The sequence below is a fragment of the Ursus maritimus genome, unplaced genomic scaffold, assembly GCF_017311325.1.
Source record: "Ursus maritimus isolate PB19 unplaced genomic scaffold, ASM1731132v1 scaffold_10, whole genome shotgun sequence".
Classification (NCBI taxonomy): domain Eukaryota; kingdom Metazoa; phylum Chordata; class Mammalia; order Carnivora; family Ursidae; genus Ursus; species Ursus maritimus.
This window is the reverse complement of record NW_024423344.1, coordinates 33,728,806-33,851,710: the sequence shown is the minus strand read 5'-3', so window position 1 is coordinate 33,851,710 and position 122,905 is coordinate 33,728,806. Positions and strand designations below refer to the sequence as shown.

The following is a 122,905-nucleotide window of genomic DNA, read 5'->3' as shown; positions in this document are numbered from 1 at the left end:
CATTATTATTTTTAAACCAGAGTCATTTCAAGTTCAAATTCATAAAATGTGCATTGGAACCGCCCACCTTGCATTACAGATGGGTAAAACAGAATGTGTCAAGAGAAATAAAACTTTTAAGGAACCATTTGCACTAACCTTCCCCTCACCTCATTTAGAAAGTCAATCTGACATTTTTTGGCATTCCACATATTACTTTGAAAGAATTAAAATCAGTATTTATGGTAGGAAGATGCCTAAGAGATCAACAGAGGCAGTCATTCTACAGCATCTGGGCATATTTATGGTCACCTAGTTTCTGCTTGAACATTGCCATTCCTTGACCCACCTCCCACCATCATCACCTTTTCTAGTATCTGGCTCCCCCAAACTCCCAGTGTCATGGTAGAGACAGATTCTATATACACGTTAAGGACAGATGACTTGAGGTTGGAGTCCGAGTTGATCATGCCAATTGACCTATAAGGCACCAGTAGACTAGACCTCCAAGATGGTCCCAGAAGCAGATTCTTTTCCCTCCCTTTACAGCTGGGGGATTTTGTTTTATCTGCCTTTCTTACGAAATTGGTTTCAGACTGCTTCAGGAGGAGTAAAGCACACGGCCATTGCAAGCAACACCTTTTCTTTTCATTCCATGGAGATTCCTCCAATTAACTGTGTTGTTGGTATTGGTCAGAGTCTGATATTTGCAGCTGCAGGAAGACACTGGCCCTGCCCACCTCCCGACCAGACTGTACTTGCAAGAAGTTGAACATAAGCCCTATGCTAAGTAACTTAGAAGACTTTCCAGGATTTTTCGCAAAACTATGGAAGAAGACATGTCAATCCACTTAGTATTCAATGCCCATTATTCGAAGCCCAGTGTTGTTTACTCTTCTTTTCTTAACTCCAACCTTTCTCTCCAAGGCAGGATTTCTCAACCCGGGCATTTTGGACATTTTTGATGGGGCAAATCTTTGTTGCAGAGGTCCGTACTGTGAATTACAAGACTTTTAGTAGCTTGGTAGGTGCCAGTAGCAAACCAACTCCCTTACCTCTTAACAATCAAAACTGTCTCTAGATACTGCCAAGTAACCCTGGGAGGCAAAACTGCCCCCCCAGGTGGAAATCACTAATCTAAGTCATTATTCTCTATTTCAGTGTCTAAATAATCAATAACTATAAGCTCCTTTACTGATATACATGGGACATTATGGAAGCAATAAGACAGGATCCCTCTATCAGTCTGGGGGTTCCTGAGACAGCAGTCATAGGCAAAAATTCTTAGGAACAGAATTATTCTGCCTAGAAGAATTCACACCGCAGATAACCAGGAGATGCTTGGAGAATCTGGAAATGTTAAAAAACCACTTTTCCAGGGATGAAATCATCCATGCTCTTGAACTTTGTCTTTCTCTGCTGTCTCTCTTAGTCTCCCAAATCTTCCAACATGATTACAGATTTCAAAGGAAGAATTATTTCTGGGAAGTTGGAAATATACACAAATACTCTGCTGAGGGCTTGAAGCTGAGAATTGCAAGATTCAGCAAAGTTGGCATTGCCTCCAGATAGTTGGATCTGCCCCAAGAACAAGGTGCTATTAGGCAGCATCTTATAAAGAATGGATCACCAGGCAGCAGCAAGCTGTCCCAGTGTTATTTTCCTAAATTCGCCTTCCACTTGGCAAACCTTTCACAGAGCTCTCCCAGCTTGTGAACCTAATTCAGGTGTCCTCGAGGCTCCCCTTCCTTGGACTGGGCATTCAAGTGATATCTCCTAACCTCAACATTCACTACAGTTCCCAGCTTGACCTAACCCACCTTTCTAACCCTTTCTAACTTTCTAATCAGAAAATATTCTGACTTCATTTAAATGTTTTTCTGTCTTCCTCCAGAATGCATTTCCTGTACATCCCCACTGCCAAAATCCTGTCCCACATGCTCCATCCAAATGCTGCCTTCTCCTAGAAGCTGCAACACTTCCCTCCCCCCTCTCTCTTTTCCTCAGCTGAAAGTACTTGTTCTCTCTCTCCCTCTCTCTCTTTTTTTGTCCACTGCAACTTGCACTTCTCTCATAGTACCAACTACAATCTGTATTTGGGTAAATATCTTCATTTCCCAGTATATTTTAAATTCTACGGAGACAGAGGCTGTACTTTATTAATATCTGTATGCTCCATTGTATTCGAAAACACGATACATGCTCCACAAATTAGTGTTGAATTGAACTGGGATGTCACATTCTAAGGAGGAAAATCACCAGAGAAGCCACATTTGACCCATTCATTTATTTCCTTTCCTCCTCTGGACTATGAACAGAAAGTAAATTTTAGTAGTTATCCAAAATGAAAGAAATAATGAAATATGTATAGTAGTTGAATTTCAGAGGTGTTTGGGGAATAAATGCAGATTGAGAAATCATAAGCACATAATCTCAGAGGTAAGGGTCTTTTCTTATCTTCAATCAAAGCCAACCATTTCACATGAGATATTAAAATGAGGACTTCTTAGCATATAGGAATTAGTAATAATAGAGCGGGATGATTCACTTTCTATCTCTTTTTCAACCTTTCAATGAAATAGATAGTCAGTCTCACATGAAGATTTTTAGCTAAAATCCTGCATCCTAACCTATTTACTACTTTACATATTTCTGCTATATTTTACTATGCATTTTGTCCATTTTAACACTCCATGTAAGTTATATCTTTAAAAATATTATCAGTTTTCTCATAGATTAATAAAAGCAGCTTGGACATTTTCCACATTGATGTAATTATTAGGAAACACATCACTATCTCCATAATTGATCCATAACCATAAAGACATATATATATGAACATTTTAATGGGAAAATGGATGATAAAGACTAAATAATAGATGATTTTGAGAGAAAATTATGAAATAAGGATGAAAATAAGAGAATAGCCATATATAAGACAGCTATTTGATACTAAAATGTTTGATACTACAAATATAAACAAAAATCAAATTTTAAAAAGGAAAGGATAACAGTTTAAAAATCTTATCTCAAAGCAAATTACTATATTGAAGACAGTCTTTCAACTGCAATGTAAGCAAGAATAATTTCAAAATATGACTTAATATTGAGATATTCAGCAGATCAATAAAACGAATGAATATTACATCCCACCTATCTGAATTTAGATTTTCAAAATATAAAATAGCTTATTCATGTTAAAGGGTTATTAAAATTTATTTCTGGACCTCTTGAAAATAAAGTTGGTTTTCTGTAAATAGTAGAGAAATATTAAACATTATAGTAAGTTAAATCCAGGCAGAATCAGAATAACTTCATTTGTGATTTACCAGCCGAAAATGACTCTGATAGCAACTGCAATCTTTTTCATCTGATCATTGAAGAAGCCAATGATAGAACATTTTATCCAATGTGGATGTGAGGATGTGGCAAGTCACAGATTAAAAAAAAATGTGTTGTTCATCACTTAGCCACATTGCTACTGCTCAAATTCCCACTCACCTTTATTTTGTGATACTGACTTTTGAAAGCAGTCAACTCTCATGCCTTTACATGTGTATATTAATCCATATATATAGGTGTAGTATTTTAAATGTCTCCTTAGTATTACCAGAGTTTATTAAAAGAACCAATTATTTATCTTATTAGTTTAGTATGTGCCAAATTCATGATTAAAGGGATTCAATATCGTCTGTATCATTGTTTCTGTATTCCAAGTTCACAGAAAACTAATATCCCACAATATTCATTTAGAATATTTTGGAGAACATACCACCAATGTGGTGAAACATTTTTATAGATAGCAACAAAAACTTGAGAGTAATCTTAAGAGAGTATGATTCTTATGATGTCTTTTCATTTTCTTGGAGACTACAATCCCTATTCTCTGCTTCTCAAATCACTTAATACTGTTATGAACTATTAACATCGAGACTATCTAAATTATATGCCTGCCAACTTACAGGGGAAGGTATATTACTGGAATAGTTTAGTTTTTTTCAGATAATAAATTGAAGATACTAAAGAGGAAAGATATTAAATAGGGCAAGACTGCAGAATTCACAAAATCTGGAACAAGCAGAAACACTGAACTTTTAGTTCAAGTGTGGGTTTAAAGCTTCCTAGCTAATTGCCCTTGGGTAAGTCCTTTTACCATCTGAGTTTCAGAACCCTTAATATTTTAACGTCTTGTAAATTTGTGAAAGTGCTCTGTGAGTTGGAAAGTTCTCTACAAACAGAACTTACCAGTATTAATTTAGGTTTGTGTAATTGTTCTTTTATTTGGTTGGCCTGATCTTGTAAACCCTGAGGGAAGAAAGCACAATTTTCATATAATTAGTGCTGAATACCAATATTTTAAAAAATATAATGATAATTTGTATAAGATAAACAAAGACTTCCAAATTTGGTTTTGTTTGTTATTAGTGATCTTTGAAAATATTATGAGATAATTTGACTGAGTAATGTAACTTCAGGACAGTAGATTTTAAAATATAACTCATAATCAAAATTTAGTTTATAAAAATGCTACAGATAATGTGATATGTATAAGGACAAATAAGTGGTCCTCTCGAAGTGAAATGTTTCACTTGTAAGACAAACCAGAATACCTATCTTGACCTAATGGGTGATAAGTCAACCACTGCGATACAAAATTTGTAGAAGCTCACCGAAATCTTCCCTCTCTCAGGCAGTCCTTGCAAGATACCCATTACCGTTTAAAGTAGTTTGAAAAAATAAAGGTATTTTTTGGTAACTCTTTCTGAAATATTTGATAACTCTTTCTGAAACAGTAACAGAAGCTGCACCCTCTTTCTAGAATACTGAGAATGTAATCCCTAGTGTACAGTGGGTTGTTCACTACTATTAGTGTCTAAAATGAACAGAAAATGATATATTTCCTTGGTGAACCATGTGCAACCATCTCCAAAAGCACGCAACGAAGAGTTTGAGGATGGTCCATTAACTTGCTGATCAATTTCTGTGTGCTGTATTGATGCTACAGTGACCTTTAAGGATTCATTCTCTTCATATCCTACAAAGAATTGTTCTGTACAGTTGTCAAATAATTGTATTTTGTGGGCATATCTACTTTAAAAAGTGTAATTTGAGGGAGTTAATAGCTTATTGACGTGGTTTAAGCCTGTAATATATGTTCCATTCACGACTTCCTTCTAATTGCAGCATTACCGGATAGGGTTCCTCATTTGAATGACTCAGTGTTCCCTCAACCCTGGTCAGGTGGTTCAGGCGAGCCAATTAACAGCTTGCTCTACCCTCACCCTTGAAAGCGATGAATGGCATGGTAGGCATATGGTTTTTGCTATTCGTAAAAGAGAAATTATTTTGTTATGAAAAGGTAATAATGTCAAGGCAAAATAAAATCCATTCCTATGTTAGTGTATATCACCTGGACACAAACTACAGGTACTCCGAGGGCAACATAATTATAATCGGCTTAGTTCTTTGTAACTTAGGATCCTTGTATAGCACTTAAGTGGTGTTCAATAAAAACGAAACAGAGAATTCAACAAATGAGCAAAAGAATGAATATATAAGCCATTTAGTCTATCCCAATAAGCCTAAACTGTGAAGATCTTCTGAAATGTGGAAAAGCCATGCACACTTCTTGATATTATGCTGTCAGAAGAAAATTAAAATAAAAATCCAAACTCCAACTGGGCAGATTGTTGTTGTTTTTTTTTTTAATTAAGGAGATGTCATTCACTGAAAATGAGATAGTAGAAGTAAGGGATATATGGAGAAACTAAGGGAAGATGCAAACACCCCAATCCAATTTATATATATAAAGAGCAAGGTGTAGTGGAACTTACCTATTTGTTTCTCCCACAAGACTGTGACCTGGGGACCACTTCTTTGTTTACTGTCTACCTCCGGGGCATAGTAGTCAAGGGCAAACACACACTAGTAATTCAGTAGAATTTGAATGAGTAGAAAGAGAGGCTTATTATTTTAAGATGCCATGATAAATATATATTTACTTTAAAATGTTATGCATAAATACGTGTTTTCATCAATCATGTATGAGAAAGCTTTAAAAAAGGATTTTCTGAAGTCTTTCCGATTCTTATACCAAATTATTTTCCAACCAACTGTAGCTATTAAAAGTCTCAAGTGTCTAGGTCATGACTCCATGGTAATTATTTGACTAGCCAACTTATTGAAGCTATCTGAAAGATTGTTAACCCATTCTTGTTGAGAATGTCTAGTGACATTACTGTTAAATAAATTTTTAATCTTATTTTACTGGTAAACAACTAGCAAAACGGTCGGGATGCCACAGTTGCTTTCCAAAATAATTATGATGAGGGTCCCTGTGGTACACAGTGTATAACACACCACTTCTGTGTTAATGAATTCAAGGGAAGGCAACGCCACTATTAGTAATAGCTTTTTATTCGGAGTCCTCATTTTCCAGATAGGTCACATTAAACACAGCCATTAAACAATAGCGTTGAGATAAATCCATACAATGTATGCTGCTTTTGTTGTTGTTGTCCTTGTTCACCAATTGCTTGGTGCAGCTAAGAACCTTATGGAGTGATGGGGCTGATACATGGGAATAGCCAACCTGCAAAACACTGGGGCCAGGAAAGTCAGACTTTAATCAGGTCTCATTCAATTATGTTTCAAATCAACACATCTTGATAGCCAAAACTCTCATTTGAATTAATGCTGTGATAAATTCTGTCTGTTGTCAAAAGAATATAATTAGACAATAATGAGTGGGCATATATTATGCCAGACCTCAGTCTACTTGTTGACCTCAGCAACTTCTACTCCATTAGGCAAGAAACAGCTTTTAACCTAGTTCTAATAAAGCATACTGCTCTATTACTACATGACTTTTTTTTTTTTTATGGTGTCATTCTTTAAATTGAGCACTGCCTAGATCCTTTAAAGGGAAGTCATGTTTTACAAGATCTCAGGAAAATGAAACAAAGTCAATTTCCCAACCAGGAATTCAATTAATTCATGGAGTAGTGAGCCAATCCTTGTGTATTGCCTGCAATAAGGGTAAGTATGTAAGGTTAAGAAATAGTATGAAAGCATTCTTTAAAATCGCATGATATGTCTCTTTAATGTTTACTTTGGTATAGGTATAACTAACACTGATTCTCACTACTTTTAACTTCCATGAAAAGATCTTTCAATAACATTTAATGAAAAGATTGTTATGTTTCTGATTATTTTTAGTTCACCAGTAAACAATTTTTAGAACTTTTTGACTTTCTTACAAAAATTTCTATAAATTCTTATTCTGTGCTTGACTTCAGTTATTGAAGGACCTAAAAGACAAAGTATTATCAAATTATTCTTTTTTGAATGTGTGGGATTTTTTTAGGGGTTAGTATTTGGAGGATGTGAATTAAGACAATTTTTCCACATTCTGAATTATGCTGAAACCCCTTGAAATATCACTGTTTGATCATGCATCACCCCCCAGAGCAAGTTGCTCCTCAGAGGGGAGATTTTGGCATCTCATAGACTTCCTCGGAAGCCAAGCACCAGAGGTCTGTGATAAAGGCAGTCGCCAGCCAAATGATTAAAGGCGAGATTCCCTCAACTCAACTATAAAAGCTCAGAGTCCTGACTGCTGAATTACCACCAACTTGTAAATAAATAATTAACTACTAAATACAGATAATGTGTTAAACAGCTAACACTAGTAAATCACCGGTGACAGAGAGCCTAAAGGTAAATCCCTCGCACATTGGCACAATCAATTCTTAAAATCTTAGAGTGTTTTAATGTCTTCAGACACGTATAATAAATTGAACAACTGGTTACTCAGCGTTAAGAATGTTTTAAAAATAAAGCCTGCTCTCTTTGTTGATTTCATTTACATACTGCCTTAGATTGTACTATGTGGGTATCTGTCTAGTCAGAGAGAGGCAACACTTGGTAAGACTAAGTGGAAATTAGTTTTCCATCAAATTTCAGCTATCAAGCTAAATCAACCTGTAGTCTCCTGGCAAAAAAATAACATCATATAACAGAGACAACACATTTCAGATACATAAATTGTCCAAAATATAGAGAGTCAGTTAGGTTTCACGTGTACAAGATCCCTTCTTTTCTCATTTAAACATTTATGAGTAATAAAAACCAAGAGTAGAGCTTTGGAAAGGCTGTTACTAGGAACCAAATACAGTTCTCGAGAGAATAAGGCTGATGGGAGTTGTCCACTCTTCCCTTTCAAAGCAGTTTGCAAACGAGGTACAGTCTAAAATCTTGATGGCATTTGACAGAAATATTGTTAGCTGAATTTTTTGAGGTTTAAAATTACAAAACTTAATTCAGTTCAATGTTTGTTTTGCTTTTGCTTTTGTTTTTAATATAATGATTTTATGACATTTATGCTGTTTCTACACTGGCTTGGTGGCCAGAAAAGAAGGCACAGAATTCTCCACCAGTTTGCAAATAACGCATTTTTCCGCTCCAATGCACAAACAGCCTTTATTTAACTCGGCACCACATTTTCTAAGGTATGGGCTGGAAACTGTTTGTCATGAAGCTGTAAAATGCCAAAAATTTTAAACGCTGAAGGAAAATGTCAATCAAGGCATTTTCCCATCTGCTGCTACTTCTGCAAGTGCTAATTTTGTTTTTCCCAATTCCTGAAATTTGAGGTTTCCTAGCTTCATGTGGAAGTAAGTTTGAAACTTGCTAAATGTCACAAGAAAAGGTGTAACCAAATGAAAGAAGCGAAGATGTATTGTTCTCAAAGGACACCAATAAAAAGAGGCAGAAGAGTATTGAGAAAAAGAAAAAACATTTTGTTAAGACCCAGACCTCTTGAAACACACTACACAATGCAAGGAACCAGTGCTGGTACCACACATGCATTAAAGCATTTCTCATGGTTTTGAAATACAATGGGAACACACATCTTGAACCACCTAAGGTACTTTTGAGAAAGCAATCAATGGTATGATATCTACATAGGCAGAAGTTGGATGTTACCGAAAAAACGTAAACAAGTTTCACGTATCAGTACAAATGTAACTCTTGTGATTTAGCGTGACTTTAATAAAAGCTTCTACAAGGACTTGCACAGAACCATGACTGACGGATGTCTTTTTTGACCTTTTCAGTTAGCTCCATCAGCTCACTCAAACACATTTTGAACAGATTATGTACTGTAGTACTTGGTAGACTATACATTAAACAAGAGACTCTGCTCTGAGGCACTGCTTCCCACACTCCATGGGGAAAAGGAAGCAGGAAAAAACAAAACTCATAGAGTTCGACAGCTACCGAGGCAACACTTGCCATTTACAATATAAGCCCAAATATTTTTGCAACACAACTATATATTAATTTAATAAAATACACAATATAGCTCTTATACACTCAACAATTTGGCTCATATGCACTGAATCTGCAATAAATCAATAAAAATATGTCATTTGATGTAAACACATTGAATCTTCTTACATTTGCACATTTAAATGGTCACGTGATTGGAGTATGTCTAAGACATTTTCACTTTCCTGAGCTATTTTAGTGTCCACAAATGAATAAAACATATTAATCACGTTAATTTCCTCCGCATATTATCATTCAATGGTAACTATTTCTCAGGTCAAATTTAAAACATATCCATCATTATTTATATGTTTGCTGGACACTAAAACGCTGAAGAGGCATTTTAAACTTTCTAAAATTTCTTCTCCTTTAATGAAGTGAATTAGTCTATGTGTGTGCAGGACAAAATGGACTATATCTTTTTACACTTAACTTTTATACGACATGAAGTGTCTTACAAATGACCAAGTTTTTTTTTTTTTGCTTTTTTTTCGACTAATGATATGGAATGTTCTTTATGTTTATATGTGTGGCAGGTAACTTTATACAGAAATGTTTACCACAAATATGTGTTAATGTTTGGTGTGGCTTGGACTACTGCAAGGTCTTTTCGGGACTTTAAGTAGAAGCCTGTGATGACTGCTAGAAATCCACCACAGATCACAAATTATGACCCTGCTTTGTATGGGGTTTATAGGTAAACAGTTAAGTCAGCATAAATCACGGAGGACAGTCTTAGAGTGATCAGAAATACTTCAATTCTCACACTGCATACCTTCCTAACAGATTGTCAAAAGGTAACTCGCCTCCTCATTCTCCTTTTTCTTCTTTCTTTTCTCTTCTCTCTTTTTCTTTTCTCTTTCAGCATCGTTAATTCTGTCCTAATATAAGTTTGGTCAAAACAAAACCATTGTTATCTCTGAAAAAGAAACAGCAGTGAAAAGAACATACTTGTGGGCACTTCAGATGTTCACTAAAAGCCTTAAAGCAGCATTGGTCTTTCTTCATCCCTGCAAAATGGGTTGTCACCAGGAGGGATCAGTTTTAAATCAACAGAAGAGACAAGAAAATGCCAATGCTTTCTTTCTTTCTTTTTTCTTTTTTTCTTTTTTTTTTTTTTCACTTTCTCACAGCCACAGGGTCATTTCCCCGGCAGTCCTGCAAAAGCTTATCAATTTCTCTCACGACTTCCTCTGCATCCACCGATTCTCGGCCCAGATCCCTGGTGGGGTGGTCAAGCTGCTCAAGAACTGCACCCATCTCGCTGGAATCCCGGCGGGCTCTAGAATGCACATCTGCAAAGACCCTTGCCATCTGATCGGAAGCCATGAATGGAGGGTCTCTTGGTTGCTTACTGGGTGACAGATACTGACTGTCAGTGGGCAAGTATTGGCTGCTTGCTTCGGCCAGGGCTCCTGGTTTTGCTTCACAACCATCCAGAGAGCCTTTTGTTGAGGTGCAAGGCTCGATGCATGCCTTGGTTGGGCTGCTTGATGCTGAGGGAACCTCTTGGAGGAGAGGGCTCAGGGCACGTTTGGCTTTTAAATAAGGTTTAACATTGGCAATGAGAATAGTGTGCTCTCGCTTGTCTTTTCCAAATGTACAAAAAGTCTTTTTCCCAGTGGGATTCACAGTTTCGTAAGTCTCAGTCTCAACATTAGCTTCAACTGTGGGTACAAAGAGATTTGTGCGGTAATCTGCATTTTCAGCCTGATTGGCTGCAGGGAACTGTGGCATCCAACACCTGTCAGAATGACCAAGCACTCGGCATTCATCTGTGCAATTAACGCACTCTTCTGGTTCTGCAAAACAAAAAAGAAAACAGCAAATCCAATCATTAGGGTTGCTTTTAAATTTCTACTGAGGCTGTGATCAGCTCTCAGTGGGCTTGTTTGACCTCTGGTCTCTTAATTAAAAAGGAAAAGAAAACAATAATTAAAACATTTCAGGATGGTTGCATAAACCTGCTGGTTGAGACAATGGTTTTATTTAAGTCTATTCTCTAGATATTAATGAATTCCCATAGCCTGGGAAGAAGTAAAAAGTGGCCATTGGAGAATCATTCTCAGTAGAATAGACCATCACTGTAAACTAATCTCCTGGGGGTATCAGTTAGTCTTTGTTCTGTATAACTGATCCTGGAAACAGTGAACTTCAAAAAGGATTACCAGGATTAATTTTTCAAATCAAATAACGGGTTAAAAACTAGATCGCATACTTCCATAACAAGTCCTAAGCTGTTGCTTTTTTTTTCTTTCATGTTTTATCCCTATTTTGCTTGTAATTGTTATTTTGGTGACAGTCATGAAATAGAAGGTTTCCTTTGAAAGCCTACTTTTCCTACTGAGAGGAGCAAATGGAATTTTCTATCAGAATATGTTATGAATAAACTTGTCAAAAAGTGCACATTCTTATTTTATTAGATATGGGTATGGATCATGTAATCAGTTTTCTTCACTCCAGCTTTTTGTTTTTGGTGTAACTAGGTGAAAATGGATTTAGTCAACAGATATAGTTCAGATGAATGACAACTCATGATTTCCTATTTTAAATGATAATGTTTTCTGTGAGAATGTTTGCTTCTCTCTTTTGTCAATGGGCATACAGAGAATCTAAATAAAGCATTCTTTAATGATCCCTATTTCAAAGATGCTGAACAGAAAATATGAAAAAAAATTCCTTCATTATGACAACAGCTGCATAATTCCACCATCCCAATATTTTAAACTATAACTTTGAACTACATCTTCCCACTTGTCCCTTTCATCTACATATGATTGTTTCCCTTTATGTTTAATGGTTCTTTTTAAATCAGGGACTTTTTTTTTTTTTTTTCCAGGAGAGGATATTTACAATTTACCTCTGTGTGATGGGAACAGAATTCCCTACACATTCAGGAACGCTTGGGATAGCCATTTAATTGATGTGAGAGGATCCCTGCAAATTCATAGTGTCCTGTGCGAACCCTCCCCCCCCAAAAAAAATACACGAGAGATCTTTAAAATAGAAAGCACCAAATTTAACAGCACTGGTAAATTTATACAGTTACTTTGTAAAGTCGTATATAAAATCTGAGTTCATATTTGAAACACATAAATAATTCCTTATCCAAAAAAGGAAAAAAAATAAACCACAACTTGATTTATCTCAAAAGGTTTTAGGATAAAAGAATTTCTTATGAGATTAAATATTTTTTTAGAAAGAAATCAGAATAGTGTCTTGACAGAACAAAAATACTGTGGTATTTCATACCATGTGTCATTCATATTTGTGAAATGTTAAAAATATATTGAGGTAGCTTGCCTCTATTTTAATTTTGTCATGTTTTCAAAAAATATATTTACAGACGAATGAATGAAATACGTTGTTTATTATGTAATACAGGTAATGGTGAAAGGCTGTCTCAAACTGAACTCAAATACTCGCACCCAGAGATTCAAATACTACCTGTGCCTTGGAAGATCATTAGGCAGATGGACATAAAAAGCAGCAGAAAAATCTAGACATAGAAATTTTCTAGGAAGTATTAAAGTCAACCAGATGTTTAAAAAACAAACGGATATCAGAAAAACTTAATATCAGGTATTGTTTTCTCTACCTATTCTGAATGGGAATCATAAATATAACCTCTACATCTGTGTCAGTGTTAGAAAAGAAATATGCATCATTTCATTCAACCAATTTTATCCTCCAAAACTACAGTAAAAAAACTTTACTATTTCATTTGATAATACTTCTGTGTTTTTTAGAGTCACAACTTTTAAAATTTTTATTTATAACCCATACACTCTCTTTGAAATATGCTAACATAGTTTTATATTCCAATATTGACTGGCCTTCAATTTCAGCAATTTGGGTAGCCTGGCACTGCGTGAGTTCAACAGGAATTTAAGGAGAGTAAAAGAGATAGAATAATGCAGATGTATGAGAGTATAAATCGACCTTGAATTTGAAACCGTCAACATGAAATGATTGTTTGCATTTCATAGCTGAAAATCTACAGCTTTTTACTTGACTCCTTTATGTCACAACCTAGGGAGCAAATTCTAGGTATTGATTATGATACATTATAAGCTGTTCACCTTCTGATTAGACTGTAATTTCGACGGTAGCAGTTCCCAGACAGTGAAGACAATCCAATGGATACTCTGTACAAGTAGCAGAAACTATGAGCAAAAAGCGAACTATTACTGTCAAGGGTCAAATAAGAATTTATGAGAAAGTGAAATTATTTCTGAAGGAACATAAATAAATAGATGAATAGGTAGGTACAAAAAAGGGACATAAGTAGTATATAATGAATGACTATCCAGACATAAAAATAGACAAAATGAAAAACATAGAAGTAAAAAGAGGGAAAAAGAAAAGCGAAGTGAAGGAAGGGACGGAGAAGGGAGGGGCAGTTGTGCAGGAGGATTTCTGTCATGTGTACCTTCTATTTTATATTTTTAAGATCCCCTCAATAAACTAAGTATGTATCATAAAAATAATAGTGTGGAGTATTTTCTCAAGACCTAGAGCTACAAGCTAAATTATCAAACTTCTTCCTGTACCTTAGCGACAATTGATCTCAGAATAGATATGTTGAATTATATGCCACAGAAATGAAAAAGAAGAAAATTATATAGACAGCCACTATTAGCATAGATTAGATATTTGTATCAGAAAACAAGTTCAGAAGACCCTGGATAGAAGAAATCAAGGTAAACATAATTGATTCAAGATTCACTTTTTTCTTCAGAACCAATCTGCGATTACAAAGAAATTACTTATGCTCATTTTCATCCTTTCCTCAATATAACATGATTACCCTTTCACAGAACGGACCCTTTGTCAAAAAAGATGGTATAATCCAAATGGTATGCAGATGAGAAACTGAGGGATAAGCATGCTTATACTTCAAAGAGAAAACCATTCTGAAGGTCAACAGCTGGGACTCTGGGCAGTTCTGCCTATAGGGAAAGTTTACGGTGTCTCGTTTTTAAAATGTATGATTCCTTGAAGGATCATGTGACAATCTGATAAATTTAAATACTTGTTTAGTTTTAAGAATTTTCTATATTCCTATAGCCACATCTTACTATTACACAAGCTCTCGAAGAGAGGGATCTAAACACAGTCATCTTAATTATTTTAATTTGTCATCTTAATTTATATGATATTTTTGCAAAAGATATAAAGTCACTCAAACGACTATAATAGTTGCAATTCAGCTGTACAGTAAGCCACAAACACACAGACATACATGTATAGATCTTTGTGTGTGTGTGTGTGTGTGTGTGTGTGTGTGTGTGTGTGTGTGTGTGTATAATGGAGCTTTCGGGCGCCTGGTTGGCTCAGTAGGTTAAGCGTTTCCCTTCAGCTCAGGTCATGATCCAGGGTCCTGAGATGGAGCCCTGCATCCTGCTCCTTGCTCAGCAGGGAGCCTGCTACTCCCTCTGCCTGCAGCTCCCCCTACTTGTGCTCTCTTTCTCTCTTTGTCAAATAAATAAAATCTTAAAAAAAAAAAATTAAGCTTTCTCCAGGATATAGTCCAAACAAAATTTTAAAACTCAAATGTATAACCAATGCATTCCTGAAAATTTTCTATCAGTAATTGTCATAAGAAATGCAGATGAATCAGTAAAATGCACAGGAAAGTTCTATAGTCACAGTTAGGAGATAACATAAATACATATAAAACACACATATATATATAGATTTTATACATAAAACATTATATATATAATGTACATATATAGGTATAAATCTTTTTTTTTCAAATCTCCAATGACATTTTAATCTTTCCTTTTGCCTACTGTAGGTATGAAATTCATGACTGAATCAACAACTTGACTACTCCTGATTTTAGAATTTTATGTAATTCAAATTGATTTAGACATAAAAATGTCTGAAATCTGCATATTCATATTTGCTGACATATCTGAAAGCTCTCTCTTTTTAACCTAGACTAAGCAGTTTAATAACTTAATCTTAGCGATATTAGGAAAGCAATCGTTTGGTGCCAAAATACACCTTCAAAGGAACTGTCATTGTGGAAGTTACATCTCTGTGAGGAAAGAAAATATTTAGGTAAAAAATCAAACTACCTGCCCTTACAATATTGGGTTTTAGCAATCTTCCACAGAGGCGTCCATAACTTAATGTTTACGATGTGATTTTCACATAATATCACTGTATCATTAGGGGTGCATCCCATCTCAACAATGGGTAAAGGATGCCAAAGATTACTATGTATAAGGTTAAAATTTGAAGCCAAAGCACTATTTAAACCAGCAAGGACTAACAGAGATTAAGGGAGCCTTAGCTCAACATGATTATTTGGGGAAAAGTCAGGGGAAACAATCCTTTGTGTGTTAAGACTTAGTGGTGTTCACTGCAAAGGGAACATGTCAAGGAGCCAGTCCCCATAAAATTTCTTAGTCTGGAGGAAGTCTCTCTATTTATTCTAGTCTCTTTCACTCTTGGGCAGGAATTTATCACAAATCAGAAATTAAGCTTATTTTCCCTGTCTTCAAAGCACTCTACCAACCTACCCAAAGAGAGATACTTGGCAACTAATTTGTTACTACTTAGGGAGCTATTAGAAAACATAAAAGGATTTCCTCCCCTTAGTTTCAACTTGCTTGCTGCCTCCAGAGCCCACATATTTGTACAAAAACATGCACATAGTTTCTAGCTTTGGAGTTTCACATATGCATCTGATTTAATTTTTTATAATGAAGAAATAAATGTCTATGTCATAGAAATCCGAAAACCAAAATCTACAAGTCAGGGCATCAAGGAGGAGGTTCTAAAAGGCTGTGGCCGTGGGGGAAGGGCATTTGAGAGAGAGAGTTTGCTCTGCTTTGTGACTGTCAACAAAGTGGTTTTATTTCTGCTTTGTAAACAGCTTTAAATAGGAATAGTTTTATTCTCTTAGTGTGGTGGTTGCTACTGTTTCTAACAGCATCTTAAAATTAGAGTTGTTTCCAAGTAGAAAACTCTATAAATGGAAGTCCATTTTTTATTTGTTCTCATTTTTCTTTTTTATTTCTAATTTACCTTCTTTCACCGACGTAAGCTTTCATAACACCTAATTAGCTGTCTGGAAAAGCAAAGAGCAGGCACCCATCTCTATTTATGGCTGGCACTGGTGTTTTGAGATTAACTCTACAGAATCTAAACTAGCCACCTATCACAGACTATCTACCAGCAAACAGTGACAAGCCAAGACCTTCGACTGGCAGTTTCTGGGTACCAGTTTTCTACTGAAAGCTTTCACTGGTATAAGAACGGCTCGTTTTTGCTGTCTTTTTCTGTTCTTCAGCACACACACTCAGTTTCACACATGTACACACAACTCCCTTACGATTGCAACAAATTGCAATTTCATCCAAATATATTCTAACATATCAGATAAAAAGTATCAATGCTAAAATAGCAATCTCATCAGAATACAGACCAACAGATCTCTAATAAAATTTTCCTTGCTGCGAGTTGACATAATTCGCAAGATCCTGTGAACTGACACTTTTCTAGCATAAACAGTTCTTTCTTTTTAGGCAGTTGATTATTATTCACTTACCTTCCTTTACCATCCTATAAACTCCTTACACTTGCTATGATGATAGGATGAATCATTCCATATAAATGGCACCTTAATCTATATTCATTCAAATTATTTCCATTTATGATTTCGATGTCCTATTTACTAGCCCATTAGTTAAAAATAAACTTTCTGATTTCGCTCTATCTGACTATGAGAGGGGTAAAAATTTCACTTTCAATATTATTTCTAGAGGCAGTGTTGGAAAGTTGTATCAAAACTTTTTTCCCCTGTGTCAGAATAAGAAAAGAAAGGAATATATTACAATTTTATCACATGCTTTTTTTTTTTCCTGCTAGTGTTCACATGACTGCCAGGCTTAATTTTAGCACAATTTTTAATAAGCTTGGTACATCCCTTGTGCAGGGAAGAAAAAGGAAAGGGCTAGGGAAAATGTGGCATCAGAGAACCAACCACTTTAGCCAAGTGATCTTTCGTCTATTGCATTGTATTTCCAGTGCTTCTTGTGCACAGGAACCTGTTCTTTTACTAATCTAGTAACTGACAAATACACACAAGTAGGATGTGTTTTTGCTTCTTTTATTTTTTTAACTAAGTAAGGGGGACCATGCACCTTGTTATAATATGCTGATGTGCTCATCTTATGAGGGTGCCTGTTTACATGGTGCAGCGATACAATGATTAAACACTAGGTATACAACTCCAGAAACCTAAAATTATTTCGTAATAATTGGCCGTAAGGAATCAGAATTTGGAAACTTAGTTCCCATAATATAAAACTCTGAAGCATATATATTTTTAGGTTGACCCACTGCCAATCAGGCTTCCAGATTTTACCTCAGTTGTGAAATACCATTCTGTCTGCTTTTGATAGGTGGAAAGCACATTTTGAAGAGGACGTTATTATAATACCATCAAATAGTCCAATCGTGGCAGCTTCAAAGTAGCAATCCTCTAGCGTGCACCTGCATTGCACAATGCTTCCCAATGTACCGCCACGGCTGCATTCAGACACAGAAACCACTGGCCTATATCATATTCAACTGCATCCAAATGCAGCTGGGTATTTGGAGCACTTGGAGTGTTTGCACTTACTATTCAGTGCACCTGCACGCCTTCAGGGGATGGTTTGAAGTGTGTTTGACCCTTTGGACATAATAACATGTCTACCAGAGTGAATTTTCTGGCATATATATTGACAACACATAGATAAAGCTCCGAGATGAAGAAAACTTAAATTAAATGGAAACCTATGTCAAGGAATGAAAGCAAAAGGATATAAGGAGATTTGATATGCACGCATCAAGAATATTTTAAAAAATGAGAATCCAAACCACGCATTGGGAATCTATAGCACAAATATAATTGTGTCCCCTGGTATACTGCTCTGGAATTAACATTCAATTTTTAGCTGCCCCCTTCTCCCAATCCCATACTGTAGGTGCAGCCATCACCTGGGGCAGCAGCAGATGCTTGGAAGTGAAGGCACAGTTAAACCAGGCCATCTCTTTCTTAACTGGTATGCTGAGGAGAACTGGCTCTGAAGCGCGATACTATACTAATGAAACAAACGTGGAATTTTTTTTTTTTTTATTTAGAAAAAGACTCCGACAGAACCTCTCAAGGAAAAACAATACAACTCAAATGTGCCACCAGAGGAAACACAGCTCAAATTCAGTGACAATATTAGATGTATACAGTCCAGTAATTAGTTTAAAGAAGTTATACTCAGGCATTCACAAGGTAAGAATGAATAAAACACCAACTTTGTGCTTCAGGTATTGGAAGTTTTCAAGCAAAGGCATCTTGAGTAGAATGTTATCATTGACTTATAATAATAAGTTTGTGCCAAGGAAAGTTTTGTAGTAAATAAACCTATGTCTATCCACTTCCAGAATTCTCCAGCCTGTAAGATTTTATCTCTTCACTAAGGCATTTACACTTTGACCAGAAATTAGAAAGTAGGTTTAAAACCATCGAGGGGAAATAATTCATGATCAATTACATTTCGAACTATGTCATATGAGTGTCAAACAAAATAAATACAAAGAAAAGTGTAGTGATAATATTGTGAAAAGCTCTGTATAAGAAGTAGTGCTTGATCTGCAACTCAAAGGATGAGCAGAGTTTCAATAAATAGTGGAGAGCAGGAAAAGGGTGATCCAGGTGAAGGGATTAGAAAGTGAAATAATAACCACACAGGATTGTGCATTTCACAGGGTAGTAAAAGACCAGCTTTATAAGTCAAAGGACATATGTTGCAATGCCAAATAATAAAATAATAATGTACAGAAAATTCACTAGGATTTAAAAGACAATGGAAAAGCTCTGGGAAAAAATGTAATGAAGCAGGTCATGGAGCACTATTATAGGTATTTGAGCAGTGTATTGTTTGTTTCAGAGGATTCTTGAAATATTTAGGTGCTTGATTGAAAAGATATTAGATAACATTTATTAACATACAAAACTGAGATGAGCCACAGGGCAAGCAGCACTCAAATCAGCATTATTTCTGGAAACAGATATCCAGAGTTTTGGCCCCAGCCAGGATATCTCCAGTGGAGCACAATAGGACATGGCATGATTCACTGGCATAGTCATTCTGACCTCACTGTGACCCCCTTCTGCTCACATCTCATCCTACTCCTAAACTAAAGAAAGTCTTAATATATTCAACTGGTATTTTATATTAACTGTAAAAATCCTGTATTTTATAATTCTGCATTAGAAAAATATTTCTTCTTCCTACATCTATTTATCTGTCTTCACTCTAATTTGCTATTATTATTAACTAACCATAAAATTGCATGTGATCACATATTGGAAAGATTAAATGATTCTTTGAGAAGGCCAGAAGAGGAAAGGTATGAAAGAAAGAAGATCCTTTGGGTAACTAGGAGAGAGGTAATAAATACTCCTACAAGGCAAGGAGAAGAGCGGGAAATAAGGTAGATGTTGAATCTCAGAAACTTTTCAAGGTTGATTCCGGATTTCAGGAAGAATAAATTACTACAATTAATTCCTGAAAACGTTGTCCAAAATAAGCATTTCTATTTTGGAGGAAGATAATGCCACCATTTTCCCACTGAATTATGTATTCTAGCATTAGTTTCCTAACTCGTATTCTTTTTTAATCTGTCTGCCTCAATGAGCTCCTTATACCCTTAAGGACCAAGATACTGACCATGGTATATTCTTTTATGCTCCCTTCCTTGAGCACACGGAATACACTCATCATTCACACCTGAATGCTGTCATTGATGGAAAGGAAGACTACATTAAAAAGATATCAAATACTATTGATAATCTATAATAAACAAGACCACTCCTTACAAATTACTTATTTCAAAACCACTGAAATTAGAATTTAAAGGAAAACTTTAAACCAAACGCCAAAACCAAACCAAACAATAGAAAGCCCTTTCATTTATGAAGCTGTGATGTCAGCTTTCAGAATGATCCCAGGACCTAAACAAAGGTAGGCACAGTGGCTTTCTTTCACTGTGAGATATCACCACTCTGAGGCACATGGCTGGCTCAACTGCTAGAGCATGTGACTCTTGATCCTAGGGTCATGAGTTCAAGTCCCACATTGGGCCTCGAGCTTGCTTAAAAAAAAATAAAGTCACATCTCATCTGTCAAGTACCATGTTCACATAAAAATTCAAAGTTCTCTAGTTATTACTGAGAACTTATAAAGTTCTATATGTATTATTTATTTATTATAATTTTAATAAGATAAACATCTGCCTGGAATACATCCACTGAAGCACAGGGGTCAGAATATTTTCCCCTTGGGGACTTTTTAAAATCAGTGACACCTTTACTGAAATTAAAGTCTGTATTTAAATAATCGCCTCTTTATACTTTCAAATTACAGAAAACAGTGAATGTCCTAAAAACCTACACCTCAGCACCGATAGGGTTCTTTCTTCACTTCTGATTTTCTCCTTTTGTCCTTTTCTGATTCTACTGCGTTGTGTCAAATGTGCCAGTTTCTATCTTTTAGTTTAGGTTAGCTGCGTCTGTCTCTCATACTTTATCTGATAGCTATCATCGCATAGGAATTAATTAATAAGTCCTTGTAATTTCAGAGCCTTGAAAGGGTTAATACAGCTTCCAAAGGAACCTGATTTATCGGAAGAGCTGTTTGGTTTACAAGGACAAATTAAAAATTATAGCAACTTAAAAAAATACTCTGAATTTCAGACCCAAGACTATTTAAATACACTACTATCCTTCATCTTTAAAGAGGATGTTTTCTTATGCTTTTATTGCCTGTGTTCGCTAACCCCATCTCAGATAATGACACCATTTTTGATGACACGGATGAATACATCTAAAATTCAAGTCATCCTCCCAGCAAAGTGGTAATCCTGGAAGGAAGGTCAATGAAAACATGCCTATTAAGCCAAACTCTTTACAAGAAGCAAGCAAGATAGTCTTATTAGCGTTTTTCTCTCAGGCTTGCTATCTGATTCCTATTGGGATGTATAACTATTTACCAGTTTAAATCCCATTGTTCATCTTATTTCTAGCACTTGTTTGTTTTCAATTGCTAGAGACAAGTACACAGAATCGGGTGTCATTTTTAACATTCTCAGAAAATAGAGTTAATTCAGATGCAACTAATCCTCTCTTGCTTATTATTTAGTAATCAACACCTGCCAATAGGATTTGGGAGTCCCAAAAGATAGATTTTTCAGAAAGATTTTTATATTTTTACATTTTCAGTGACATTCTAATCTCCAAAAGCTTTTCATTAAATTCATAGAACTCCACTCTAGAGATAGATCTAAAGTTTCAATTCAGTTACCTTAAATTAGATAGACAAGGTTCCAAAAGAACAGAGGGGTACCTTGCTCAGATCAGTATTTTTAAAAACATAACGTTTTTAAAGAAAGAAGCAATACAAAATACATTTATGGAAGTGCATTATATGAGTGGGAAATATATATGAAACTATACTTCTCCATAAGTGATTCCCACAAAAATTACTTATATTACGATTTAAAAATTAACTAAAGCTCCATGTCCTTGATGTGCATACATATATACACAGAGATGACAATAAATATGTATTTTCACTAAAAATGCCTCTGTGAAATGAAGTTTGTCTGAAAGAACTATTAAAATTGATAGTGTCCCAAAGGTGACTTTAGAATGAAATACAGATAGTTTGAACCTAAACAATTTGGCCTTGATCTTACTAAGACACCTCCGACCATCAAGCTGATAATACAGCCACAATTATTGCTACTATTATTATGGATAGTTTTAAAATACATAAAGAGTAGGAAAGGAAAGATAACTGACATTTTAAATAAAGCCTGTTCTTGGAATTACTTCCCTAAAACCATTCTGTTCTTATTACCTTTAGTGTAAGTTTGTTGGAAGCTGATGTTTTTTATTCCTTATGATTAGGTCATCCTAAGAATGAAAATTTAAGCAAAATCAATACACTCATACTATGTTCTAGAGTAAATATACAGAAGTGTTTCTTGTAATGGGTTTTACCGGCAGTGACAAGCCATTTTTTATGTAACAGTCTTAATATTTTTTAATCATTAAAGCGCACTGAAGCAATGGAGAAATTGGGAAAAGAGGTCAGGAAATTCATATATAGAAAGATAGGAGATGTGTCCCTCTGTATCACCCTGCTATGTAATCAAATTGAGAGTGAAAAAGCTATTGGAGAATGCAACCCTTGAATCAGAGCAAAGATAAAAATGTGTTTCTAAAGGATATTATGCTTATCCATACATAATGCAGTATAAACATCAAAAGGTGTCTACAGCAATGTTTTAAATACTTTCTTATCTTGGAGAGTACTTTCTGTGATTTAATTGATAATCACCCATACCTGGAGCAAAGAACAGATAATAAAAGTGAAGTGTATTCCCATGAGTAATATTAGCAGGGAAATAAATATATGAAAACTTATTTCATTTTCAGACTTGTAGTCTAAATCCAGTCTAAGAGGAAATTCATATTGACATCACAAGGAGAATACGTTGAGACAGTCTTTTTTAATTTCAGGCATGCTATATTTGAATTTTTCCCCCTAAAAATATGTATGCTCAATCTTAGAAGAAGTGATCCTTTGTACTGCCAACGCTATTTTTGAGTAGCTGCCTAACAGTTTCCATGGTCATTACTGAAAAAGGTTCTACAGTTGTCCTCCCTTTTCTACAGGGAAACGTTCCAAGACTCCCAGTGGATGCCTGAAACCGCAGACAGCACCGAACCCTATATACTATACTCTGTGTTTTTTCCTATACATACATACCTACGATAAAGTTTATTTAAAAAAAAAAAAAAGCTTTTTTTTGTAAATTAGGTACACCAAGAGATTAACAACAATATCTGATAATAATATAATGCAATTATAACAATATACTGTAATAAAAATTATATGAAATGTGGTCTCTCTCTCAAAATATTTTATTGTATTGTACGCACCCTACTTGCAATAATGTGAGACAATAAAACACCTATGTGATGAGATGAAGTGGGGCGAGGGACGTAGGCACTATGATGTAATGTAGGGCTACTACTGACCACCCGATGATATGTCAGAGGAGAATCATCTGCTTCCAGACCGTGTGGTTGACTTTAGGTAACCGAAACCGTGGAAAATCAAACTGTGGGTAAGGGGCACTGCTATAATCAGAACTACTCAGTTTGGTGTTCAAAACCCTCCATAATCTTACCCAAATAAATTATTTAGGCAGTTCTGGCATATAAAAAATAATAAATTTGAACAAGTAAAATTTGTACACTTTCTTTCCAAGTAAATCTCTTTGCAGTCTTTACGAAAATGGCAGCAACCTTCTAACTGAACCCTAAAATTCCTTTAGAATGATATTAATTACTTGAGTCCATTGGAGAATATGGAACCTGCTAGTTGGGATCACAACACGTCTGCCCAAAAGAGAGAACAACTTGAATCTGAGAGAGTGTCATCCTAACCTTAAATTTTTAGGTGACTTATTTTAATTTTACTGGCTCAGATGAGTATGTTCCTTCATCTAAAATTAACTAGCATTAAAGCCCAAGGTCCAATAAAAAATGGAATAAAATTTAGCTATTTGATTTAGCAAATTTCTAATAAAAGAGGTATTTTAGTGTTTATTCACTGAATTGATAGAAATGTACATGATCATAAAAGAAAATTACCTAGTTAATTATCATTGTAAATATGGTCATTGTAATAAGTATTATAGCAAAATAGAAAAATTATTAAGTTAAAAGTACTTGGCAAATAAAAACTTCTTATCTATTGGGAATGATGCTTTTACGATTAAAAACATATATATCTGCACATAATTTTACATAAAATTCCAAACATAAATTATCCATTGTAAGATTAATCATTTATTTTAAAATTTCATAGTCTAACATATAATAACTCATTGATCTACTGATTATCCATAAACATAAAGGTGGTATCTATGTGAACCGTGTATTTGAGAGATAACTGTGATTTAAACAAAAAATATAGTTAGTATTATTATTTTAAAACACACACATAAAATGATTATATTACCTATATTCATTCTCTTATGTTAAAAAGCAAAGAAATATATATGTGCAAAAATAGGAAAAGATTATATTCAGTGAACTCCAGAAACTGAGTTTTAAACTGAAGAGTTTTATTGTAGCATATATGTGGATGGAAAATACTCACAAGCTTCACTATCTTAATAATAAAAATATGAATCTTGAAATGATGAGATAATTCGTAATAGTCAGGTAACTATCAACAAAGAACTACAACTAAAAAGGCCAGCATATATATGCACCCTCTGTACCCATGATGAAAAAACACATTCCCATACCAAATGGAAATGAATGGAAGGAGGCTTACCTAAGGACCAAAATCTTCTTGAACTATTTAGTGGATGTAAAAATAAAGGCCTAATCCACCTTACAACAGCTTTTGGGTTTCCTGACACTCAGTCCTAGCTCCCAGATGACTCTGTTTCACGTTAGTAGACAGTCATGAAGTACAGGTGTGTGCACAGGTGTGTACATGCATGTGCACATGAGCAGAGAGTCCACGTCAGATTAAGAGAGATTTTTAAGAACACATAAAATAATGTGCAGAAATTTACATTCTAAAAGCCAAAATGTTTCTTTGATATAAATGTTATCCTTAAATTTAATTTTAATTTTCACAGAATTGAAAAATAAAACTTTTTCCCAATTGTTTTTAATTTAATGAATGTGAAATCACAACTATTTAAGGATAACAGGGATGATTTTATATACATATTTTATATACGCATATGTACATGCACTCACTTTGTCAAACTTTCCCCCACCCTCCCCCAAATCAGAAATAAGTAAAACTCCCCTCACTGTGACATTATCTGTTTAAGGACTTTACTTGTATTTTCTCTCCAATTTCCATTCATTTCCATACAGAAATAATGCAACCTTTTCTCTTTTTCTGGCATGAGTAAAGCAACACAAATAAATATAACAGTAATTGTTAGATTGCTATAACATACATGTATATTTTTCAAGCACCACAAAAACCTGATATAACAATTTTCTCTACTGGCTTGTTTCCCTTGTGTAGAAATGAAACTGCTCAGAAACCAATCAAATATCTCAAAAGCATTCAAATGACTCGGGCTTGGACTATATACAACCCAGACATAGAAACATAAAACATGATGAACTAAAATTTCACCTGAGATAGATACTCCTTTCTGTCTTTCACTTAATCCATCCAGTTATTTCAAATTTCAATGTGTTTTCCCAGATTATCTGAGTCACATCCAGAGCATACTTCAAAATTAAAAGATATTGACAAAATTTATCAAGTTCAGGGGATTTTAATTTTGAGCTTCACTAGCTGTTACAATGGACAGGAACTGGGTTCTGCCCTGCCTTTAGAAATCTGTATTAGGGTGATGTGTACAGATTTTACAAAGTCATGTGTAAAGAACTCTTTGATATATTTCCATAAAACAACACTTCTAATATGGAGAGTAATTGCTGTCCAAAGTGAAAGAAGAATTTGTGGGCCCAGTTTCTCAGGTGAAACACAGTTTCCTCTTTGGGCTGCAACAGTCATATAGCTTGCTCTGTACCCACAACCAACATCCAAGGAAAATAATCAATCCCCTTTCTTATACCAGCTTTCTCTCCAGTCCACCAATTTCTTCCCTCGCATTTCCTACACTCATGCCAAAGTGAAATTTGTATAAGCGGTGATTCTTTTTTACGTTAAATAATTAAGAATTGGACCACTTAAACTCATGGAAGAACAATAAATGTGAAAAACCTCGATATAAATGAATATTTAGATTCTCTCTTCAACCCTTAATGTTACACAGCTCTTCCTGAAATACTAATAGTACTGACGTACAGGTAATAGAATAAATTCCTTATTTGCTATGCTACTTTCCTTTAAAGAAATAAAGTCTACAAGTTCTGCATTTATGTGTGTCTAGTCTTACGAGTGCCATCATCTAACAAGTAAAATTCGGATCACAGAGAAGAAAGCTAGCAGATGAAGAAATTGCTCACCTGGAGGAAGCAGATCAACAGACTGAAGTCTGGTTGTGATGGTGTGTAGGGTGAGGATAGCAAAGGAAAGCAAAGTCGGGAATGCTTGAAAAATAAAATATTTTTAGTTAACAAATAGAAAAACCAAGTGGGAAAAAAGGGCCAATTGAATCACGAATCCTTCTCTATTGATTGCAATTTTTATAATAAAATCCGTTAGATTGATCAATCCCTAAAAGAAACAGTCATTGGTATTTCCCCAGATATGTAAAACTTAGTGTTATTGGAAGAAAATCACTTTGGGGGAGTATTTCAGTTTAGACAAGAGAGAAACAATGCAAAGTAACTATATAAATGCGTACGTCAATGGGAGAGATACTCTTGTGATGATGGATTTATTTATCCCACATAAAATAAAAACTCTTCTGTAATAGTGGGTAGAAGATGTAAATAAGCAGGCCACCCAATCAGTTGCAGACTGTCTGTTCTTTAATATCTCTAGAGAACAAGGCTTTAATAAAAATGTTCACTGGTAGTGAAATTTCAACGTGTACTGTCTGGAACTTGAAACGACAGACTATTTGAAATTTAGCTCTTCAGTCAGTCACTGAGAAACCCTCAATTTTTAAAAACGTATTGACTTTAGTAATGAGAAATATATATATTTCTGTAACAATTTCAACTCTTTTTTTACCCAACGTATGTTATTTTTATAAAATTAAAAGAAATGCTGCATTTTGTTTTTGTTTTGCTTTTTAAGCACCTTTAACTTAGGCAGATATGGATGTATAATTGATCAGTTTCTTAGACAAAAAAAGAGAACACTTTGTTTGCATCTAAATGCAAAGTGAATATATGAAATCGATTGCTATCTAAAAGTCCTACCAAAAAAAAAAAAAAAGGATGTTGGTGAGCAAAGTAGCTTTATTTTTTAAATAGTCTCATTTTCTTATTTTCAACCTTTATTCAACATTGTTTGCCCCTCCCCTGGAATGTAATTATGCAGGATTCCAATGTAAAACAGGTTGAGCAGTTAATAACAGGCAGCTCAAACATTTTTCCACACTGTTGCCTTGCAGATGTTTTCTTTCATTTTTTTCTTTTCTCCCCTGGCTTTGTGTTTAATTTGTGTATGTTTCTCTCCTATTCTTAAAGTATATTCCCACAACAGATGGAAACACCTGAAAATAAGTCTGCCTCATGCACATGTTTAAATGATGCCTATTGTGATATTTAACACAGAAAAGAGAATACAGAACATATAGAATATTGGTTTACAGAAAAAAATAATTAATCTGTAAGTCACCTTGTTACTATATTCAATTTAAAATTCTTTTTTTTTTTTTAAAGATTTTATTTATTTAACAGAGAGAGAGAGACAGCCAGCAAGAGAGGGAACACAGGCAGGGGCAGTGGGAGAGGAAGAAGCAGGCTCCCAGCGGAGGAGCCTGATGTGGGGCTCGATCCCAGGACTCCGGGACCATGCCCTGAGCCGAAGGCAGATGCTTAACAACTAAGCCACCCAGGTGCCCCCAATTTAAAATTCTGAAGAAACAATCTAGTTTTTGCCAAAGACATATAAGGAAAATTTATAGTCTACAACCTTCATTTATTCTTATTTTGTTACCATTTGTCTTTTTAGCGTTTGACATGATTCTCTCAAGTTTTCAGTCCTACCAGAAATTGGACTTTTTTTCTATCCACTGACTATTTTACTATGCAAAAGGCACTTTACATTCACTTGATAATAATCCAAACTCAGTAATCAATATCTAACATATTTTAGATATGTTCAAAGCATAGTATATATTTTTAAAATAATATAACAAGAACCATATAAGGTATAGAACTCTTTTGTTCAGAAAAATACATTTCATTGAAATTAAAGGGGGGAAAAACAGATATAGGCTGTGTACTGGGTTGGATATTGTCCCCCAGTAGTCATGTCCACCCGGAACATTAGAATATGACCTTATTTGGAAAGAGGGTCCTTGCAAATGTAATTACTTAAGATGAAGTCATACAGAATTAGAGTGGGCCCTAATCCAAAGTATGATGTTCTTAAAAGAAAACTGAGACACAGAGACAGCTATATAAAGAAAATGCCTTGTGAGGATAGAAGTAGAGATTGGAGTATTATGTCTAGCATTGCTGCAACCACCAGAAGTAGCTGGAGGCAAGGAAGGATCCTCCTTGAGAGCCATTAGAGAGCCTGGACCTGATGATACCTTGATTTTGGGCTTCTGGCCTCCAGAACTGGGAGAGAATAAATTTCTGTTATTTTAAGCCACCCAGTATATTATGTTGTCATGGCAGCTCTCCAATACTGATTTTGGGATCCGGAAGTGATGCACTGTTGGAACAAATACCTAAAAATGTGGAAGTGACTTTGGAACTGGGTAATGGTAACATGCTGGAAGACTTTTGAGATGCATGAGTTTTAAAAGGCTAGACTGCCTTGAGGAGACTATTGGAAGAAATACAGACATCAAAAAGCTTAACGATTCTGCTCAGAGCTCAGTAAGAAGTGAGATGAGCTAGAGAGAAAGTATCTATCATCTCTGAGGATATACTTGTGGCTTTATCATCAAGAACAGAAAGTACATAGAAATATGAATGTTAAAGGTGTTTCTCATAAGGTCTCAGATGGAAATGTTATTGGACAGTGGAAAGAGATCCTGGTTATAAAGGGGCAGGAAACTTGGCCAAATTGTTGGGTGAAAAGGAGAAATTGTAATTTGGATATTCAGCTAAAGAGCTTTCTGAGCAAAGTGTAGTAGATGCGGCTTGATTCCTCCTTTCTGGCTATAGTAAAATGTGAGAGCAAAGAGATCAATTAAGGAATGAACTTTCAAGCAAAAAGAAACTAAACCTGATTTGGAAAATTTTCTGCCTATCCAGATAAGAAGCTCTGGAAACAAGGACAAGGGTGTGGCTAGACAGCCGTTTTCTATAGAGATGAAGGTGTGATTTATGGATCTGATCAACCACCATAAGAGAAGTCAGGATTAGAGATGAGCTTACTGAGGAAAGATCTGTGGAGAACACGCTTTTCTAATGATGTGGATCCCCTCAACCTCCACAGAAGGCAAACGGTCATTGACAGTTTTATGTAACACTGCTAATGTGGACTGAAAAGGACAGAGATGAGACAAAATGAAGGAAAAGTAAAGTACAGCCACAGCTACGGGGACCAGGAGGGGTGGGTTACTGCCCCAGAGGGTCATGAGGGCTTAGAGCACAGAGCATCAGGACACAGAGGAATTACTCTCGGGCCTTGAAACCTAATGGAATTTGTCCTGCTGTATTGCCAACTTCCTTTAGCTTAGTAACCCCTTTATTCCTTCCATTTTCTCCCATTTAGAATGAGAATGTCTACCCTTTGCTTGTTCCACCGTTGTATTTTGGAAACAGGTCATTTCTTTTCCAGTTTGATAGGTCTGTGAAAGCAGAGGAATGTTGCCCAGAGGAATGTTGCCCAGAGTCTCACCTACACCTGATTTAGGTACTGAGATGTGAGACTTTTTTAGTTGCTATTTAGATGAGCTATGGGACTTAGAGTTATGCTAGAAAGAGTTAAGACATTTGGATGATATTGGGAGGGGGTAGATGGATTCTGTAAATGGGACAGCTGTGAATTTGGGGGTCCAGAGGGTAGACTGGGTTGAATACTGCTCCTGCAAAATTCATGTACACCTAGAAAATCAGAATGTGACCTTATTTAGAAATAGGGTCTTTGCAGAGAGAATTACTTAAGATGAAGTCAGTTAAGTTACTATTAGTGTGGGCCTAAATCCTACGACTGCCCTCCTTATAAGAAGAGAAACAAGAGACAGTCATATAAGAAGAACACCATATGACCATGGAAGTAGAAATGGGAGTGATTTGTCTACAATTGCTGGCAACCACAAAAAAGCTAGGGACAGGCAAAGTATCCTTGTCTAGAGCTGTGAGAGAGTTATAGCCCTGCTAATACTTTAATCTTGGACTTCTAGCCTGCAGGACTGCAAGAGAATAAATTTCTGTATTTTTTTTTTTTAATCATCAAATTAGTAGTATTTTGTTACAGCAGCCCTAGGAAACTAATACAGATAGTCAAAAAAGAAAAAAAAAAAAGAACAAACAACCTTCAAAATATAAAATACCCAGATGGCAAAAAATCACTGTGGAGAATGACAATGGGGCAAATTAAAAAGTACATTCTCCAAAAGTAAAACAAGATTGATATGAATGAATTAAAATGTTGTCTTCTATATTATGGTTCATAAATAAACTAAATTTGACATAAGCGATGGGTCCATATACCAGTAAAATTGATGCCGCCGAGTATAGGCTTAACTGAAATCACCCAGGAAAAATATATCTGTGTGTGTGTGTGTGTGTAAGATTATCCATATCTTATGAAGTACTTCAAAATAGAGTATTTTCTTTAAAAAAAGAAAAATATTTTATTTATTTGAGAGAGAGGCATAGAGAGTGAGAGAGCAAGGGCAGCAGGGAGAGGGGGAAGCAGGCTCCCTGGGGAGCAGGGAGCCAGAGGCAGAGCAGGGAGCCGGAGGCAGGGCTTGATTCCAGGGCTCAGGGATCATGATCCGAGCCAAAGGCAGACACTCAACCGACTGAGCCACCCAGGGTCCCCGAAATAGAGTATTTTCTTAAAATGCCTGCAAATTAATAGCTCCCCGTGCTTATTTCCTAAGATTGCCAAGACTTCTCTCCTTAGTTTCTATTTCTTTTGATTTTTATGTATTACTAATCACATTTTCAGTACCATGTGTATGGCAACTTTGCTTAAAATTTCCACGCATACTAGTGGGCTCCTAGACAAAAAGTGACTGTAGGCATGTGCACATACGTGCATGAGTATTGGATTAACAAATAAGAAAAAGTCTCTTGTAAGGAGAAAACTTATTTCCGTATATGTAAATATGGCTAAAATACATGTATGTTTTTAGTCAGAAACTTAGCATTATCCGAAGGCATATATCAATAAATTTTCCCACTTTTTTGGGAAAATGAATGCATAAACATTAAAATAGTCAATTTCTACACTTGCATGGGCAGTATTTGCCTTGATTTTTCATTTAAGTGGGAAAAAATAAGGCAGAAATATATTTCCCTGAAGAAATAGGATACTAGGGGCCCTTGGGTGGCACAGTCAGTTAAGTGTCCGCCTTTGGCTCGGGTCATGATCTTGGAGTCCTGGGATAGAGCCCCACATCAGGCTCCCTGCTCGATAGGGAGTCTGCTTCTCCCTCTGCCTCTCCCTGATGCTTATACTCTCTGCCAAATAAATAAATAAAATCTTTAAAAAAAAGAAATATGATACTAAATTTCACCAAAATATACTGCACATTAGAAAAGTTATATGCATTATTAGCAAAAGCATTTCTTTTTAAGTTAATTTAGTACATACACACACAAATATTATCTTTCTTTGGGGCTTTATGTCCCAGGATATTAACATTAAATCATCTTTTTTCTGTAAATACTTACTTTAGTCCTTTTGGGCTATTCTAACAAACTACCATAGACTGGGTGATTATAAACAACAGAAATTTATTTTTCACAGTCCTGGAGGCTAAGAAAAAGTCCAAAATCCAGCCACTTGCAGACTCAGTGTTTTTGGAGAGGACCCACTTCTCAGTTCACAGAAGGCTGTCTTTTCTCACATGGTGGAGGGGGCTCTTTTATAAGGCCATGAATCCCATTCTCAACGGCTCCACCCTCATGACCTAATTTTCTCCCCAAAGCGTCATACTGAAGATTAGGTTTCAGCATATGAACTTCGGAAGGACACATTCAGTCTGTAGCAGCACTCTACTTCATGAAAGGAAACAAATGCTGTAGGAGGGGAAAACACTAAATATCAAATAGTTCTACAAAGAAATGGAGCCAAATCTCATAACTGATCTGTTTTGGAACTACCTAAAAATGAAAAAATGTTTTATATATATACTACATATACACACACACACACACATATATATATAGTATCCAGTATGTATATATATATATGGTATCCAGTATATATATATTATATCTCAGTGTATGTTAGTTACTGAGTATTCGTGTGCCCTTTGCAAGTGCAAAGACTAAGAATCGATCCAAGTTATATATCTCTCAAAGTGATTGAATCTAATGGTGTGTAAAAACTGACATTAGTATCTTACACATAAATGCAAGAAATTTATCTCTTATTGTTTTGTTATACTGCTCACAGTTGAATATTTCTGCCATGTTATTTTAGTTTCTTTAAATGAAAAATCAATGCATGCTTTATTGCAGCATTGCAAATTACCCCCTGCCACTTTTTTTCAAATAATGTCTTCTAAGTACCATGCTTACATCTTAGGTTTCAGTGGGTTCTTGGTAGGGATTTGAGTCACTGAGCTGGGCTTTACAATAGCAAAGAGCTATTAAATTAATTTTTCCTTGCTATTTGGCTCTCAATCATTATGCTGACCCAGAAAAAGAATGCAAAATTAAATTTTAAAAACTGATTTATATTATCAGAACTATAATCAAAGGGAAACAATACTTGATACACTTTGGGTTTTCTACAAAAGTTCAGCTGACTATTAGATTGCTTTAGTGAGCAGATTTTATAATCTGTAATGCTTACCAAAAAGCCACGAAGGCATAATAGGCCATGTAATCATCATTATCTTTGACGATGGCTACAGAGAAGAGGAAAATCATTTAATCCATGTTACTTTGATGTCAAAACAAAATGGTATAGTGAGAGGTACAGGCCGGGTTATGATTAAATTTCAGAGATTACAAACCTATGTAGCTGAATTCTCAGTCATTTTAGTCTTGAAATCAGAGGACAGGTATCTAAGAATATTAAAACATCCAACTAAGTCAGAAGAAAATCTTATCTGAAAATTCTCTGTGAATTTCCTTACTTTAACAATAATAACAATGACAGTAAAAAGAAAAAGGTAAGTCAACATTCTTATTACGACAGAAAGCAAACATCAGTAGAGCACTGTGCAAGCTGAATTACTGAGCTTATATGTACGCACAAGTACAAATGAGTTATATTCTGAGAGTTTATTCCTTTTTCTGACTTTGGAATTCAAAATGCATTTTATTACCTTAAAAAGCTGTAGTAAAATAGATTCTGAGTTTAGTTTACAAAAAACTGCTTAACTCATAGGGTGGCTGACTATAGCACTAAGAATACTAATTCTAGCTTTAATTTGAAGTCCTAGCAACAAGGAACAATAAAACATACCAGGAAGTGGAGGAGGAACAGAGCTGCTTCCCTCCATCCCAGATGCTGAGAGTGATTCTATGAGGATGCATGAGGAAGAGTTCGTTTTCTTCCCATCTCCTTTGTTCTCTCTTCTGTATTTTCCTTCCATTTAACACACTTTCTCCACCCTTCAATTTATTAGACTTCCCTTACTTTCCCAATCGAGAAATATCACGTGAGTTTATTTACTCCCTCAGTTTGCTATGCTCCCAAATTACCTAAAGATTTCTCCTCCCTCAAGAAAACTCTCTTTCCTGCCACATAGTTCATATCTGGTACAGGTTGTACATACAAATTTGAAAGCAACCTGATTAAATTTATCCAGATTCATGTGACTTAATACACTCCTAATTCTCCCAAAATTTACAGAAAAATAAGGCACCTTTTATGACCTTTTTAATGAATTTTTTGGCCAAAGAGTCCATGCCTTTACAAAAATAGTAACATTTACAAAACTAGTTAACGGTCTCGTCTGTGAAAATTGATCACAGTAAACTGGAGACACAGAAACACGACCACGGCGGAACACAGCAATACCCACGTGCACCTGCATTCACGCAGATGCATACACACTTTTACAGAGAGACAGAAAGGCCAGTGTCACCTGGGAGCCTGCCAGCATCCCTGGCTGTGCCTGCTTCTAATAGCTATTTCCTTTCCCCACTTTTTGAAGGCACAGTCAGCAGCAGGGGTTCAGAATGTGGCAAAGACAATGAGGAAGGGAGAGTGTTCTTCTGTGTATGTGGGTCATTTATAAATCAGGCACTGCCTGTCTTGCTACACGCAGCTGCATGTGACGCTGCTGAGTTCTTTCACTACCAGAGAGCACAATGCAGGCAATGAGACAGCCCTACCAGCTCCGACTCTAGCTATCTGCTCTGGGTGGGGAGTTGAAAATTTCAGTCTTTAAAACTGCATTCTCACAAATATAAATAATTTTTGGCAGTTAGAATAATGAGGAAGGGCAGAGATCGAATTTGGCAAACCCCATAGCTGGATGTAACGTCTTATGGTATTTGTTCTGGATCAAATCGCTGCACTTCTATGTTCTTTCCCTTCCTTGTCTGCAAAATGGGGATATCCTCATTGGGCCGTGGGGAAGGTGATAGGAGCACATGCACGCAACGCACTTAGAACAGTTCACAGAAACCACTCGGGGAATGCTGCCGTTAAGTTGTAATGCCAGGGCAGTGCCGGCAAGTCAAAGAAAGTACAATACAATTTGTACACAAACTCAGTGTGAATGTGGAGCCTGCTGGAAGTGAAAGCCACTCATCTTGGGACTCGATGTTTGAGCATTACAGAGCAAAACATACCATTACTTTTGTCGCTTTTATTTTTAATATGTTCAATATAATACTTCTCACCCCAAATTCAAGCATCTAATGAATAAGACACATAATCTTTTGGGGTGGTATTAATTTACACAGTTGTGGTGAAAAGGCCATAAATATTTGATTCTTTCCCTCTAGGGCATTTTTGGAATGAATGGAGTCAGAATTTCAGAAACACTGATGTTCTGTCTCTACGCTTCTCTAAGAGGGAAATGTATTCAAGATACACAAAAATAGATAAGATACATTTTCCTGAAGAAGAAGATGACTAGATGGAAAACAATTTAAATCATGAATTTTCTGTTAAAACAAACATTATAAAACAGAAAACAAAATTATGGGTGTTTTAAAATTAGAACTTGAGAATCCAATACGTCTGGCACTTGTGAGAGGTACGTATGCATTTCCTGTCCTCTGCTTTTTGGGATTCTTTAGTGGAAAAATCTAAGAAATACCAGAGAGGTAAAGGATTTGACCTGGGCCACACACAAACTAGAAGCAGAGTGACAGTTAGAACGATGTCCCATGTCTACCATACAGGTTTTTTTCCACTCTCTACTTCTATATTTATGTAAAAAAAATCAGGGATTCAAAGTACTACTGTCACAAGGCAATTCGATAAACTAGGAAAAGTGATGCTAGTTTTTGTTTCTCTTTGACTTTTTAATCAAGTTCCATTTTTAACAATTCTTTCCACCGTATTTTAATGCTGGGAGAAAATAATGAAGAAAGTTTATTTTTCATTTGACCTTTTTTTTAAAGAGGTTATTTAAGTAATCTCTATACCCTCTGTGGGGTTCCAACTCACGACCCCAACCGAGATCAAGAGTTGCCTATTCTAGGGGCGCCTGGGTGGCACAGCGGTTAAGCGTTTGCCTTGGCTCAGGGCGTGATCCCGGCGTTATGGGATCGAGCCCCACGTCAGGCTCCTCCGCTATGAGCCTGCTTCTTCCTCTCCCACTCCCCCTGCTTGTGTTCCCTCTCTCGCTGGCTGTCTCTATCTCTATCAGATAAATAAATAAAATCTTTAAAAAAAAAAAAAAAGAGTTGCCTATTCTACCAACTGAACCGGCCAGACGTCCCGGTTTGGGCTTCCATTCATTATTCACATATGGTTTATTAACATTCAAAGAAAGGATGACTCAAAAAAATACATCTTATTTAACTCTTTTTTTTTAAATTTTTTATTTATTTATTCGACAGAGACAGAGACAGCCAGTGAGAGAGGGAACACAAGCAGGGGGACTGGGAGAGGAAGAAGCAGGCTCACAGCGAAGGAGCCTGATGTGGGGCTCGATCCCATAATGCCAGCACCACGCCCTGAGCCAAAGGCAGGCGCCTAACCGCTGTGCCACCCAGGCGCCCCACATCTTATTTAACTCTTAGTTGAACATTGTGGAAAGAGCCTCATTTTCAGATTGTTTGCCTGAACTTTTCTTAGAGTCTACTTCAGGTCTCTGTGTATATGACCTACTGCTCACATACAGAATAATAGTTATGCTGACACACTGAGTTTATATTTTTCCAAAGATATGTGGACAATATCAATATAACTCCAAAAACAGAAAGCAAGTATTCCCTCCCACAATCGGGCCATCTCTTAAATCAAGCATCTAAATTTCTTTCCTTGCAACCATTGTTTATATACATACACAGTCTTTGTGTAGTTTGAATCTCAAGGGAAATATAATTACATGTGTTAATTTATATTTCAAGGGTGAGAGGTTTAGAGATCATGCAATAAAATGTCTTTATTTTCCAGGTAAGAAAATTGAAATTCAGAATAGTTAGTAGCAAAATAAAAATTACTTTCCTGATCCCAAGTATAGTTCTTTTCCTTCACTCTATATATCTCTATATTTTTCTTTTTGTGTTTTTTTTTGTAGTAGTCACTCATAAATAATAGGTGACCACATAACATATTGCCTAAGCAAGGATATTTTTGAAAGTGATAGAGACCACTATTAATGATTATGTCTGGACAACAGGTGTAGACAGAGATTTTTCTGGGTAAATCTTGACAAATGATAATCTATCCAGAAAGTAAAGAAAGACCAAGGTTAACATCCTGTGAAATGTTTCTGAAAAAGTCATTTAAAAAATAAAACAGATAAAAATCTTATTTGGGATCAATAATCTTAGCATTTTTTTCTAGAAACTAATATGAATTTTTATTCTTTAAAATTGTAAATCATGTATTTATTGACTGAATTAAAAGATGTTTCAACTACATACATAGAAAAATGCAATAGAAAATCTTTACTGCTTGGGGCACCTGGGTGAGTCAGTTGGTTGGGTGTCCAACTGTTGATTTGAGCTCAGGTCATGATCTCAGGGTCATGAGATGGAGCCCCGTATCAGGCTCCATGCTGGGTATGGAGCCTGCTTAAGATTCTCCCTCTCTCCCTGTCCTTCTGCCCTACCCCTCTCTCTTTCAAAAAAGAAGAAGAAGAAGAAGAAGAAGAAGAAGAAGAAGAAGAAGAAGAAGAAGAAGAAGAAGAAGAAAGGAAAAATAAAAAAAGAAAACCTTTACTGCTTTTGTGAGAAAAAGCCACAGTGCCACAAACAAAAATAAGGGAATGTTAGGAGAATCCATACAAAATACTAAGCAAACCAAAAACCTTTAAACCAAATTAAGAGTTATAAAAAAGTAGTGATAAAAACATGCCTTGTAAAAAAAAAATCTAATAAATAAAACAGCTAGTAAAAAACAACATATAAAAATAAAAGAAGGATAAAAAGGCATTAGATCCAGAATGAAAATGCAAGTATGCAAAGAGACTGTATGAATTAATCATACAAAACAGAAGGGAGAAATATAATGTGCAAACTTGATGAAGCGATTCTGGTGGTGCTCACTTGAGTAATCAAAGAATGACAGATCAATAATTAAAATTAGAAAGATAACGGAAAGAATCATTTCTTTAAAATCCAGGAAATTAATAGAAAGGAAACCTTACTTTTTTTTTTTTATTTGGGGAAGAAATAAACCAGAGATAGGAATTATTTCACACACACACACACAAACTTTAAAAACACAAATCAATGAAACATAACTAAATACAGACTCTCTAATATCTCTTTTGACACAACATCAATGCCTACAAGGGAATGCACACATTACAATAACACACGCCGAAACCATTCAAATATACCATGGCTAGTAATTATCTAGGACATGAAAAGATCCTGGCAAAAGTTAATCTAATAAATCTGCCATTATCTTTAATACTTCAGATCTGCGCCTTGAGCTAAACAGTTGTCAAAACGGAGCTCTGTTTACATAGAACTCAATCAGAGTGGGGAAATAAAGATGTCAAGGCTTTCCTTTTTTTTTCCTTTCAATTGTTGACATGAAATGATTAGCTGGTACATTTTATTCTGACTTTCCACACGGTGCCAAAGATCACTTTTTCTCCCCTCATAAATATATGCTGCCTAGCGTGAAGGTGATTGCTCAGCTCTTCAGCTCTGAAAGCTGGCTTTGGCAGTGTTCAAGGCCATTTTACAAGGCAACGTCTCTGATTATTACAGCTCTATGACCTGAATGAATCAGCTTCAGAGTGAGAGACGATATGTTAGAATAGTTTTTAAGGGGGGTCACATTATTTAATGATTTCTGTAAAACAGGTGAATTCATTTCACTAGATAGTACTTAAAATTAGTATTGTAAATTGTTCAAAACACAATATGGTGCTCTTGGGTGTTTTCAGTAACATAAGCAGAAATAATTGCCTGTTGTTTCCCTGGAAGAGTAAGAGAAAGCAGTATGATCTTTATAAAACACAAAAGACCAATGTTGGAACCCTGATTTTCCTTCACCACATGCCTCTGCGTAGGTAAATGCTCTGTAACCTCAATTTCTCTATCAGGTCAACAAGAAAAGTTGGTTCCCATGAGTATCTCCCAGTACTGGTACTTAAAATAAACATATGAAAAATCCATGTTATTAAAAAAAATAAGCAAAATAAACAAAACAAAACAAAAAACCCTCTCCTCTTATATGTATCTTTTTCTGTACTTTTCCATATTTATACATATATATAGAAATGTAACCAATTCAATCAACTCAGAACATTGTATAGGTTAATGATACCACAAAATACACCAGGTTAAAGTAAAAATCCACTTGATGAAATTTCTGTGTACACTGTTAACACCAAAATATACATTTTACTGCTTTACTGAACTGGATGTTCGCTGTCCTAGAATTTAGATGCCTCACTGTTATGACTTGATTATTCATGAAGGAAACTGAAGAATATCTGGAATCCTAACGTATATTTTAATATATTTGAAAGAATGATGGCAAGATACGCAGGATTATGATCTATTTGATTCCATATAACGAAGATAACTTAAATTCATTTAGTGTGAAGTACGGCAGACTTGTAGCCTTGGTTCCGTTTTGTTTCTGACCCCCTTTCCAACTTTCTTGGCAGCCTTAAAAAAGTTCACTTTTGTTTTGAGCTGTAGGATGAGGATGCTGAACATATAGACTGTGTTTTATTTCATTATTAGTATCCTATAATATTAAAAAAAACATTCTAGGATATATGACTTTTGATTCTGCATAGAGAACATATAAAGGTGGTTATTTTTACCCAAGCAGTGCGATTTGGTAACAAGTGGTTCATAGTTCACTTTTGGTAGAAATGTGTTTATAATAAACCTGAATAGCAGATAACATGGTAACAGAGCTATTCATGTTGAATATAAAAGATGGTTGGCTTCTTAACAACATTTTCTCTATTCTGCTTATTTGGCAAAATCTCTGCATTTTTTTCTCTGTATGAGTTGTATATAGTACATGTTACATTAACATAAATCTGTAAAGATAGCGTATAAAACTAATATCCTATCAGGAATAAAGAAAGTCATCTTAGATTTCTAGCACGAAACACTCATGCAAAAATTTGCTAAATTGCTGTTCTGCAAGATGGCTAATATGCATAAAAATAATTTTATTTTATGAATAAATAAGAACTACTCTGCATAGCCATGAAGGTCTAGAAAGACTGGAAAACCAACCTGAATTCATGGGTTTTCAACTTAATGAAAACAAGTGCATGCAGCTCAAGGGAGAGGGGCATCTGAAAATGTGAGCAGGTGCCTAAATGAATGGAAGATTGTCTCCAGAAAAAAATGGATCCTCAACCGTAAAAAAAAAGCAAATGATTGCTCTAAAAAAGTAAAGTTTTAATAATGAATAAATAAATAAAGGATGAAAGACAAAAGCCACGCAAATGATTCCGCCTGATGCAAGTATTTCCTAATGATTTAAGTCTACTTAAAAATCCAAAAAAAATTGAGAATTATTTAAAACAAATCAAGTGGGCAATTATCAGTTTGTAGAGAGTGTCAATCAACCGTGGACGTGGGAGGAATTTAAGTAGATGAAAGCACTGCCAACCTTCATATTTGACTCCTTTCTTCTACTAACATAGATAAAAACTTCAGCAGTTTCACTGCCATTTAGAAGGAAAACGTTTTTTTCTCATTGTGAATTTCAATTTATAATTCTTTTCTAATCTTTATTGTTAATACTCAAAATGCGTAAAATCTTATACCTTGCTTAAAAAAGAGAACCACTTTCTTCATCCAATGTAAATGATAACAATAAATTTAAATCTCATTATTAGTGCTTTGAAATATGTAATATATTTTGCTCGATACTGTTTAAGACTGAGTGCAAGAATTAATTCTAAGACATTTAAACACAGTCAAATTATTTCCCTTATTTTTTTGTTTGCAAAAAAGTATGTATCTGTATTTTCTTCTATTCAAATAATCTATTTGAAGTAACACTGACATTTTTCTAATGATATTCTATTTTAATATGTTTTTCTATTCAATTAATGATTTTCTTTCTTAAAATGTTAAGGCTAAATAAATTAGGTCATATGAAATTATAAACCCACTCTTGAAAATTTACAAAATAAGAAGAATTTGGCCCTCAAAAAACTGAGGATTTGAATAATTTTATACTATCTGTAGTTTACTTTTTGTGTTCTAGAGCAAAATAGTATTTTCATAAAATGTTGTCTGTTGAAAGTTAAAAGTAACTGGTTTAGAAAACCAAGGTAATAGTTATAAATAAAATATAAAGATCAACCATCTATTCTTATTTCTTGGTAAGAACAACTGTTATAATATCACATATGTATAGAGTTTACAAGCTGTGTTCACATTTATCAATATACTTGAACTTCACCTCTGAAGAAGATGGGGCATTGCTCTTCCTTCAACAGGATCGTGAAATCCGGCGTTGAAGGAAGAAGTGGCAAAAATGAACCAGAATCCAGGTTTTCTTCCTCACTGTTTGCTTCTACATGAACCAAGATACCCTGAGCAGACTTCAAGTACAAGAATAATTGCAAAGTCATCATCCCTTTTTTGGTAATGTGGGAATAGCATCTAAATTACAGAGGCTTTATCTGTGGAGACAGTGATGATATATGTAAAGAGTTTAATACAAAGTAGAAACGTGATAAATGACAAAGAGGTATCTACTGCATTGGTCCATAATTCTTAAATTTGGCCCAATTTTCCCATCCAAAATTAACTTAACTTCAGAAAAGCTTAGTTGGGGAAGGGGACTGATAATCAGCAGACTATAACTTAAAAATGGGTTGATTTTTACTGAAATGATTGGAATAAATACAATTTCCCCTAAAGACATAACTTATCTTTAGAAACCAGTCTTTTCTCTTCCTTCCTTCCTCCCTTCCCTCTTTCTTTCTCCCTTCCTCCCTCCCTCCCTTCCTTCCTTCTTTCCTTCCTTCCTTCTTTCTCATTAACAATCTTACTTTTATCTTGTATGTTTTTATATGACAGACTTGTTTCTGGCAGGATCTCAAAACCAAGAAGCTAAGCTAGTATTGATATTAAGAGGTGAAAATTTACAAACTAAATATGATCTTGCCCCTCCTTTTAAAGAATCACTTAATTTTTAAGGTGTAAATTATCAACATATTTGGAGGCATTGTTGTTGTTTTTTTTCTAAAATTTATTTATTTATTTTGAGAGAGAGAGCTCCCACAAGCATGAGAGTGAGGGAAGGAGCAGAGGGAAAGAGAGTCTTAAGCAGACTCTGGGCTGAGCGCAGAGCCTGATTTAGGGCTCAGTCTCAGGACCCTGAGTTCATGACCTGAGCTGAAACCAAAAGTCCACTGCTTAACCGGCTTTGCCACCTAGGCGCCCCTGGAGCCATTGTTTTATACCAGATACCTCACAACAAAGAAAAGGCATTTCAAATTTCCCTCCTGCATACACTCAATTTTAACTTATTTGGAAAAGAAAAACATAGTTGATTTCATTTCTCGCAGGCAGTAAGAAACTCTTCTAAAAATTATATTCAATTGGATAATAGAGGCTTTCACTTACTAGAACAAAAGTGTGTCCTACTTAGCAGGTATGCTGAGCAGCAATCAACTGGTTAATAACATACAAAATACTAAAGTCTGTATGGCACAAAAGCCAATAGCTTTCTACTCCTCATCAGGGAATTATAGAAACATCCTGACCCAGCTCTCTGGACACACAGGAGTTGCCATCCTGATTCAGACCCTTGATTAATATACTCTAGAATGATACATCTGGCAATGGCCTACATAGGATTCCTCTGAGGACTAGGGAAAAAATAGACTCGATTAAAATGGAACAATTATACTACCATATACTGTGACTGTATTTCAGTTTGCAGCAAAACAAAATGAAAAAAAAAAAGGTTAAAAAACCTTAAAATAATCACATACAGATCTTGGGAGACTTCAGGATAATATAAAACAAAATAAAATTTACCTTTATATTGTTTATTATAGAGAATAAAACTACTACTAGGTGTGTTTATTCAACAATAAATTCACACAGACTTAATTTTGAAGGTTATAAATTTGCTTCTAACTTCTGAATTAGCTGATGCTTCATGACACTTTTTTAAATAATACAGAACATTCAGTTCAACAGGGAATCCCTGCCTGGAAGAGGAAGACTGACACCAGGATAGTCCTTCATTCTCATTGAAACTTTTTCATATTCATTACTTTTTGAATTCTAACAATTGTTTTCTGTGATGGTAAGTATACAGGCATTGCTGAACATAATTTTACACATAAAAAAGTAACTATTATAATGTAGGAATTACATTGTGCTCCAAAAATAGTGCAGAAAGAACCCTTCTCCAACAGGCATTTTTAGCAATAAACATCTTTGGCTGAGAAAACATAGCATGAAGAGTCGTATACTTGGATTGGTTTACCTACTTCTAGCTTTTACATCTCAATAACTGAGTCAAGATACAACTTTCGAAGCATCAAAGTAGGATTGATTTCATTTGCATCTAACTTGGCCTAGAAAAATATAGAAAACTTGCCAATGAAATATCCAGGATGTGTTGCCATCAATTATCTGCACCTTCCTGATATGCCATTCTTTAAGGAGATAGACTAGAAAATATACTTCACTGAGTGCTGCAATATACTCTCTAAAATTAATGTATCTACAGTTTATAAACTGGAAGTATTCTTAGAAACTCTTGACTTTAATTGGTCTCTGAAGACATGGCTTAAATTATTATAGAAGAATATAGACTATTAAACTGTAAAAACATAATAGGTTTTTAGATTTTCTTCTTAAATCAGGGATTTATAAAACTGTGTCCTTCTTTTTTTTTTTGCAATATGTATATTCTCCAAAGACAATAAAAGATCATAAAATGTGAGAAAGTAGCATAAAAAGACTTACATAATTAAGAAAACGATTATCTGACTGAAGTGAAGGTCTGTGCAATAATTTAATCCTTCTTATAAAAGAAATTTCTGAGTAGTTGAAAATTTAAAAAAATAAAGCAATCATCAGTGTTAAATTATTGCATTGCCACAATAATAGTTGAAATAATAAGATACAGATGATTTTAAGCAATTTAATTCATCATTACCATATAAAGTATATAGGATCCATCTCTACTCTGATCAACCTGTAATTCCTCTAATGATATGCTCAAACTTTAAAAAGATAAAATATGAAAAAATAAAAATAAAAAGATAAAATATGAAAGAGCAATGCAAAATTTTTTAGTATACCTGAATTTGAAAATTTGAGTATTATTTTAAAAATAAATTCTGTGTCCTAACTCCTTGATATACTTCTAAAAGTAAGTGAACATATCAGTTTCCTTTAAAAAAAATTTTTTTTCCTCAAATACTATTTTAATTCATAATGAGTTTATCACACTGCAACAGAAAAAAATGTTGATCTGTATTCAAGTGCTCCCTTCCCTTATAACAGCAATAGTTTGCTTGGGATTTGAAAATTGTGGAACATATCTTAAAGTGGAAGTACTGACAATAGTTGTATCTCTTGAATGAGGAGTCAGGAACTATACCCTCCAATTCAAGCTGTGTCACGGATTTCTTTTGGCTATGGGAAAGCTGGGAAATTCCACTGTCTCTATTTCTTTAGTTGAAGAAATCCTTAAGCTCCTTAAGAGTTTATTTATTAGAGAAATGGACATGAAATGCTTTGATTATAAAACAAGTTCAAATAAATATAAAATCAGATATTGTATCATATAGGTTATCTTCTCGCTGAATATATATGTTATATGTATATATATATATAATGTTTGTTTGGCATGGTAATTGGGAAATGAGATTTGCTTTTATAAAATGAGTTGGAAAAATTTAATAAGCATTTTTTTCCTCCCCTTTGAAAGGAACAGCATGAACAAGAGATTAAAAAAAAAAGAAAAAGAAAAGAGAAAGGAGAAACAAAGCAAGAAAAGTACTAACCTAGAATAAGTGAATGTGAAAATACAAATTAATTTGTGTTCTTCCCTTCTGTTCTAGATTATATCAATTCATCGAGCATTGTCACTTTTAGAAATGCATTCCAATGACAGATACGAAATACATACAGTACTGTAGAATTCCCAAATATAACTGTTTTACATTAAATAAAATATTTAAGTTATTATGGAAGAAACTAGCTGAACTAGTTTACGCACATCTTAACTCATTTTAATAAAAAGCTTTGAAAGTTTTATTTCATTGTAAATAAGATTGCTAAATATCAGCCTAGTTAACTTCAAAACATATTAATAATATTACAAAAGTAAAAAGTAAAAGTAAACTAATACAGATAAAATTAACTATTGATAAATGAAGAGAGCACCTAGTTAAAGTAACATTCAGTCCTTGTATAGAGATGCAAGCTGGCAATATGCTTTCTGGGCTTGGCTGAGAAATGGAGAATTTCTCATTTATTTATCCATAAAATTGCAGACAATTTAATAATAAGCATAGAACTGTTATTCAAAGCATGAAAATGCTAAATATCAATGTCTGGATACCAGAAAATAGAGGATGAAAAGAAATAGTAACAGAAATTTTTATCAGTCTGCACCATGAAATATTATCAAGTTGAAATTATCTTCCTGAATTTTATAAGCCTTTTAACTTCCTGTTCTCACTGGCATTTATTAAACCATAAGTCACCTTAAATTGGTTTACTTGTATTAAAATTTAATAAGCTCCAGTATACATTCAAAATAGAAAGTCATGGTCTGATATGCATTCAAATATAGCTTTGCCTTTAATTTAAAAATAAATACCTTTGTTAGCTGGCATAATATTAACATGTTTATTAACTTAGGAAAAAGTAAAATGTATAAGGATGATACATTTCACTTTGGAGAAACTAAAATTATTCTAGATTGGCTGTCTTATCTATGAATTAAATTTCAAATCATTTTCCTTCTCATGGATTCTCTTTCAAACTAAACATTTCCACTTCAAATTCACAAGGGAGATGAGTAAAGCTATTTGTAAAGCAATTAAACTTTTAATTGATGTGTACACACTCCATCTATGAGTAACAAAAATAGCTTGTATTCTTTTTAAAAATTAAAATGCAAATGTTAAAAGCTTTAACATTAAAAAATAATCACAGAGGAGCCAACTAGAACAATATTAATTTTTATGTTTTGCCTTTTTTTGTTTCACTCTTTAGCTCTCCATTGTTCTCATATTTCAGTTTTCCTGCACAATCACTGTTTATTTTATTATATTAAAAACCCCTTTATAGTAAGCTTTGATTTGCCCTGAAAAATCAGTCTCAGAGAAAGTACTAAAGGTACCACTTTTACCCTAAAAAATGAGCCACTTTGGATAATAAATCATATGGTCATCCCACTAAATTCTGTCACTAAGTGATATTAAGATGGTTCCGAGTTAATGAGTGAATTTATTTTTTTTGAATGAAGTTAATTTAGAATGAACAAAAAATTGTTGCATTACTCTCTCTCTATTTTTTTATCTAATAGAATTTTGGCTAAAATAATTAAATGTCTATAATTTCTTCATACCCAATTTTGGGAAACACTTTTGACTAATGAATTGGTAAATGGTCACCAAAGAATTAATAACTTATACTTCCAGTGAGCAAGAGCAGTTGAAGAAAAGTATACTGCAGACATTTTTCAGAAGATATAATATTTTTAAAAGATTTTATTTATTCATTTGAGAGAGAGAGAGCCCGCGAGAGAGGGAACACAGCAGGGGGAGTGGGAGAGGAAGAAGCAGGCTCCCAGGGGAAGAGCCTGACGTGGGGCTCGATCCCAGAACTCCAGGATCACGCCCTGAGCCGAAGGCAGATGCTTAACGACTGAGCCACCCAGGCGTCCCAGAAGATATAATTTTTAACTCAAATGCTTGTAACTTAAATGCCTGCAAAATGATTCTGCCAAAATGTTGATGCTGCATTTAAAAATCACAAGGGATACCATGTTCAAAGGTTATGTAGTTATACTGTCAAATGAAGGGCATACAATATAGCTAGTTAGAGTAATGCAATTAGTGAACATGCTGTGGTTAGATTATTTTGAAAATTGTACCTGGCACAAAGTAAAGACTACACAATTTACACATCACACATCATCCAACATAAATGATACTATAAAGGATTTGTAATATGGCTCATGTATTGAATCAATTTTTTTTTACCCATGACACTTTTCAGTTTTATTCAGAAGTCATATTCTCTGATCATAGCTAGATACTAAATATATTATTTCACCTACTAAAAATTCATGATTTTGCTCATTTTTGTCTTTTCCATTCAGTTTCAGTTGCATAATTTGATAAAACAAGGTATATTCCTGTGTGAATATTATGGTAATAATTTTAGGTTTTCTAAACTGCTGTATCTAAAACCTAAAATCTCTTAACTTCATTAAATGATCTCTTGACATTCTAATTGGATAAAGAACCTTTGAGGACAATCCCCTAAACTCTTTATTACATTAAACTGACAACACAGTAATTCTTAAAACTATTTGTGAAAATATTTTTGCCCAAATAAAGCTAATAATATAATAAAAACCTAGTATGAATATGGTTAGGGTGTTGGTCTAAAAATTAAAATAATTATTTTTTCATATTGAAACCTAAGTATGAAATATTAAAAGCCAATTATATTTCCTTCCTAAGAATATCCTCTTTATGGATACTGGGCTAGTTATTCATGTAAAAATTTTGAGTAATCTATAGTCTGTTAATTTTTTTTTAAATTCCTATGGAGATTTGTATGTCTTCTTTGGAAAAATGTCTATTTGCAACGATGTGGATGAAGCTAGAGAGTATCTGCTAAGCAAAATAAGTCAGTCACAGAAAGACAAATACCATATGATTTCACTCATGTGGGGAATTTAAGAAATAACATAAATGAGGGGCGCCTGGGCGGCTCAGTCCTTAAGCGTCTGCCTTCGGCCCAGGGTGTGATCCCGGTGTTCTGGGATGGAGCCCCACATCAGGCTCCTCCTCTGGGAGCCTGCTTCTTCCTCTCCCACTGCCCCTGCTTGTGCTCCCTATCTCGCTGGCTGTCTCTCTCTCTGTCAAATAAATAAATAAAATCTTTTAAAAAAAAAAGAAATAATATAAATGAGCAAAAGGAAAAAAGAGAGAAAGATAAACCAAGAAACAGACTTTTAACTATAGAGAACAAACTGATGGTTACCCGAGGGGAGGTAGGTCAGAGGATGGGTTAAATAGGTGATGGAGATTAGAGGGCACTTGTGAGGAGCACTGAGTGTTTATGAAATGTTGAATCACTATATTGTACACCTGAAACTAATAATACACTGTATGTTAACTAACTGGAATTTAAATAAAAACATTAAAAAATTCCTATGGAGTTTTAGTTTTTATTAGGTACCTTAAAAAACATTCATGTTCTTTGAAACATTAGTAATTTGCTTCTAGGATCAATCCTTAAAGAAATAATAAGATGTATTATTGTAAATTCAACAGTACCTTATTTGTAAGAGTAAAGTAGAATAGCCCATTATTTATAAAAGTAATTATAATGTATATGTATATGTGTGTGACATATAATTTTCCCCAAATAGAGGCATGCATCAATAAAGACTTGTTCAACCACCATTTTGAATACTGAGTTTGAATACTAAGTTGAATACAACTAATGCTTTTGAAGATTTATGGATTGGGGATTTGCTTAATATGATATAATGCTAAGTGTCAAGGGAAATGCACACATTATATATTTGGGATGAATCCAATTGCAATATGTATATGTGTGTGTGTGTGTGTGTGTGTATTGTATGTGTGAGTGTGAGTGTATAGACACACACACTCACACATACAATACACACACACACACACACAAAATACATTCAAAGGCACTAAAAAAATACAAACGTGTTTACAAAGGTTGTCTCCAGGGAAGTTTGATTATAATTTAGAACTCCCACAAAGTTGGATATGTTAATGTAAGAGAACACAATTTAGGTGATTCTTTCAATAAACAGACCACAAAGCATCATCAGTAAGATAACTAACCAAAAATTGTGTCCTTTCCATTTTCTAGGGCTATATGGTGCTAAACTATCTATCTACCCCTTTTCTCTTCCCTAATGCCTCCTTCTACCTCAAACTCATCTCCTCTGCCCCAGCCATGCTGGACTTTGTAGCTTTTCATTCAATATGCCAGATAAGCAGGGAGCACTGGTCTTCACTGCTTGGAACTCTCTTCCCCTGAGAGCAATCTGGCTGTACTTCCTCACTACCTTCATGGCTCTCCCCCCTCATGACTTGCGTGTTGAGTAGTATGCATATTCTCCATGAGGACTCCTGCCTCCCCTTTTTACAATATATCGGCTTAGTGCAGATAGTCAGTGAAAAAGTACTAAGTGAATGAACGTTATTGCCCAGAAATATTTTTAATTATTAATATATCATCATCCATCCTTATTGTGAGTAACAACAGGACTGCTGAAAATTTGGGACAGCACAAATGAATTCCCTCCCAATGAATTTTTAGTTATTGATATTACATGTGTAGAATTAATCATATCTCTATACTGAGGAAATAATTGGTAGAATTTAAGTAGAGGCTGCAAAATCTCTCTTACAGTGGCAAAACTTTTCAGAATCCATGTATCTGTATACATACAGTGTTATAAAGGATAAGGCATGATAGAGATAACCTAGTTTGGTCCTTTCATTTACAGGTAAGGTACTTAAGACCTAGCAAGTTAAGGTCCTAGTGAGAAACAGAAATAAGCAACTGATATTACTGAGCCAATGCCAGAAATGAATCTACTAATTCCAGATCTGACATTCATTACAATGATGTAAAAAGTTTTAAGCCTTCTTCCATGTATTTGATGATACATGAAAGCAACTTTATACTGTATAGCATTTCTACAAATACTCACACAACCACCTCTGATACTTATATGTCAGTAGGTGTTTGTGAAACAACAAAAACAAAAACAAATCTTATATTAAAGAGAGATCAGCCTATATATAAGTCACTAGCCTTGCTTTTTTTCTGACCAAAAAGTAAAACAAAATAAAAAATGCATTAGTATGTGCTGATTAGTATAAAATAAGTGTTATTATACTTGCTATGCGCAAACACAATTTTTCCTAAACCGTGTTTAAATGCACTATCTAACGATCCAGAGAGAAAAGCCCATGACCTCTAAGAATTTCAGAGAAAATGGATTGGAGATGGGGGATGATTGTATTAAGCTTTTTTCAGCAGAGAAAACATTTCCAAAGATGTTTGTACTTCATTGCAGTACAAGTAATCTCAATGAGCAGTCAACCTCCACACAGTTTATCCTGACCAAAATACTCTCACAGGATTCCAACCATCCTGAAAATATTGTACCTGATGGGAAAAAATAAATCTATCATGTTCCAGGACTTGACGCCCCTGAGGGAGCTCCCTCCTCAGTGTCAGCCTTAGGTAACAAAGACAGCGGGGTTTGAGAGAATAGTTCATCACAGGAGAGTTTGTGGTGTCTGTCCCCTTGTGTGACAAAAACGCCATTATCATTTTCTGGTACCCAGGGCAAATTGGTGGTCAAATATATACATCTTTATCTATTTTAATCACAAAATTATAAGTCACACTTTACTGAATCCAATGAGAAGCACTGTACAAATCAACAATGAATGTGAGTTCCCTCTCCTCCACCCAGAGAAATATTTCATAGCTATTCTTTGATTATGAAATGTTAGATTTTTTTTTTTATGAAAAGGTGGTTTCTTTAATAAGAATGACCCTAAAGAGCTGGTCACATCTATAAAATGAAAAGTTAACTCCAATTGAGATAGTGTTTAATCTAATAATTATTTCTAATTTGAACACTTCAAATTACCTACAAAAACGTTCTTAGGAACCTCCATTGACATCAAGGGGACTGTTCCACACAATGGGAACAAATTCAGCTCTCCCTCTCTCATTACTGGTGTTTTGTGGGTCACTTTCAAATTTGATAATTTCAACCATTTACCTTTCTTTAAAAGTTTCAGAAGCAATTTATTTTGCACTTGTGAGATATGGAACATAAAATTACTTTTAATAATCAAAAGTAGAAATGTAAATGAGAATAAAATAAAAGTTAACTACCTAAAATTTCATTTTATCAAGTGAATTTGGAATTGTAGCCATGTGCCATTTTTAGACTTCTATTAAAACCATTAATTAATATTCTGAATACATATTAGAGATTACTGATTAAGTGATAGTCTGGCAGCTAGAAATTTTCCTATTTTACTCCCAATTCTTAGTTTATGCATTGACAGTATGACTCACTGTGCACTTATGGGAAAATATTAACATTTTAAATAAGAATACGATCATCATTACAAAGATTGTGAAACCGACCACAGTGACATTCTAGGTTCAAAAATTCCAAACATTCCTTGTTCAAGAGGCTTCAAATTGTTTAAACACAGGACATTCCTAGAGGAAATGATTATACTTTCATTTAGCCTTGGGAACTCAAATATATTTTCTTTTACCCTACTAACAGCAACTGTAGTTTCTAAGTCTAAAATTATATGTCACTTTCCTACTCTATATCCAGTTTATTATGTTATAAATCTCTTTTTCAAATCACCCAGACTGTGTTTCTGATAGACTTTATATAAAATAAATTGCCAAATACTGTTAATTACTTTATTTGTACTGTGTCCAACCTTTATCTTTCCATTCACACTGACCACCATCTGAATTCTGGTCTACCACTTTGTATGAAAGTTACTGAACCTGATCGATGCTTCCTTTCCCTTTCTACAGTTTGTTTGTGCAGTCACAGAGAAAGTTTCCAACGTAGCTGCATTACTTTTGTTATGCTCCCACCTTCATATTTTTAATGGCTTCCTACTGATCATTAAAAATGCCTAAATTCTTAGGTTAACATCTAATGTTCTGCACAATTTTGTCTCCTCAATTTTTTCTATCAAAGTTAAAAATGTTTTAAATAAACTTCTAAATTTCAAATACGGAAAGTTCCATGTACCTCACACCCAACTGGCCCTATTATTAACATCTTATATTCATATAGTACATTTGTCACAGTTAATGAACCAATATTGATGCATTATTGTTGACTAAAGTCCATATTATATTAAAATTTCCTTAGTTTTAACTTTATGTCCTTATTCTATTCAGGAATTCCATGCAGGATATTGTTCCTCAATATTTTTATCTACAGGAAAGGGATAAGAATTCCATCCTACAGCGTTCACAGCTGCAGATAAGATAAACTTTTACCACTCCCAATCGTTAAAGTCAACTCTCATGTATTTGTTGATTTCACATGATGGATCTAAGGTGTGTTTTTCAGACTTGTATGCTTCAATAACAAAAAGTCAAACTAGATGTTGTTCCAAGAGCTTTGAATGGCATAAACATTTACTGGGGAACTACAGAGATCAGGACTTAGATTTGTTTTGTGCATAATTTTATTCCTTAGTGCCTAATAAAGTGTCTGGCACAAAAAAAAAATGTTGAATCATCTCTTGCAAACTATATTTGAGAAGATAAAAAAGAATGTATGCCGTTTTGAAATATCACTAATGCTTTGTATATCAATATAATTATTACTAGGTAGATTTTTTACCTTTTCCAATATTTTTAACAGATATTGCACAAGAGCACAAATGTAATTGTAAAGGCATACTTATAGCACCAAGGGAACAAACTACTTTTAGTCTCCCTCAAATAAATTAGAAGCAAATTATAGATAACATGCTAATTACTATCTGTAATATCTATTCATCATGAAGATTTCAATAAAGATTTATATGGCAACATATTATTGGCTCAATTTGAATTTCAGTTGTCTTTGAATCAAAGCAAAATAGAAATCTGACTTCTTTTTAAAGTAATTTATGATGGAGATAGATCTCCCCGGATAGAATTAATGACTGTGCTGCATTATTAAAGTGAATTTGAGCAGTTTAACATTATTGAACTGATATCAGAGAAAGATTGGTTACATCTGAAGAAAATAATAGCATATCACTCAAACACTGATGGTATTAAGAAATGTATCTAGAGTGTTTAAGTGAATTGATGACATGTAAGTAATACATATACTGAAAGGAATGTACATATTTATATTCGTTTACACTGTAGTTCCAAAAAAATTAGACAAAATGTCTAACCTCTATTTATAAAACATCTTGCTCATAATCTAAAACAAATAAATTCCCTTATAGCTTTTACAATTCTGTTTCTTTCACTCTTTCCAACACTCAAAAAATTTGTAAATGATCTTTAATAAAATATTGTCATGTGAACATGAAAATTATTAGATTATTAATGGGTTTTGAATAGTCTTGTGCTAATAAATCTATGTGAAAATGCAATATTATATATTGTTTAAACATTTTGTAATTTCAAGGAACGGTGCCTCGTAACCTGGCAGAATTTCCAGGCACAATTACAATATATTTCAGAAATTAATGATATTCTGATGGATGTAGGCTAAGTGTAATTTAAAAAAACAATTTAAAAACTTTGCCATTCAAATTTTGAAGATAAATAATATATATATGTAAACTCATATATGTTTCCATATATATGTGTGGGTATAAAACAGAAAATAAGTCTAGCAATCAAACATACAGAAAATCAAAATATCTAATTAAAATACATCTAGGAGATGTATTTTCTAAACTCTGAAGTTCTACGTAATCTAGTTTTTAAAAATGTCAATATTTTATAGAAGGAAAGAGGAGCAGAAATAGTATTGGTACTCTCAGTAAAATGCAAGGAAGAAATCTGGAAACTCTGGCCTCTAGTGGGTTGTTTCTTTAATCCTTACTATTTTAAATATATGTTCTTATTAAAGTGTAAATTCAAGAGGATTTCTTTTTTTCTTTTTTTAAGATTTTATTTATTTATTTGACAGAGGGAGACAGCGAGAGATAGAACACAAGCAGGTGAAGCAGGAGAGGGAGAAAGAGGCTCCCTGCCGAGCAGGGAGCCAAACATGGGGCTTGATCCCAGGACCCTGGGATCATGACCCTGAGCTGAAGGCAGGCGCTTAACGACTGAGCCACCCAGGCTCCCCAACTCAAGAGGATTTCATATCATGTTCTGGAGAGGTACACTTACACTTCTCTTTGGAAACTGTTCCATACAGGAGTACTTTACTGCTCTTCCTTTTCTTAGTGTTGTCTATTATTCTTTTTGACAAATCTTTCATTTTCACCATTATTTTACCCACTCCTCTTTCACTTCAAATAGACATATCTAATTATCGCTATATTTTAAAATCAGTACGTGGATATGGCAAACTGAATCAGCGTTTCTCAAAAATAAATGAACACCATTTTCCTGGGTAATCAAATCTAATGCTTTATTGCAAATATGGCTTCTGGGTCTATTAAGAGGAAGGACCACTTCTGAGTTCTGTGGAATCTTGACCTGACTCATCTAAGATAAGTTTTCGTTTTACTAAATTGTGTCCTGTGTTTCCTAGTGACAATTCACTTTACTCTTCTGAACATGTCAGTTTAGCCTCACGCTCTAATTTTTATATGTACTTTAGAGTCCAATATTAATAACGGACACTCAAAAGATAACCCAAATTTATCCACCTTTCCCTCAATATTACAGAATAATCTGAAAGTCTGGAGTCATATATTTCAAGTGGAGCATCATATATTTCAAATAGACTGTACTTTCTTTTTGCATCAGCCCATTGTTCTTGTACTCATTCCTATTGCACTATTTGCTTTCTCTCTGCACATCGCTTTAGACAGTCAATACTATTCAACAACCCAATATCATTATGATCTGGTGGAAGTTTTTAATTTTGAAAACTTGATGGCCCTCTCTTACTCCCTACCAAGATGTTGACGGCTTTAGTCTCCAAATATTGGTACCCCCATGACTCCCTCTTATTTTCAATATCACCTAGACTAGTGAGAACTTCATTATTTCTCACATGGGCAATTGCCACTGTGGGATAATGAACAGACCCATGAAATTGTAATCAGAGAGCCTAGGTTAAGATTTTGGTTCAGCCACATAAAAGCTTGATGACCTTAGGCTTGTTATTTCCTCTATTCGAAATGGAAAAGGCAATTATAGATTATAAAATTATCTTATAACTATCTTATAAAATTATTCAAAATTGTGTATTGTGAATGAGATAATTTAAGTAAATGTGCATAATTCAGTTATTTGAAGTCATTAAATGTTTTTTGGATCTGTTTCTAATTGCAACAGAACTGGCTTCCCTAAAGATTAATTCAGTATCATGTCATTTACCAGATCAAGATCTTTATTATTTACCCTGTGACTTCAACTTCTTTAAAATCTTCTCCTTGATCTTGTTTTAATCCTCAATAAACCTTTTTTTTTCCTGGTAGATAAACATCGGGAATCTATTGAGAATACATGAAGAAAGAAGTATCTCCTTCGAAACGCAAAGCTTGCAGACTCCTGAGGGAGACAAATTAGAGTAAAAAAGGTCTCATCACCAGAAGCCGCTTTATTGAGAAATGAAAGAAGAAACTGAAAGAAGACCTCGCTTGGCTGGTGTACAGTAAGCTAGCAGGAGAGTGACACAAGGGCAAGGTTTATAGGCCAAGGTTAAAAGTGTAGTGGGGTTTTTTTGTTTTGTTTTTCCTAGTGCTCTATGGAAATTACTGCAGGGTTGTAATAGGAGGAGGAGTGCAAAGATCAAATTTACATCTCAAGATCACTGACTTGCTAATGGATGGTAGTTAACTACAGGACTACAAAAGAAGCAAGTGAGCACCTGCCTGGGAGGGTGTTTCCAGAAAGGGAGGCAGCCTGAGCAGGGGAAAATACACTGGAAGTGGGGGAATTAGGGGAACTAAAGACATTTCAAGTAGAATTGGGAGGTGAAACAACAGGACTTAGTGACACCTACTGGGACTCTGGAGAGAAAGAAAAGGAGTCCCTTTACCCGGTTCTGACTAGGGTGAGTAGGTAGATGGTGATAGCCCTTACTGGGATTAGAAGGGGGCTGGCTGGAGAGAGATTATGAAAGTAGAGAGAAAATATTGGCAGGTTTGGGATGGAGGAAAACAATGAGGTAAATGGAATTTATTCAAGCTTTTTTGCTCTGTTTTAATTGTGCAAAACCTTTGATCAAATACCTAGCGAACTGTGAAATGTCTTACTACATAGGGACTACAGTGTCTTACAAATTGTAGATCATTAATAAAGTGGAATTAAATTTGTGTACGTAACTTCGGTATCTCCGAGTCGTCTGTCAGAGTTCTAAAAGTAACACGGACGCCAGAGCTTAATACATGCTGCATAACTGCCTTGGGGATTCTTCTTTGCACATGATTATTGAAGGCTAAATAAGCAGAAGGGACCAGAGTGGAAAGAGCACAGACGTGATGTCAGACGGACAACTGCAACACTGCTAAGGGCCTCAACTGTGAGCAAGTTCGTTCAGTTCTCTGATGCATAGACCTTTCATTTATTACAGGAGATAAGAGCATCTCATCAGCTTGCCATTAGGACAAATCTCTTTAATAAAAAGTGCTGGGTGCAGGAGTACCAGGGTGGCTCAGTTGGTTAAGCATCAGACTTTTGATTTTAGCTCAGGTCATCATCTCAGGGTTGTGAGATCTAGCCCGTGTGGGGCTCCGTGCTGGGCTGTGGAGTCTGCTTAAGACCCTTTCTTTCCCTCTCCCCCTGACCCTCCTCCTCCTCTCTCTCTCTCTCTCTCTCTCTCTCTCTCTTAAAAAAAGTGCTTGGTGCAGTGCTTGCCATGTGTAGGTGTTCAATAAATGTTTTTTCTTTTTAATTCCTTATTACTAATAGCTGAGCTTTTGTTTTCTGAGTAAGTTCACAGACTAGGTCAAATATCTATACTCTTATAATGGTTTTGTTAGGATTTATATTTAAGATCGGGTTGCCAGCTCTGTTGTCAAATAAAAGGGAAAGGGAAAAAATCAACTTTGCTTATTATCAACAAATATAAATATAGATAGTACTTTGACTTGAGTAATCTTCCCTTTGAAATGTATTGATTTCAGTGATTTCAATGAAATTTTGTGGGCACAGCAAATAAATTGCATGGCATAATATATAAAAACTAGAAAGTATTAAACATGCCCCTGCCTTTTTGAAACTTGATGATTGATCAGTTTGGCCATTGGGCTCCTTTCATTTCCAACTCTTCTCTGGTCTATTGTTAACTGATCACTCTAAAACAAAAATGTGATCAGTTAACTCCACTCAAAGTTTTCAATTGCCTGTAGAACATGATTCAAACTTTTTTGAATGGCATTCAAGGTCTTTCAAAATCTGACCCTGCTGCATTCATCTGATCCAATTTCTTTCCATTGTAACTCTACACCCCATATTCCAATAAGAATATTTCAATTTTTTTTTTTGCCATGCCTGGAGTTTGCTATAACTTGCCACATCTCTAAATCTTTGATCATGTTATTATCCCAGCTTCAAATATTTAATTCACCCTGCATCCTGTAATCCTACTCCACTTTCAAGACCCTACTAAAAGCACATCTAATATGTGAAGAAGTTATTACCTACTCATTTCTCAGCAGAATTAATTTTATTTATACATATCATTGTTTTTAACTAATGGAATTATAGCTAGATGGATGGAGGGTCGACATCTTCAAAGATTAAACACCTTGAAGGCAGAGTGTCATATGCGTGAGTGCTAAAATAATATTTATTGAATTAATGTATTCATGTTTTAATTAATGGTTATGAAATCTGCTTCTGAGCAACAGGCACAATACAACTCCATGAGTTAAAAAAAAATTATCAGATAGATTTACTTAAGATTCAATCTATTGTCTACTGTTTTCCAAGTGTGGAGCAATGCTTATGTCTATCACAAGGTCATTCTGCATGTATTAAAATTTTCTAAAGTTTTCTTGCCAACACTCTACTAAATACTTAAAAAACATTACTTTGTAGGGGCAAAAGATCATATGTCTACATAAAGGAAATTACGTAATAAACACAGTAATTAATATTAGGAAGGAAATGACTCAGGACAAAAACAGAACAAAATAATTTCATCTCTCAATATGAATTTTCAAAACCACAAAGAAAATAAAATCCAAGGCAGACAAATCAATCTCCATGAAATATGTATTTTGTTTCAAAAATATACCCTGTATCAGAAGTGTGGGTACATCTGCTATCAGTCTGCAAATTCTGAAAGTACTACTCAAAAGGAGTTTATGAAGTGGTTAAACATTTTCATGTTCTCAGATTACTTTTTAGCTTCCCAAAGTAAATATTTATCATATTAAAACTATTACATGGGTGATAGACTATTTTTTTTCTACATTTGGTCTAAAGCAAGACCCCAACTGCACATTTCTATTATGATTTAATAGGAAACTGGATTAAATAATTTCTCTGGGTGGTAGATAATTTTTTCATTATGTTACTACTTGAATCATTATCAGTATAACTGGTTGTAAGGCTGTAAGGAAGCAAAAGCCTCAACATGCAAAATAAGTACAAGTCTACAATTCCTTGTCCATAATCTAGAAATCCAAAAATATTTCAGATCTAGAAATGGTGGTTACTCATATGGTGGTAAAAACTGACTTGAACTGACATGAATTATTTATAGTTTATAATTTTCATTTTGTCCATTTTGTGTAAATATTCAGACTTCTTTACTACAAAATTTAATGTGTTTGATTTTGAGTACTGCCATAGATTCCAGTGGGGACATTACATAGTATATGATTTATGTATTATATCATCTTTCCAAAATCTGAAAAATTCTTAATTCTAGAAAGCACCTTGTTCTAAGAATTTTAAGCATATACAACAAAACATCAGCTTTCAAAAATTTATTCAAGCTATGAGACAGGAAAGTACAAGAGGAGCAAATTTGAATATGTTATGTAGTTATCAAATATAAATATATACATTTATTTTGCGATGTGACATATTCTTATTTCTTGTTTTTTAAAACAATTATAAATATAAAATAACAGCTATATCTGTTTTTGACAGGTGTGCACCTTGGAGTAGAGTATTTTGGTAATTTCCTGATCTCCACTGGCTTTTCACAAAGCTGAGGTCAATTATATAATATAAATGTGAAATAATGAGATTGATGAACTTTGCCTTGCACTTCATAGAGAAGATTGGACCAACCTGTTATGAACTACCCATAATTACTTTCCCTTTACTTCTATATTGCTGTTTATCTTTTAAATTTATTTCTCCTTTGTTTCCTTTACAGAAAAAGAGTTGATCTTTACTTTAAAGCTAGCTTCTCCATTATGCTCCAATGAATATCCTCTATCTAGCCCAACCCTTCAATATTTCCTTCTAATTGGATCCTCTGCCTCAGTATATTAATAATTAGTTACCCTAAATAATTAAAGCATTTTCCATTCATAATACTGTCTTCCTTAGCTACTATTTCCCCATTCTTTCCCTTTTTCCATTATTTGCTGGTCTTGAAATAACAGAGAAATTTTTGTCTCCAATTCCCGACCTTATTTCATGGTCTATCTTTTTAAAATCCTTTTTCTTTTTTTCATTAGTCCACTATAACTCTTGCCATGGAAATCAAGAGTGATCTGTCACTTACCAGATTCCATAGCTATTCCTTGAGCCTCATTTTCTTGGATTTCTCTAAAGCATCAAAATGTTTGTTCTTGTCTATCTCTGACTACTGTGGTAATATGGCTTTCCTACTTCCTCCCTCCCTTACTGACCACTTCTTTCCTGTTTTCTTCAGCATTTCTTCCTTTTGTCCCTTCTCTGGACATATTGGACTATTCATTATCCCCCAAATATTATATACACTTTCCATATCTGATGATTGTATTTATGTATTTGTTGTGTTTCTTCTACCTCTGAAAGTAAAAACCTTCATCTCTTAAGTCTTAGCTCAAATTTCATCTGTTGTATGAAGTCTTCATTGAATAATTATCAGTGTTCTACTCCTCCTTTTGAAACTCTCAGACCCCTTTTTATGTACCTAATCAATAGCACATAATTTTCTACATTTTATTATATTTTTGGTATATGTTTTACTTCCATTACTAGACTATCAGTTCTGTGAAAATGGGTTTTGTGAGTTTCAGAAGGTTTCACTTGAGAATTTCATCATTGGAATATAAACTCAACGTGAACAGGAATATTCGTTTTGCTTACCATTCAATCCTCAACACCTAAGGGAGTGCTTGGCATATACCAAAAATCCAACGAATATTTGTTGACTATATAACATAGCACTTAAAATATATGATATATATATGCATATATGATATATAATGATATATACAAAGTATTACTGAATTACATTAAAAATTCAGAACATTTGATTCCAAGTTAATGTTCCTTCCCTCAAAGCGAGGGAGCTCTGGAAGTTATATATTTATGCCCATGATGCCACACATATATGGGACATATATAGGACTTTACTCCAAACTAGTTTGTTGAATCATAAAATAGAACTATCTCAGTATTACCCTGTTTTTAACAAAAACAGTATTATCCGACTTTACTTAATGTATTGTTTTAATTTGGCTCTCAATTATATGTGACTGGAGATGAAATCTAAAAACTCGAGGTTTTAGTCACATAACTCATCTACAAGGTCTCTGGATTTTGGATTGTCACAGAATATACTGAATATGTTTCTTGGTAAGTTGAACAATTATTGAACTTTCTCCCTTCCCAACTTCTAAATTCTGCAGGATTTCATCCTGGATCCTCTCCTTACAGTAATCCCAGATTCCAGTCTCCTGGATTCTTTTTTCCCAATGACCTTTCTCATTGATTCACATACTTTAATCATCCTGTGTCAATGGCTTCCAAATTTATACCTCCTAACTTCTACTTTGACTGCCAAACTATAATTTCTAGTTGCCTCTTCTGATATTCATTTTACTTTCCAAATATTTGCCCTGTGGTGACCTCACCCTGTCTGCCACTTTAGTAAATTGAACTCAGTCACCCAAGTCATGATGCTAAGATTCATTATGACACCATGCCCTATACTACATCACTGTTTTCTAAAGGTTCTCTCAAAGATCTGGTTAACTGAAGTTTTTTTGTTTTTGTTTTTTCCTATCATCTTTGAATGGTGAAGTTTCTTTAGCAAGTCAATTCCAGCATACAAATAAGCATTGTTTATATAGAGAAAATGCTGAAAGTTTCAAATATTTATGTGTTAATTTAATATGTGGTATAAATTACACAGAAACGTACTTAAATAATTCAAGTTATACTCCATTTATTTGGGCATCAAATGATTTTTTTTTCCTTTACAAACCTTTATCCCAAAATCAATTTCAAATGAATGCTAAGCAATTTATCATAATCATAAAAGTAGTGTCATATACTAAAAGGAGTTTTTAATCTTTCACTTAGTTCCATTCCTGCTACTTCTTTACTATTCTGGGCCTCATTTTGCCTTGCCTTGGATTGCTTCCCCAGTTTCCTAAGTGTATCCTTGTCTCCCCAGGCATTGACATAAAATAATCTCTTTAAAATGAGACTTCGAACTGTTACCTCCTGAAACTCCAGTGGCTCTGGGTCAGCTGTCCCGTCACTGGGCTTCTCAAAACCTCTCGGTCTCATATGCCCCATTCTTAGTCTCACACCTTCCTACTCATATGCATCCAACACATTGCTTCACTTCATCCATGTTTCTGAGAGTGCCCTGTCATCCTGCCTCCCCAAACGTCACTGGGCCAGATGAGATAAACATTTTCTGAAGGAACATTCAGCTCAAATGGCTCCTTCTCCAAGAATTTTCTTTGATCCCCCCAAATCTTGCCTGGGTTTTCTTTCTCATGACTCCATGAATACTCAGGAAGTATCTCTCCCTGCACCAACCTCATGGTTTGTATGTCAAGGTCTCTTACTACAGTGTGAGCTCCTTGAGACCCCAGCCTGTGTATTACCTCAACTTCATATCCTTGGCACAGTTGTTCATCAAAAGAAAACAATGAGTGATTAAATAAATGACTGAATGAAAATCTCTCCCAGAGCCATCATTCCTTAGTGTGCTCAGAAAATATTAGAGACCCACAGTTAGGAGAAGTGTAGATCTTGTGCTCAAACAAGAAAATACGCACCTTTGTGCTTGGTGACAAATAACACAGTAGTGTCAATGCCTACATTTGGTATGATTGATGTTTTTTGCCTTTTGGAGCTTCTATTCAATATATTTATTCAATATATAGAATATATAAGCATATTAAATATTTATTCAATATATATGAAAGAATTAAGAATTAAGCTCTCAAGCATAACTGCTTACATCTTTAGATTAATAAGGCAACGAAGTGTGATGACGAATCTGAAGTATCTGCTTGGAGACACAGAGGTCTCTCTATCACGTGTTATAGGAATGGCATGAAAAGATGCAAAGAGCTCCAGACCAACAAATTATAAGCCTGGAATGAGTACTACCTCTGCCTCTAACTGAAGACTTTATTGAAGTCATTGAATCTGTCTGTTTTCTTATAAAACAGGGGAATTACACTTCAGGAATCTTTCTACGCTAATGTTTTGTATATGGCTTTCAAAAGCACAGAGAACCTGCAATAGTAGAACATGCGTTTCAAGAGAAATAATGGAAAATATTTGGAAGAAGCTTAAGACCTATTAACATTATTTTCTCACAGTTCTTAATTAACAGATGAACTGATTCTAGATTGTCATAGGTTACGGGCATACTCCAATTTTCATAGAAGTGTTCATAATATTAATATAGAACTTTACTTGTAAAAATGAAAAAAATATTGTCTTTCTAAAAAATCATTAAAGGAAAATCCTCTGGTTGTACTGGAGTGTTTGAAAGACACAGTAATTCAAAGGCTGGGAAGGGTGCCCCTGTACCAAGGCAAAATGAGTTTTTAAATTTTGGGAAATACTATCCCAACATTCCCAAATTGGAGTGTTTTAGCAAAAGTCATTGCTGTGCTTACTAAAAGCAAGAGAATCTCAAAATCACGTTGAGTCTATAGTAAATCATGAAACACTTGTTAGGGAGGCTTTACGATGAGAACAAATGTGAGGGTGATAAAATCTCTCTATTTTCATGATACCAGCTGCTGGATTCTAGAAGCAGATGTTTGCACACGAGAAAAAGAGATGTCATTGAAACTTTTAAAGTTAGGTGAACTATGGGACATTTGCAAAGTTTGGTAACCAAAAATAAACTGAAGTTGCTCACAGTTTGGGGAATATTTTATCCAGTAAAATGTAAAGCCAGATGAATTTTGCAAGTCCTAAAAGACAACACAAGAGGGTGAAAAAGTTGATATTAACGTTCTCTTAAGTAAATGCAATCCAATAAAAACTTATAGGGCTTGAAAATAATAATTCTTGGCAAATAATATAATTTCTTAAATGCCAAACATTTGAATCATAAAGCAGCAGTGCCTTTAAAAATTTGTAAATGATTTCTTCCTAGCATTAAATATTCAACAGTTCCTTCTCGCTGCCCCACTCCTCCGTATATGGCAGTAATTTTCCAATTCCTTCCTAAGACAAGTTGACTATTAGTAAGTTTACAGCAGCATTTCTTTTAAAAATTATTTTCAGAGATTGCGAGATGGCTGCTGAGAGGATGGACGTCACCATCACTTCCGTGTCCTTACTTATGTAGAAGAAATTTGCTGTTGCCTGTTATGGGAAGGTCTGGGAAAAGACACTGATGGATTGGAAGGGTCAGAGCTGCAGTAACCATATTGCAGCATAGAAAACAGAATGGAAGCTTGAGACTGAATATAAAATACTATCCTGGTACTTTCCTATTTCGGGTCAGTTCTAGAGGGAATTGCAAAGTAGGTTGAGATTGTGTTCAGTGTCCTAATCCTGTCTCAATACCCCCCTCCCAAATCCTGCATGCATGGTTCCACCTGTGTTTTGGTGGACACGAGCTTCACCTTCTATTCTCCCATTTCCCTACTACTTCTTTTTAAAATCATTCCTTCACGTCAAAGTATAGGTTGTGGAAACTTTAAACTGTTTCCTTTCTAGACATTATTAGAAATATGGTGAAATTACAGTCATTATGCAGTAAATTAGGGAGGGAGATTTGAAGGAATGGGGCTCAGAGCCTCGCCAAACTCTGAAATCACATAGCAAATACTGCAGTCCTTTAAACTAGCCTAATCCTGTTTTGAATATGGGGCCCACAAGCAAATTTAAGCACTGACTTGGAAAAAAAAAAAAAAAAGGAACAACAACAACAACAAAAATCCATTAGCTTTAGTTTTTGTAGTTTTCCAGAATGTCCTCTGGGAAGAGGGAAGGTAACCCTTAAAAGTGTAATTTAGTTTTAAAACTGAATTCACTGGAGCAAACCTGGCTTATTTGGTATTGCTATTATTCTCAACTTTCTATTGATTTTATTTTTATTAGATTTTAATCAGGGATTCCATTGTGAAATGTTTTGAACCCAGAATGTAATTTAAGAAGTCAGATTTTCTGGCAGAAGAGAAAGGACTGGGGAGGCACAGAATTGAATAGAAAACAAACAAACAAAAAAAGAAATTATAGGGCAATTAAATAAAAGGAGAAATGAGAAAGAATTTGAAAGAAGCAACTCCTGAGGATCAGAAGAATCCTGAAATCCAGTTACAGAGGAAGGGGCCAACAGCTGGCCACCTAACAGGAGCATTAGATTCCCTGTCGGTGATGTTTCTACTGCCATCGCTAGCAAAGGCTGTGGACACTTACAATGGGTGATGCTATTCCACTAGCTTCTGGCTTCAATTCAAGAACTTGGGTTCAGTCAACTATAAAGACAGCAGAAAACTGATTATCCTTGAAAAATTGAGAACAGTCCTAAGCTATCAATAGGGACCTCAGAGAAATCATCAGACAGCATTTTGAACACTGCACATTTATTATTTGGGAATCAGTACAGATAATTTAATTTTAGGGAAGGCTTACTAATCTTTTTAAAGAAGAAAAAGTTATTGCTAACAAGCAAAATACTTTACCAGACTTCTGTAGTGGACAGAAATTCAGAGCTACAGGTACTTCTTTAAAGAAGTCAAAGTGAATTGCTTTACCTACCTATCTACCTACCTACCTATAATTAATATTTGACAAAGGGAGTATGGAGAAAATCTAATTGACAAATAGAGAAGCAGGGCACAAAAATGCAATCAAATAGAAAGAAACTAAGTACATTCTTTGAGAATTATTTAAATCCCACTAAGAGAAACTAAAATAACCTATCTGTTAGAGGATTTATTAATATAAAATCCTTAAAGCTATCCCCAACTGTAGTGCCATATATCACCCCTTCAATTAGCTACTGAACGCTTTCAAATATTTTTGCTAAAATAATGAGTAAAATATACTAGTGCTGTATACTTGGGATGATTAAGCTGATGGAAGAAAAAACACAGTAATCAGGAATAGAACAAATGGGAAAAATCTGCACAAAAGAGAAGAAAAAGGTAATATTTGAACCAATAATATGAAATCTCAAAGGTCTAAGTCATTTGCAAAGGAAAGCCATTATTAGCATAGGAAGTTCCATTGAAAATACGAAGATTATTTTTGGAATTGATTCTAATTTCTAAGTTTAAGAAATATTTTGTTTTAGAAATAGAATATTATTTTTCTTAATAGAAAAAAAATTTAAACAAGGAAAGAAGCCAACTCAATTAATATAAAAATGTAAAATATAATATGCTATTGATTTCTTTAATTGAAATGTGTTAAGGCACTACTACAAATTTTTAGGAGGAGAAAAAGACTCATGAGCGGGTTTCTTTTTGTTTAGTTTTTGGTTTCTTTCTCCTAAGAGGAAATTTACTTTTGTTTCTTAGGAGATTTTTAAAGGTGTTAAAAGTTGGGTTTAATATTTGAAATCTGACATGAGATAATTGCTTAAATACGGCTGTCATCATCTTTCATCTGTAAAGAAAATTATTTTTTATAGGTGTGCATTGAATTAATTTGGCATTGCTTCTCATGATGCTTTTCAAATAAATTAACAGAGGACATTGACCAAGACAATGGCTGATTGCTTCTTCAAACATTTTAAAATTATTTCTGAGTAAACTGTTCATTACGGGAATAGTTTAAAGCACTAGGTAAGAGGAGGGGCTCTGAAGGCATGCCATTTTATTTCTAATGCTGACTTCACTACTTACAGCTATAGAATATTGACAAAATTTCTCAATATCTACTAAATGTGAGAGTAACAGTACTTACCTATTTATAAATGCAATGAAAACTAAATAGGATAATTAGTTTTAAGTACTGAATATTTCATTCAATGCATATGAGTTATTTTGATATTCTCCTCTAAGGTTTGCATACATGAACTAAGGTTTTAACTCACTCTTCAATGTTTATTTCATATCTAGTCATAGAAGTGAATCAGATTGTCTATTTGAGCAAATTCTCCCTTTTGGAGACAAAGTTGTGTAGAAAAGACACAAGTTTTGGCTATATCTAGACCTAGGATAAAACTCCAACCTGCTGAGCAGGTTAATAAATTTCCCATAAGCTCAGTTCTCTCACATGTAAGATAAAAATGATAAGTATTTTAGAGTTTGCAGGTTAAATAAGCTAACACTGAAATGCAGCCAGTACTGTTTATAGTAAATAATAAAAGTTCAGTAAATGCTAGTCTCCTCTTCCAATCTAGATGGGTAGATAGATAAGTATAAACATAGATACAGGAAAGAAAGAAAGAAGAAAGAAAGAAAGAAAGAAAGAAAGAAAGAAAGAAAGAAAGAGAAAAAGAATAAGGAAATAAGGAAATAAGGAAATAAGGAAAGGAAAAGAGGGAGGGAGGGAGGGAGGGAGGAAGGAAGGAAGGAAGGAAGGAAGGAAGGAAGGAAGGAAGGAAGGAAGGAAAAAAAAGATGATATGGATGATGGAGGTAGAGATAGATAAGATGACAGATGGAGGTAAATGAGAGAGATGAGAAGTGAGAGAGGGGGAGGGGGAAGAGACAGAGAGAGAGAGAAAGAGGAGGAGGAGAGAGAGATGTCCCATCTCTACTAGTTAACATACAATTTCTTGAAGGCAGGCTCCAAATCAAATTTATTTTTGATGTTCCTAAAGAATTTAACTATCTTCACGTATTGAAAGGATTTATAGATATTTATTAAATAAATGAATTAATAAACAATGAATCAATGAAATACTCCTTTAGCTAATCTTCCAAAATCGTGTTTTAAAGTAGAGGTCAGTATCTCTCCTATAATTCATAGATTATCTAAGTGTGGCTTTCAGATTCCTAATAATTTTCCCATATTTATTAATAAGGATGTGTGGAAACTACTTGTTTTAGAGAAGACATTTGCATTAGCATTCACACTCTTAGACTAGCTATTGTTTTATGTGTAGCACTAATTAAAATATATGCCAAATATATGTTCTTCTAAGAACAATAGCCACCTTCCTAAGGTATTATTTTCCAATAATAAAATTGAAAAAACAGATTTTCAATATAAATTACACCTTCAGACATGAATAAAACCCCTTCCTTTTTCTATAAGGCTCCTTACCCTTCCCATCAAATACATTGCTCACTTGATTGATGAAAAAAATTTAGAGTTAATGTGAACAACATATAAACTTTTTTTGATTAACAAAGTTTCTCATGAAGATATAATAAATGCAAACTCTTTACTTACTCTATGCGGCTTTACAAAAAGTAGCCAATGCATTATCTGTCAATCACTTTATTATACACATAGATGAGTCTATGTTAGGTTCTGTATTCACATATCAAGATCCAACAATCCATTATTTAAAATTTGTCTAAAAAATTAACATATTAAAATGACATAATCAAAACCCATCAAGATCATTTAAGTCACTTCAAGTAAACATTCAAATTTGTAGGAATTATGAGTATTCCATAAGCGTTCAAATACCTTTTATTGAAAATAATTTAAAACTCAATATTGCATTGTTAGACAAAAAGTTGCGATGGTATATTTGGCAGTTATAACTTATCAAAAGAAGGCTCTTTGGGAGGCCAACTTTAAAATAAATGCAACATAATTATATTCAGTGCAGAAATTTAAATATATATTATACTGAACATATGTATTTATCTCTGTATTGAATTTATCTATGTGTGAATGTGTGTATTAAAATTTCAACACGATTTGAGAAATTAATAAACATGATATATGTTGAAGTATGTGTGATATGACAGACTGCCCTACAGGCAAAAATTTATTTTCTACAAATTGTCAATCAATAAATGACTTAGAAGAATAAATGGCTATGTCACATAGTTTAAATGTAGTTTCTCATTAAAAACTGAAATAATAAATATTAGCTATATTTAAATACTATTAGTATTTTGAAAGCTAATATTAACAAATATAACATGCATTTGTAATTCTGAAATCTGATTTATACAATTGTTGTTTTCATCTTTTATAATGAGACATAAAAACCTATTCACAGTGTCTAAGTCTTACACGCAAGAGTTGCTTACTTTTCTTTGGATGAATCTTTAGCAAATATTTTATTATGTTTGAAACAATAAAAACATCAAAACTAATAAAAAGGCATATCAAACAAATAAATTGAAGATAGATTTTTAGAAAAAATATATGTATTCATTAAGAAGTGTTTTGTTTTGTTTTGTTTTGTTTGTATCTCTATCAGGGTCAACAAGTACATGTTTATTTGACATCCATGCAGATTTAGATATAAATCCAAAAAAGGAGCCAAAACTCTGGCTTCACTGTAATTTGACTCTTGAAAAACTACTCTGAAGCTAAAATTCATACTAAAAATAAACAAACATGGCTAAGAGCTATAAAATTCCAATCAGGTTTTCATTTTACCTAAAAGTGGTGAATTTATTAAATTTAATCTTGTAAATTTGTATATTAAGATGTACATATCTAGCTAATATAGGCCTTATTTTCCTTGTTCATAAAACACAAAATGGGAAAGGTTAGGAAGTGTCCATAAAGATAAGAACAATCTAGTGACTTTGGTCAAGTTCTCATTTTAAGAAGATTACAGACTAATATCCATGGCCTTCCTTTTTCTGTTGTCACTGAGGTATTGAATAGCTGCTTTCTGTCTGGGACAAGCTCGGGATTTGCTGTTTCTTTTGATATATTATCAATGGTCCATTCCACCGTGATAAACAGCAACTCTAGTACTAATAGGTTTATAATGATTGCTTAAGCTTTACACTTTGTAAGCATTGGAAGGCTTCACTCACCTTGTTCAAGTGGTTGGCTTTTAGTTGAAGTAGTTTTCATCTTGAGTGCCTCCCTAACAGACATGTCACAGCAGGAGCCTTTGTTAGTGTCTTGGTCACTGTCAGCCTGATCACTGTCCCCGTGCCCACTGTCTCTCAGGCTGGCTCTTTCTGGGTCCTTAAACGTGGAGCTACTGAAATACATATAAAGAAAAAGAAGAGAAAGGGTTGTCTCTACGAGTTTGAATCCGAAGTGTAGTCTCTTGCAAAGCAATTTTGACACGAATGCAAATGGGGAAGCCGAGAAAGTTATTTAATAGGCCTTACCTTTGAACAAACTGCTGCCTGCTGCCCATGTAATTGGGCTCTGCGGGAAAATTGTCTGTCTGCGAAAGAGAAGGAAAAAAATACGTATAGTTGTACACTGGACAAATCTCCTGCAGAGCAACAAGATTTCCTAGTGGAAAAATGATTAATAATTCAAAAATTCCCTTAATCTTCAGATTTGTACATTTTAATTAAATTGGAAATTGCTGACATGTAATTATGTACTCAGAACAATTAAATGATTCCGGTCCACAAATTACCTGTTAAAGTAAACAATGAGCCTGTCATAACTGGCATTCTCTGTTACTACCAGGATGGATTACACTGTCTTGTGTTGTTTCATTACTTAGATATTAAGATTGAACATTTGTGGGAGGAGTGGAAAAATGACCTAATTTCTCCATATTAAAAGTGTGAATTATTTAATAATGCTCATTTTTAAACATAATTACATCATCTGCTGGGATTCTATGCCCTCCTTGTAATATCACTTAAAGTCATCCACTTCTCAATTAAGAGATACAGGGCCTTTACTTCAAATTTTGCCAATAGCAATTACAAACATGGCACATATGGCTGAACTCATCTCTATAATTCATCCTCATCTCCATTCCCACTATGGCATTGAAGTCAAACTAGTCTGTGGAAAAGGGTATTACTTCTGGTTATTAAAAACAAAGTAAGATAAAAACAAGAACTAAAATGTTACTTAAAATATTGAGAGTAAAGACATTGAGAAACCAGGCTTGTTTTTGCGGTTGTTTTTACTGCTTCCAAACTGATGTGGAGGTCTGCCAAAAAGAACTGAATTCTCCTTGTATCATGGAACAGAGTCTTTTGGGAGAAAGATACTAGATCTTTCATAGATCTCCCTATACTGTACATTCATACACATCACTTCTTCTTGCAGCTGACTCAGCGACAAAGCTTCTCCTGTTTTCTGCATCACTTCATATCACACCATTGTGCTCTGAAGCAGCTACGGATTCATACAAGATCACCCGGCATGCAAGTATCAGTGACACGGGAGCATGCAATTCATGAAGAAGAGGGGCCAAGGTAAGGCTTAATGTAGTACAATATATGTTTTCCTTATAAGTAAAGCTAATTTAAACTAACAGTACCCTTTTTACTTCCCATGTAATAATTTAATTTTGTGGCTTTCTTGAACTACTACTGGAAAGAAAAAAAAAAAGATAAGTTAAGAGTAATGGCTTAAAGTTCTAAGTTTCACTGTCTAAGTTCGAGGACAGGAAATACCCCCAAAAATGTGTTAATCTATAATCTGTTTTTTGTTGTTGTTCAAATGACCTTTATCAAAGTGCAAAGATGAAGGTAAACAAGGTCAGTACATTTCTCACTTCTAATCCACTTTAACTAGTAGTTGGTAGCAGACATTTTTCATTAACATGTTTTACTAGTTTTTAGATTCTGTGAAGCACCTTAATTCTTCTTTTCATAATGGCAAACTATCAATTCTTAAGGATAACAATCTTCTCATAAAAATAATAGTGGCGGCGGGGTGGGGGGAAGGACACCTGGGTGGCTTAGTTGGTTAAGCGTCGGACTCTAGATATCAGCTCAGGTGTTGATCTCAGGGTTGTGAGTTCAAGCCCCACGTTGGGCCCCACGCTGGGTGTGGAGCCTACTTAAAAAAATTAAATTAAATTAAATTAAATTAAATAATAGTGGAAAACAACACTGGGGCAAAATATTTGCAAAAGAATTTTCCCAATTTTTAAAACTACAATTACTTAAAAACTCCACATTTTAACTTAATAAAATCTGTTGAGTTGGTCAAAAACATGTATGCAACCCATTACTGCTGTCAGTTAAAGACTAAGCCATGAATGTCTTAGAACACTTCAGAAAAACAGAGTCCTGGGTATTAAAGAGAGAGTAAAATTAAAGTGAAAGTGGAAACTCTGGTTTTTATAAGTGCTATTATAAGTAACCTTGTGACTTTAATGGCTTTAATTAGGTGGAGCGTCACAGGCTATGGATCCCTATCCAGTTAGACACAGGGAGACAGACTGGGAAACTTTCCTCCTTCTGTTCTAATAGGGACAGTATCTGACAGTGCTTGCCTATTGCTAAAGTTCTAAACAGCTCTGATAAAATACAGGACTTAAACTAAGAAGTAGAATACATTTCCCCATTGAATGAAGAGCTATTTTTAAATCGTGTGTGTGTGCATGTGCACGCGTGTATGCATGTTTGCATGTGTGCATCAGAGTGTTCGATGAACACTGAGCAAAAGTATTGCTACCAAATGTTATTTTGATGAAAATAGAAACACGAGAGGAAGTCATTAAAAAAAAGGGATTTTAGATGAAAAGAAAAATGAGAAAAATAAAAGTAGTGAGAAAGGCAAGAGAAAAATAGGAGAAAGAGAAAAAACAGAAAGAGAAAAAATACTGTGGAGGAATGAGGGTGGAGAGAGGTGAAAAGGAATGTAAAAAAAAAAAAGAAAGAAAGTTTGGTTTATTATTGTAGAATTTCGCAAAGTACAACTTTTAAAAATTTGCAACTTAATCAGTAGCAGAATATCAAAAGTTTACTAATAATGCCTGCATTTATCCATTAAAATAGGTAGGAACGTGAGAGACTGTGTGTGTGTGTGTGTGTGTGTGTGTGTGTGTGTGTTTATAATTACCATAATGAAATAACCATTTGGCCTTTAACAAACATATAACTAACTCACTATAAAAGCCACACTGGTTTTTAATTTAGAAAATAACATTTTCAATATCCAGGCTCCAAGGGTGTCAGAAAACTCATTTAAAATAATCTGAATATAAAATAACTGTATTTGCATAGAAAAATGAAAATAGACCCAAAACAAAAGCCATATGTACCACAGCATCATTTAATTTAGAAATAGAAGGGCTTTAAGATATTTTCCAATAATGTACTCTAAAAATTTAGTTCTACCTTGCACATCTCTAAATCTTAACTTTTAACTCCATGAAGAAAGTAAAATTTGAGGTCAGATACTTGCAGCTTTTTAGATCTCAGCAGAGTGATTAAATATAAATATTTGTAACTCTTGAAAACTTTTATCCTCTTTCACACAAACTAATCATACAAACTAATGTTTCCCTTCAAACTCAACTTGAATGCAGTACTTTTACTTTTAAAACATATAATTTGCTTATTATTTTTTTAAAGTACCTGGAATTGGTAGGTCGTTATAGATAAGTTCCAAAATAAATACCTTAAAAACTTTAGAATATGATGATCTTTTTAATCTATTTCAGTTAAGATACAAAGACAAAAGTTGGGGAATTTTTTTTGGTGATTATTTCTGAACTAACTTATCAAACTGAGCCCACCCTCCTAGTTTGACTTTTTTGTTTTATTGTTTTTTTGTTTGCTGAACATGAAAACTTGACTTAGATATTCTTTACTTTCCTTTGTACTGAAAACACAAAGAAATAAGTGATCAATTAAACAGACACACAAAGTGGATAAGTAAGTCTGCACGATATGAAGGGTTTCTTTGATTATTTGCCTCTGTGTATTTCTCCAAAAGTACTCAGCAGATTGTAGTCAATTTATAAATGATATTTGATATCAGAATTTTTGCCAGCAGAATAATAAACTATTCTTAAAGTGTATTATAATATTTATATATTTTACAATTTGCTCATCTTATTATGACTCCTGAAAACAAACCATGATTTAAAAAATAAATGTCCATGAGGAAGATCAAAAGGAAGCACCTACTGAAACTGAACCAAGTTGGCTGAAATTGGGTAAGTTCTTTATTTGCGGAAGTAGATTAATTTGATATGACCACTTACAAGTGCCTAAGAAAGTTGAGTTGACAATGGATACTAAAAGAAATCAAAATAGATTTTTTTACTATTAAAATGGTAAAAATAGACATTTTTAAAATATATAAAGCATTTGACAAATTCAACATCTATTAATGATAAAATTCTCAGCAAAATCAGGATAGAAGGAAACTTCCTCAACTGTATGAAGAGCATCTACAAAAAAAAAAGTATAACTAACATCATACTTACTAGTGAAAGACTGAAAGTTTTCACCTTTGCTTTCACCACTTTTATTTACCATTGTACTAAAAGACCCAGCAAGTTCAATAAGGCAAGAAAAAGAAATAAAGGATAAATTAAAAAGGAAGGGCAAAATTTTCAGTTATTGTATTCACAGATAATATTACTGTTTAGACAGAAAATAAGAAGGAATCAAAACAAATAAATCACCAACAAAACTTCTTAGAACCAATAAATAAGCTAAGGTTGTCATATTCAAGGTTGTCACACAAAAATCAATCATATTTCTATATTCTAGCAATGAACTATAGAAAACCGAAATTTCAAAAGCAATACATTCATCATAGTTCCCTAAGAATCAAATACTTAGCGAATGAATATTTTCAAATAACGAGTACAGAATCTGTACCCTGAGCATGGCAAAAAATGATGAAATAAATCAAAGAAGACCTAAATAGATGAAGAGATATATTGTGTTAATGGAGTGGAAGACTCAACATGGTAAGGATGTCAATGTTCCTCAAATAATCTAGACACATAACATAATAACATTGACACGTACAGCATGATTATGTGTCAATATAGACAAGATTCTAAAATTTATAACAAGAAGCAAAGTGACTATAATGGGCAAAATAATTTTGAAAAAGAATAAAGTTGAAGGAATCACACTATTATGAGACTTACTAGGAAGCTACACTAATCCAGACAGTATAGTATTGTAGACAAAAAAGACACATAGATCAATAGAACAGAAGAGACTGCTCATAAGTAGCCCACAGAAATACGGCCAATTGATTTTTGACAAAGTTGCAAAGGCAATTCAATAGATAATTCAGTAGAAATGAACCTTAACCTATACCTCACATTTATATATATACAATATGTGTGTGTGTGTGTGTATGTGTGTGTGTGTGTGCTTAAGATGGATCACATGTCTTAATGTAAATGTAAAACTACAGAACTTTAGAAGAAAACTTAACAGAAAATCTTTGTGACCTGACATTTGGCAGAGTTCTTAGACATCATACCAAAAAAGCATAATCCATAGGGGAAAAAAAAGACCCAAACTGACACAGCAATTTGGTATTTACCTTAAAGAAATGTTAACAAGGCTCACATGAAAGATTTGTACATAAATATTTCCAGGAGCTCTCTTTGTCAAAACCGGAGTCAGCCCCGATAGCTTTCAATGGGTGAACAGATAAACAGACTGTGGTACACGCATGCACTGGAAAACTATTTAGCAATAAAAAAACAAACCAGTGATGTAATAACATGGATGAATCTCAAAAGCATTTTGGTGAGTGAAAGAAGCCAGTTTCAAAAAATCGCATACCAGATGATTCCATTTATAAAATTTCTCAAAAAAGAAAATAGTAAAAACTATTATGACAAAGAAAAGATCAGTGGATGCCAGGTTTAAAGGTGACTATAGTTACAGCATAAAGAACTTTTTTAGGGTGATAGAACTGTTTAGTATCCTGATTATGGTGGTGGTTTCATGAAGCTTTTATACGTACATGATTAAAATAACATAGAACTCCACACTCCAAAAAAGGTTCATTACAATATGCTAATAAAAGGTAATGACAAATTAAATCTAAAGTGATATCTGCCTGTCATATATACTGAAGATACTTCCATCTCAAAGAAGATTATAAAAATACAAGCTCTTTTATTAAATATCTCCAATAAATAGTGTTTCTGAACTTTGTCTTTTAAAATTATATAGAGCCAACTTTTAAAACCTATGTAGAAATTCCATATTCATTGGGACAGACTACAAATGGATTCAGGATATAAGGATCTATTTAGCCACACTAGCAAACCCAAGCAACAGTTCTATAAGACGGCCACCTTAATATGAATTATTTAGCTAAATTTTCATTTATTTCAAAGATGTTTTTCTTGTGTGCAGTTCCCGTTTTCCCAGCCATAACATAAATACTTCAAAGGAAGTTTGCAGACTGCATTTATTGCAAAGGAACAGCTTTTTTTTTTCCCTTCTTTTAAGTAGGCCCCATGCCCAATGTGCAACTTGAACTTGTGACCCTGAAATCAAGAGTTGCATGCTCTACAGAGAGCCAGCCAAGCACCCCAACAAAGGAATAGTTTTTTTGTTTCAATGCAGGAAACAAACATGGCAACATTGTGAAGAGTGGGGATCCATTCTCAGAAACGGTGAGTTTTTAAATTTAGAAAATGCTTTGTAAATTGATTCTACATTTGGAAGTGAATAAAATATCTTTGCAAAGACTCTAAAGACATTTAATATGAAATGATTAGTATCTCAGATGTACCGAAGTGTATGCAAAATATCTTCAAAATAATTTTGCAACTTTGGTGGTAAAATAAGGATATGCTATTTAAAATGTGTGGTTTTATATTTTATATGAGATAATACATGAAAATTTCTTAGTTATTGAATCCAATTCTTGTCATAACTTTTACATTTTTTTAAAAAAATCCTACATGCAGCACTGTAATAATCATGAAATAATGATAAGTGGGTGTAAGTCTGAGCAATTTTAAAACAATATTTGGATTTCTAGAAAATGAGACAACTGTGGGATGAGAAAAATAAAGACCTCATCACTTTGAGTCTCATTTCTAATTAATTTCTAAGACAAAAAAAAATCAGAATACTATTATTTTCCAAAAGTATTCCTGCAAAAGGAAAACAGAAAAATAATTTGAGCATTAGGAAAATGAATTGTATGGTTAGTTTTCACCATTATAGATGCTATTTCAGTAAATGCTAGAATTCAATCTGTGATTAGTACAATCATTATGTGATAAATATATACACAATACCTTGGGGCTAATTTGCCAGTATTATCTTATATTTCCCATTACAGAGTCATTGGGGCAGTCAGGAAATTTCCAATGGAGAAAACAATTTTTGACAAACCAAACAGCCCTGGCATTTCCAGAATCATTGGTGTGGAAACGTTAGGTAGCAGTGGTTCCTAAGCTGCTGGTATTCTTGATATTCTTTTGCCTTTCTATGTCTGTTTCTTTATCAAAGAGGAGACCTTTGAGACAGAGGCTCAGTGGGTAAAATTCATTCCACAAACATACATTTAGCTTGGACCCTAAGCAGTATTTAAAAAATCCAGCTTTCAACAATGTAAAATTCACAATACCTGAGATCTGATAAGGAATTACAAGGTATGCAATAAACTAGGAAAATATAATTCACGACTAGGAGAAAATCAATAAAAACAGATCCAGGCACAAAAAATATGATGGAATTAACCAACAAGAAATCTGTTAGAATTTAAAAGATATGGTCAAGAACATGAAAGCCTGAACCTGAGAGTGTGTGTCTCCTTAAATTTTGAGCCCTCAGGACCTCTTTTGTATCATCTTCATCTTGGGCCTAAAGGAGAGAAATAGATGATACAAAAAAGACCCAAATGGAACTTCTAAAAGTGAAAACTACAATATTTGAGATTAACAATACATGAAATAGGACTGACAGCAGATTAGACACTGAAGAAGAAAAGATGCAGCATTTGGTACCAGGTTCTAAAAGCATTTGCCTTAATAACTGTATATATATAATATTAAATTTATACTTTGTGTTTGTACAAGTTTTACATATTTGTGTCAACACTGTCTTTTTAAATTTGTAATATACTAGAAAGTAGGGACAGTATGTCAAATACAAGAAGGATCTCCCAAAGGTTGCAATACAAATATGAAGAAAGTTTTAATTCTAGAAGTATTGATTTAGAATAGGAATTGTTAAAGAAAAATGAAAGCATGTTCTTAACTCTGAAGTCATCATTAAGAGAGAACTTCTCACAAGAGAATTTGGGGTTGGATGTGTAGTAATGGTGTTAAATCATATCATTATAGCTTCAGCTGTACTGAGATGATTAGTGTTTTCCTGCTTCAGAGGCACAAGGGAGTGGAATTTTGAAAATTCTTTTGAATTAGGGACATAAGGTTGACTGCATATATTGATGCCATTGGGTTGAAAACAAAGCCAAGCACGTTGAACTTTTCCCTTAATTCAAAGGCACTGCTTTTCACATTGATAGCAAGCATTCTCTTTGCAGCAGACTGAACACAAGGGAGAGTTAAGAGGTGAATAATTCACTTTAAGCCTTTTCATACCGACATTGCTTCTGATAGCTTTACCTTCAACAGAATATATGGTGTGGTTCTTTCTACATTGCTGAAGTAGGCAACAGCATTTTAAGCCACCACTTTTAAAGTTATCTGACAGCACCTATGGCTTTGGAATTTTCAAAGTGCATGAGGTATGGCAATAACTGTATTTATCAATGATTTTCAAAATAATACATTTTATACAAGTATAGTGTGGTCGACATTTGTGTTTTGCAACCAAAGGCATAATAAAAACATGAGAAATTCTTACCACATTTAGCAAAAACTAGCATTACTTTAAATTAAAAATGAGAGGACAAGAACAGCCACATCCTGTAAGCGAGCATTTTAAGTCTACTGCTCAATTAGGATGACTGAGATGATTTTTTTTGAAGTAATGTGGCTGTATATTAAAAGCTCTTGCAAGTGTTAACTCTTTTGTAAACGACACTGATAACTTTAATAATAACTTGTGTGCCAGAATTTAATTACGTAATTTATGAATCTTAAAGAAAATCATTTTTGACAAGAAAGAAGAAAATTGAGATAATCAGGTAAGAGGAGTGCTATTTGTTATCTATAAAAGCACACAAAATAGAGAATAGTGCACATTCTTTTTTTATATTTGCTGAAGCTTGGAGGCCATAGGCCACCAAGGTGCCACTGAATGTGACATGCGTTTTCTCACTGGCAATGGCATATAATTATGCCATGAGTTGATATCTTAGGGGGAAAAAATCCAAAATTCGAGTTGCTAACTTCAACATCTCCAGTTAACCCGTTCTCTTCAGTACAGCCAACCTCTCCATGTCAACCCCAGCTAACACCCAGTCTTTTCTTTTTCTTCCAGTGGTGGTAGTGGTCATGGTGGTGGTGATGGAGGAGTTCTATTCCTTTCTGTTTTTTATTTGTTTGTTTGGTTGGTTTTTGCTATCTCTCAGCCAGATATGTTGTCTTAGAAGACTCACCTCTGCTTTCCTCATATTGTGCTCTTTTTCTGTCTCTGTTAAGAATATGGAAGGATTATCCCACTGGAGGGAACACCTAAAACTGGATTCTCTACAATTGGGCCTCCAAACTAAGCCGTCAAAGATATATGCAGCCAATGAACATTCCTTAGAAGTCTGAACTTCTAGAATTCTGACATATGTAGAGAATGAGAGAAAAGGGAGGGAGACGAATTGGTGACTCATGATTTTACTTATTATCCCCATGAATGCCGAATCTTCTGCAAGATACATTTCCTTAAAATCTTATTTTATTAGGCTTACAGAACGTGCTAACAAGTAAAAGGAAATTTTTATAAATTGATGTATTTAGATTCAAACCAGTTTACAGTCTAATTCATTTAGCTAATATGGACCTGCTTTGAAACCATACTGCACTGAATCTAAATTTATGTAAAACGTGTCATGGTGCACTTTCTGGGGTAGGAGGCTTGGAGTATGCTGTCCTGTATTAGGATTTATAAAACAGTATTAATGATGTTTATTATTCATTCTTCCCAATTGTCCTAGAAGACACAGCAGTGTTACTGTCTATGTGGTTTCTTTAACAGAGAAACTATAGCTAACTAACTTTCATAAAGTTACCCATCATATAGCCAATTCATTGTAGAACAATAACCTTGACCGTGACTGCCAGGACCGGTCAGTTGCTGCACTGCCTCTCTGAGAAACAGAGAGAGATAAGCCTCCATCCCAATATTTTCAGAAGCAAGTTAATGAGAAATTAATGCAGCTTGCCTTGAAGAGCTTTTAAAAATTACTCTTACACACTAAGAAATAGGAGTGCTACTATCACCCCTAATAATAAGACAACTCATTGAAAAAGTCTGCACTTTTACCTTTCTATATTTGCATGTTAAATTATTTGAATATGCTGAACATTATATATAACTCCAATAACTAGATTTCTTTTCCTTTGGCCAATAATATAAAAAGGTCTAATGGCCATTTATTACCACATATTCTAAAGCATGCAGGAGGCCTAACTGTAAGATTACTTACCATCATGATAGTCATATAAATTGTCAAAATAAGCACTTCTGAACACTTACCTTTAAAGTACAAAAGAAATTGAGGGTATTGCATTTAGTCAATCATTATGTAAAAGTCCCAAAAAACAAATAACTAATTTAAAAGGTGAACTGAACTGTATGTCTGTTATCCAAAAAACAAATAACTAATTTAAAAGGTGAACTGCACTATATGTCTATTATCCATTTCATCAGTTTATTTTTTCAAAATACACTCAAATTAAAAACATTATGAATGCAATGATTTTGATACACACAGTTCACCAGTCTTGCTCCCCCAAACATTAAATTTTTAATCATAAGATAAAGTCAATTATTATATAATTATTATTATTCAGATAATCCACTGGGCAAATGAAAAAAATTATCAGTAAGATCAGGTTCCTGTCTGATTTTGCATCTGCCTTTCAAATCATCACCTGTAGAGGCGTATTCCAGTTCCTAATAGGATTAAAAAAATAGAAGGAATTCAAGGTGAAATTGAATGATGCAACGCCTTTCTCATTTTTTTCCTTCCTCCAACTCTTGATGGAGAATATTTAACTGTTTAGAAGCAATAATGCAGGCAACCAGCTAACCAACCAATGTATTTTACAATAATTAGTAAATACTTCAGGGGAATTTTGAAGCCCCTAGTCTTTTGCATGGGTTTCAAAGATAATTTACTATGCTTTCCAAAATAACAAAAATCATATACAAATTTAAATTTTCAAAAAAATTAGCCATTGTATTTGAATTTCTGGTTTGAAAAACAAAAGAGTAATGTGAGAATACAATTATGAAAATTTAGGAGATAATATACAAGGAATTTGGAAGACCTGTCCTCAGAAATGACTATTACAAAGTAAAGGCATTCCTAAATTTGAAGAAAAAAATTAATTATTAATCAAATTTATGAATATTAGATTACTAGAATATTTATCATTTTCCCTCTGAAATACAGGAATAAGTATCACACTCAAAATGTATGATTCAATGGAAAGAGTCTATTTTAGGTTGGCATTCATACCTGAAATTAAAATAAAACTAAGTGTCTTTACTAATGTTAACAGATTTTTAATTAAACATTAGCATGAAATGAAATGAACTATCTCTACTCTTTATCAGACTGACACTTAATACCTAATTCAAGTATCCCCAGTTTTCTTTGCTTGGAGACTTCAATTCTAAGATTTTTTTCTCCTGTAGTAAAAGCAGCAGTCTTACCTACACAGTCATTTCATGAGATAATAGGCCTGCATTCTTCCATATCTAATTTTGAAATAATGGACAAATGCCTTGATCTTGTTACAGACTATTTATAATTTACATGGTACAGGTTTTTTTAATACACAAATGGAAAGAAATTAAGAAATGTTAACAGTTAGTAATGCCTTATAAAAATAGTTGGTGAAACCTGGCCTGTGGCCTACTATCTATTTTCGAAAATCAAGTTCTATTGGAATTCAGCCATGCCCTTTCATTTATATGTTGTCTATGGCCACTTTCATGCTTCAATGGCAGAGTTGAGTAGTTGTGACAGAGACCATATGGCCCATAAACCCTAAAATATTTACTATCTGACCCTTAACAGAAAAAGTTGCAGGCTCCTGGCTTAGAAAAACTAAGTCTCAGTTCTTAACCTTATAATGAAAATTTTCACTCTATTCACTCCTATAGATAAAATACTAATGAGGCATTTTCACATATACACTCTGTTTAATTAGGTCATAGTTAGGAAAAAACAAACAAACAAACAAAAAACAACAACAACAAAAAAACCAACCACAAGTCATTTTCATCCTCTACGGGACAGACTTCTCTCACAGAGTTTGCATTTTGGAAGGTGCCTGATTGAAAAACTGTTCATATTTTTTTTAAGTGGATTTCAGTGTTAGGTGATTTGTAGCATGTTTATATTCAATTCCAAACTACTTAAAACTGTGGAAACTACCATCATGGGAACACCTGAAAACAAAATGCACTTCGACACATTAAGTTTCCTGAAGTGCATTACACGTTCCTCTAGAGTGTACTTAGAATAAGAGTAAGTAACCTGTTCTTTCCCAGAGAAAAGAACTCTTCTGTTCTTGGTCCTTTGCCCCCTGTGCTTCCTTATGTATTTTACAGGGAGGTTTTTGTCATTGTTTCTCAACCTCTCCAAATCTATTCCTTCCTTTCAACCTCACCAGCTGGAACCATTATAATTTCTATTTTATGGATGGAGAAACTGAGGCCTGTGGAATTCATGAAAGGCTCGCTGGAGATCCCAATATGAGTAAGTAAGAGGAACAAGTTTCTTTTGACTCAAAATCTTGCGCTCTTTCAAATAAAAACCTGCAAGTACTATAATGATCCATCTTCCTTTTGTGTGTATCATGCTTTGCTTTCTAGTCTATTTATCATTGTCTGATGTATTTTACAATTTTATTACTTTCATTCTAATAATGCTTGTTAATCAATGCTCCCTACTGAGTTCTGATATCAGGTCACACCCCTTTGAATGGCTTTGTTCCTGTAATTGTTCAGCTCTGAATCATTTTAAACACAGATAAAAGCAATGAGGTCTACTGGACAACTTTGATTCAAATAAAAGAATCAAAGCCAGTCCTATGATCAAATCTGATGATCCTGGGCTGCTTCTGGAGTCTCTAAAATTTGGAAATATTTTCACTATATAGGACCGACTTACAGACCTTCTTGAAGCTACTGCTGGTTGTCAGTTTGAAAGACCCTGCGGCAATGTGTCATATCTACATAGGTCCCAGCAGAATTTCTGAAGCTTAGTATACAGGGGCCTTAAAGAATTCTTTTCCAAATTGACCTGCATTCTAGGAACTAAGTTGCAGTAACTCATAGTAGCAATTATTCATGCTATACAATATTTTCACACTCCATAGATACCTCAATAGAAATGCATGTTAAACATGATATCTCAACTGGTAGGGGAACAAAAACCCTAAACTCTGAGTCAGATGACATTAATTCTCTATTCCTAGCTAGCTGTATATATGTGAGTAATTTCTGTGCTTCAGTTTTCTCACATGAAAAGAAGTGTAAATGAAATCAGATGTTATCATATGTCTCTAACTTTCTGGTATTCATTGCCCTACAACAGTGCTTTTGTGGAAACTTTTCTTCAGTTTCTACCTGGTGTGAGCTTTTCTTCCCGCAAGGTCTCCCTGCATAAAAAGCACAGTTCTTAAGGAAGACTTAATAACACCTTTCCACTTCAGAATTTACTTTGGTAGTGCAAGAAGTTTAAAATATCTGAAAATTATTTTTTCGAAAGACAGTCTATCAAAAACCGGTCACTTTTAAAAATGTCTACTTAACATTAAAGCAAAAGTGACCAATCCTGGTTTAGAGAGGTCAAAATGGAAATTTGTGATAAAATAAATTAGCATTACCAAAAATTACTTTTTTATAATCATAAGTATTCTGGAATAAAATTGTACTGTTATACAATTGCTAACATTTGGTCCAACTAAAATATTGTTTTTATGGAAAATATGCCTGCATATCAGTACCCTAATTGCTTCAGTGTTTTATGTTATTTGCTGCTAACAACAACAACAACAACCATATGTGTTAATGTTTATTCAACATTTACTATTGATTATATCCTTTATATGCATAATCATATTTCGTCTTGAATTCTTACGACAGCTTTATGAGTAGCAAATATTATTACGCCTAATAAGAAAACAGAAAAAAAGTTAAGCGACTTGCTCTGGACTGAAAAGCTATATATATATTTTTTTAACCAAGAACCTTGGGAATTGAGTCTCAGTGTAAAGAATCAAACTGTCAATCAGGAAGTAACTGATTAAATGAATTATCCATTAATTGGTCCAGAATTCCAGCATTGTTAAGATAATATGAAACTACATCATTGACATGGAATGATGTCTATGATATATTTATATAATTTTAGGCAAAAAGCAGCTTAAGATATTATGCTTAGTATATACCTGTAAAAAGTCTCATCATGTGTCATGCATGCATGTACACTTAACGGCGTGGGAAGACAGACAGGTTTATGATCCCTTATTCAAAACCCTTGCACTCAGACATGTTTTGTAATCCCTAACTCTTTCATATTTCAGAATGACGTTTTGTTGTACATGTCATGTATTACCCATCCTAGCAGAGAATGGTACAAAACCTCAAATTTAAACATTTTAATATTTCTTCAATAAAAAATGTTCATATTAACACTAAGTGGAACAAGTAAAGGTTAAAAATAGTCTTAAATCAGTTTAGGTCCAAGTCTTTTGGATTTGTATTTAGAGAAGGGATTGTGGATCTGAACAACAGGTTAGCAATAGCTACCTCTGTGTACTAAATTATAAGCAATTATAACGTTTTAAATGCAACTTTCTCTATTTTCAGTCCACAAACATGAAATGAGTTCTTACAATACACCAGGTGCTGTTTAAGTATGATTTTTTAGCAGCAGTTTTGCAGTAAAAATCCTTCTTAAAATACAAAATGACTATAAATATAATAAATGACTATAGTGACTATAAGTAAATAAAAATATTATCATTTAATTTTGGAAAAAACAAAAAAAGAAAGAAACTCAAAGATGCATATACTGGACCAAAAAAAATCTGAAGTTATTTTAATTTAAAACTTGGATTTTTTGCATATAAAAGTTTCATAATAGTTGCTGGTTTTCCCGAGAGTAAAATCTCTCCTAGAGAAACTATTGACTTGGTGAAAATCAAATAGGAAAGAAGTAACTGCCCTGCAGTCAAATGTAGCCAATTCATCCCTGGAGGCTGACTACAAATTCCCAGCTCAATGTTAGAGTAGTTGAAATCCAAAAGGCAATAGACTAGCAGTGCCTGCATCTCAACTACACAGGTCTGGAAGCACAGTCTCAGTGGAGTAGCTTCATCTTTAGAATATCTGTCATGGAGCACAAAAACCAAGGGTCCAAAAATCTCATATATTCACCTTGCAATTGTCCTTGAAAAACTCTTCTTTATAGATTAATGCTATGTTTAAAAAAAAAACTATTATGAGCCCTGTTTATATGTACATTAGACACATTTTTGTATTATGAATATAAATCACAAAGTAGATATTTTTTCCCAAAAAGAAGTGAAAAAAAACGGAAGAATTTTTCTCTCTTCTGATAGCCTGCTTTCTCCTTCCTTCTTTTTAAAGCAGAATCAGGTTGTCATATACGGTTTGAAAAATAGGTTTTTCCTGTCTCTGAAGGAGCATGAGTTTATTTAAGCAGAGTTAGGTAGTTTATAAAAGCTATACACTTAATAGAAAAAAGACAACGTATAAAACTCTTCCTGTAGTCTAATTTGATATAAGGTTCCCGATACCCTTTTTCCGAAGAGGACAGAACATCACAATATGAAATGGTGCACCTAGTAGCACAGTACATAAATAGCTCAGGCTGAAAGCATAACAATAAGCTCTCCGTCTATTATTGCAGAACCAATAAATAAGCATAATGAAAATCATGACACATTATTACATTACTCTGTATTGCCTCTATTCATTAAAGAAAAGATGAGTGCATTTAAAATAATTTCACATGTCAAATGACAGTAAGCCTTCCAACTGAGATGATATTGAAAGGAATATTTGTAAAGGGCAGATGCATGGTCTTACATGGCTTATATCAAGATTATAATAGAAGCACGAAGAGTCTGAGATACAACTACTTCATTCCAGACTGATGGTAGCATAGTATCCCAAACAGTTACATCATTCACCTGCGCTATGTGTGTTCTGATATTATGAAGTCAATAAAAAACACATTAAAAAGCTTTAGAAAAGACTTCCCTGTCAATTAGCCCTTGGATGGAGTCTACTTTTTCAGTTTCCCTGTTGATTTAATATACTAGATTATATTAGCAGCACTGGCTTGTAAACAAGGAAGATCTGAATCCTATTAATGGAGATAGGCTGCCAAAATAATCAGCTTCCTACTTAACAAGTTTCCAAGTATTTGGAAAAGCTGTGAAATGGGATTATAAGGTTAAGCTGTGTACATCTGGCTCATCACTATATAAATATTTCCGAAATTTGATCTCACAGGCTGAAGAAACACCTGTCTAATCATGACTCTTTTCCAAGTTACATGAACTTCAGTGAGCAGAGCACTACACAAATGCTGACAAGAAATGATGATCAATTTACATAATGTATTTCTTGTGTTAGGCATATAATTTTATCATATATCACTCTTCTGAGTGAAGACATAAGAAATATTTGGGGAAGGTTCTGTGGCATCATATTTACGTTGGTAGGATTGAGGGAGGTGCAAAAATTTTTTAAATTCAGGATAACCCCCTGAAGTACTAAATATTGCTTTTTTTCTTGTGCTGTGGTATATAATTTTAGAGTAATTGGATGTCGTAAGTATAAACTAGTATAATATGGACCCGGAGAATAATTAATGAGAGGCAGGAGTTCGTACATAAAATAACAGTAAAAAGTTCAGCCGTCCCTCTAGTTAATCGAAACCTTAATGAATTTGAACATCAGTTGCTTTAACCAGATCCAGGATTCAATAACTACACTGACTCTTTGTCAAATACACACCAGCCCATTAGGCCTGATTTTATGTTTTCAAATTTTGTTCAAAAAGATAATTGGGTTAAAAATGTACCGAATATGGCTCTTATCATATTAACTTCAAATGTCCAACTTGAAAACATAGATTTTGAAACTGTGGTCCAAAATGGTAGCTAAAGGTCAATGAATCAAATTTCCAATTATATTTCCTGGGAGCAGATGGGTGCAATGAAACCTAATGATTGAATTTTAAATGCTTTCATGCACCTTTTATCTGTTTCCCAACATGTTGATTCTACCTTAATGCTCTAACAAGATAATAGGTTTATTACAATTAACCAACTGAAATGATATCTCCATTTTCCAATTATTTATATCATATTACCTGGGGATATTGAATCAGAGCTCCTTTCCTCTCCCACCCCTAGTGCCTTTCCGTCACCATCCTACACTTACACCAAACAAAACCCAAACTCTAATATCATTAAATAACAGATGAGTCCTTGGAGATCTGACTTTCTCTAGTTAAATGATGAGTACTTAAAATGAAGCCCAAGTTCACTGTGGCTCACTGGGAAATTTGTAATGAAAATATTTCGAAGGTATTTGTTGAATAAGTTTAACTATAAATTTCATTTCCTTATGTTATAAACTGATATGTTAGTCTATTTCTCTGACCTGCATAAGTTTAATATATCAAGAAGGTTTATCAAGTGGTTAAAAAATTGCATGTTCTAGGGGCACCTGGCTGGCTCAGTTGGTAGAGCATGAAACTCTTGATCTCAGGGTTGTGAGTTCAAGCCCCAAATTGGGCATAGAGTTTACTTAAAAAAAAAAAATTAAATGTTCTATTTTCAGGAAGGGCAGATGGAGGATTTTACCTCTACTGTATCTCAGTAGAGCAAATTCTTGCCCAAAGTACAAAAGGAAGGAATTATGGAAAGGTTTATTCTATTGCTTTTATATAAAAGAAATCAATACGTTATCTCTTAAAATCTAGATGAAAGGAAGTCCAAAAAGCTTTTTATTTTAACTAATACATTTCTCCTCTATTAAAGGCATTTTAATAATGTTAAACATAATATTATTTAATCCAACCCATCTCAAATTCAACCCACCCCTCCATAGCTCTGCTACAAATCAACTATAGGCATCTAAGGTCTGAATGTACATATAGTTAAACACAGCTTGAGGTGATACACAGCACCATGGTCTCATCGATATGTATATATCTGAGTTCTTTAAAAATATTTACATTAGATGTAAATGTACAATGTTCTTAAGGTATCCCTGTAAAAATATATTTTCTGAATGGATATTACAGAAAAGAAACCAGATGAAAAGAATAAGATGAAAACAATTAGAACAAGTCAGCATAAGACACAAATAATAATTCTTTTTCTTCTGCTTCAAACTATGTATTTGGATGATAATTTTCAAATATCTAAACAGCTTTTTGAAATTTCTAAACAAATGATATGTTTTCAAATTATATGGTTTTATGTGAAGACTAATAGAAGTGCACGAAACCTGGTATATTTGTAGGACATTCACATTTTTTCCAACATTGTTTAGAAGTCACATTTCTGATAGATTTCTAAGCTGTATTCTTTAAAAGAAAGCATGTATGATAGTTCCAGAAAAGCACATTCAAAGAAATGAGCAAAATTCAGACAGATTATGGACGATGACAGGCCCAGTTTCTGATCTACTGAGAGAGTATCTGCTCCAAGTACTCAGGCTCCTCATAGTGACAGGAAAGACAGAGCCTGGCATCCCATCTGGAGAGAACAGCACCCATTATTGCTACACCTTCTTTCACCAAAATGCCAAATACTCCAGAGTAAATTTACAGGTGGGCTCAAACTATAATGTTTGGATAATTGTGGATAAATGTCCGCTCTGAGAACTTGCTATTTGTTGGTTTATTTTATATAATATTTAACACTATAATCTTTCAGAAAATCTTTCTCTTGTTTTTGAATGTTAACTGACAATGAATCCTAAACTCCTTGAATTTTCATTTCTATGCTCCTTTCTATTATTTTTTCTTTAACTTTGTATCCCAACTATCTGGCAAGTGGAGATAATTAAATTTTTAATACAGTTTGAAAGTTCATTCTGCTTGAAAACTTCATCAAACCTCCTTATTGTTTGATATGGATTTTGCAGCTAAAGTTTAAAATTCAGATAAATAGTAATTAAGTCCTAGAATAGCTTAAAGGTAGTAAATTATTTCAATTAAGAGTTTTTAAAATTATTTTGTTATTTATTGATGAGTATGGATTGAACAACTCTGCAAGTTGTAGATGTATTTTAAATAACAATACTGAAATGGGCAACATAGTGTTTATAGAAATGCATAGCTTATGTTTCCTTAATATATACATAAAAATTTCAAGCCACCTACATGAAATAGATTCTGAAATTTTGAGAAAAATTTTGTAGGCTGGATTATTATTATTATACACATTGATAATTGCCCATGGTGTTATTCTTTTCCCATTATCAATGGCAAAGTAATTAAATCATGAAATTATATATTAACAAATACAAATAAATATAATCCCAAAATTACTATTTATGGTTTATCTGTAATTGCATATCGTTAAAAAAGTCCCATAGATAAAATAATCACATTATTTTCTTATAATTTACTAGAGCTGTATGATTCTTAAAGCCTTAACAAAGAGACATGACATTTGAATTGTGTAGTTTTAATACTTTATAAAGCATATCAAAGAATAGGACAAAAGACAAAAGATATACTCTTACCAACAAATATTTGCTCTTGATATACTATATATATATATATATACATATATATAAATATATACACATATTTATGTGTGTGTATATATATAAACAAATTCACCAAAAGTTTGATGCGCATAATCATGAACTTTGATCATTTTTTTCCCATGACCGTGTAATACTGTCAATAGAATTGTATAGCAATTTTCATTGTAGTTATTAAGAAGGTAACAATTATGAATAAAAATTATTGAAATATGCCACCTTCAAATAAGTTGTTTACCAGCATGTTTCCATAAATAATATCTTAGACTTTGGACTCTGTAATTTCTAGGTTTGAAGCTAAACTCCAGTTAATATCTGATCAGTGATCATAGGATTACGAAGAATCCATATTTTTAAGTGCTTACTATGTATTAGAAATCATGCTAGGTTCTCCAAACTACAGAGACAAGCAAGATGAATATGGTCCCTGTCCTCTGATATTCAGCTATTTAAGCTGATTTGTAACAAATTAGCTTTGCTAATAGTTATAACATTGATCCAGAGTTTTAAAACTGTTGATATTTAATAATATTCATTATTTTGTGTGTAGATCAATTAGATCTTTACAGGAACAAAGTCTACATACCACAAGCAAAGAAGGAATGAATGGAAATAGGTAGAGTGTTAAATCTCCTGATAGTCATCCAGTCTCAATATCTTTATTATGGCTCTTTAAAATTCCTATGCATTAAGTAGCTTTAGGTCAAGCATAGAAGAAAAAATACTTGCACTGACTTCTGCTGATTAAATATTATTTTATAGTTCAAAAGACTGTACTTTTCTTTTTACCTCCCAGTCTGTCCTGCTTTCTCCAGCACTGCCAAATGGTCCTACTACTATGTACTTCAAAGTTAACCAGGCAACAGAGGAGTGTGATGGAAAATATTATCTACCCCTTTGCTAAAACGTTACATGTCAACTTTTCACCTAAGGCAAAATTTAATTGCTGACTTGTGGATCCTTATTTCTAGAGATTTACTATGGAAACACTGACATAACCTTTAACCAGAGTAAACAGAGCCACTCTAATAAGCAGGCAACACCAAACCTAAAAATGCACGAGGAACAGAAAGATCCTGGCAGGAATTAATCTGCCATTTTCACACATCTGCCCGAGGGAGGTATTGTAATTGCAAAAATTTACTCTAAGACTGCTGAGACTCATAGTAATTATGTTTCTTCTTCTTTTTTTTAATAGAAATAGCCACAGGTGGTAACAAATTGGGTTTTGAGATGGGGAACTGGGCATGCATTCTAACCCAAATTACTATGTAATTGTCTTGATTATAAAAAAAAAATCGTAGAAAGTCTATTGCTCAAAATCAGAAAAAAGAAATTCTCCTTAATGTATTCCTTGTCTTTTAGTTCTTTTAGTTTCTCTCCACTTAGGATTATAGCTTCATTTGTTGGTATTGGCACATCTGATATCAGGGCCACACTATAGAATAGGCTTTTGCCAATAACCCTTAGAAATTTCTCTGAGTGTTATTTGTGTATTAGGATAGTTCACTTATTTCCTGCCTTATTATCATCTAGAGATAAATAGTAGTTTCCTAGAAGGTCAGGGTCTACACTGAAATGTAGCTAATAATTACTATTACCCGTGCATCTGCCCATGCTAAAAGTGCAAGGTTATAGGCTTTTTATTTCAATCTATGTGTTGTTTTAAAATGTTTGTTATTTTTCACACACACACACACACTCTTAATAATCCTCTATCTTATCCTATACCTAGCTTCATGCATTAGCACCAACATATTATCATTGTTTTTTAAAACTGCAAACATATTCTAGGCATACAATGCCAAGTAAGATTCAATTGTCAAGTGTACCTCCAAACTTTCTTAATCAGGAAATTTGGATTTAATCAACTAAGATTAAAATAAGAGATTAGGCATTGGCTTAAAGCAAAACAAAACAAAATTCATTAATGTAATACGAGGTCACATAAAGCTTAAAATGATAATAAAAATAAAGCAATCAAGTGTCTTGCCTTGAAATTATATGAAGGTAAGTTTGTATGTAATCTTTAATTCCATCTTAATGATAATGATAATAAAGATAAATGATTGATTTCTCTTTTATTTTTCATGACTTATAACTCCCCTTATTCACATTCTTAATGCATTAAGTTGATTTGGGATAAACTTTCTAAAATGGATGTAAAACTGCAAAAGCAAACAGAAAGCAAGACTTTTGTGTCCCAAGAAGACACCACAATAGAATTCACCGTTACTTAGACAATATTATGTTTTTTGCCGAAAGAACCTTGGAAATCAAAGCAAATTATTTTTAAGGTTGTCTGGAAAATTTTTGTGACAAATGTTTTTACAGAGATGTATCATTAAACAATTATCAGGTTTGAGATGGAAAATAACCCCTTTTGGAACTAACTCCCTTTTTGTCCCCAAAATACTAAATGATAATATTTTTTTCTTAATGAACTTTGCTGAGATTTTAAGTGTATTATGTCTCAAACATTCTAATTTCTTATTGTCATATCATCTACTGAAATGGAGATATTGGCAAAAAAGCACATATTGGCCACTTTACACTCTGATAACAAAATGCTTCTCACGGTAATCGTAGGTAAATTTCTTTTATAGATACAAGTTCTGCATATTGGAATTGCTCTGGTGAAATAGCAAAGAATCTATTGAATATCCAGTCATAAAACCATCTCAGTTTACTCTCATAAATTATGCTGTGTGAAAAATATAATAAACAGCTTTAAGCAAAGGCATTTATACTGGGGTCTGTGAATTGAAAAGAAATATATCTTGAGGGTAAAAACTATCATTTTAAGTTTCAAAACTGATGCAAGTGTTCATCCTGTGAATAAATATTTAGGAATTTATCTAAGACACTGATAGTGTAAAATTGGATTATAGAAAGAAGAAAGATATTTAAGCCACTGTGACCATTTCTGCCTATAATAAAATACCTGTTGTATTTCTGCTTTATAAAAGTAAGCTACTGGAATTTTAGGAAATATGTGTATATTTAAACTTGAGTTTTATTGGATTGGAGGGCATAAAAATTCTAGGTGTAATTGTAATCCAATCACTGTTCAGCAGTGATTATTAATGATTCAAGCAGAAATACTGTAAAGAGGTATGTCAATTATTGACTTATGCCTAAATTACATTTTTTAAAGTTTTCATCAAAAGAAACTGAAAAAATATATCTAAAGAACCATACTTGTTAGAAAGAAATTTAGTCACATTGTAAGTTAAATCTGTTATTTAAAAAAATATATATGCCACCAAAATAGCATTGGAATTTTTCTGAATATAAAGTCGTTATCTACATTATGTATTAATATAATTTACAAACATGTAATCAGTGTCTCTTAAAAACAATATATATCTACGAAAACAATTACAAAGGTATAACTTTGAAAACTTGAAATAGAGTTTTAATGCTCTCACTTTCAAATTCTACAAAGGCTGCTTTTAGCTGATAAAGAGAGTAAACAAGAAATTGTCCTTTATATGGTCCCTTTAATGTGTTCCACTAATTAAAAATCAATCAAAAACATTTTAAGTTTAAAAAATAATAAATATTGTTCAGACAGGGTGTATTCCAGAGCCAAACAAGCTCACATGATTATACTTATCTGTACCTTGCCCATTTTGCAGCCAATATAAATATGGTTCTTGAATATATTATTGAGTAGAAACATAAAGAAAATAACATGTCTTTAAATACTTCAAAATGACTAAAACAAAATGCATTTCTAATACCACTAAATTATTTTAATATATTCTATTCCTCTAATCAAACCAAAGTCTATTTATGTAGATTAGTTACATCTAAAGTCTCATTTATCCAACCTGTATTTATCCTTTGATCACAAAGCTTGTTAACTTAAATGGTCTTTTATTGTTATGATTCATTTTCCCATAATTATACTGTTTAACTGCCTTATTTTTTGAATAAATATATGCAAACGCGCCAATCATATTCAGCACAATTATGCTAGATGCTCAATGAACTGTAAGAGCCATTTCACTACAATAAAACTGCCTGCAATAGATCCAGGGCAAGGCCTACAAATACCAGTAATCAGAATGTCACTAAGGCCAGAACGGATAGAAGCGTGTCACGCGTATATCAATAGGTTCTCTCAAACACTGTCTGAAACCAATTTTACAGTCTATCACTGGAAGAACTTTGTGCAGACAAGTGAAAGATGCCACCCACACAGCCACAATTTTGCATCTGTATTTTCGTCTTTTTTTTTTCTTTTTCTGCTTTACCTAAAAAACATTGAACTTTAACTTCTACAGTAGCAAGGAAGCACAAGCAAACTTCTGCTTAGTCACAGCAGAGAAGGTTGATGTCATTAAGGACTTCTTTATTATAGATAATTTATTTCAGGAGACCAAAGGATAGCAATATATCACTGTCAAAACTGGTGGTGAAAGCTATGACCAACCGTAAAATACCGTGTGCTGCTGAAGGAAACTCTTGTCAACGTCTCCTTTACTAAAATAGGTCGACAATAGATTAGTGTAGGTCTGACGAACTTTAAAAGTGTTTTGTAGGTGGGTGGCAGAAGTCACAGTATCTTCAAATTGATGGGCAGAATGAACTTTATGCCATTCTCTAACAAATATATAGTCCTATTGGTTAAAGGAATTCAGTACAGGAAAAAAAAAAAAAAAACCGTTCCCTAATGACTTTACTAAAATATGACTTTAAGATAATGCCTTGTGGGATTTATTAAACAGAAGTATCACTGAGGGGAATACATTCTGGAGCAATGACTAATATCATAATTAGCAGGTGCATTTGTAAGAATTTACCCACTATTGAGTGTATTGCAAGGCTTCTCAGCATAAGGGAGTTAAGTTTTACTTCCTAACTGGCATGAGCACGGTTCTAGCAGCTTCATCTTCCCCCTGTGGTTGTTTCATCATCATGATCAAGGCATATACTCTCAACAATGCCTCCAGCCATCCCACCACCCTCCCAAAAGAATCAGAAACTTGGATGAAAATTTTTTTCTTTTCATCTACATAAACTCCAACCTATTGTCCACTGAAGGCCTGTCATTCCTCAACTTCTTCTCTGCTCTAGAATAACTGGCTCTGCTTTAAGGAACTTGAAAATGTGTGCAGTTTGAAAACAGTGAAATCATCAAGTTTTAACATATTTTCAAAGAAAAAAATGAAGGTTTGAGTTCATCCTTAAAAAGTGGAGCTGCCTTGGGACTAAACAAGTATAAAATGGGCTAATACTCGTGCTTGAGTATTTATATACATCATATGGGAAATAGATATATATATACATGAATACACATACTTTAATTTTGCCAAGAAGTTTTATGGTTCACATTTTCATAAATATAGGCAGAGCCAATCTTTACTGCAATAAGTGCATATAACCCTTTATTAATCTTAACATAAAATATTTTCTTAATTTACCCCTTTTACTTTTATAGATATATTTCTATTGCATTGTATTACATAAGCAGCACTAACAGTAAAAAATTTGAAACCTGGTAGTGGTAGTGAAACATAAGAAAATATAAATACTATATTTGTAAATATTATTAAATACTTATCTGGAGATTTTTGGTTTTTTTATTTTAAAATATGTATATTTCTTAATCCTTTAATAAAGGTATTTGAGATTATTTGAAGAGTAACCAATTTATTTTAACCTCATATATAAATCTATATAGGTGCACTGTAAAAAAGTGACTAATATATAATTTCAACTTTATTAAGAAAAGTTTCTGGAAATTATGTTTGTTTTTATTTTTAAAATTTTTTTCATGTGTTTTGAACAATATGGTCACAGGTGATCGATGTTGTAGAAGATAGAAATTTTTTTCTTGACTAAAAAATATTTCAAGCAATTGAGACTGGAATTTTAGGACATACTTTTCTATAATCTGATGATGTTCATGATCACACACAGCCTTAAATAACATGAAGATGCCAAGATTAAAATTCCAAAATTCTCCATGTAAACTTGGATATGATAATATTTATTGAAATTATAATATTTAGTCATAGAACTTAAGTAAACTACAAAGTCACTCATACACTAAGAAAAATTTAAAATTTTCCTACTCTTACATTTTTAAAAGAATGATGAATTATCATCTCAGTGAAAAGAAGATGAAGTATTTTACCTGGCTGGTATTTTGGAAATTTTGTTGAAACCTAAAAACTAATGAATGAAGAGGTTTTTACCTATAAGTAGATATAGCAACTAATTATAAAAATAAGATTCTCAGGTTTCTAGTTCATATAATTAAAGAAATTATACTTTTGTGTTTTCATTTATTGCAAAGTAAACAAATGCACCCAAATTTACATTGGAGCTAAGATTTTCATGGGTGCACACAAAACTAAGGAAAAAAGTAACAATGTATTAAAAATGATGATAATAATTTGAATTTTAAACTCTTCTCCGAAGAAACTCAAAACACCTTGATGGCTGATTATCTTTTAGTTAAGCTTTTTTGTACCTTATTTATACTATTTTTAATATATGGTAAAAGAGAAAAAAATGCTTTATGGTTATGTACTCAGGTTAACTTAAAGTAGGAACTAATCCTTCCATCTTTCAAAAATTAAAAAAAATAAAAAGACAAATGGAAAAGACACTCTTGGAAGTCTGCTATAGGAAAGAGGCATCCCCTTCTCATTTAGCCTATCATTACCCTTATAAGTAGAGATGTATATAATGTTTATGAAAATGAGTGCATGTAACTCATCAAACTGCCGTCTTAGAACAACATTGCAGAAAAATAGCCTCAAAATTATATATGAAGAAAGACATACTTCACACGTTTTACGTTTGTTATTGAAATCACTAACATACTAGAATATGAAGTTTTAAAGATCACGATCTTGGGAGCTCATCAGAGTCCCTATAGTCAGGAACCTCTTGTGTTAGAGAAATGGGACTAAAGGCAGACAACAGATAATGTTGCTAGTAAAGATACACTTCTTCTTTCACCTTTTCATTCTAAAATACTGAGTTTATTGTCTATGCTATGCTACTTTAGTCCTCTATGCTGCAGTCTCATTTTTATATATTTGGATTGACTGTATTTACCATGTGTTTAATTCTTTTTTATTGAAAAGGCCATGCACATATATCAAAAGGATTTTCTCCTCCTAGCATAAAAAGTCTAAAGTCAATCCTAATGTGAATCTTTTGAAATTGAACTATAAAACACCACATGAGAATGTATTCTTTTTTAAAATTTATTTTAGTAGATCTTATTCTGCTGGCTCAATATATTTTCTTCTATGAGTTCATATTGAAAAGACTTGCAGTAGCGCTACAAAGAAATCTGAAAACACAGATGTTCAAACAAAACTGGAAATTCTCCCAACAGTGAAGAAGTCCCTAGCCTCTTCTCAGCCAGGCCTTCATTGAAAACACCTGTTGAGAAGTTACCCTGAGACTGAACAAATAATTCTTGATAAGCTTCAATATGCAGTAACTTGTGACAATTAGTGATGATCTCTACTTGATTTTAGATTCTCATATTAACATATGAAATAATTCACATGAAAATTATTCCTATGAAAAGTGCTTTTATAAATTTGTGTAACAATCTATTTGCCTTACCTACCACAAAATCTGTGCTCCTATTTTTCAAAATCAGTGTTATAGCTTTAAAATGAATGAAATACTTCATTATAACAATGTTGTATTATGACTCACATTATTGAGGATATTTTAATCACTAGTCTATTATATAAACACTTCACAGACTGACTTGACTTTATCTGAGAAACTTGAAGAAACCCTGATATAAAATCTCTTCTCACAAACCACTGTTTCTACATAGTGGTTACATGTGTAACCAGCTTACACGATTGTTTTGCATCCATTTTCAATAAAAATACTCTTATGACCAAGAACCTACAGATCTTAACCTTAAAATTTAGACCGTGTGACTCACACAATATCATTCGATACTTTTTAAAAAATCTTAATTTAAACTGTAATATGAGTCTTCTGCATCCTGAAATTCTTAAATTTCATATCACCCCTCTATACCAGTGTATCTCAAAACAATTATGAAATACGTTTCATTTCATTAATAGAAATACACCATGTGCCTTCTAAAGAGCACGAACATACTGGAAAATAAAGCTGGAGCAGACCTAGTAGCTGCTAGTCCAAGTGCACTCTGTGGATTAAAAGACTACCGTCAGAAATACATGTGAGATTAGTAGTGTGTTTCCTCAGCAGGCTGTGTTAAATATACACACTAATAACTGCACTTTAAAACAAGGTTCTGGATACCTGAGCCCTTGAATTTAAGCATGTCACTTCAGCACAAAGTGTTTGAAGCATGCTAGTTTAAAGAAAAAGAAAAAAGGAGGGTCACTATAGTTAATAGTAGGTACTGAGAAAAACCTGACGTATTTAAGAGGAAATTAACCTATTAGGAATTTACAAAGTATTCTTTATAAGACTGCAAAAACTCAGTAGAAAAAGAAAGAGAAAGACAGAGTGCCTGTTTTAACAGTTTATATTGAGGATATTTCTAAGGCAGGAGTGATACGCAATATTGAGTCACCTTGGAAAAAAATTCAAGAACTTAAAACTGAAACTTTTTCCATGTTTTTATGGCATGGATTAAGATTCTAGAAGAAAGGGAATGGCAAGGAAGTTTGTCATTTGTTTTCTTTTTAAATTATCTGTCTCTTTCACTGCATGTGTGAAATTTGCTTTGGCTTAAGTTTTACTGCTGAGAAGAATCATCATCATCATCATAATCATCACCATCACCATCATCATCATCACCATCATCCACTCCTCAAGCAATGAACAACTTAAAGAACAGCATGGTGTAAATACAATATAGGCACCCCTGTCCCTTGAAACCTTCTGGATACTTCCATCCAAATTTATTCCTCACTAATCTGACCAAGGAATCAGGCTTGCTGATATTCTACTGCACCAACTCCATTTTTACTGAAACCCAAATAAGAATTCATCTAACAGCACTTGAAATGGAAGAGTAAACATTAACACTCTGTGATATCTTTGAAATTGTCAATGGTAAAAATAGAAGAAAGGTATTTAACATACATGTATATGCAAAATGACTGCAAAAGATCTATAAATACATATTTTAACCTATCTCCCTAAAGAGATTATTATAAATACCAGTTTTACACAGTCACAGAAAGACTTTCGTGGAAACCACAATATTTTTTAAGGGAGATATTTCTTGTTCACACTTTTATAGACATCAAAAAATCATGATTACTGGTATACAGCAGACACCATAAAAAGTGGGATTTAATACTACAATTGATACTTCAGTATTCAGTAGCATCAAGTACAAGAGTTTGTTTTACAAGGACATTATACTATTAAAAGAAAATATGCTTTGCTAACTTTTAGAATTTGTTATATTTATGTAGAAAGGATAAGGTTATGAAATTTTATTATTCATTTTAATAATAAAAACATTACTGAGTCAAGTGTCATTAAAAGGTATTTGCTTTTCAAAGCATAAAATTATGAACAAATTAACTTCATTTGCCCCAAACTAATCTTCCTCCCAAAGTGTCACTTTTAGTTAAACTCAAATTTGAATTTCAAGTAGTGCTCATCCAGAGTAATTTGTAGCAACATGCATTTATAATAAGCAAGAATTAAGTTTTTCTGTGACACAACTTAATAGTGGATAAAAGAAGCTAGGCAGTGGCTAGACAAAGTACAGTCACCTGCTATTGTTAGAATCTATGTTCATGATGGGTCAGTCATTAAGGTTTTTTAAAAAATATACCAATAATTTTGGATTATACTATCTAAAAATATTAAATATCACTTAGACATACTGAAAATATATAGTATGCCAACTAAATGCATCCTGAAATTCTTTTTGGTGCATCAAGTGCCTTTAATGCCAACTTTGCCTCCTGTTTTCAACCATATAAAGTCGGTCTGTGACCCTCTGGTGCACCCTATTCCTTCCTCAATGACTTCAAGAAACAGATCAGGACAAAATAAATGTAAACTTTTCATAAAGAGTTAATGGTCATTACCCAGAGCCTACATTTATTCAAACTCTTGCAAGAGCTTCAGAGCATAATTCACGTATTAAAAGTTTAAACTACACTAAGACATCATGATGCAGACTCTGCTGTAAAGGATAAATTAGGTTCATATTCTTTAAAACACTTTTTAAAATATAAAACTGACTTTTGCCTAGTTGCTGTTTTGTATTTGAAAAAGTTAACTTCTGAGTATTTGAGTATACGTTTCTTTCCTTTTTGGCATCAGATTTTTTAAACAGAATTAAAAAAGCAAATTTAACTAAAACATTTTTTTCTACTCTAGGAATCCTTTGTTATGGAGAGAAATGTAGACCAACGAATAAAAATTAAATGAACTCTAAATGCTGAACACTGCTTACATTTTTAAGCCTACAAAAATAAACTTTAAAATACAACAAAAGTAAGACATTCACATCTTTTAGACTTTAGACTATTTACATGGGAGGGATTAGGTATAGAATATGTCGTACAAGTAGTGGCAAAAGTGTAAACCATTTTCACTTAAAAATATTTCCCTCTCACTGCTGCTGGCAGTGCGGCTTTGTCCTGTTCCAAAGGTTTCAGGACAGCTCCAAACACCAGCAATAAAGTCAAGTCCCAGTTAGGCTAAAAGTCTCTTACCTGAATTATGGACATCCGAGTGGCAGGGGTCTCGCTCGCATTAGTCCCTTGTCCGGTGAAGCTGGTGTGGCAGCCCGCGTGCCCCTGAGGAACAGTCAGGTTGTTGGAGGCCGGTTTGAGATACATCACCTCCGACCGGGGCGAGCTGAGGGGCAGGCGGGTCTGGTAGTCGAAGTACATAGGGGAGGTGGCCAGGGAGGGGCTGCTCACCACGTTCATGACGTTCATGGCGTTCCTCTCTTCCACCTCGCTCTGCACCAGCATAATATCATTTTTGTTGATCTTTTTCTTCTTGCCCTTGCCGCCGCCCAGCTGCGGGTGGCTGTACTCGGCGATGCGGCAGTTGTAAGTGCGAATCTCCTTGTTCTCGCGCTTGCACTTGACGGCAATGGTGATCATGGCCGCTAGGAGAATGATGGAGATAGTGCTAAGAGTCACGATGAGCGGCAGCGACATGTCCCAGTGGTGCTGCTCGCCGTTTACCCGCGGAACCCCTTCGGGCAGGGAGCCGCTCACCGAGCGGATGATGAGCTTGGCCACCGCGGACAGGGTGGGCTTCCCGTGGTCAGTCACCTTCACTACCAGCTCCACCACTGGCGTCACGTCCTCCCAGAAGGGGTGCAGCGTGCGGATCTCGCCGCTGGAGGGATCGATTTCAAACAGGTGGTCGTCGTTTCCATCTACGATCTCGTAGGTGAGGCGCCCACTCTCGCCGAAGTCACTGTCAAGGGCGCGAACGGTGCTCACCAGGTAGCCCAGGCCAGCGTTGCGCGGCACCTGCAGCTCAGCGGTGTCGTTCTGCAGCGTGGGCAGCACGATCACCGGCGCGTTGTCATTCACGTCTAGCACTGTTACCCTCACAGTTGCGTTGCTCTCCAAGTGCGCGGGCGCCCCGGAGTCCTTAGCAAGCACCTTGAACTCAAAAGCCTTGGTCTGCTCGTAGTTAAAGGAGCGCAGGGCGTAGATGGCCCCGTTGGTGGGGTTCACAGACACATAGGTATAGATGGACACGTCGCCGATGTGCGAGGGCAGGATAGAGTAGGACACTGTGCCATTTTGGCCTAGGTCAGGATCCTGGGCGAGCACGGAGCCCAGGTACTCTCCTGGGATGTTATTTTCGTGCACCTGCAGCACATAGAGTCCCTTGGTGAAACGAGGAGGGTTGTCGTTCTCGTCCAGAATCTTGACAGCGAACGACTTGGTGGAGTTGAGAGGAGGCGAGCCCCCGTCCCGCGCCACGATTGTCACGTTGTACTCGTCTTGTGTCTCGCGGTCCAGCGGGCGGTCAGTCACCACCGTGTAGAAGTTGTCGTAGTTCTCCTCAAGCTTGAAGGGCACGGAACCTCCGGGCCCGCCCAGGCCCCCGCCGCCGCCCGTTCCCCCTCCGCCCAGTACCCTGCACTGCAGCTGCCCGTTCTTGCCAGAGTCCCGGTCAGTGACCCGCACTAGGGCTATGACGGTGCCGGGCGGGGCGGCCTCGCTCAGCGCCCCCTGGCGCACGGAGACGAAACCGATGGACGGCGCGTTGTCATTGCGGTCGATGAGCTTGACAGTGACCTTGCAGTGGGCCGGGATGGGGTTGGGCCCCAAGTCTCGGGCCTGTACGTCGATCTCCAGCATCCCATTCTCCTCATAGTCCAGGTTGCCCTTGACACGGATCAGGCCGGTCTTAGGGTCGATGGAGAAGAGCTCTCTTACGCGGTCAGGCACATAGCTGCTGAAGGAGTAGAGTACTTCACCATTGGGACCCTCGTCGGCGTCGGTGGCATTCAGATCAATGACCACGGTGCCCAGTGGGGCATTCTCTGGCAGCTCTACCAAGTAGGAGGGCGCCTCGAAGACCGGGCTGTTGTCGTTAGAGTCTATCACCTTCACGTTGATTTGCACAGTGGCCGATCGCGGCGGCTCGCCGCCGTCCAGGGCGGTCAGCACAAGAGTGTGGTGGTTCTGCTGCTCGCGGTCCAGCGCCTTCTGGATAACCAGCTCTGGGAACTTGGTGCCGTCGCCGCGGGACTTGACGTCCAGCGCGAAGAGCCCGTGGTCGTCGCGCGTGAGCAGATAGGTGCGGAGCCCGTTCTCGCCGGCGTCCGGGTCATGTGCGCTGGTGAGAGGGAAGCGGGTGCCCGGCGCTGCGTTCTCCGAGATGTCCATCTCAATCTGGTCCGAGGGGAAGGAGGGGGCATTGTCATTGATGTCCTGGATCTCCACCTTGATCATGCAGATTTCCTTGTCGTTGGCGAACACCTCGAGGGACAGCTGGCACTTGGCGTTGTGGCGGCACAGGGACTCACGGTCGATGCGCTGCTTGGTGTAGAGGAGCCCGCTGTCCGCGTCCACGTCCAGCAGGTGCGGCGCTGAGTTCTCCAGCACCCGGTAGCTACCCGACTTGCTTCGCCCGCCGCCGCCACCGCCACTGCGCTCTGCCGGCGGAAGCCCCGGCTGCAGTCGAGCATCCTTGCCGATGTTGCCGATCACGGTGCCGGCCCCTTGCTCCTCCGGCACCGAGTAGTTGAGGTTTTTGAGCGTCAGGGCAGGGGCCCAAAGGAGGAAACAGCAACAGATGGAAAGGTACATCCCAGACCGGTGGGGTGGGGGCAGGAGCAGCCGGACTGGAGGGGCGAGCGAGTGGGTGCGCGCCAGCCTGGGGCTCGGGCGCAGCGTGCGCGCACGACACGAGCCACAAGTCTGTGGGTCCTTCCTTCCCTCTGCTCCTGGGCTGCGGCACTGGCAGTCTCCTTATTCCGCTCAAGTTCCCCGAACCTGTTGATCTACAGCATCCGCACTGGGAGAGAAGCGGCGGCGCAGCGAAGCTGCAGGGGCACGGAGCAAGGCGGTGGCTCCCTGCGGCTGGGGGCGAGCCCGGGGCTTTGTCTCTTCCGCCGGGACTTGGGGCGACTCAAAGTTGAGCGATGAGGCCAGCGATAAGATGGAAATCGCGTCTAGAAGGGGTGGTAAAGAATCCGTAGGTTTTCCTGGCTCCCGCTAGGGCGCTGCAAATCCACTCCCGCGGTAGCCGCCGGAATACTCTTCACATCGGGTGGGGGAGGGAGCGGGGAGGTGTGTCTTCAGGCAGATGGGAAAGTGAAATCCTTACTTGTTCCTCGTCTCCTATGATGAAATTGATGGGGATGAGGAGAAACGGAGAGAGAGTCAGATATATTTTGAAGCTTCGCCGGAGCCCGGTGAAATGTCTGCTGGCTTCGCGGACTGTTCGGTTTTCAGGCAGTGTTTTGCTGCATTTAGAGATCTAATCTTGCATTGCTGGCTGAGGCAGAGGCGGCGGCGGACTGCATCTCCCAGCCAAGCGTATTTTTTTCCTCTCTCTCCTTTCCGAGCAGCCAAAGGGAGGGGAGGAAATGCAGCGCAAAGAACTAGTGTCCCGATTTGTAGTTTCCTCCCTCCACCAGGCTCCTCCCTCTCTTCCTCGGAAAAGGCTCTCCCCTGAAGTCAGGAAAGCCACAGCCAGATCAGCGTTTGCGGTGTGAGTCTATTGGGAGGGGGGAAATATATAGCTCTATCTCCGCCTCTGTTCGTAGAACACACACTCTGTGATTTCTCTATGCCAAGCCAGTAGCCGCCGCTACCATCCCATTCTCTCCCCGAGAGCAAGGACTTCTCTCGATGCAGTTTAATTCCAGTTTGCTTTTCTTCCCAGGCGAAAGGAAATCAACAGGCAACTCATGGTTGGATGTGCAGATTTGAAGGGGGAGGGGGAGGCGGAATAAAAAGGAAGGGGGAGCCACCCTCCCAGTCCTCGCACACACACTCTCCCTGTCTCTCGCTAGAAGGGAAACAGTCTCTGCATTCACAGGGCTGGGCTGTCAAGTGCCTCTCTTTTCTTTCTATTCAGCATCTCCTTCCAATGGCCCTGCCTCCCAGTCCTCTTCATCTAGAAAGGAAAACCTTGGCGAGGAATAAAAGTGGTGAATATTTGAAGCGAATAAAGTGCGGGTTTTTTTCCCGTCAATTTTTTTTTTTAATAGTAGGAGTGGGCTGGATGAAAGAAACACATCAAGATTTGGCGTGATGCATTCTGCAGTCTCGCTCTCACACAGTCTCTCTGGGCGACTCGAGGAGGGCAGGGGGTGAGGAGCTGCGGCCGCGGCGGTCCAGCCAGGGGCGCCCACCCCCGAGAGCTACCTCTGAGGGGATGTTAGGCGCAGGTCTGTCTACACATTATTTTGGGTTCTCGAGGCGCCTCGACATACGGGAATGACACATCCAGAAATGCAGGTGTTCCGATCTGCCCGATGAGTCAGAAGCAGTGGAACGAATCGTATTCACTCTCGCCTCATGGTCCTCCCTTCACAGACATTAGTTGCGGCTTCTTCCTAACGCTTTCTCTGACTCACTCTATAGAAAGAAAAGCCAGATTCATGTTTTGGAGAAAAAGAAAAAGCGAGAGAAAAGGGAGGGAGGGAAGGAGGAAGGTGTAGCTGAATCCAGCAGCACTTTTACTCTACCTCTTTCTGCCGGGGTCCGAGGGTCTGGAAAACAAGGCGTCTGTTTTGCTAGGTGTATTTATTTATTTATTTATTTATTAAAAAAAAAAAAACACAAAAAAAAACCCCTTTCCTTTTAGTTAGGCGTGAGGAACCCCCAAATCTTTCAGAGTCTTGGAAAAAAAGAGAAAAAAAATCAGGATTCCAGTGACTGTTCACAGCTTAGACCCGCATCATAGTTCACGATTTTCCTCTCAATGTTCTCTATTCACAAAGTCCAGCACCGGTGTGCATAGTTAATTGTGCAGTCCGTTGTGGAGGGCTTTTTTTTTTTTTTCCTCTTTTTCTGTCACGGGTGGTCTCTTTTAATCTGGTGCCTGTCAGGATCAGCTCATAGCCTGCGAAAGACGTGCGGATTTCAAAGCAAATAAATCCATCTCCGCAAGCAAAGCATCAGAGGAAATGAAAGGTGAAAATTCAACAGTTGGAGTAGCGTCTCCCCAGCCGCCCTCCGCCGCTGCCGCATCCGCCGGGCTCGCAGTCCCAGCTCTCTCCCCAGCGCCTCTTGCTGACTGACTCTATTCACCTCACGCCGCTGCTTAAACATTGATACTGATTCTCTGCCAGCCAATCCGCGTGAGGAACAAGGCCCTGCCTCCTCGGCCCACGCCCAATAGAAGGCGGAAAAGAGACTGGCGGGGGCGGAGCCAGGAACCCCAGCTCTTCAGAGTCATTGATTAGATCAGTTAGATGGGAGACCAGCCGGGCTACACAAGCCCCGCGCTCCGCCTTGGCAGCGGCGCCCAGGGCCTCGTCGCCGGGTCTCCTGAGTCTTTAACTACTGGGAGAAGCTTCTCCACCCTCTTCCTCCAGAAAAAGGAGAATTAAAAGAAAAAAAAAGTTTGACAGCGATTTAATTTTTTTTTATTCCATGTACACAGGAACCGGAATCGCAGCGTGCTTGCAGAACAAGGTAGCTGCGGTCTTCCGGATGGGTTTCTGTACACACACACACACACACACACACACATCCCGGCACCAAACACACACCTATCTCAAGAGAGGCGCAGATATTCTGGCTGTGGATCCGTCTGAATGTGGTGCAGAGCGATGTGTGTGTGTGTGTACCCGCGCGCGTGGAGTGTGTGTGTGTGTGTGTGTGTGTGTGTGTGTGTTTCTGGCGGGTGTAATGTGTATTTCAGCGAGTGTGTGTGAATGCGAGGGCGCTCGCGCGCCCGCTTCTGCCGGAGCTGGTGCAAACATACCCGGAGCAACAGCAATCAATATGTAACTTTCTTTATCCTCGGAGAAAAATCAGCTGTCCCCAGGCACCCATGCAAGGAAAGTCTCTTGATTATGAAAGTGTTTCAGAAGAAAAGCAGAAGCCCAGTGAAAGAGAGGCCGTATTTCCCCAGAGGAAAAACTCCTCTCCTTCTCCAGGAGAAAGGCTCACTGTCGATTCAATCTTTGTAGTTTGTTAAAGCTCAAATCTAGCTAAATACTACATAGGACTCTACCCTTTTCAGTCGCCCTCAGCTCAGTCCAGATTTAAAGTAAAGCGGACACCCCACCCAGTACACACACACACACACACACACACCTAGTTTTCGGGTTTTGTTACTTGATCTTGTTATTGAAGTTCTATATGACAATCTCAATTGTATCTCAACCAAGTAAGTGGTGATAATCACATTTGCCAAAGCTCCTATGCATAAAAGCTGAGCGGAAAGCGGAAGGCAGATCAGTGGGGGATCTGTTAAGATTCATGTTTGTAAGTAACACCACCACCACCACCACCACCACCACCACCACTACTACTACCACCTCTCTCTGTCTCTGTCACACACACACACACACACACACACACACACACACACACACAGGCTCTGATTCATTTACTTTGTCAACTTAAGTTTCTAATCTCAGAGATTCCTTCTTCCCAAACTATTATCACAAACATCCACAAGTGAAGACTGGTTTGCTCCTGATCCTTCGGTTCTGGGAAAGAGTTAAGAAGGAGAAAGAAAACTGAAGTATTGAAATAGAAAAGGTGAGTGTTTTGATTGCTAGAGTATTGATCGCAATTCATAAATACTAAAGTTAAGTTGCCATTTATAAATTGTGAATGACTAACGTACAAGTCTGTTACATGAATCATTCAAGATTCAAAGAAAATCAAATCCAGACCAATTACAGAAAGTTCTGATGATTGTTGTTGGGATAATTGCTTAAAGATTCAAGTAAAGGAGCTATTTATTTCCTGGAGGACTCAATGAGATAACTTATAGTCTGAATTTACAGTCTGATCTGGATCCAAAATTAAGAGGTTCTTTTTAACAATTTAAAAATTCAAAGAGGAGCTCTTTATAGCCATACCTTCAAGTCCTAAAATGTCTTTGTATTTTCTAAATAGGCAGTTTGTGCATATACCTTCGCTAAACAGAGCTTTATAGAAATCTGGGTTGTTTGCTGAGTGAGTGCCTAGACATGCTACTTTGTGAAACCCGACCTTCATATCTCCTTAGGCTTGGTACCTGTGCCCCAATACATGTACCTTGAAAGCTGAGGCTTTGATAGCATCTAACTTAAATAAAGAGTAGTAATTATACACTCATTTATTAATCATTACTTTTTTAAAATAAGACAAACCTATGGCTTTTTTTTTTTTTTGCATTATATGCTAATTCAAGGAAAGTCATAAAATATCCCTTGAGGTTTACAATAAGGCAAAAACAAGAGAATGAAAAAATTTCAAGGAAAGAGGTATATGGCTTATTGATTAGCCCTGATTAAATGTGCTGTTACACAAATGAGGGGAGAAACACAGTGTCTGGGAAGAGACCCATGATAGGAAACACATTCTCATAGACAATTTGCCCACCACCCTTTCCAGAGTAATTATGTTACACTTCCCCCTAGTGTATAGAAAGAGAATACCATGCCACAGGGCATCTGCCAAAGGGAGCAAAATGGAACTATATCTGATATCTACTTATATTTTATTTAAGTTGTAGTATTGAGTTCTGTTATTAAAGACTGACATGTACCCAAACTAACTAATTTTTATCCTCATGTCTCATTCCTATTTTATTTTTAAAGGAAATGGAATCAACTGATATTTGCAATTCTTTTGCTTTCCCTTAACCAGACACAACTTTTTAAGCTATAATCATTACTAATTTTTTAGCATCTCATAAGTTCTATTTTTTCTCCCCAAATATTTTTGTTTGATATATAATTATTAAGTAACTTCTTTTTAAGTGTGCTTAAAATACTAAGTTCATTTAAAAAATTGATATACATATGGTTAAATAGTTTAAAGATTTTATTATATTCTATACCATAGTAGGCTATGGACATATGAGATCTGGTTGAGGAATTTAGAAAAATGCGTAACTAACAGTTATGCGTAACTAACAGTACCTACAATCTCGCATTTCTCAAGAGACTGGTTGATAATCATGATTTACAGTTACAGAGGGTAGTCTCAACCTTAAACCAAAATTGTATTATTACTTTTTTATTAAACATATTGAACATCCAAAGATTTCATTGATTTAATCAAAATACATTATGTATGCACACTTATTGAGAAAAGGTACTTGGAAAGACTTATAAAATTAATATAATTAGGTAATATAAATATAAAACTAATTAATAAACATAACATATTTAATTAATATAAATACAATATAAAATTATTTAATTAATAAGATATGATAGTCCAAATAAGTTTTAAAATAAATTACTTGTTTTGTTAGAATAGCTACCAACAGAAGCATTATGGTCTATTTTATAGACTAAAAAAGACTGACTAATGCTTCTACATTAAATCAATAACTTAATTAACATTTTTAATACATAATCTTAAAGGTGCTTTTTAATGAAATCTCATGTTATTTAGGTTATTTAATCTTGTCTTTGAGACACTCTTTGTATTTCATTATGTACTGGTTGTAGCTGTAGTTCTGAGAATTTATGCTTGCAGCCATAACGGCAGCACTTAAACATTCTTCAAAAATTTGTTCTGTTTGCTGTATTCTTGAGTTCAATACAGTACCTAAAAGGAATTTTTATGCTGGTATTTTCAATATAACCACTGTTTATATGAATGAAAAATTCCCTCTCTACTCTTTCCTTTTCTGTCCTTCTTACCATTATTTCACTACCTGGTTTCATATAATTTGATTTGTTAATAGAGAATCTTCAAAAATAATTTTAACAGCTAAACTATTTTAGATATAATAAGTATCAAAAGTTTCCATATCACATTTGAATCCATAAACAGGTAATAGTATTTCATTCACAGCTAGTTCTATTAGTTTCCATTGTCTTCAGAGATATTTGTGGCTCCCCTCTAACACACAGCTATTGGCCATTTGCTGACTTTTAACCAAAGCTTTCTAACAAATGACAAATCTATGCTACTAATAGGACACTCACTAAAACATCTCTTTCTCTGTTATGATAAATATGAATTATAATAAAGATGCAAATTAACTATAATTTTTAAGCCTCAGGAGAAATGTTTTGTAATTTAAAAAGTTTTTGAGAACTCAGTTTCTCCTATACAACAAAATAAGAAACAGATATAAAATATCTTCATAAATATGCTGTATTTTAAATTGAATATTAATTTTTTCTAACTTTTATTAAACTATAAAATCTTGCTATTAGAAAAATATTTGTAAGGAAATAAAATATTTTACTTTTCTTCTTTATTATATGTATATGTTGTTATGAAATGATAACGTATACATATACATGTGACCTCCTCCCACACATATGAAGTGAGTTTCTAGAGAAAGTCAAAAATAAAGTTACAGGATTAACCCTACAAAAACATACAAGTTCTATTCATTTGAAACTCACACAAGAAATGAACTAAATTTCCAACTGGTGTTCATGTATTTTACATATATTTCTAAGTATGTTAGTCAAAAGGACATATTCATAAATTAGTCACAAATGATCAATTTTTGAACAGTGACACAAATTTCAGGACATTTATTTTTAAGTCCCGAGACAAATTTAAAAGTGAATTTAACATTTTTATATTTAAATTTGACAATTTAAGGTTATTTGGTGGGGTGTAAATAAATTGTGTATGAAGTTGTGTGTAGAATACTTAAGAGAGACCACACAAAAACAAGAATTGTCAGATAAAAGAATAGGTTACATCTAATGTATTAGTTAACATATAATTAAAATGTGGAGTTGGATTACATTGTGCAAAATGTAATTCTGAGAAAGCTTATCCTGAGCCTCATAAATTCCAAATGTCATATTCATGTCTTCTCCTGACTTAGCCGGAAATAAAAAGGTTCAATTAATTATGAAACCTCAACTCTCTTGCCCCATGAGAAGTTACATGCTGGCTCCCCCTTGTGGTCACTTCAACCATAAAGAGAGACATTCAGGCATTTGTTCTGAAAATTTCCTTCATTAAGAAAGTTAGGCTTGTTCAATCTTTGTATACAACTTCTTGAAAGAAATGAAAAGTTTATGAATGAAATAGTTAATTCATATATGTGACTGCTGGATGGTTAAAATACAATGGCTTAAGCAAGAAGCAAAGATAATAAATATTTCTTGTATGGTGCAGCAATTCCATTGTTTCTTACAGGGAAGCGAGTTAGGACAATTCTGAAGCTGCAAGGCCAGCCCTTGGTGGGAACCCGGGCAACTTGATTCAGTAGGTGGCACTCTTTCCTCAGAGTCAGTTTTGCTGTGATGACCTGAAATGTTTCAAAAAGCTTTGTCACTGGAGGTCCTGCCTTTCAGGTGAGGCAAAGCCCAAAAGCTTATAATCACTTATTGGTATAACAGGTCACACATTTCTGTCTATTATTCTGAGATATTTAAATGTCCTGTTATATAGCGATCACATAGAGAAGTATGAGAAGAATATACAGGAAGTACACTGAGCTCTTCAGAAAGCAAATAAGTGCTCTACAAATCCTCTGCATTTTAATTATCATCATAATCATTAACCCTCCCAAGTCTCAGCGACAAGGTCTTACTTGGATAATTATGTTCTACTTATGTAAATTCCTCTTTTCAGTGAGCTAAGCATATTATTTCCTCTTATCTTTGAAAATTTGGAGCAGTTCAATTGAAAACCAAGCGCTATTAAACAGCTATCGTCCCTTGCCCTGGAAGTCGCAGGCTTTTGTTTTAGGTAAAGCCCCTTTGTTTAGTCTCCCCTACCCTACAACATGCAAAACAAGCGCATACCCCATAAAAGTATTTCTGTTCTTGCTCAAGTGATGTTGTAAAAGTCATGTTAAATATTAAATAAAAGGAATCACTGGATTGAATCATCCTTAAAATTACCGTGGCTGGATTGATTCGTGGAGCTATGAAACCTCATTTCTAACTTCCAATCCTTACAGGGCCCACGGGTTTCTGAGTCAGTGTCATCTGTTTCTCAAAAGAGGAAAGCAAAATATGCAGAAAAAAGGCCATGGTCATTTACAAGTTGCCAATACTAAAAGAAATATAATGATATATAATATTTTAAATTAAACATTGAAGAACTTAAGTCCAACCTTGGTGGTAAATAAGTGAGATACCTTTACTGATCAACAAAACTAGTTATTATAGTATAAGCTTGTTATGTGACAACAACAAATATACCATGAAAACAAAAAGAATTTAGATACTTGAGTACTCACTGAAATGTTGGCCAGCTCTGGGGCGCCTGGGTGGCACAGCTAAGCATCCAGCTCTTGGTTTTGGCTCAGGTCATGATCTCAGGGTCCTGGGGTGGAGCCCAGCTCAGTGCCAAGTCTACTTGAGAGTCTCTCTCCCTCTGCCCCTCCTGCTCCTGTTCTCTCTCTCTCTCTCGCAAATAAACAAATAAATCTTAAAAGTAAATAAATAAATATCAGCCAGCTCATCTTAGAAAAACACAAATAAATCCTGAAATATATTGGCTGTAATAACTAGATGAGTTGGGATGATCTATTTCCCCCTTCTTTAAGATTTGATTGGGGGCATGGGGATCAGAGAAAAGCCTAAAAAAGAAAGCCTTTAAAATTTAGTGTACTGCTCAGCCATTTCTATAGATGTAAATTAATAATATTCTGAAGGTATATAGTGGCAATTAAAATCTTTTGTGACAAGGATCCTTTCAAGAATTTGCTGAATGCACCAGAACGCCTTTCCAATAAATTTGATCTACAAATTCAGCCTGTGTAAATATTTTCATGAACTCTTGTAGGAATTGTCTATTCTTGATTAGCATACTCAGGGACAAACACTGAAGTAACCGTTTTGGAAAATTATCAAAAGTAGCTTTGCTCTGCTGATACTAAATTTTTAAGAGAGGTGAGATGAGTTTGTGTGATGCACTGCACTGTAGTAGATATATTTCAATAATTAAAAAATCCATTTTTTAAAAGTAAAATCTTCCCTTATATGATCAGAAGCTTCATTTGCAGTGGAAGCTTAACTGACTGTAAGTACTGTGATACAAGCGACTCTCTCAGCCAGCAGGGAAGGCAAAGATTGCTCAGGGGGCAGCCCTTTCACTTCACCCTTCGGGTTTCGTAGCAACAGATCTTTGGAGATTAGAGATTTTTCTCACTCTGACTAATGAACAATGGACATATAATTCTGCCTAGTTAGAGGTAAAGGGCACTGCTGATATGAGCAGTCAAGAGCAATCAGAGAGGGGCATAAAAATGGTGAGGATTTAAAATTTTATTTTATGACTTACCCATTTCAACAAGTATAAATGAACAATATTCTAGAAGTGGTAGCTAGACTCTTTTTTAATTTTATTTATAGACTCTTTTTTTTTTATCTTTATTTTAGAGAGAGAGAGAGGGAGAGAGTAAGGGCAGGGGCTGAAGGAGAGAGAATCTCAAGCAGAGTCTCTGGTGAGCTAGGAGCTTGACGCTGGGCTCTAACCCATGACCTGAGCTGAAACCAAGAGCTGGACACTCAACGAACTGAGCTACCCAGGTGCCCCGTGGTAGCTAGATTCTTGAGGCATGGACCCTTCCAAGAATCTGCTGAATGCTTTGGAACTTATTCTCAGAATATTTGCATTTATAAACATAGATTTAAAACATTACATATTTTTAAGGGAGCACTTGTGAAGAAGAAACCCATGGAATTCCTTATGCCTCATGGTTTCTCGAGCACTGTGGGTAACTTAGGGTATCATTCCAGGTAGTTTATGTTAAGAATTAAAAATTTTAAGGAAAGGAAACCAAAATACTTGGTTTTAAATATGCACATGCATTAGAAGAAGGAAATATTTATGATTAATCAAAGTCTAAAATCCTGTCCTAGTTTCAAAGTGAATTGGTGACATGTAGATGTCACTAATTTCTCTCTTGCTTCAAACCTTGCTAAATTGCCATCAAAAATATCATTAGAAAAATAAAGGAAAAATATAGAAAATCGTTCATCATTGTGGAAAGGGCAATAATGACATATTTGAATAACTGAAGTGTTTTATACATACAGTTGAAATTGGACTAGATTGAAGGAAACTTCTCAAGTTTTAACTTCCCAGAGCCCCTTTTCTGGGAAAAAGAGGAAAAGACCTGGAAAAATATAAATATCATGTACCCTGGAGAGAAGAAGCCAAAAGCATAGGCTGCGGAAAATTACATGAAAAACTTTAGCTATTTTCTTATAACTCAGAGGAAGAGGTCAATGAGGAGATAAACAAAATCAGAGAAAAATAAACACAATGACAGGTGTAGGACATCCATTAACAGAACACAATAATAAATAACAGAACTTAGAAAAGAGAAAATAAAAGAGAATGGAGAAAATAAGGGAAATCTATTACCATAAAAATATGAAAGGAGTTTTGGGGTGAAAAAGGCCCGGATTGGTTAATAAAAATAGTTCATTGACTACCAGGCAAGATGTAAAAACCAGCACAGAAATTGTCCCTTGATTTCTGAGCTGCAAGGATGATGAAAAAAAATATATTGTTAATTATTAATTCTAAGTTCTGCTCTCCAGTGTTGCTTTTCCTGGACTCCACCCTGTGGGCAGAAAGAGCAGGACGAGCAGCAGCCTGACGCATTTGTTCATGCCCCAAACCCACAGGTCACCACAGAGTGCAGCTTCTACCATTTCCAGGACAAGGGACATTTTCAGGGAACAAGCTGATGGGAATATGAACTAGACAGTTTGCCTTGCAGTCACTCCATTGCAGCTAAACCGTGGAAGAAACTACAGTGTTACAGCACACCAGAAGCTCCTTAACATTTGGGCTCAACTTAAGATTTTTATAAATAATATACATTTTCCCCTTCATGACTTCATTTATTGCACAAACTCATTCTACACTCCTACCGGGAACCAGGAGTGGTGCTGCAGTCTTTTATAAAACCTTGACTCCATATACTCAAAGTCCTTCTGCCTTTTTCATTTTTTCCACTCCTATACCAGAGTAAATAAGCAATTTCCATAGTTCTGCATGGTTCTCCTTATTTTGTTTCTCTAAGATAGCTGAACAGTATAGTATTTCCTGATTTTCTTGAATTATTTCTATTTTATTGAATTATTTCTACCCAATAACTCACTTCGGTGCGTTTCTTTCCTCTTATAAAATAGATTCCTCTTCCAACTTTCTCATCCTAACAATACTACAAATGTAATGCAGAACTTCTAACTCCTACAAAGCAAGAAAAATAGAATCATCTCTCAAGTCACACACACACACATAACCTATTCAAGTGATATTAGCAATCTACAAAAATCAGAAATATAATTCATTCATTCTGCATTTAGCATATGAGATGTACATTTTAGGTTCTGGAATTATAATGAACAAGGCAGACAAGGAAAGTCCTTTGTCCATGACCCAGGATTGTTGGCCAAATTCAGTTGTGTGTGATTACAGGAATGAGGTCCCAGTTACTTTGCTGGTTGTCAGTCAGGAGATTTTCTCAGCTCCACAAGGCTGTTTGCATTCCTTGTCACATTGCCCTCTCCACTTTCAAACTAGCAAAGTCGACTTCTTTTCAAACTTTGAATCTCTTTGACTTCTCCTTCTGCTGCATCTATTTTGACTCCAGCTGGAGAAAATTCCCTGGCTTTAAGAGCTCATGCTATTAGATTGGGTCCATTAAGATAGCTCTGACAATCTCTCTAAATTAAAGTCTGTAACCTTATTTATATCTGTGAAGTCCCTTTTTTCCATGTTCTGTAACATATTTGCAGATTAGGATGTGGACATCTTTGGAGGGAGTATTTTGCCTATCACAGAGGATGTGGATAAATACATTATACAACAGCTATCTGTTAGTATTCTATCCAAATGTTAATATAAGAAAACTTAATAAAATGGAACAACACTTAAAATTTTACATCAAACAGCATTTAATAAAAGCAGATTATACACTATTAGAATTTTCTTAAAACTTACGTATACACATTTGTACATAAAAAATAAGTGGGGACATAAGCATCAAGCATTTATAAGGCTATATTATAAGCATTTTTATCTGGGTGGTAGAGCAGTGGGTGTCTTCTTATCCTCAATTTTATAAATTTTCTATTATGAACACATAGTAATCTATGTTAAAAATATATAAATAAACTAATAGTACTCTCACTAACACTTTAATTTCAATCACTTCACTATCTCTCATATAAGCAATATTAATTTCCATGTTTGCTTTTGTCCTTCTTCCCACCAGGCAAGTCCTTTTATCATAGAGATCACTCAGTTTTCTAAAATGCTAGAGTCCCACAAGAAACAATTGATTGTTTATAACTACTTTCTCTTGTTTTTCATTGTTACATTTACTGTAAATAATTTATTCCCCAAGTAGAATAACAGCATCCTTGGTGTACATCCATGACTAACATTCTTTTTTATTTTAGTGCATTGCTGGGAAACCAAACAATGCTGAAGAGAGGAATTAATTTATAGAAATATGAAATAAGAACCAGTCAGACTTGGTACACATTAACATAATGATTCAAAGGGAAAAGATTATTAGTACTTCCCACTTTTATTAATGTGACTTTACTCTTTAGATAAAGCATACAAAATTGTTATGTTTCAAAGGTCCAATATCTGATAGGTTTCTTTAGTGATTCAATTGATTAGCTCCATATTAATAAAATACTATTTTTCCTATAAAAGTGTGGATTAATTCTTTGACACTTACAATTGTCTTCATTTCTGTCCAGTTGAATACCTTGATCATTCATCCTGATGGGTTTAAGATATTTATGACACAAGAACAAAGCTAACTGGTTTATATGGACTTAGTATGTTCAACGAAAGCATTAATAAATAAGTTTATTCAACAAAGCATCTATAAATATAATCTTTGTACAAAATACAGTACATAGGATCATTAGTAGTGCTAATTATACCTAAAATTTTCTGTCAGCCATGATATGGGGCAGGAGTGGGCTGTTCAGGGTAGGATGTCTCATTAATGATGTTGAAAATGTTATTGAAAGACTTTGGTTTCATCTGGTCCAGTAGGCAAGTAGGTTAACCTCCCAGAGACTAAATTTTATCATTTCAAAAACACTAATAAAATATTTGATGTTCTTCTCTCCCAAATTTGTAGGGACTAGAGGACATTTGGGAAAGATTTTGCTGACTCTAATAATAGTTGTTACTATTATTATAGTACTAGTCCATTTTATAGCTAAATTATGATAAAAATGAATATAACAAAAGTTTAAGAATTATAAGTTTGTTTAAAAAAATACAGAACTGGGTGGGGGAATGGGATAGGTTGGTGATGGGTATTAAGGAGGGCACGTATTGCATGGCGCACTAGGTGTTATACGCAAGTAATGAATCATGGAACATTACATCAAAAACTAGGGACGTACTGTATGGTGACTAACATAATATAATAAAAAAAATGCGGAACTGCATTTATTTATAATTACTAATCTCTTGACCATCCTATATGGTATTTGCTCTCAAATGTTCCAAATGTTTAGAGATGTGCTTTCTAGGTTGATATTTTATTTGATTAATCTGTTAAGTATTTTATGTATTTGAAATTAACTTGCTTTTGATTTATATGTTTATCTGAAAATACCTAACTAGGTCATATTTTTACTTTTGTTTACTTTTTCATTTGTTTGCTCCCGAATGTGTGGCAGCATAAACACAACTCTAAAGAGCACAGATAAGCTCTCAAAATGTTACATGGCATTTTACCCAAACATCTGTCAAGTAAAAGGTTAGAATTTTCACTTCCAGAAGAAAAACATATACCAATTAGCAGCAATATTCTGCTGTGTATTGCATGGTCGGGGGGGGGGGCGGGATCGACATGCTTGTTGATTATATGGAGGGCATTTCTACATGGGGCTTTTTCTGCTGAATGTCTGTAAGCTGATTCAAAAGGTAACTTCTGCACATTATTTAGATAGTTATTTGATACATATACATTCAGCTTCAATGTGTATTTGATTTTATATAGTTATATTCTCAAAAATCATCAAAGTAATAATAATCTTAAATATTCCATAACACTAGTAGATAATGCTTTTCTGAATATATAAAGGGAATTTGCTATTGAAAGTCCCATTCTGAATAAAATATTTGAGGTTATAATAATATTTATAAAATTAGGTGTCATTAAAATTCTTATAGATACCTAATGTCAGAAACCTGCTGAAAAGTAAGACTTCTAAATTTTTTTAGTAGAAGAGATTTTAATTATTTGGATTAATACTAAAATATAACTTGGATATTCTAAATTTGTGTTTGATATGAAATAATATTGTGTACAAAGTAATATTAATATAATGTTTTCAAAATGTAGTTCATAGTATTTATAAAAGCACCAATACCTACATGCCACATAAGTAGGGTATGTATGATGATATTACTAATCACATCTTAATGTAATTTTTTTTTTCTCAGGAACGATAAATCAAGCACATCTTTTTATACCAGAACATTATGTTTTTTAATAAATATGTAGAATATTGTTGTGTAGACACATAATCATGTATGTAACTAATTTCCTCTCAATAGGTATATAGATTACTTCTGATGTTTTATTTATAAAATATTGAAATTGACACAACTATTAGCATATTATATATGTATGTGGAAATATCTTTCACATGAAATTAACTTATAAGAAGGTAATTAGCTATGTCAAAAGAAATACATATTTTAATAACAAATATAGATATAGTCTACTAAAAAGTTAGAGGAACTATATTCTTCATAAAGGTCAATGTCGCAAGGAAAGGCTTTGGAAATATTTCAGATTAAAGGAGACTAACAAGACATGACAATTAGTTGTAATACCTGATCCTAGACAGAATTCTGTACTGTATTTTAAAAATGTTATAAAGGACATTGTTGAATAAAGTGACAAAATTGAAATACACATAGTTGATTAGACAAAAAAAAAAACATTAGCGTTACATTTAATGCCAATAGCCCTACTGGGGTTATGCAAGACAATACTCTTAATTTTAAGAAAATATACATAACAATATTTAGTAGCAAGTGGCCACGGCATATGAAACTCATTTTCAAATGATTCTGGAAAAAAATGTGTGTATACACAGATCCGATGTATATGCATATGTGCTTACGTAGATGCATATGTACACGGACACATACCATGTAGAGGACAGAGAGAAGAAGAGCGATTGAGAAAGCAAATGTGATAAAGTGTTTGTAAAGGTAAAACTAGTAAAGGATTTATACGTGTTCTTTGTACTACTGTTATAGTTGCAACTTTTTGGTAAGTATGAAATTATTTCTAAGTAAAAAGTTATAAAAATCAATAGATATTCACAAATTGCTCTCACAGAAACAGGACTGTTTTTCTTCCTTTCTTTTCCTTTTCCCTTTTCTTTCAACAGTATTTACAGCTTTCCTCCCTCTATTGTCTGCTCTCCTTTTTACTCCCTTCCACTGTCAAAAATCCATCTGGCAAACTCAAATGAGGGAGGCAGCCCTGGGGTAAGCAGGCTTAAGTCAGTCTAGGGGCCCCTGTGGGGGTGTCACAGACTAGCAGCAATGGGAGATTGGCTACATTCAAGAGGCTTGAGGTAATATTAGCAGTATTTCATACTCCATCAAGGGGGGCACAAATTTGGAAGTGGGTAGAAGTAGTGTGAACTCTAATTTAGCAGTGGAATGGGAAATACTGGTATATATTCATGGTTACCAACATACATGCATAGATGCAGAAGTACATGGAGATGTGTTGTGCATGTACATACATAAATAAATTTTCTGGCTGTTTCTTCTGAAAGAGCCTGGGACAAGTGACACTCTAGTAGTAATGAACTTATCTAGTCCCCACGTGCTTTTCATATATTACTCTCCAATTAAGGAACCGGGTATCCTTGAAGAAATTGTTGCTTTTATGGCTGAGGTAGAGAAAAGGGTAAAATGAGCCTGAAAAAGCTTGTTTTGTAAGAAAGTAAAAAGATGATCAAGAAGTGATAGGAATGTTGTAAAAAAGACAGCCTGAAAATGTTTCCACAGGCCAAACTGACACATTAGAGTATCAAAATAATGAGAGTGGTAGATTATAACCCGTTGAATAAAATAAGAAACTGCAAGTACTGAATGATACAAATATATAGGTAAGGAGAAGAGAAAGTGCTACTTAGCAAGCCAAATAATAAGAATGGAGGAAATGATGGTGTTGAAGATCATCATTTGCAATTATCCGAATGATCATTGATTCAGGCAAGGAATATAAATGGATCCTAAAAGTAGTGAATTAAAAGTGGGATGAGGATAGAATATTTACATTATTTCAGGAATCTCACCACAAAAATAGTTACTAATTGCAAAATGGTAATAAGTAACATTACAGTGGAAAAACCTGGCTGATCTATTATCATTAAATGATTAATGTTACCACTAATAAAGGGACAAATAGACATTGTATGCTACCCATTGGTATGCAAGAAAAAGAAGCAGCATCTGTGATATTCCTGCTAAAAATAATTGAGGAAACATTGGAAAAACCCAAAATGAGAGGCTGTGGTAATCAGAATAATGGCCTCCCCAAAGACATCCATATCCTAATCCCAGAACCTGTTGGTATGCTTGATGACATGGCAAAGGAGAATTAAGTTTACAAATGGAATTAAGTCTGTTTATCCACTGACCTTGAGATGGAGAGTTTACCTTGGATTATTTCAGTGGTACCTATGTAATCATATGTGTCCTTATAAGTGAAAAAAAAAAAACAAGTCAGAAGAAGAACCAGAGAAGTGGCATTGTAAGATTTAGTGCAAGGTTGCTGAATTCAAAGATGGAGGAATGGGAATAGCTCAAAAAGAAAAGGGAACAGATTTTCTCTTTGGGTCTCTAGGAAGAAACAGTCAGATTGGCACTTTGGCTTTAGCCCAGTGAGACCCATTTGGTTCTGACCTCCAGAACTATAAACTTTGTATTTTAAGCCACTAAGCCTGTGGTAATTTGCAACAGCAGCAAGGAACTGATAGAAGGGCAATCTAAAAAATGACTGACATATAATACACAAACATGCCGAATTTGGAAAAATCAAAGAGAAACTGACAGACTGTTCCCAATTGAATGACAACAACACATAACAGGGTGCAATGGTAATTCTGGATTGGATCTTTGACTACAAAGAACTTTACTGAGAAACCTGGGCTTACTCAGTGAAGGTACATGGTAGTTCTTTGCATTCTTCTTGTAATTATTCTTTACATTTGGAACTGTCAAAATAAAATTGATAGAAATTATAACCTTGTCAGGTATTGACTGTCTATTTCTGCATATTTTCCCATTAGTAGATATTATAAAATATTTTTCTTCATTGCCAAATGGACAATTGAAAAATTATAATTTGATTATTGGCAATTTATATCTTTACATATAAACGCATGTGTTTCTAAAAATTAATTATATACTTGATTTTTAGGGAGCTTGTTTTAGTTTAGTAAAAAGTTTGTCTATGTATGACAGGATAACTTGCTAAAGCAGAAAAGCATAGCCTAACTCAAATGCTTTGCTTATACACCAATAAATTTATTGAACTAAATAAATAAATTTATTGAGTTTAAAGACATGAAATAGGAAAACGTTAAAGAGTTCAAGAGTAGATTGTTTAATTTAACTTAAATATATGTTTAAATGCACTTATTTACTTTTCAAAGCCAAAATTAAGTATTTTTGGCCGGTAGAAATTTGGGGTTGGGGCACCTGGCTGGCTCACTAGGAAGACCATGCAACTCTTGATCCTGGGGTCATGAGTTTGAGCCCCACGTGGGGTGTAGAGATGACCAAAAATAAATAAACTTAAGAAAAAAAGAAATTTGGAGTTAAGTTGCAATTGTCTGTGTCTAATGGCCTAGTTTTTATTTTTATTTATATATTTATATTTAGAGGGGAAGAAAATTACAACTACAGTCCTCACTAGAATGTACATCCTATCTGGCAGTTTATAAAACACTTTCATATGTATTTTATTCTAATTGCATAATACCCTTCTGAAATAGATATAATGAAAATTATTTTTCTCATTTCTCAAAGAGGAAACTGACTTTCTCAGGGCTTTAAGGCTGTTAAATGGCAGAGTTAAAACTGTATTCAGTAAGTATGACTAAGTTAATATCACCGAAGGATCCATGGTCCTTTGAATCTATTATATTTATCTTTACTGCGTATTAATAATGTAAAACCATTTGAATATTTGAATATTTGACAAGACAGCTGAGCTGTGCATTTCAGAGCGAAGGTTCCAAAGTCAGATTTCCTCAGTTCAAATCCTGGTTCCACCATCTACTGGCTGTGTTACTCTATGCCATTTTAAAAAATTCTGTCTGTGCCTGTGTGTTATTTATGCAGTTAATGAGCTAATAGATGTAAAAGACTTGATTTAAGTCTTGACAAGTAATAAGTGCCAAATAAATGGTTTTATTATTACTATTGCTATGATTTAAAATAAAAGTAAATGGCATTGATCTAATGAAATAAGTCAAATAACACCATTGGGAAGAAAAAGTAGCTTGTGTGATATGTCAGTGTTAAATCAGCTATTGAATGTAAATCATCTAGCTCAGGGCCCAGGGGTGGTTTGGTCAATGTAATTTAACTGCATTTGCAAATTGTCCCTTCTGGAAGTTAGGCTCAGTTTTCTTCATCATCATCATCATCATCATCATCTGTTGGGATTAATGTAGAGCATGAAATCAGCCATAATACCTGGTTTGCTAAAATGTAACACAGAAGCCACTGAGGGCAGGGCAGGTTTCCGAGAGGGGTAGGCCTTTGGAATGCCAAGTCCTGCGTGACCACTCTGCCATTGGAATGCCACGGGGAGTTGCCTTCCTGAAACTTGCCTAGTCCAAACAGCCGCCCTGTTATCTAAGAGGTATATGCATTGTCCCTTAGGCTCTGTAGAACATGCAAATTAGCGTATCGGATCTTTCCCGTAAACAGATCCTCTCAGTTTCAGTAAGACCCCTGGTCACACATCATGTGCTTGGGGAACAGTGATAAGGATTTGTGATTATCCTGAAGGAGCAATAAAAGCGGGAGCAAAGAAGAGCAAAGGGTCTTTGTCTCTGAGCACTGACCCACTTGCCTTCTCTCTTTCACAGCAAAGTTTGGAGTAATCTTTCATCTGTGGGTACAGGGATTGCTGGCCATTCCCAGCAATCATCATCTGTTATCATCTTGTAAGGAAAAGGTACATAAGATGGCCTAATGCGAAATGTCAAATCAATACAAAGGAAAAATGTACACATACAGAGTGCTGTTTAGATCTCTTTTCTGTTTTCTATTTTCAAGAAAAAAATACACACAAAAAAAATACAAAAAAAACACAAAGCCCCAATTCTTTTCATAGTTGATGCTAATTTTATCATTTGAATGATGCTTTTACTATTAAGCCCAGAAATGTACTTGTTTTTTGTGTGCTACCTGGCTTTGTACCTCGGTTTATGCCAATGCTAGATGTTTGACTTCACGCAAGTTACTTAAACGTTTCTGTTTTTCCATTTCCTCGCTATAAAATGGAGATAATAGATATATCTACTCCAAAGTGGTGCTATAAAGAATCAACAAATCTCTGTCAGGTGATTATAACACCTACTACTTCGGTTCTGGTGTCATAAGAATCACAACTGGAAAAAATCTAATATTTAAAAAATTCTGGCATTCAAGATGTATTAACAATTAAGAGACTCAAATTGGAATCCAAAGTGAACAGTAGAAAAATTGACAAACTGTTACTAGTATCATGCCCCACCTCTTCACAAAAAGTTCATTTTAAGTAAAGTTGAAACAGATCATCTGACCAAGATGGCCTCATGCTTCCGGCAGCTTGACTGAACTTCAACAGGCTTCTTTCTGACTCCAGGCACCTGACCTCTTTTTTCTTAGAACATTTACTTTAGAAAGCGTGGGATTGCAATTTCTTTCTTTGTCCCTTTGAGATGTTTATTTTCTATATCCAAAGAATATCTTTCTCAAGGATTTGGGAACCATCTCTTTAAAATGTAATCATCTAGAAAGATGAGGGCCCCCACCATCCAGTTTCTGTGAGTGTAGAGTCTAACTTCCACAAAGGACAATTAGCAAATGCAGAGAAATCATGTTGACCAAACCACCCCAGGAATGTCTTCTAGTCATTTTGCACTAGCTCACATTGGCCTTTAAAAACTCTGCTGCCTTTTGTTTCAGTGAAGTTGAGTTCAATCTTTCTCTCCTATTGCAATAATCTTTAATAAAGTCTTCATAGCCTATTTAACTAGTCTGATAGAATTTTTCTTTTATACATCTGATCACAGAAATTGTCTCCAGAATTAGAGAATTTATTACCTTATTGTGTATAAAATAATTATAGCAGTCTGTTAAATTTTCAGAGAGGAGACTCATAAAAATTCAGTAAGAATTTATATTTATATTTTCATTTTAGGTAGATAGTTATCAGTTTTGACATCATATGCTAAGTACTTGACAGGATTAATTTTGGAATCATTTTATGATATG

At 34.9% G+C, this 122,905-nt stretch overlaps 1 protein-coding gene across 4 annotated transcripts; it reads right to left on the bottom strand.

The window, feature by feature from the left end:
• Positions 1-6,378: 6,378 nt before the first annotated feature.
• Positions 6,379-103,421, bottom strand: PCDH17 (protocadherin 17). Of its 4 annotated transcripts, XM_040623347.1 has the most exons (5): positions 99,494-103,421; positions 69,309-69,367; positions 69,003-69,175; positions 63,000-63,054; positions 10,965-11,114 (listed from the first exon to the last, which is right to left on the bottom strand). In XM_040623347.1, exons 1-5 carry the CDS (start codon positions 102,065-102,067, stop codon positions 11,096-11,098), a joined length of 2,880 nt encoding a protein of 959 aa, XP_040479281.1. In that variant the 5' UTR covers positions 102,068-103,421; the 3' UTR covers positions 10,965-11,095. The 4 variants fall into 4 exon arrangements, with proteins under 4 accessions (XP_008705005.2, XP_040479279.1, XP_040479281.1 ...); XM_008706783.2 differs by lacking the exon at positions 63,000-63,054 and having other exon boundaries at positions 6,379-11,114; positions 99,494-102,082; XM_040623345.1 differs by lacking the exon at positions 63,000-63,054 and having other exon boundaries at positions 6,379-11,114; positions 69,003-69,172; positions 99,494-102,082.
• Between the last annotated feature and the right edge of the window lie 19,484 nt (positions 103,422-122,905).

What these genes read in the sequence shown, in the direction of transcription:
- PCDH17 (XM_008706783.2), bottom strand. Translation starts at nt 102,067, where the DNA reads ATGTACCTTTCCATCTGTTGCTGTTTCCTCCTTTGGGCCCCTGCCCTG. An exon ending in CTCGGATGTCCATAATTCAG is followed by an intron (nt 69,368 to 99,493) that starts GTAAGAGACTTT and finishes TCTCTTTCGCAG; the next exon opens with ACAGACAATTTTCCCGCAGA. An exon ending in AAGCCAACCACTTGAACAAG is followed by an intron (nt 11,115 to 69,002) that starts GTGAGTGAAGCC and finishes TTTGTTTTGCAG; the next exon opens with AACCAGAAGAGTGCGTTAAT.